The sequence below is a fragment of the Antedon bifida genome, chromosome 11, assembly GCF_963402885.1.
Source record: "Antedon bifida chromosome 11, ecAntBifi1.1, whole genome shotgun sequence".
Classification (NCBI taxonomy): Eukaryota; Metazoa; Echinodermata; class Crinoidea; order Comatulida; family Antedonidae; genus Antedon; species Antedon bifida.
Window position 1 is genome coordinate 11577209 of NC_136236.1, and position 104939 is coordinate 11682147.

Genomic DNA, 104939 nt, shown 5'->3' on the forward strand with positions numbered 1-104939 from the left:
AAAATGTCCAAAATTTCAGCTTTTTAAAATTCGATAATTATACTATAATATTACCATTTATGCACATATATTGTGTTAATATCATCTTATAGAGCCAGAGTAACTAGTTGTGTAAAAAAAGAAAAAGGTCTAAATTTTGACATTTTTCGAAAAATTCACTGCGGGGGACCAAAGGAATTTTTTCAAAAAATGTCAAAAATTTCCACCTTTTAAACTTCAATAATTATGCTATAATATTGCAATTTATGTACATATATTGTGTTAACATAATCTTATGAAGCCATAAAAACTAGTTATATCAAAAAATAAAAGGGTCAACATTTTGACATTTTTCGAAAATTACACTGCAGGGGACCGAATGAATTTTTTCGAAAAATGTCCAAAATTTCCCCTTTTTAAAATTCGATAATTATGGTATAATATTACCATTTATGCACATATATTGTGTTAATATCATATTATAGAGCCAGAGTAACTAGTTATGTTAAAAAATAAAATGGTCGAAATTTGACCATTTTTTGAAAATTACACTGCGAGGGACCAAAGAATTTTTTTAGAAAAATGGCAAAAATTTCCACTTTTTAACTTTCGATAATTATGCTATAATATTGCGAATGATGCACATATATAGTGTTAACATCATCTTATAGAGCCATAGTAACTAGTTATGTCAAAAAATAAAAGGGTCGAAATTTGGCCATTTTACGAAAATTTTTCGGCGGGGGACCAAAGAAATTTTGTAGAAATATTACAAAAATGTCCACTTTTTAAAATTCAATAATTAAGCTATAATATTGCAATTTATGCACATATATTGTGTTGACATTCTCTTAAGGAGCCATAAAAACTAGTTATGTCAAAAAATAAAAGGGTCAGAATTTGACCATTTTTCGAAAATTTCACTGCGGGGGACCGAAGGAATTTTTTTTTTAAATGTCAAAAATTTCCACTTTTTAAACTTCAATAATTATGCTATAATATTGCCATTTATGCACATAAATTGTAGTAACATCATCTCATAGAGTCATAGTAACTAGTTGTGTAAAAAAATAAAAAGGTCTAAATTTTGACATTTTTCGAAAAATTCACTGCGGGGGACCAATGAAATTTTTTCAAAAAATGTCAAAAATTTCCACTTTTTAAAATTCAATAATTATGCTATAATATTGCAATTTATGCACATATATTGTGTTAACATAATCTTATAAACCCATAATACCTAGTTGTGTAAAAAAATAAAAAGGTCTAAATTTTGACATTTTTCGAAAAATTCACTGCGGGGGACCAAAGGAATTTTTTAGAAAAATGGCAAAAATTTCCACTTTTTAAAATTCAATAATTATGCTATAATATTGCAATTTATGCACATATATTGTGTTAACATTCTCTTATGGAGCCATAAAAACTAGTTATGTCAAAAAATAAAAGGGTCAGAATTTGACCATTTTTCGAAAATTTCACTGCGGGGGACCGAAGGAATTTTTTAGAAAAATGGCAAAAATTTCCACTTTTTAAAATTCAATAATTATGCTATAATATTGCAATTTATGCACATATATTGTCTTAACATTCTCTTATGGAGCCATAAAAACTAGTTATGTCAAAAAATAAAAGGGTTAGAATTTGACAATTTTTTGAAAATTTGACTGCGGGGGACCGAAGGAATTTTTTCAAAAAATGTCAAAAATTTCCACTTTTTAAACATCAATAATTATACTATAATATTGCCATTTATGCACATAAATTTTAGTAACATCATCTTATAGAGCAATAGTTACTAGTTGTGTAAAAAAATAAAAAGGTCTAAATTTTGACATTTTTCGAAAAATTCACTGCGAGGGACATAAGGATTTTTTTCGAAAAATGGCAAAAATGTCCAATTTTTAAAATTCAATAATTATGCTATAATATTGCAATTTATGCACATATATTGTGTTAACATAATCTTATGAAGCCATAAAAACTAGTTATGTCAAAAAATAAAAGGGTCGAAATTTTGACATTTTTCGAAAATTACACTGCAGGAGACCGAAGGAATTTTTTCGAAAAATGTCCAAAATTTCAGCTTTTTAAAATTCGATAATTATACTATAATATTACCATTTATGCACATATATTGTGTTAATATCATCTTATAGAGCCAGAGTAACTAGTTATGTTAAAAAATAAAATGGTCGAAATTTGACCATTTTTTGAAAATTACACTGCTGGGGACCAAAGAATTTTTTTTAGAAAAATGGCAAAAATTTCCAATTTTTAACTTTCAATAATTATGCTATAATATTGCGATTGATGCACATATATAGTGTTAACATCATCTTATAGAGCCATAGTAACCAGTTTTGTAAAAAAATAAAAAGGCCTAAATGTTGACATTTTTCCGAAAAATTCACTGCGAGGGACCAAAGGAATTTTTTCAAAAAATGGCAAAAATTTCCACTTTTTAAAATTCAATAATTATGCTATAATATTGCAATTTATACACATATATTGTGTTAACATAATCTTATGAAGCCATAAAAACTAGTTATGTCAAAAAATAAAAGGGTCAGAATTTGACAATTTTTCGAAAATTTCACTGCGGGGGACAGAAGGAATTTTTTCCAAAAATGTCAAAAATTCCACTTTTTAAACTTCAATAATTATGCTATAATATTGTTATTTATGCACATAAATTGTAGTAACATTATCTTATAGAGCCATAGTAACTAGTTGTGTAAAAAAATAAAAAGGTCTAAATTTTGACATTTTTCGAAAAATTCACTGCGGGGGACCAAAGGAACTTTTTCGAAAAATGGCAAAAATTTCCACTTTTTAAAATTCAATGATTATGCTATAATATTGCAATTTATGCACATATATTGTGTTAACATAATCTTATAAAGCCATAAAAACTAGTTATGTCAAAAAATAAAATGGTCAGAATTTGACCATTTTTCGAAAATTTCACTGCGGGGGACCCAAGAAATTTTTTCAAAAAATTTCAAAAATTTTCATTTTTAAAACTTCAATAATTATGCTATATTATTGCCATTTATGCACATAAATTGTAGTAACGTCTTCTTATAGAGCCATAGTAAGTAGTTGTGTAATAAAAAAAAAAGGTCTAAATTTTGACATTTTTCGAAAAATTCACTGCGGTGGACCAAAGGAATTTTTTCAAAAAATGGAAAAAATGTCCAATTTTTAAAATTCGATAATTATGCTATAATATTGCCATTTATTTGGTTAACATTATCTTATAGAGCCATAATAACTAGTTGTGTCAAAAAATCAAAGGGTCGAAATTTTGACATTCTTCGAAAATTACACTGCAGGGGACCGAAGGAATTTTTTTCGAAAAATGTCCAAAATTTCCCCTTTTTAAACTTCAATAATTATGCTATAATATTGCCATTTATGCACATATATTGTGGTAACATCATCTTATAGAGCCATAGTAACTAGTTGTGTAAAAAAATAAAAAGGTCTAAATTTTGCTATTTTTCGAAAATTTCACTACGGGGGACCAAAGGAATTTTTTCGAAAAAAGTCCACTTTTTAAAATTCTTATCTTTTAGAGCCATAATAACTAGCTATGTTAAAAAATAAAAGGGTCGAAATTTGGCTATTTTTCGAAAATTACACTGCGGGGGACCGAAGAAATTTTTTTTAAAAATGTCAAAAAATTTCACTTTTTAAACTTCAATAATAATGCTATAATATTGTCATTTATGCACATATATTTTGTTAACGTCATCTTATAGAGCCATAATAACTAGTTATGTAAAAAAATAAAAGGGTCGAAATTTGGCCATTTTAGAAAAATTACACTGCGGGGGACCGAAGGAATTTTTCCGAAAAATGTCAAAAATTTCCACTTTTTAAATTTCGATAATTATGCTATAATATTGCCATTTATGCACATATATTGTGTTAACATCATCTTATAGAGGTGTAGTAACTAGTTATGTCAAAAAATGAAAGGGTCGAAATTTGACCATTTTTTGAAAATTACACTGCGAGGAACCAAAGAAATTTTGTAGAAAAATTGCAAAAATGTCGATAATTATGCTATAATATTGCAATTTATGCACATATATTGTGTTAACATCATCTTATGGAGCCATAAAAACTAATTATGTCAAAAAATAAATGGGTCAGAATTTGATCATTTTTCGAAAATTTTACTGCGGGGGACAGAAGGAATTTTTTAAAATAATGTCAAAAATTTCCACTTTTTAAACTTTAATAATTATGCTATAATATTGCCATTTATGCACATATATTGTGGTAACATCATCTTATAGAGCCATAGTAACTAGTTGTGTAAAAAAATAAAAAGGTCTAAATTTTGCTATTTTTCGAAAAATGGCAAAAAAATCCACTTTTTAAAATTGACCATTTTTCGAAAATTTTACTGCGGGGGACCGAAGGAATTTTTTCAAAAAATGTCAAAAATTTCCACTTTTTAAACTTTAATAATTATGCTATAATATTGTCATTTATGCACATAAATTGTAGTAACATCATCTTATAGAGCCATAGTAACCAGTTTTGTAAAAAAATAAAAAGGTCTAAATGTTGACATTTTCCGAAAAATTCACTGCGGGGGACCAAAGGAATTTTTTCAAAAAATGGCAAAAATGTCCACTTTTTAAAATTCAATAATTATGCTATAATATTGCAATTTATTCACATATATTGTGTTAACATAATCTTATGAAGCCATAAAAACTAGTTATGTCAAAAAATAAAAGGGTCAGAATTTGACAATTTTTCGAATATTTCACTGCGGGGGACCGAAGGAATTTTTTAAAAAAATGTCAAAAATTTCCACTTTTTAAACTTCAATAATTATGCTATAATATTGTCATGTATGCACATAAATTGTATTAACATCATCTTATAGAGCCATAGTAACTAGTTGTGTAAAAAAATTAAAAGGTCTAAATTTTGACATTTTTCGAAAAATTCACTGCGGGGGACCAAAGGATTTTTTGAGAAAAATGGCAAAAATTTCAACTTTTTAAAATTCAATAATGATGCTATAATATTGCAATTTATGCACATATATTGTGTTAACATAATCTTATGGAGCAATAAAAACTAGTTATGTCAAAAAATAAAAGGGTCAGAATTTGACCATTTTTTGAAATTTACACTGCGGGGGACCAAAGAATTTTTTTAGAAAAATGGCAAAAATTTCCACTTTTCAACTTTCGATAATTATGCTATAATATTGCGATTGATGCACATATATAATGTTAACATGATCTTATAGAGCCATAGAAACTAGTTATGTCAAAAAGTAGGGTCGAATTTTGGCCATTTTACGAAAATTTTTCGGCGGGGGACCAAAGAAATTTTGTAGAAAATTGCAAAAATGTCCACTTTTTAAAATTCAATAATTATGCTATAATATTGCAATTTATGCACATATATTGTGTTAACATAATCTTATGGAGCAATAAAAACTAGTTATGTCAAAAAATAAAAGGGTCAGAATTTGACCATTTTTCGAAAATTTCACTGCGGGGGACCGAAGGAATTTTTTCAAAAAATGTCAAAAATTTCCACTTTTTAAGCTTCAATAATTTCGCTATAATATTGCCATTTATGCACATAAATTGTAGTAACGTCATCTTATAGAGCCATAGTAAGTAGTTGTGTAATAAAAAAAAAAGTCTAAATTTTGACATTTTTCTAAAAATTCACTGCTGTCGGACTGAAGGAATTTTTTCGAAAAAATGTTCAAAATTTCCACTTTTTAAACTTCGATAATTATGCTATAATATTGTCATTTATGCACATATATTTTGTTAACATCATCTTATAGAGCCAGAGTAACTAGTTATGTTAAAAAATAAAAGGGTCGAAATTTGACAATTTTTTGAAAATTACACTGCGGGGTACCAAAGAATTTTTTTAGAAAAATGGCAAAAATTTCCACTTTTTAAAATTCAATAATTATGCTATAATATTGCAATTTATGCACATATATTGTGTTAACATCATCTTATGGAGCCATAAAAACTAGTTATGTCAAAAAATAAAAGGGTCGGAATTTGGCAATTTTTCGAAAATTTCACTGCGGGGGACCGAAGTATTTTTTTCGAAAAATGGCAAAAATTTCCACTTTTTAAAATTCCATAATTATGCTATAATATTGTCATTTATGCATATTTATTTGGTTAACATAATCTTACAGAGCCATAAAAACTAGTTATGTCAAAAAATAAAAGGGTCAGAATTTGACCATTTTTCGAAAACTTCACTGCGGGGGGACCGAAGAAATTTTTTCAAAAAATGTCAAAAATTTCCACTTTTTAAACTTTAATAATTATGCTATAATATTGCCATTTATGCACATAAATTGTAGTAACGTCATCTTATAGAGCCATAGTAACCAGTTTTGTAAAAAAATAAAAAGGCCTAAATGTTGACATTTTTCCGAAAAATTCACTGCGAGGGACCAAAGGAATTTTTTCAAAAAAATGGCAAAAATTTCCACTTTTTAAAATTCAATAATTATGCTATAATATTGCAATTTATACACATATATTGTGTTAACATAATCTTATGAAGCCATAAAAACTTGTTATGTCAAAAAATAAAAGGGTCAGAATTTGACAATTTTTCGAAAATTTCACTGCGGGGGACAGAAGGAATTTTTTCCAAAAATGTCAAAAATTTCCACTTTTTAAACTTCAATAATTATGCTATAATATTGTTATTTATGCACATAAATTGTAGTAACATTATCTTATAGAGCCATAGTAACTAGTTGTGTAAAAAAATAAAAAGGTCTAAATTTTGACATTTTTCGAAAAATTCACTGCGGGGGACCAAAGGAACTTTTTCGAAAAATGGCAAAAATTTCCACTTTTTAAAATTCAATGATTATGCTATAATATTGCAATTTATGCACATATATTGTGTTAACATAATCTTATAAAGCCATAAAAACTAGTTATGTCAAAAAATAAAATGGTCAGAATTTGACCATTTTTCGAAAATTTCACTGCGGGGGACCCAAGGAATTTTTTCAAAAAATTTCAAAAATTTTCACTTTTAAAACTTCAATAATTATGCTATAATATTGCCATTTATGCACATAAATTGTAGTAACGTCTTCTTATAGAGCCATAGTAAGTAGTTGTGTAATAAAAAAAAAAGGTCTAAATTTTGACATTTTTCGAAAAATTCACTGCGGTGGACCAAAGGAATTTTTTCAAAAAATGGAAAAAATGTCCAATTTTTAAAATTCGATAATTATGCTATAATATTGCCATTTATTTGGTTAACATTATCTTATAGAGCCATAATAACTAGTTATGTCAAAAAATCAAAGGGTCGAAATTTTGACATTCTTCGAAAATTACACTGCAGGGGACCGAAGGAATTTTTTTCGAAAAATGTCCAAAATTTCCCCTTTTTAAACTTCAATAATTATGCTATAATATTGCCATTTATGCACATATATTGTGGTAACATCATCTTATAGAGCCATAGTAACTAGTTGTGTAAAAAAATAAAAAGGTCTAAATTTTGCTATTTTTCGAAAATTTCACTACGGGGGACCAAAGGAATTTTTTCGAAAAATGGCAAAAATGTCCACTTTTTAAAATTCTTATCTTTTAGAGCCATAATAACTAGCTATGTTAAAAAATAAAAGGGTCGAAATTTGGCTATTTTTCGAAAATTACACTGCGGGGGACCGAAGAAATTTTTTTTAAAAATGTCAAAAAATTTCACTTTTTAAACTTCAATAATAATGCTATAATATTGTCATTTATGCACATATATTTTGTTAACGTCATCTTATAGAGCCATAATAACTAGTTATGTAAAAAAATAAAAGGGTCGAAATTTGGCCATTTTAGAAAAATTACACTGCGGGGGACCGAAGGAATTTTTCCGAAAAATGTCAAAAATTTCCACTTTTTAAATTTTGATAATTATGCTATAATATTGCCATTTATGCACATATATTGTGTTAACATCATCTTATAGAGGTGTAGTAACTAGTTATGTCAAAAAATGAAAGGGTCGAAATTTGACCATTTTTTGAAAATTACACTGCGAGGAACCAAAGAAATTTTGTAGAAAAATTGCAAAAATGTCGACTTTTTAAAATTCAATAATTATGCTATAATATTGCAATTTATGCACATATATTGTGTTAACATCATCTTATGGAGCCATAAAAACTAATTATGTCAAAAAATAAATGGGTCAGAATTTGATCATTTTATATATTTTCTTATAGAGCCATAGTAACTAGTTGTGTAAACAAATAAAAAGGTCTAAATTTTGCTATTTTTCGAAAAATGGCAAAAAAATCCACTTTTTAAAATTCGATAATTATAATATAATATTGTCATTTATTCACATTTATTTGGTTAACATCATCTTATAGAGCCATAATAACTAGTTATGTCAAAAAATAAAAGGGTCAAAATTTGGCCATTTTTCGAAAATTACACTTCGGGGGGACCGAAGAAATTTTTTTTTTAAATGTCTAAAATTTCCACTTTTTAAACTAAAATAATTATGCTATAATATTGCCATTTATGCACATAAATTGTAGTAACATCATCTTATAGAGCCATAGTAACTAGTTATGTCAAAAAATAAAAGGGTCGAAATTTGGCCATTTTACGAAAATTTTTCGGCGGAGGACAAAAGAAATTTTGTAGAAATATTTCAAAAATGTCCAATTTTTAAAATTCAATAATTATGCTATAATATTGCAATTTATGCACATATATTGTGTTAACATAATCTTATGAAGCCATAAAAACTAGTAATGTCAAAAAATAAAAGGGTCGAAATTTGGCCATTTTACGAAAATTTTTCGGCGGGGGACCAAAGAAATTTTGTAGAAATATTTCAAAAATGTCCACTTCTTAAATATCAATAATTATGCTATAATATTGCAATTTATGCACATATATTGTTTTAACATAATCTTATGAAGCCATAAAAACTAGTAATGTCAAAAAATATAAAGGTTGACCATTTTTCGAAAATTTCACTGCGGGGGACCGAAGGAATTTTTTCAAAAAATGTCAAAAATTTCCACTTTTTAAACTTCAATAATTATGCTATAATATTGCCATTTATGCACATAAATTGTAGTAACATCATCTAATAGAGCCATAGTAACTAGTTGTGTAAAAAAATAAAATGGTCTAAATTTAGCTATTTTTCGAAAATTTCACTACGGGGGACCAAAGAAATTTTGTAGAAATATTTCAAAAAAGGCCAATTTTTAAAATTCAATAATTATGCTATAATATTGCAATTTATGCACATATATTGTGTTAACATAATCTTATGAAGCCATAAAAACTAGTAATGTCAAAAAATATAAAGGTTGACCATTTTTCGAAAATTTCACTGCGGGGGACCGAAGGAATTTTTTCAAAAAACGTCCAAAATTTCCACTTTTTAAACTTCAATAATTATTCTATAATATTGTCATTTATGCACATATATTGTCGTAACGTGTAGATATCATCTTATAGAAACAGAGTAACTAGTTATGTTAAAAAATAAATCGATCGACATTTTTTCTATTTTTCGAAAATTTCACGGCAGGAGACCCAAGGAATTGTTCAAAAAATGTCCAAAATTTCCAATTTTTAAACTTCAAGATTTATGCTATAATATTGCCATTTATGCACATATATTGTGGTAACATCATCTTATAGAGCCATAGTAACTAGTTATTACAAAAAATAAAAGGGTCGAAAATTGGCCATTTTACGAAAATTTTACTGCGGGGACCAAAGGAATTTTTTCGAAAAATGTCAAAAATTTCCACTTTTTAAATTTCGATAATTATGCTATAATATTGCCATTTATGGACATATATATATATATATATATATATATATATATATATATATATATATATATATATATATATATATATATGTATATGCATATATATGTGTGTGTATGTATGTGTATATATATATATATAAAGAAATTAATACTAGTAATTAGTAGATATGTGTTAAATTATAAGGAATATATATAATAGAATAACATGTGTTAACAAAAAAAAACAAACAAACAAATAAAAAGAAAAGAAAACAAAATATTAGTATGTATGGAAATGTTGATAAATTATGTTATGCGTTAACATGAAAGGGAAAACAATACGAAATGTAATGTAGTGAAAATATATTTATGCTATAAAATATATGTAAATGCCAAAAAAATGGATGTTAATGAATACAAAATATGTATGTTAATGGATAACTAGAAAAAAAAAAGCATGTAATAGGAGAATAGATTAGAGATGAAAACAAGATTTTTAAAAAATTAAAAAAAAATATATTTAATATAAGTATGTTTATGCTATAAAAATATATGTAAATAGAATAGCATTAGTTTAACTTAAACAAAAAAAGTTAAGTGTAAAGAGATAATAATGAAAAAGATGAACTCAAAAAGAAAGCAAATATGCATGATTAAAACAAATGTTAATAGACGAAATATACATGTTAATGTATATATATACAGTATGTATTTATGGAAATAAAAGTGGGATGAACCCACGTAAGACAAAAAAAAAAAACTGGGTTTAAATGTAATATAAATATACTTTAAATAGCATTAAACTTGGGTACGGGCCAGCCAATGATGGGTACGGGTCAGCCAATGGCAGTATCTAGTCAAGTATCAGGCGCGCAATGTTTTTATGAATATAGTAAATATTAATTAATTATTAAACAGCCGATAAATACTAATCAATGTGACTTAATACAAAACAAATTTTACTAATCTAACATCTAGTTTTAATGTTAATTAATTATAATAATTAATCGTATATTTCTTTTTTTTACGTCTTTTCTTATTTCTGCATATCATTATTATACATGATACCCCAAACAACAAGGCTCATCTCATAAACACAATATTTCCCGTTTTTTTAATTGTACTTCTTCATTTCTTATGCACTTGGAGTTTATAACTTGATACAGAAACCATAATCCTGTTATCGATAAAATGAATATTCATTATTAATATTGGTAATGGTAACTAATAATAAATAAACTAATTTCCAACATTTAAAAAACACAATTTGCAGAATAAAACCAAAACGGAAACAAAACAACTTCATTTATAAAAATCACACATACTTATTGGCACATGTAAAATAAATGTAAAAAAAAAATGTACTGGCATAACTGACGGCCGCAATAACTGGTGGCTGAAATGATCCCAAAAGAGTTATGTTGTCTGGTACTCGTTGTGTTAACATTAATAATGTCTTTTTCCTTTTCAGCTGGTTGCAGTTTTTCTCATTTTCTATGGCTATATTGTTCTTAGTTGATGTCATATTCTAAATATGTAATTTGTATTGTCATGACGTTGAAAATATTTAAATAACAATTGTCCATGTGGTTTTTAACATCTTTAGATTCATCTGATGTCCAAATCCAGTAAAAGTATTGGATTATTTTATTGATGATTTGTTCTACTGTACAATCATGTAAGAATTAGAAATCTGGCTACTCGCTCAAAGCTGCTACAGTAATGTACTGTGTTAGGAATACTATTAATTGAATCTAACATGCACTGGATAGTTCCTAATTTCAGTCTGTTACACTAGTATTAATTTTAAGAATTTTATTAAGGAACATACTACACTAATTGTGCTTCATATTTTCATATTCATACCGGTAATTTTTTTTAAAAACATTTGACGTTTTTAACATGTATGAAATGTTATGAAATTGATGCAGGATCAATTACAGGACAATTGTTCTTGTCTTATATGTGATGATTTTTATGTATAAATAAATGATCATAATGTAAAGAAAAATAAATTAGAAACATTGACATTCTAGCTGAAATACTTTGAAATATTTAATCACTGAATAACTTAATAAATTACACTTTAATATTGTGAACATTTCCAAATTGATCAGCTTGTATTATACCATGTACCGTCAATTCTAATAGTAACCCACACTCTAATAGTAACCCCCCTTCTAGTAGTAACCCAACTTATAAGTCAATCTATAATAATAACCCACTACTACTACTAGTAACCCATGGGGGAGGTTATTATTAGAGTCACAAAAACTATTGAATAAATGACATTAACTGGTCGTTTATTATGCAGCAATATTTTGAAAATAAGGAGATAATGCATGTTGATCTCGGGAGGATTGAGTGTTTTTGAGTTTATAAAATAAAGTTCAAACTAATTCATTTATTCGTACTGTTTTATTATTTTTCTATGATTTGCTGACTGGAAAAGTTGGGGTGGGTTACTATTTTCAGGTGCCTTACTATTTTCAGGTGCCTAATTTAAGATTAGTAATAATAACCCACTACTCCAATAGTAATCCCCCTCCCCCCCCCCCCCCAACCCCCCACTTCTAATAGTAACCCACCCTAAAAAACAATCAAAAAATAATAACCCAGGGTTACAATTAGAAGATTTACGGAATCAATTAGTTTAAACTAATTAATACATGCTATAGACTATTGTAGCCCAAATATCAAATTACACTTTTAATATTGCAAACATTTCCAAATTGATCAACTTGTAGTATATAACCATGTATCAATTAGTTTAAACTAATTAATCCAAGCTATAATTGTAGCCCAAATATCAAATTACACTATTATTTATAATAATAACAGCAACCGGGAATCCACAAAATGTTAGGATTCAGCCAAGTAGCCTTTTTTGCAATTAAAATCTCATTACACGGAATCTCTTCGATGTTATAGAACACACTTCTCGTAGGCGTGTTGAATATGCGTGTAATAGCGTGTTGTATAAATGCGCCCTTAGGTGCAACAGCCTGACAAATTGATATGGTAACACTATTAAAAACAAGTATATCAATCAGAACGTTAACATATGTTATGTTATATCTATTTTCAAACCTTTTAAAATCAAAAACTCATCAGCATCATTTTTTCATTCTTAACTTTCATCCTTATAATTATCCAATTTTGAATTGAGAATCCAGCATTTGATGTTAACAATTTCGCTACCTCTTTCTTGCCTGCAAAATGAGAAAAACAAAAATGCAATTATTCTATCATCTCTTACAGATGTATTTGTCCTAAATTTGTCTATTTTGATGTCACATAACAGCTATCCACTTGGAATCGAGAAATTGAATATTTGCGACCAACAACCGGCCCATATTTTATAACTACTGTAGTACTGTACTTGTTAAAAAATTTATTTTATTTTATTTATTTATAAACATATTTCTACTGGATGACAATATCAACGTTGTCCCACAAAGGGGACATTGTTGTTTTTCAAAAGGTCCAGCATAAAACATAACAATATACATAATTATATAATACATAGTTTCTTAAAAATTGCTAAAATTAAACAGTCTAAAAATATTAAAATGTGAGAACCATACATTAAAAATACAAAATTATGATTAAAAATCCAAGTTAAAAAGATGTTCATAAAATTATTTAATACATAGTTTCTTAAAATAGTAAAATATGTTAAAATTAAACAGTCAAAAATAGTACTAAACTTTGAGAACCATACATTAAAAATACAAAAAAATTATTAAAAATCCAAGCTAAGCCCAGATCCAGGGAAATGGAAATTTATCCCTAGACATTATATGTACCCAATAGAATGTACACTTAAGATTAGTAAAATTAATACTGAAAATCATACAATTTTAAAAGATATGCCAGTGTTCTATCAACAATTATTAAAAGCTGTTGTGATTCTAAATAACATATTCACTACAGAACCACACACTGTAAACGAAATTAAATCTCAACAATTATGGGAAAACAAGTATGTAACACTAGATGGCAAATCAATGTACTTCTGCTCCTGGTTAAATTCTGGTATCAAAACAATAAATGATTTAATTGTTGATAATGAACTAATAACATATCAAAGGTTGATTCCAATGTTATGTAACAAAGAAAACGGGTTGATTGAATACTTTGCTGTTATCAATGCCATACCGCATCAATGGAAAACAATTGTTAAAACACCGAATGTTGAAAATGAAATAGATAAAACCTTTGACATGCTTACATTTTATAAACAAAATAAATCATCTACGTTTTATAGATATCTTATTAATAGTAAAGTCTCTATCCCAAGATCACAAGTGAAATGGGAACAGGAATTTGGTGTCGATTTAAATTGGCACGCAATATGGTGTAATAAAGTTTTAAACACCAAACATATTGTAAAAGTTGCTCAATTCAACTTTAAATTGTTACACAGAATTATAGCATGTAGGAAAAAATTGAAACTATGGAAATTAGCTGATAGTGATATATGCCAAAAATGTAAAATAGAAGTAGAAAACGAAAAACATATGCTTTATACATGTAATACAATTCAGCCAGCCTGGAGAAAGTTCAATTCAATGATTGTTAAGTGTTTTCCTGTTAACGAAACACAACACAACTTTTCAAGTTGGACTAATATAGTCACTGGAAATACAAATAGCAAACTCATCAATGAATTAATTTCTGTTTTTTGTTTTTCAATATATAAATCATGTATAACATATAAAATAACGTTGAAAAACGAAAATGTACAAAGAACGATATGGAACCTATACAGAATAGAACTTTTTAATTTAATTAAGAATGAATACGCATGTAACATTATCAATGCTAGAAAAAAATGGGCTAACGTCAAAGAAAAACTGTCAGAATTTTTTCAGTAAACTTTAATGGAAATAAATATATTGTCTGTATGTATACGTATATTATACTTTTAACTTGTGTATATACATTTCCATTTTATTACTTGACAGTTTTTATAGGTTTTTTTATGCCCGTGTATATAGGTCTGATGTATTATATTTGTGTATATTTTTTATCGTTCTTGGTTTTAATGTTAATTTTATGCATAGGCCTATGTGTATATATTGTATGGGTACGTGTATGTATATATATGTTTGATATATATAGTATGTATTTCTATATATATACGTGTGAATGTGTTATATAGATATTATATATATATACAAATATGAATGAAAAAAATCAAGACTCAGGTTAATAATTCAACATATTTATTAACACTACAAACTGTTTCATGAGAGAGATAAAATACCTCCTCAATCTTCAAGTGTTAGGCTCTGAGTAAAGTAATTAGAAGTACAATGATCAGTAAGAGACTGTTTATAGTTAATATATGCAAGCAACAAAACAATAGTTGTATATTCAACCGTTCTATTTATCAATAGGTGTCTTTAATTAGTAACCTTTATATCTCAATAAGAATTTTCTTCTGTGTCTGCATGTGCTAAATAATTCGTTTCTTTGATTAAGAGAGCAAATATCAGGCTTATATATAATGAAATCTTTCTCTTGCAGACATAGTTTGCAGCGTTTACTTATATTGGAATAAGGCTTACATTTGGCTAATACTCGCCATTTAATATTATATTTAATGTTGTCATCTTTAGTTTCCAAACATGTTAGCTAAGCGCTGTACTATTTTTATACTTTTCATTACAGAATGAGCTTGTATGCCCATTGTATCTACACTTAAATGTATTTTCTGTCAGTCCAACATATGTTTCAATTTTGTTAGTACCATTTCTTGTGACGGTGGCCTGGTATACTACACCACTTGTTAAGCATTTCCCTAAAGGGCAAATCAAATACAAATATATAAACTGAAAGATACACAATCATGATAAATAAGTTAACAAACGTTTCATAACTAAACAACTTTTTTCATTAAACATGCGATATATGATATGCATAAAAAAATATGCAGGAAATAATGTAAATATATATATGAGATTCTGTAATTGTTGAATAAAGGTGGTAGTTAACCACAAAAGATAAAAAAAAAAAAAAAATCCAAGTTAAAAAGATGTTCCTAAAAAAGAATACACCACATAAAAAAATACACTGAACAGATTTAAAATTTTTTAAAAAGGTATTTCCCTAGAGAAAAAAAGTGTTTTTATAATTTGCTTTGAACGCATTAATGGAAATTGAATTTTGAATGTCAAAATGTATGTTATTCCATATGTTTGCCCCTGCGACCCTCAGTGATTGTTCTTTCATTTTATTCGTGTTTGGTATCGGGGGAACAACATTTAATGTCTCAGAAGCTCTCGTGTTATATCTATGTCTGTCTATTACCATCTCGATTTCATTACAAAGTCTATCTGGTGCAGCACCACGAACACACTTATACATAAGGGTAGCAAGAGAGTAATTTCTTCTCTGCTCAAAACTTTGCCAAGATAATTGTTTAACTAAGTTTTCACCCCTACTGTTTATGAAGTCGTGGTTCTTTGTAATTATTCTTGCCGCTCGTTTTTGAAATCTAAATATTTTACTTATATTTGTTGCAGATGTATTTCCCCATACAGAAATGGCGTAGTCGCTACATGGCTGTATAGTCATTCTGTAAATTTTTTCTAGCAGGCTTTTGTTTAGAAATCTACTTACTTTGTTAAAAATTGTAATTTTGTGTCCAAGTGACTTACACAGATTACTAACATGATGGTTCCACGTTAAATGTTCGTCAATTTCTACACCTAGATATCGAGTGTGCTTAGAATTTTCAAGCTTTTTACCATTTAAGAAAATAGAGATATCACCATCTGGGCTAGAACGTTGCCCTCGAATTAACATAACTTTTGTTTTCTCTAGGTTTATACTGAGTTTGTTGCCCTCATACCATGTATTGACATTATCCATAATAGTTTGAAGCTTTTGATTGATTTCGTTAGTTGAACTCCCATTAACATAGATAGCAACATCGTCAGCAAATATACTACAAGAACCAGGGAAGATGTACCGTGAAATATCATTAATAAATATTAAAAATAAAATAGGACCTAACGAACTTCCCTGGGGTATACCTATGTCAATATTGGTTGCTTTGGATTTACTACCGTTGCAAACTACAATTTGTTTTCTATTGCTCAGATAATTTCTGAACCAATCTATTTCGACGGTATTGAATCCAAGTTTATTTATTAAAATAGAATGATCAATGGTATCGAAACACTTTGAAATATCAAGGAAACATACACCCACCATTTCAGATTCATCGAGAATTTCTAGCCAATCATCAATCACTCTATGGAGGCAATTTACTGTGGAATGGTTTTTCCTAAAGGCAAATTGATCAACATTCATGAGATCATGTTCACTAAAGTATTTAACTATTTGTTTTTGAATTTCTTTTTCTACTAACTTAGCGATATGACACACAACTGATATTGGCCTGTAATTTGACATTGTTTGTTTGCAGCCATTACCTTTATAGATTGGAGTGGTTTTTGCTATTTTCCAGTCATTTGGTAATTTCCCTGATGTTAAAGAGATGTTAATTATTCTGTACAGGGGTAAAGATATATGTTCTGCTGCAGTCCTTAGCAATTTACTATCAAAGCCTATAATATCATTATTGCTACTATTCGGTAGGCTTAAAACAGCTTTAAATATATCTTCTTCTGTCAATTGTTCAAATGAAAAAGAATATCTACAATTTGGATTTGTCCAATCTAAAGTCGTGTTATTCAATTTACTTGAGATGGTTTGTCCTATGTTTGCAAAATAATCACTAATTGCGTCGCAGTCAATGTCGGGATGAATTGACTGTCTCTCCTTTGATTTACCAGTAATTTGATTTAGTTCGCGCCACAGCTGTTTTGGGTCATTTTTAAATTTGTTTCCTATATTATCATAATAGGTAGATTTAGCCTTTTTAATATTCTTATTTACTAAATTTCTAATTCTACGAAATTCTTGTAGATGGTGTTGTGTTTTATGCCTATCGGATAGTGTCTTACAATAATCACGTTTATATATTAACTTAATAATATCGGGTGACATCCATGGGTTATATCTATGTTTTACTCTAGTTGTTCTGAATGGTGCATGCTTGTTACAAATAGCTAAGAATGAATTCCGCCAATTTGTCCACATTTCATTTATATCTAAGGAAATATCGATATTTTGTACTGATTCGCATTCCCGTATATCATTTATAAATGCATTTTTGTCAAAGTTTTTGAAATTTCTAAAAGTAACAGTTTTATGTTTAATAGGTTCCTTAATTGACTTCAAACAAGTATATACCAAGAAATGGTCACTGAGGGCAACTTTAGCTACGTCACTTATAGTATGGCATTGAGCTGAGAATAAGGTCAATACAAGTTGACGTCGTTTGAGTAACTCGTGTTGGTTTGGTAATTAATTGTTGCAGGGAGAACATATTTTCGATCAAATTAACTGGGTTCTTATATAGATCCTCATCAAATTTATAATCAATATTTAGATCACCCAGAATAATCATTTCCTTGTTTTCAGCTGATGCCATTTCAATAATATCAATTATTTTATCAAAGTAATCACTAGTACTATCCGGCGGACGATATAATGCATAGATTAAAATATTATCGGATTTTTTTCTCGTTAATTCAATCCAGACACCCTCCACAATGTCGTTACTTAAGTCATGTCTTTCTTTAAATGATATACCGTTTTTAACATAAATGCAGACCCCTCCGCCCTTCCTATCTCTTCTATCGTGTCTAACTATATTAAACCCATCAATACTGACATAAGCGTCGGTAATATTCTCGTTTAGAAAAGTTTTGCTGATGCATAGAATATCAATGTTTAGTTTATTTAAAAGGAATGTAAGTTCATCCATTTTATTTACAATGCTCCATGGATTTAAATGACCAAGTTTTAGACCCCCGGCTTTTGCCATTTTCGTAGCACATTGATCATAGTATGACGGTCTGTTAATGCTTTGTCTGTCGTTTATGATAGGTCTAACAACATAATTATCTAAATTAGAGTTAATTTTGTCATTTACAGATTTAGTTTCATTGTTCTTACTTGATAGTTCTGCTGGTTTCCCGGCACTCAATACATGGCCACTAACCTAGTATGGTCTTGATTTACAATATCTAGCCAAGTGACCGACTTGATTACATTGATAACAAATTGTCGGGCTGTCGTATCTGCAGTTGGCACTGTTATGGTTCTGACCACCGCAGTTAAAACACCCTCTATAGTTCCGGGTAAAATTACGGTTGTTTTGACGGTCCACAAAGTTCTGGGTTCTTTGGCTTACAAAATTGGAGTTCAAGTTCTTTGATTCGCGTTTGGACGCTTTCTATTGTCATTGCCTTGAAATCTTCCGTTTGGATTATGTTGTCGTCGTTGTGATGGCTTGATGAGTCTATGATAGCTATTTATGTTGTGAAGGAGTTTTCTCGTACCTGCGTTTGATAGGTGTAGCCCTCTCCTGTCGAGTAAATTTTGATTTATGCGCGATCCTGAGATAAACATTGCTGTATTATCTACAACTGTGAATGTTTTTTTTTCCAGCCATTTCCTTTATTTCCCTGTTAAATTGTTTTACTCTGTCATTGTTGTCTTCGCTGTCGGTTCGGGGAATAATTGTGGATATGATTTTTGTAGCGGTAGGGGCTTCATTCTCAATTACATCCATTAATAATGCGTAATCAGTAATACCTTGTTCTAAGTCTGCATCCTCAGTGCAGTTATTAGTTCCAACATGTAGAATGATTGTACCGTAATCCTCCAGCTCAATATCATTTAGTTTGGTTGAAATGTCACCCAATGTTGCTCCTCTCATGCATTTGATGTCGGTATTCTGTAGACCCTTTTCATTTATATCCCTGATCATGGAGTCTCCTAGTAATAACGTAGGCTTTATGTCACTATTGCGCGTATGTTCGCCTGCATCGATATGGTTGGTGGTTGTAGGTCTATTTTCATTTCTTGTAGTGTTTCCAAATCCAATTGATGTATTTGCCATTTCAGTAATAGCATCATTCTGGCTGTTGATAATGCCAATGAGAGCACTATTTTCCGATCGCAGTGTAGCTAATTCTTGTTCCAAATCGTTTAATCTTGTTGGTAAATTTTTACATTTAGAGCAAAACCAAACCGTTTTTTTTGCCCTTTATGCTGATACATCGCCTGTGGTAATGTAATCCACACAAGGTGCATTCTATAAAGTCCGTGTTGCCAACTAAATCACAACCTTCGATACATTGTATGGTGTCCTTGACTTGTTGCGATGAGTCATCCGATCGATTCTCATTGTTATCTTGAGATCCCATTGTTTTAACGGCTTTGTTTTGGGTATAGTGAAGATTCACTCAAGTGTGACGATGAGGATAATGACAGCTAGGCCTCGGTGCTGTCAAGCTGTCAATCACCCAATCAATTTGACTGGCTCCTAGTCCGTCCGATACCCGAAACCCAGAAGTCCCGTCAAAAAACTATAACCGGCCTGGCCCTGGCTACATGTAATCGTTCTAAAATTTCGAGTAATTATGATCTCTCCTTCAAAGATAACACTCACGATGGTTCGTACCGTTAATATAATGATGTTGATAATGATCTCGTTACCAAACTATACTTCAATATCTGAACTTTTATGAAACTTTTCGGAGCTTATCTCATGCAGTAGTTAGTTAGTAGTAATAAGTTCACTATTGAGTAATAAGTTCACTATTGAAAAAATAACACTATATTGATCTCTTTCCCTTTAATGTTCAACAATATTCCAATTAAAATGCTTAAATACAGAAGTATAGGCCTACAGGTACATATGACAACCTCAGACATCCATCCTATATTAGACTGGGTTCCAGCCCGTAAATTTTGGCACATATGGCGTTTTATACGTATAATATAAAACTCAGATTTACGGATTGGGGAAATATGTGAAGAAAGCGATTTGCATGCCCGCAAACATCCGATAAGAATGACGTAGGTTATCATACCATATGTGCCAAATTACTTATCTTTACTATTTACGGGCTGGAACCCAGTCTAATCATATATATGCACTGCTCTTTAACCAATTGAATGCTCTTTGGCATGTGAAGAACGAATCTTTTTAAATATAAACTTACCTGTGAGATCGTCATGGTTGTATAGGTCATCTCCTATAGTAGTAAACAAAAACAATTTATAACATTAATATTTTATACATTTTCGTTCTTGATACATTGTTCATTTGTGTTTTCAAATGTTTTGCTGCTAATATTGTAGTAGACTTACCTGATGTTGTGGCAATTTCTAGTTGTCCATAACTATCAGCATCATCTGCTGATAAACAACAATAAAATGTTAAGAATGTAATGTTTACAAAAATCTAATTTGTGTCTGATAAGTGCCATTTCCGGCATCTACAGTTGCACAACTCTTAAACATTTCTTATGACACAGTGACAGATTGGAATGGAAAATGGGACATGGATTAATTAATTTTAACACTAAAAAAGAACTTCATAGAAAGAGTCAATCTTAATTTCACCTCACCTCAGCACCAGCTGGTATAGATTTTTATTAGTAATGTTTTATAAGCTTACATTTGATGTTTTCTTCTTCTTTAAAAGTTTCATCTGCTGATCAATAATAAATGAAAAGTTAACAATTTAATATATTCCTAATATCTATCTGTACATTAAGTACTTTGATTGCACTGATTGCATTGAAGAACTTAAGATCTACCATAAAATTTTTTTCCATGTTTAGAACCAACAAATATATGGTCTTGATTTTATGGCACTCTGGAATTGTCTCTTCTATTAGCAAAAGAAGTATTCTCATTTTACATACTTTGTTTATAAACTATATTAAAGCTTACCTGTAAAAGTATTCATTTCTACTTCTAGGCTTCTGGGTTATCTCCTATAGAAAAACACAATAAAATAATTAATTTAAAAAAATTAAGTTTTCTTATTCTTCTTACCTGTACAAGTGTTGCCACTTGTTAATTTGACAAAATTTGCTGATTTTTCAATTACCTACTGGCAAAAACAGGTAAGTAAAAGATATGTACTGTGTGGGTATAAGCTGTACTATATAAAGGGCAGGAAATATTTTGAGATAATCTAGGTTTTGGCGAGATTCTGGTTTTTAAGGTGTTTATGCTTTGTGAGAGTGAAGTTTGCATTGTACCAGCAACAATGCCTATTTTTTTTTAAAAAGATGTGCCGTGTTTAAAACGTTTTCACCCGCAACTACAGCAATTGCATTATAATTCTTCAAGGTTGATATGTCCTTGGCTATTGGCTGTTCTTGTGGCCTCGAAGTCTCTGCTGCCTGCTTTTTATTTTGGGCATATACCGCATCACATGCTTGTGCATATCTAGCACTTTCCTGATCTCCTGTGATTTGTGATCATTATCTGTTATTAAAAACAATCCACTTAATATGTTCCCTTATAGAAGTATTTTAACACAACTTGTTATTAAGTTGCAAAATACTGAAATTAAAGACTGCCTGAACCCAAAACAAGTAAGTGCCAGACAAAAAGCCTAAGGAAAAGCCTAGAATATTATATTTATCCTTGTTTGACCAATGTTTGACCAATATTTATCCAATTGTTCTGGAGGTTGTCTTTAATTTGAGGTGATTTATACAGCCGATGAAATCAAATTTGAAAGTAGTCTGTAATTGGATTTTTATGGGAGTGACTTGTAGGTACTTTTGGCTAGTCTTCAACATAAGTTGCTCTTAGAGTGGATACGATAGTCTACAATTGAAGATGCTTTTAAAATTGGGGTAGGGGGAAGTATTAATAGAAGGTAGTGGGTTAAATAGAGGGAGACCTGCATTGAAAATTTGAAATGGACTGTAGTCTTCAAAAAGAAGTTGCTCTTAGATTGGATACGTCACTAGTCTACAATTGATGGTGATTTTTTAATTATAATGCAGTATTAAATAGAAGATGGATGGTTAATTAGAGAGAGAACTGCATTGAAAATGACTTATAATTAAGTAAAAAATCACCAACCTTGGAATCCAGATGTTCTGCAATATCCATTGTAAAATCTTCAATTAGATTAAACTGAACATTAAATTTCTCCAAAACTTTTACTGTTGATCTGCGATTGATATGTGGAAAACACCCTCAATGACAGAAAACTCTGTTGAGTTGATACCTTCTAGCGTGGATGAGTTGGAATAAACAATGCTGAATTCAAAGAAGTAACCACTTCCTGACAGATTAATGGCAAGATCAGTAAAGTTGGCCCAGCCATGGATTATATCTACAGTGTTGTTGCTGACGAGCTCTGCATCAGATACTCCTGGGCATTTTCCATGGATGTGAAGAATGTCCCAGATTTTGCACAATTTCAGCCTGAAAAAATAAAAAAATCATTGAATAATTCCTTTTTTTCGTAGAATATTTGTATCAAACCTATGGTGTATTACCAAAGCTTGATAGCCTACAGTATATTGGAGTTTAGAAAGAATTGTGTTAAAACCTACACTGGTATCCAATATAGAGATGCAAGGCTGAACCTCAAATGAATGGTTCTCCATAGCATCAGCCGTAAACGTATACTCATTGTGCTTTGGAATTGATAGATGATTTCTACTCCTTGGTCACTAGATGCCTCTTCTTCAGCTTGCTTCTCAGAATACCTGTGAACCAATTAGTTATGTTGGTTTGTAATGATATAGGCATTATGGTTATGTTTGTTGAACGCCACACATGAGAATACAATTTAAGACTTTGGACAAGACGATACAAGCCAGTTCTATACTACAGTAACTCTACAGAAAACTCTACTTCAACTCATTACTTCTTAAAATGTGACTTACGTTTCATTGCCTGTACTTGGACCTCCTGTTGTATTTGTTGCTCTCACACCCCTTGTTGTGTCTTCAGCTGGGGGAGAAGGATCGGTCATTGCTAATAACCTCAACTTCAAGACTCTCGTACAAAGTACCGGTTTGTGCTGCATTAACAATTTCTGCTTGAAGGTTAACTAACTTATCATGTTCAAGGGTTGAATTGCCTGTAAGGAAAAAATATTAATTATTGTTTAGATATTAAAAGAATAGGTAATTAAATAAAATTCAACTCATTTCTAAACATATGAAACTGAAAAAAGAAGAAATCTGGATAGATTATGTGATACTTTAATATGGTTAAAGAAAGCTATTTACTTATTATATATACCAAACTGGCAAGATTGTTAACAAGATCTTCTTCATAGAAGTCATCAACATCAACAGGAGCCACACCAAAGTCAACCATTATAACCGGTGTAGTGATGATGTCAATTGGGTCACTACCACGTATAAGTATCCAAAGAGTCTGCCAATCGCGATCAAAATAGTTCTCGCCATAAATGCTGGAGTCAGGAGTTGGCATGAACTGATTGTTTGGATCTTCTGGAACCCATATTTCTCTTTCTATTAATGGCAATGATGTCGAAAGAGTTGACAATTTTAAATATCTTGGACTTACATTTGATTCACTTATGTCATGGAAACAGCATGTTGAACAAGTAGCTTCTAGAGTATCACAACGTATCGGTATTATTCGTAGATTAAGATATTATATTCCAAATTTTGCTTTAAGACTACTTGCTAATGCAATAGTATTACCTTGTTTTGATTACTGTAGTAATGTTTGGTCAAATTGTAACTTAGAACTTGTTAATCGTCGTCAAGTACTTCAAAATAGAGTAGCTAGAATCATTCTTTATTCTGATATGTACACCCTTATAACAGAATTGATGTCCTCACTAAAATGGAAGAGTGTCCATGACAGATGGGAAAATGATTTATTAATTATGCTATTTAAATGCCTACAGGGTTTAGCACCATCTTATTTAACAAATCTATTCAAATTTATGGACACTTTTCACACAAAAAATACAAGAAGTCAATCAACAAAAACTCTAAATGTTCCAGCATGGAACAATATTTATGGAAAGAGAATGTTTAATTATAGAGCATTATGGAATAATCTTCCTGTACATATCCGTAAAAATTATGAGACACTTAGTCAAGTTGAATTTAAACATCTTGTATAACTTCTATTGTACATAGTTTTAATATAGCTTTTACTTTTATTTTTCTTGTATTTTTTTTCCAAATCTGGACCTCTTGGGAGACCAGTACTTGTGTATTGAAAGAGCTATTCCAGAATAAAGAAAGATTTGTATTGTATTGTATTGTATATGAACATATCTCCATCCAGCTGCCCGTTATTTGACATGACATAGTGACCTTGATGGTACACATTTAAGCGTTGAGGATTGGCATACCAGATGCCGACAACTATTTTCTGATCTGGAGCTGTGTTCAGGAAATAAAGTCATAACGTTTGAGGATTCGTTGAACTCTCATATACATCTCATAAGTCTCTCCAATTGCAACGATAGACATAAATGTGCTGATGCGCTCTTGACATGTGTACCCATGACACCAGCCGTGATCTTGTGGTCCATTGATCAAATCAACATAACCGTTAGACCCAATGACGATTGGTGAAGACGTCGTAGTGAATGGACTGGTCTTGTTTCAAGAGTGCAACTTTAATAGGAGGAAAGATTTAGGGAAGAATCACAGTTTACAAAAGCTAAAATTCAACATTAAAGCAGACAACCAACCTTTATGTGGACATTTTTCATCATAAGGAATTTTAAGTCCACGTCTCGGATCTCTATCCCACTCGTATGGAGAATCAGGAATAACATAACCAGGCCGTGATCCTCCTAGAATTCCACCATCTTCATCTCTGATCATTGCTTTCTTAAATGCATCACAATCCATCTCCACGCAATCAGAAAGATTAACTTTACTGTTAAGATTAAATGAAAAGTGTAATGTATTGAACTTGATTAATATTACTTGCTACCAATTATTTAGGCCCTGTTCAGACCCATGGCGTTAGACCGTTTTAGCGTACGACGCTAAAAGAATGTGTGTCTGAACAGTTGGGGATTAGCGTACAACGCGTTGTACAACGGTTGTAGCGTTGTAGTGGAAAACGGTTGATAGTACCGTTTTAGCGTACGACGCTACTGTAAGTCAACGTTGTATCCAATCAGAACGTTTCCTGTTATGACGCGAAACAAGGTTTGACAAATTGACCTAGGCTGACATCTTGTATCGTCGTGTGTGAGAGATGGATTTCAACAACAAAAAGGCCAGAATAAATAAGGCCTAACTAGGCTACAAATACAACTGTTAAAAAAAACTAGGCTACAAACTACATGTATCAATTGATTACCATTATATTTTCTAACAAATGACATAAAATAAATGCATCTTGTATTTAAACATAGTGACTACGATCCCGTCCCCTTTTAGGCCTAGCTAAGAGACATTCACGCATTTCATTCAAGCTAAAAACTAGCGTGGTGGGACATCATCAATTCACTCATTCATATATACAAGGCAGACTAGACTGGACAAGTTTAATGCTGAAAACCCCTTAACTCCTAAAAAAATCAGTAAACAAACAAGGGGAGCTGTGTCATTTTTATTAGCAAGTTAAGGGTTTTTTAACTGGTTAACACAATCTCCATCTTCATATCATTATAGGAGGCCTGCTTTATTTTCGTAACACCAGAGCCTGGGGAAAATGTTTTTTACTACAAAATAAAACAATAGAAACAGAAATTTGGCTTTACTATATTTTTCTTAAATAAATGCTGAGGTATGTTTTATTTACGGCAAGTTTTTTCAAAGTTGTAGGGCTGAGATCTAGGCCTATATACAGTGGAAATAATGATGAAAACATGTGGGTAAGAGCACATGAATATGCAACTAGAAACAACCAGAATGACGCACTTCCGTTGTAACGATAATCCTACGCTATGGGTCTGAACACCTCATTTTTTTCTCTGCGGTTTGTAATGTGACCTTGTTAGTAACGTTGTACGCTAAAACGGTCTAACGCCATGGGTCTGAACATAGCCTTAAACTTCCTTCACCTGTTACCATATATATTATGTTAACCCACTTCTATATAACCCTGGCTACTTAATGCACTAATGGCTAAATTAGACCCTCTGCTTAGAGCACTAAACATTCCACCTTGACAGATTAATTACCCATTACCGATATTGTTATTATAATATATAGTAAATGTAGAATAAAGAATAAACACTTCAGTGCTAGCTTTCAACTATAACAGAACTTGTTGAAGGAAGGGAAGATTGGTCACAGTTTGTTGAGCGTTTAGACTTTAGACTAGAGTCTGAGGAAGAAGAAGAAGAACAGGAAACTGATTGGCGGTACGTTGTCAATAACCAGAGGCTCTACGCAATAACCAACACGATATTCCACCAACAACAGCAATCTAACTGGATTTCACACTGTATTCGGAGACAGAACTATGATCCCTGCGAAGTTCTTACATTTTATGACCAAAAAAGTAAATTGATAGGAAGACCGAGCCCAAGTATACTTCAGGAGAACTATAAACGCTAGTCAACTAGACTGAGAAGACTATATAAGGAAGTGCTTCCAGCATCTTTTATAGAAGACAATAACTACTATGTCCAGTAGTCATTAAGTTGATTAAGTTATGTCTTGATGTTTAATTTTAATTTTAAATGTAAATAGGTTGGGTAATCATCAGGAATAGTCCTGAACAGGGAGATGAGCGCCCCTGCCCACCGATGAGTTTCGGGATCCCTTTGACCTGGAGGGAGAGTACCCGTCAGGGTTACAGGTCCCAGGTTTTTAGTTGTTTTTAAAATTAATTAGTGTTCCATGACCTTCTCATCAAAATTAACGTCTCTCATAAAATTAAGAAAAGTTGTGCTATGTCAACATAATGTCAATGACGGCGAAATATCCCCAATATTGGGGATAGCTATGAAAACAAATAAGTAAGTAAGTAACTTGTATTTCAAGGCAAAAGAAATTACTACAGAGGAGAAGAAACAAGCAACACTGTTAACAGTTATTGGCCCATCATCTTATAAGCTTTTACGAAATTTGGTTACACCAGAAAAACCCAAGGATAAAACATTCGATGAGCTGGTAACAGCTATGAATGGGCATCACAGTCCAGTGCCTAGTGAAATTGTACAGCGATACAAATTCAACTCACGCTTTCGACGTGATAATGAAACAGTGCCTAAATTTATGGCATCGCTTCAATCGATGGCAGAATTCTGTAACTTTGGAGCCTCGCTCAATACAATGTAACGAGATCGTCTAGTTTTTGGCGTCCGTAATCACGGAATTTGGTCTTTTGGCAGAAAAAGCACTGACACTGGAAAAAGCTGTTGAAATTGCAACTAGCATCGAAACTGCAACAAGAAATGTAAGAGATCTGGCGCAGCCAACCTCTGCAGCTGCAGTTGAAAATGTAAACAAAATTGCTTACAAAAAGAAGTCAAAATTTACGGAATTGTTACAAAAAATGTCCAAAATTTCCACTTTTTAAACTTCAAGAATTATGCTATAATATTGCCATTTATGCACATATATTATGGTAACATCATCTTATAAAGCCATAGTAACTAGTTGTGTAAAAAAATAAAAAGGTCTAAATTTTGACATTTTTCGAAAAATTCACTGCGGGGGACCAAAGGAATTTTTTAGAAAAATTGCCAAATTTTCTTCTTTTTAAAATTCAATAAGTATGCTATAATATTGCAATTTATGCACATATGGAGACATAAAAACTAAAAGGGTAAGTATTTGGCCATTTTTCGAAAATTTCACTGCTGGGGACCGAAGGAATTTTTCGAAAATTTGCAAAATGTTCACTTTTTAATATCCAATAATTATGCTATTATATTGTCATTTATGTATATATATTGTGTTAACATCATCTTATAGAGCCATAGTAACTAGTTATGTAAACAAATAAAAGGGTCGAAATTTTGCCATTTTTCGAAATTTTCAATGCGGGGGAAAAAAGGAATTATTTCGAAAAATGGCAAAAATTTCCACTTTTTAAAATTCGATAATTATGCTATAATATTGCAATTTATGCACATATATTGTGTTAACATAATCTTATGAAGCCATAAAAACTAGTTATGTCAAATACAAATAAGAAGTCGAAACCATGTTTTCGCTGTGGAAAGAATAACCATTTGCCAGACAAATGTTATTTTAAGCAAACAACTTGCCATTATTGTAACAAGGTAGGACACATTCAATCTGTTTGTCTTAGCAAAAAGAAGGGGAAAAGCCCCAAACAGTTAAAATTGTTGTGGCAGATGAGCCAAGCGATGAACCAAGCAACATAGCTACAGAAATGTATGAATAATTATTTGGAATAAAGACCCCGTCTAGTCCTCCACCTTAGAAAGTTAAGATACTGTTAGATGGTTTGGATACTGAAATGGAAATTGACACAGGAGCCTCGGTATCAATAATGTCGCAGACGAAATTTAGGCAATTATGGCCTGAAAGAAAACTTGAACCATCGTCAGTTAAGCTACGTACGTACACTGGACAAATAATGGATGTTTTGGGTAAAATTAATGCTGAAGTTACATACCAGAGTACTACTACAATATTACCGTTAACGATTGTGCGAACAGATGGACCTACCCTTGTAATGTAGTTGCTGCCCTCTATGTAGAAAAGGCATGTGCAACATGGACGATGTGAATAAAGTATATATGGAAGAGTGATAAACATTACAATTTGGCGACGAGGATAAACGTGAATAAATGAGGACAGATAAATTAGATAAATGAGAATCGTAACTATACCGTCTTATATAAGTTAAATATCGTTTGAATAACCACCATGGCTACGGCGAATAGTAATATGCCTAGCCTGCCTGCATTTGATGTGCACGCCGATCTCGCCAGCAGAGCGACGAGGTGGACCAAGTGGCTGAAGCGTTTTGAGCGAGCCATGGTAGGCTTTGGAATTACAAATGATGCCCGAAAGAGAGCACTGTTGTTATTCTATGGAGGGTTAGAGTTACAAGATGAATTTGACACCCTGCCAGATGAAGATACTGGTGGTGATGGTGGTACTTACACACAGGCCAAAGAAGCCTTGACAACACATTTAACCCCAAAAGGTAACATTGATTATGAAACGATAATTTTTCGGAGAATGAATCAGGAGCCTAGTGAGAAAATTGACCAGTACTGTAGTAGACTGCGTCTACAGGCTGTTAAGTGTAATTTCAATGACATTACCAGAGAAATTAAAACACAGATAATTTCAGGATGCAAAGACAGCCGATTCAGAAGGCGTATCCTAGAAAAGGAAAGAACATTGACACAAATTCTTGATTTGGCACGGTCTGTTGAGTTGTCAGAAAAAAGGGCAACAGAAGTTGAAGGAAATTCATCCCAAGCAGCTGTAAATGCGACAACAGAATCTGTGAATGCGATGAAGTTTACAAATCGTAGCCGTCCAAAGAAATATAATGGTACAAAGAATCAAAGTCAGTATAATAAATCCACTTACAAACAAAAGTCAAAACCAGCAGGAAAATCATCAACATGTAGAAAATGCGGTTTGGCATACCCACATGAGGCCGAGTGTCCAGCAAAAGGTAAAATTTGTAATTCATGTGGTAAACAAGATCATTATGCACGAGTTTGTTTCACGAAAGGCAAACAACAAGTTAGCAGAGTGGAAGAACAGGTGTGCAATAGTGGTGCAACAGGAGATACAGATTATGCAACAGATCCAGAATATGCTTTTGTTCTCCCAGGACCATCAAATAAGTTACCAACATGTGATATGATAGTCCACTGTAATAACAAGGTACAGATGCGAGCACTTGTAGACACAGGCGCGTCAGTGAACGTGATGGATAGTGTTTCATTTGATAAGATAGTACCTAAGCCAAAAATTGACAAACACAAAACAGAAATCTTTGCATATGGAAAAGCAAATCCACTTAAAGTAGTAGGAGTTGTTAAACTCAAAATATCCATTGAATCCACACAGAAGTGTATAGAGACTGAGTTTTATATAGTACATGGTAATACAGGAAATTTGTTATCATGGAAAACATCTCAAGAACTAGAGCTTGTCAAACTAGCGTGTGGAATTGGTAAGAGTGAAGATAGTGTTCCTCAATGTATCAATGACTACCCAGAACTTTTTAGTGGTATTGGTAAAATCAAAGATGTAGAGATCAAGTTACACATCGACACAACAGTACCAACAAAGGAACAAAAACACAGGAGAATACCATTTCATGTTCGTGCTGATGTTGATCGAGAGCTGAAGCGATTATTAGAACTTGACATCATAGAGAAAATTGAAGGACCAACACCGTGGGTCAGTCCAATTGTTGTGGTACCAAAGAAAAATGGAGTTCGTTTATGCGTCGATATGCGTGAAGCAAACCAAGCTATCAAGAGAGAAAAACACCCAATACCAACGTTAGATGAAATTGTATCTGATTTGAATGGTGCATCAGTGTTTAGCACATTAGATTTGTCATCTGGATATCATCAATTTTCACTCCATCCTGAAAGCAGATATATTACAACGTTTAGCACACACGTTGGGTTGTTTCGTTACAAACGGTTGATGTTTGGCGTGAATTCTGCCCCTGAATTATTTGCAGCTGCAGTAAGAAATCTATTGATCGGGTTAAATGGATGCAGAAACATATCTGACGACATAATTATTTTTGGAAGGACAAAACAAGAACATGACATAAACCTTAAAGCAGTTCTTGAAAGATTGAAGCAATGTGGAGCAACTTTAAATAAAGAAAAATGTTGTTTTGCTCAACCAAAGGTTAAGTTTTACGGACATACATTCAGTAGTGACGGATTAGCTGCTGATACACAGAAGATAGAAAGTCTCAAGAATGCTCCACGACCACAGTCGGCAAGTGAAGTAAAGTCCTTGTTAGGTATGGCTCAGTACTTGTCACGGTTCATCTACAATTACGCTTCAATTACAACACCATTGCGAGAGCTTACTCATCAAAATAGCCAATGGAAATGGACAGGTGTTGAAGAACAATCATTTAAAGATCTAAAGAAAGCTTTAATTAGTTCTGATGTAATAACTTACTTTGACATTAACAAGAGAACAAATATTCTAGTAGATGCAAGCCCTGTAGGCCTGTCAGCTATTATGTGCCAAGATGGTAAAGTGATAGGATATGGAAGCAGAGCATTATCCGATGTTGAAACGAGATACTCACAAACCGAGAGGGAAATGTTAGCTGTTGTATACGGTGCTGAACATTTTCATTTGTACGTATATGGTGCAAAGTTCAAGATAACAACGGATCACAAGCCATTACTAGGAATCTTCAAAAGTCAAAAACAGATGTCCGCAAGGATTGAGAGATGGCGATTGCGACTAATGCCATATGATTGTGAAGTGATCTACAGACCAGGTATTGACAACCCTGCAGATTACTTGAGCAGACATCCTACTTCAACAGATACACAGACAGAAGTTAGTCAAGATGTTAATATGATAGGAAGTTATGTAAATTATGTTGTACAGAACAGTGTTCCAAAGGCAATGACCAAACAAGAAATTGAAATAGAGAGTGATCGTGATGAAACATTCAAGAAGTTGAGGAAAGCTGTTGAAAGTGGAAAGGATAAAGATTGGAAACATCCTTTGTTGGAACCATTTAAAAATGTGAAAGATGAAATAGCAGTAGTAGATAAAATCATATTACGAAGACATCAGATAGTTTTACCAGAGACATTGAGAGGAAAAGCTGTGGAATTGGCTCATGTAGGACACCAAGGGATCGTAAAGACTAAAGCATTGTTACGTGAAAAAGTGTGGTTCCCTAGAATAGATAAAATGGTAGAGCGACAGGTTAGAAAATGCCTAGCATGTCAAGCGACTGTATCTACGAATGCAGAGAAACCAGAACCATTGAAGATGACAGAATTACCAACATTACCATGGACTGAAGTGGCAGTTGATTTTAAAGGACCAATGCCAAATGGAAAATATTTGCTTGTTGTATATGATATGTATAGCAGATTTCCAGAAGTCGAGATAGTTCAGTCGACATCAGCGAAAGTAACTATTCCGAAATTAGATGCGATATTCGCAAGACATGGCATACCTAATATAGTATTGTCAGATAATGGACCTCCATTTAACAGTCATGAGTTCGAGCAATTTGCAACATACCAAGGGTTTAAACATCGAAGAACGACTCCATTATGGCCGAGAGCAAATGGGGAAGTTGAAAGATTCAATCGGACATTAACCAAAGTTCTTCAAACTGCAAGTGTTGAGGGAAGAAATCCGCATCAAGCGTTATATGAATTCCTCAGGCAGTATCGAGCAACCCCACATTCAACCACAGGAAAAAGTCCAGCCGAACTATTATATGGAAGAAAAATAAAAATATGTTTTCCGTCACTGACTAAAGTAGACGAGAAGAATGATGTAGAAGTTGCAAACAAAGATAAAGAACAGAAGAAGAAAATGAAAGATAGCGGAGATATGTATTTGCATACAAAAGAAAGCGATTTGAAAGTTGGAGACAAAGTGCTTGTAAAGCAACAAAAGAAGAATATGTTAACAACCCCGTTTGACCCAGATCCGTATATTGTAAGTTGGAGAAAAGGAAATGCTATAATTGCAGACAGGAACGGTATCAAAATCAGAAGGAACATTTCTCATTTCAAGAAAATAAACATTTTTAATAATTATGAGTCAGACGTTGATGATGATGTAGTAGAAAGACCCCAAGATGTAAATGATCAACAAGAACCAAGACGACCGCAAAGGAATCGACAAATGCCCGCAAGATATAATGATTTTGTGTTGGACCAATAAGCTTGAAAATAATGAGAACAAAGGATATGAACATTGTTGAGTTGATTCAAATTTTGATGAACATTTAAATTTGATTTTGAGAAAAGTTATTGATTTCGAATTATTGGATATAGAACATTGATTATATTTGTGACAAGAGACATTGATAAACAGTAAAAGACAATTTGAACATTTCTGAGAATTTAATTAGTAAACAATAATATATTTTGATAATTGACACTATGCAATTGATGGAGAATTACTTATAAAAAAAAATATATACATTAATATGAAGCATAACAATCAGAATATTAATAATTAAAATAAGCTAGTCAATATGATAAAAGTTAATAGTTAAAATGTTAGTTAATATTCAGTGTTGTATTTGATAGTTATAGGACTTATCTAAAAGTAAGGAGGGAATGTAATGTAGTTGCTGCCCTCTATGTAGAAAAGGCATGTGCAACATGGACGATGTGAATAAAGTATATATGGAAGAGTGATAAACATTACAACCCTAATTGGTCGAGACTGGCTTCAGTTTATAAAGTTGGACTGGCAACAAATCAAGGTAATAAACCAATTAGATTTAAGTTCACTGCTTGGTAAATACCAAGAAATATTTAAAGATAAACTAGGTACCCTTAAGGGTACTGAAGCAAAAATGTATGTTGATAAAGAGACAATGCCAAAATTTTGCAAAGCCAGAAATGTTCCGTATGCTTTGCGACAGAAACTAGATGACTAACTGACTGGGCTGCACCAATAGTTCCGGTACTTAAGGCAGATAAATCTACCATTAGGATCTGTGGTGACTACAAAATTACTGTAAATAAAGCAGCCAAAGTTGATCAGTATCCTTTACCCCGAAGAAAAATTTACTAAATTGGACATATGTCACAAGCGTACCAACAATTACTCTTGGATAAAGATTCTCGAAAATATGTTGTAATCAACACTCAAAAGGGACTTTACAATATACACGGTTGCCGTTTGGAGTCTCTTCAGCACCAGCGATTTTCCAGCGTGTCATGGAAGGACTATTACAAGGAATTAAAGGTGTTACAGTATACCTGGACGATATATTAATTACAGGAAAGAATGACTTTGAGCATTTCGAAACTCTTGAAACCGTCCTAAAGCGACTGGTAGATGCTGGACTTCGTCTAAAAAATAGTAAGTGTGTTTTTATGGTTAAATCTGTTGGTTATTTGGGACACCTGATCGACAAAGAGGGATTGCATCCCACAAACGCCAAAGTGAGAGCAATTAAAGATGCTCCAGCGTCTCAAAACTTGACAGAACTGAGAGCTTATTTGGGATTATTATCTTATTATGAAGTTTTTACCACAACACACTTAATTGCTCTGTTATATGCCTTACTTCGTGAGGATAAAGATTTGAACTGGACAAATTTAGAACAATCTACTTTTGATAAATCAAAGGAATTGCTACTTTCCTGCACATTATGATCCAAAAAAGGAAATAATATTATCGTGTGATGCATCTCAATATGGAATTGGGGCTGTGTTAGCACATCGACAAAGTGACGGTACAGAAAGACCAATCGCATTTGCATCTAGAACACTAGAAAAGTATTCGCAAATTGAGAAAGAAGGTTTGGCATGCGTTTTCGGAGTTAGTCCAGTAAAGATAAGTCAAAAATAGGGTAAACCTAGAACAAATTGCAACAGAATTTTTTTTTATTTTTTCTGGTAAACATGGTTCAAATGAATATCATATCCAAAGTTTACCAAAATCGGACATCGGGAAGTGGGTTAATTTGCATAAATTCAAAATGGCCGCCATTTGCTATTTTGAAGCCTCATATCTCCTTAACGGTTGGATTTAGACCACCTAAGTGCATTACGAGTAGATATAAATGTGCTATTAAACATTCTAATTAGCATATTTAAATTCCCATATGAGATACCTATGACATCATATGGTAGTTGTGACGTCATATATTATGTTATAACTGTTTAAATGACATTATACTATGCGAACAATTTAGGAACTGCAAGAAAACATGTTTCTTAACATTCTCCTTGTTGAAATGAACATTATTTCCAAAGTTTACCAAAATCGGACATCAGGAAGTGGGTTAATTAGCATACATTCAAAATGGCCGCTATTTACTATACCATTTTGAAGCTCCATATCTCCTTAACAGTTGGTTTTAGACCACCTAAGTGCATTGCGAGTAGATATAAATGTGATATTAAACTTTCCAATTAGCGTATTTAAACTACCATATAACGTAACTATGATGTCATAAGACATTTGACGTCATGTTCTGTCACAATAATGCTCAATTGGCATTATTCTAAGGGAAAAATATAGAAACCGTAGGAATCTCATGAAAATAGTAGAACATTTAACACATTCATGTTAAGATCATGGGTATCAGAAGTTATTCGGCCACCCTTCACAACATGCAATAGAATATTCCAGTTAATTTTCTGCAACTGCAACTTTTAATAACTGCATATATATCTCATATATATTTAAAGAAAAGAGATTCTTAATTCTGTAATGAGTCTTGGATTTAATAATTCAACCCAATCCTAAATATGGAGTTGGATCACAGTAAGTTTCCCATCCAAAGTACATACATAGAAAATGTTATGTTGGCGCCGTCAAAATACTTACACCATCATGTAGGCACAGTAAGTCTACTTCATTGACTTTTCTGATGTCTTTTTTAATTTTGGAATGAACAGTTCTTGCTTCGAATATAGTGCATCTCTCTGTTTCTTTGCAAGTGCAGAGCGTCTTAAGGAGCAAATTTGCAACATCTTTGTGTTTTCTTTAAGTACCAATTATTCCACTATTTTTTGCTTCTTCTTGTCTTAAAACTCAATCGCTTTTCTAATAATGGCAAAGTAATATATTTAATAGATCCCCATCTGCATTCAAAGTTTCCATTTTTCTGACATTTTCTGTCAAGAAAGTTGAATACTGTAATTAGTAGTGGCAAGTTGGAAAATTACTTTATTACCTTAAAAACCCCTTTTGGATTCCGTTGATGTGTATCTTTTAAATTAACTGATTAACGGTTCTTCATCCTTGTTGACACATTATTTAATGTCCTTGTTATATGCTCATTGAATCTTTGAAACAACATTCAAAAGATAAACATTATATGTCATAAAAAGTTGTTGTCTCATAAATGATCGACACCAAACAGATGCAATTTCTAGCAATGAAATAGCAACTTTGAAAGAGCAGAATGGAGATGCTGACTATATCGAAAACTACAGTATGACATTTATCATTATGTATCATCTCAATTCCCAGTTGGGGAATTGAGATGAGTTTGTGGGAATGATGGGTTTGAATAGCCTGACCCACAGACAATCGCCTCATTACAATATTTTTTTATTTTCCTTTACCAATTTAAAGAGATAAAGTTCTAAAAGATGTAGTTTTAGGGAACACAAAACAAGATGTGCGCGTGAGTACAAATCAGTTTCGGAAATACAGTTGATGATCACCTTTCATACGGTTCTGTAGAACAACTATTTTCATAAGATTTTGTAAATGGAAACTTAATGATAAATTTCAACGGTTTTTACATATATCTACTCGTAATGCACATAGGATTCCTAAACCCAACCGTTAAGGAGATACAGGGCTTCAAAATGGTATAGCAAACAGCAACCATTTTGAATTTATTCTAATTGACCCCCTTCTTGAAGTCTGATTTTGGTCAACTTTGGATATCATTTAGTTCAGTTCATTTCAACAGGAAATTGTTAGAAAATTGTTTTCCTGCAGTTTCTACATTTTTTAGCATAGGATAATGTCATTTAAGCAGTTATAACATAATATATGGCGTCACAACTACCTTATGACGTCATATTTACGTCATATGGTAATTTAAATGTGCTAATTGGGAAGTTTAATGTCACATTTATATCTACTCGCAATGCACTTAGGTGGTCTAAAACCAACCGTTAAGGAGATATGGGGCTTCAAAATGATATAGTAAATAGCGGCCATTTTGAATTTATGCTAATTAACACACTTCCTGACGTCCGATTTTGGTAAACTTTGGAAGTTATGTTCATTTCAACAAGGAGAATGTTAAGAAACTTGTTTTTCTGCAGTTTCTAAGTTGTTCGCATAGTATAATGTCATTTAAGCATTTATAACATAATATATGACGTCACAACTAACATATGACGTCATAGGTACATCATTTGGTAATTTAAATATGCTAATTAGAATGTTTAATATCACATTTATATCTACTCGTAATGCACTTAGGTGGTCTAAATCCAACCGTTAAGGAGATATGGGGCTTTAAAATAGCAAATAGTGGCCATTTTGAATTTATGCTAATTAGCCCACTTCCCGATGTCCGATTTTGGTAAACTTTGGATATGATATTTATTTTCACCATATCAACCATATAAAACAAAAAAAAATTCTGTTGCAATTTGTTCTAGGTTCAACCATATTTTTACTGGACTAAGTAACGCGATTTCAGTCTTACATTTATGGTAGACATTTCACATTGGTAACAGACCATAAGCCATTGCTGGGTCTTATTAATGAGGACAGACTTGTGCCTAGCCAAGCATCAGCTAGAATCCAACGTTGGGCACTGAAATTAGGTACATACAAATATACATTAAGATTCAAACTGACAAAGTCCCATGCCAATGCGGATGCCTTAAGCAGATTACCATTGCCAGGAAAACCAGAATCAATTCCACAACCTGCCGAAACTGTTCTATTGATGGAGCCAATGAACCAATCTCCAGTTTCCACAGCAGATATTAAAGGTTGGACGGTTAAAGATCCAACACTTTCTCGAGTTCTTTACTACATTGAAAAGGGTTGGCCCAATACTAATCCAAAAATTGAAAACTTGCAACCATATTGGATGGATCTGACAAAGAGAACTCTCTACACAAGATGGATGTATTTTGTGGGGAAATAGAATTGTTGTTCCACAGCCTGGTAGAAAACAGTTGCTACAAGCACTACATGACGGTCATACTGGAATTGTCAGAATGAAAAGTTTTGCTCGGGATTCGTTATGGTGGCCTAATATGGACAAAGACATATCAAAGCAGTGCGATACATGCCAATCCAATCAAACTTTACCACCTAAAGCACCATTGCACCCATGGAATTGGCCAAATAGACCATGGTCACGATTACATATCGACTATGCTGGACCATTTATTGGAAAAATGTTTTTAATACGATGCATACTCAAAATGGCTTGAGGTAATTCCGGTAAATTCCTCAACGACAAATACCACAGTGGATAAGCTCAGGCTTATATTTGCATCGCATGGATTGCCAGATAAAATAGTATCCGACAATGGAACATGTTTCACCAGTGATGAATTTCATACATTCGTAAAGCGAAATGGAATAAGACATTCTTTAACAGCCCCATATCACCCATCATCGAATGGTCTTGCGGAACGTGCTGTACGCACATTTAAAGAAACAATGAAACGTATGAAAGATGGATATATCGAAACAAAAGTCGCAAGATTCTTATGTTGTAATTTGTATGTTCTTGTTATCAGTTTCTTGTTTTTAGGACCCAAGTGGAAATAAGTTTTTAACTTTTCTTGGCATTCCTTGTAATCAAGGCCTGTTTTTTCCGTGCAATTGTTTTTCTATTTTCTATGTATTATATTTTATTGTTTTTTAACCTTGATTACCAAATAAAGTTTAAAAAAAAAAACTTCAAGATTCCTATTTAAATATAGAAATACACCTCATAGCACAACTGGCAAAACACCAGCAGAATTACTGAATGGCCGAAAATTGAAAACGCATTTTGATCTTTTACACCCTTATCAAGCAGATCGTGTTATCACTCAACTTGAAAAACAGAAATTAGCCCATGATCGTCATGCAAAGAACGCACTTTTGTAGAAGGAGAGTAGGTGTATATAAAGAACTTTAGAGGACAAAATCTGAAATGGTTACCCGGAACAATAATATTAAAATCCGGTCGCATCTCATTCAAGATAAAACTAGAAGATGGACGAGTTTGTCGTCGTCATGCCGACCATATCAGGAAGCGTTATAGGCCTGTTCAAACTCAGGATAAACAGCTTACAAACAAAGATGATCCTCCACAATTACCTCCAATGCTCATTAATCCAAATCTGAACAGTGGAAACATCACAATCGACTGTCGAAGCACAGTCTATTACTGCTCAGCGATACCTTACCTTACCTTACTCGCGATAGAAAACCGCCGGAAAGATATGGACATTTTTAATAACTGAAATATAGAAACTTTTATGGACATTATTACTGGACAATTTAAAATGTTGATCTTATATTTTACTTTATACAGTGCATTATACCATATACATTTAAAGTGTTATTAAACCATAACTTAGTACAGTGCTGCTTTGATTCAATTATAAATAAATAGCTTAGAATTGTTTATAATAGAAGGGAGGGAATGTAATGTATTGAACTTGATTAATATTACTTGCTACCAATTATTTATACTTCCTTCACCTGTTACCATATATATTATGTTAACCCACTAATATATAACCCTGGCTACTTAATGGTCACTAATGGCTAAAAAGTAGACCCCTCTGCTGAGACCACTAAACATTCCACCTTGACAGATTAATTACCCATTACCGATATTGTTATTATATATAGTAGATGTAGAATAAAGAATAAACACTTCAGTGCTAGCTTTCAACTATAACAGAACTTGTCTCTCTCTCTCACTTATTTGTATTGTAAATCGGCACATTACAAAAAGTATTGTAGGTATTAGTGTACTAGGTTGATGAAAATAATGCAACTAGCAAGTAAGGATACACAATGATTTACATTTACGTAACTTGGATAAATGCAAGTGGTCCGTAGATATATAGGATAAATACTATTAGTACTTACCCTAAATTAGGTATATGTATGTAAACCCTGTTCTTGTCTCTGACTGTTACCTTCTTTGTACAGTACCTACAGCGGACATTGGGTGGATACCATCATCATTTGACGGATTGGTCATAGTAGCGTAATGATCTTTCTTACACGCAGTATCAAAATGAGCGAATGTGACATCTATTGATAAGAAAGAGCAAAATACCTTTATTTGTAAATGAATAAGTATGTTGAAATATATTCATTTGGTAAGTTTCACCAAAAATGTATTCCGATATTAAAGACATATTTTATGATAAAACAGTACTAAGGGACAACCTCAACATTACAGTGGTGATAACTTGGATACAATGGCAATTTTATGTTATCCAAATAAGCATTCAGCTTCATGTGTAAACAGTATGAATATGCGTTTCCTGCAATAGAACTCAACTGGTTTGTCCAAGTAAGGACTAGGTTTGTCCAAGTAAGGACCAGATTATGTCATGCTTTTACATACCTTGCAATCTTGTGCTTCCAGCAATAGCTGGGTAATTATGTATACCATGAAATGGAAAAAATGGAGCACCATTATCACCAGACATGAAATTTTCCCTCACGTATCCAGCATTTCCATTGTCTGGACCACAAGGTGCACACTGTTTTGCACTTTGACCTGCATTCTCTGGTTGATTCTGAAATATTTACATGAAAATGTTAATGGGAAAAAATCAGAATTTATAAATTACGTGACTGATTACACAATGGAATGGCATTATCAGTACACGTTAAGAAAAAGAAGGTAGAAGAGTAAGAAAGTCCTTTGACAAATTTCCTTATGAAAGTCAAGTATGCATATATAATATCTATACATTGATTTTATTTGACAGAATGCAAAATATAGTTCCCCAAACTGACAAAATAATAACATTTGAAAAACAGAAATAAAATCTTTTAAAATGAATAATAAAAATGTTCATATTTATTGAAAATGTTTATATCTTTTTTTTGTGTCATTTTTGGGTTTCCCACTTTTATTTCATCGTCATTAACATTGTTCCATTCATTATGATTTTTACATTTATACATTATCTAATCCAATTCATCATAATTGCTTAATTACAGTATTCGGTTTGTAACATGCTACAACTGTTTATATTCTTACTGAACCTACCTGTAACTCATCGCAATCAAAGAACGGGCTTGTACCAATTATAAACGATGACTACATTCTCACACATACTTATCAACAGCTTCATGACTAAGAGAAGATGGCCCATTAATGACAAATGGCATCACCCCGATGTTGTTGTCTAAAATCTAAAATGTAAGTTACTATATAAGGAAAAGAGAAGTATTTTGGTATTGCTTACCTGCTCCAACTGTGTGGTGAATTACATTATCCTGAATTGCATCTCGATAGCAGGACTGAAGCCATTATGAAATGTATATTCACGTACAAACGATGGACTTTCTACAGTAACTTCTCCAATCTCCAAGAAAGCAACTGAATAATGTGGCTCATAAAAATCTGAAACAAATAAATAAGTGTCACTATCGAATGAATAAGTGCCAGACAAAAACCTCAGGGAAAAAAAAGTTACAATTACAGAACTAACACTTTCCAATGTAAGAATGTTCCTTTATAGAAGTATTTTAACACAACCTGTGTTATTATAATGTATTATTCTGGTCCTCAAGCTTTACTGGAAACTGAGGAAATTCGGATTAGGCCCTCCACGGACCCTCGACAGCCAGCAGTGCAGCGCCTACCAGATCAGCACACCGGGAGACAATCCCCTACTTTTTTCAAACAGTGTACCACGTTCTTTAATGTGCACTGTTAAGTACACAGGACCAACGGCTTTACATCTCATCCGAAGAATAAGGCAATGAGAGTAAAGCATCCTGCCTAAGGAACCATGGTGGTCTATTTATAATTATTTTCTCTCAATCTAATAACAATCATTGCCATGATTCAATAAATTGTTTATTAATTAAAAATATAAAAATCATCACCATAATGAGTGATAGAGCTGATAATGTTAGTTTTCCCAACGATTATATAATCTTAAGTTTCCAAAGAAGGAAAGAAGGCAAATAAAGAGAATGCTAGAAGTTTGGACTGGCAAACAGTTTAGTGTACACATAAACAGTAGTTACTGGCACTGTATACTTCAACACAAAGAATAAATATTCTAAATATTTATTTCTTAGGCTTAATACTTACAATAGTTGATTAGATCCACTGCTAGCACTCTTCTTCCTTAGATTCATTCGCATAGTCTGACATTTTAACTTAAGGTACCTTCTCAGGCAGTGCCATTTTCTCTATTTTAGAAAATTGTGCTCTACAAAGAAACACAAATATTTAATATAACTCACAATATTAAAAAAAAACTTGCATACAGTACATAAACGTATACACGGTAGGTGTATGGTCAAATTATTTGACATATTGTTGCATGATGAAATCAATATGAAAAGAACGGTTGCGTTTTTCTCCACATTTCAATCAACATGCTGTGATCGTTCTGTACCGCAAACATATCACTATCACGAACGCTGAACATCTTGCGACATAGCGCACTTAACAAAACTTCCCCAATCAGAGCGATTATTATCCAAAGTGTGCATAGACTTGTTTATTTTTGTTTTTTCATTTTCTATAATTTCGATGTGATTTTGGGTCGTCCCCTTAGTCTCTTAACTTTTCTCATTGTTTGTTTCCTCGCATAGAGCTCTTTGAGCTGGGATATCGGAGTCTAGATGAAGAAGGTGTCCACACTATGTCAACATATACTGTATATTTAACAATTACAAACTTCATTTTGTATATGAAGACAGATTATGGCACTCCTCATCTTAGAGACTCAAAATACCTGCTTTTAAAACGGATAGATTTTAAGTAGCTACCAGAAAAGCTTTAGTGAGAAGTTTAAGGCGCTGTGGGGGCTCAAATGAAAACTGTCAATGGATGTCAAAGGTTGAAAAAGCAATGCGTTGCTCAATTTCTAAACAATGACCCTGTTGTACACACATTTGACTGGATATTTGTTTAATTAATGTACAGTATGTATGCATGTATGAACATGCTCGCCTGCATCTTAAATTGAGAGGATCTGTGTGTGTAGCATCCAATAAGAATTTAGTGAAGTTCGAGAAGCTGGGAAGAACAACCCTGTGTTGATCTGGGCCTCCGTGGATAAATTGAACTTATTATACCTATTCATGGTAACAGTAACGTTTGTTGCTCTTAGAGTGGATACGGTAGTCTACAATTGAAGATGTTTTTAAAATTGGGGTAGGGGGAAGTATTAATAGAAGGTAGTGGGTTAAATAGAGGGAGACCTGCATTGAAAATTTGAAATGGACTGTAGTCTTCAAAAAGAAGTTGCTCTTAGATTGGATACACTAGTCTACAATTGATGGTGATTTTAGAATTATAATGCAGTATTAAATAGAAGATGGATGGTTAATTAGAGAGAAAAACTGCATTGACAATTTGAAAATGACTTATAATTAATTAAAAAATCACCAACCTTGGAATCCAGATGTTCTGCAATATCCATTGTAAAATCTTCAATTAGATTAAACTGAACATCAAATTTTTTTCAACTTTTAGTGTTGATCTGCGATTGATATGTGGAAACACCCTCAATGACAGAAAACTCTGTTGAGTTGATACCTTCTAGCGTGGATGAGTTGGAATAAACAATGCTGAATTTAAAGAAGTAGCCACTTCCTGACAGATTAATGGCAAGATCAGTGAAGTTGGCCCAGCCATGGATTATATCTACAGTGTTGTTGCTGACGAGCTCTGCATCAGATACTCCTGGGCATTTTCCATGGATGTGAAGAATGTCCCAGATTTTGCACAATTTCACCCTGTAAAAATCATTGAATAATTCCTTTTTTTTTGTAGAATATTTGTATCAAACCTATGGTGTATTACCACAGCTTGATAGCCTATATTGGAGTTTAGAAAGAATTGTGTTAAATCTACACTGGTATCCAATATAGAGATGCAAGGTTGAATCTCAAATAGCATCAGCCGTTGTAAACGTATACTCATTGTGCTTGAGAATTGATAGATGATTTCTACTCCTGGGTCACTAGATGCCTCTTCTTCAGCTTGCTTCTCAGAATACCTGTGAACCAATTAGTTATGTTGTTTTGTAATGATATAGGCATTATGGTTATGTTCGTTACAAGCCACACATGAGAATACAATTTAAGACTTTGGACAAGACGATACAAGCCAGTTCTTTACTACAGTAACTCTACAGAAAACTCTACTTCAACTCATTACTTCTTAAATGTGACTTACGTTTTATTGCCTGTACTTGGACCTCCTGTTGTATTTGTTGCTCTCACACCCCTTGTTGGGTCTTCGGCTGGGGGAGAAGGATCGGTCATTGCTAAGTACAAAGTACCAGTTTGTGATGCATTAACAATTTCTGCTTGAAGGTTAACTAACTCATCATGTTCTAGGGTTGAATTGCCTGTAAGGAAGAAGTATTAATTATTGTTTAGATATTAAAAGAATAGGCAATGAAATAAAATTCAACTAATTTCTAAACATATGAAACTGAAAAAAGAAGAAATCTGGATAGATTATGTGATACTTTAATATGGTTAAAGAAAGCTATTTACTTACTGTATTATATATACCAAACTGGCAAGATTGTTAACAAGATCTTCTTCATAGAAGTCATCAACATCAACAGAAGCCACACCAACGTCAACCATTATAACCGGTGTAGTGATGATGTCAATTGGGTCACTACCACGTATAAGTATCCAATCGCGATCAAAATAGTTCTCGCCATAAATGCTGGAGTCATGAACTGGTCTATTTAGATCTTCTGGAACCCATATGAACATATCTCCATCCAGCTGCCTGTTATTTGGCATGACATAGTGACCTTGATGGTACACATCTAAGCGTTGAGGATTGGCATACCGGATGCCGACAACTATTTTCTGATCTGGAGCTGTGTTCAGGAAATGAAGTCATAACGTTTGAGGATTCGTTGAACTCTCATATACATCTCATAAGTCTCTCCAATTGCAACGATAGACATAAATGTGCTGATGCGCTCTTGACATGTGTACCCATGACACCAGCCGTGATCTTGTGGTCCATTGATCAAATCAACATAACCGTTAGACACAATGACGATTGGTGAAGACGTCGTAATTCTGTGTCAGGATCAAGACTTTCAATAATCAACATAGCGTAATCGTAGTCATAGCATTCAAAAGCCTGCCAAGATTCATGCCATATGCAGTCTTCTGTACCAATGATACCTTAATGAAAAGAGCAGATTAGATAAAAGATTTTACTACCATTGATGTCTGTAACCATCATGCTTGGAATTCTATAATCCTATAATTCTAAGTCCACGTCTCGGATCTCTATCCCACTCGTATGCAGAATCAGGAATAACATAACCAGGCCGTGATCCTACTAGAATTCCACCATCTTCGTCTCTGATCATTGCATTCTTAAATGCATCACAATCCATCTCCACGCACTCAGAAGGATTAAAGACCCCTTCCCTTCAATTTGTGACGTTTTGTAAAAATAATACATATATTACTTTAAAAACATTAAACAAGGTCATTCCTTGTCTTAAATGTACGTTTTATGGTAAATTATGATAAAAAGTGAGAAACAATGCACTACCTATGTAGCTCGCGGCGAATGACCTCTCGTGGGCAGTCTTTAGGTCTAGCCTAGCTAGGCTGAGTTTTGTAGGCCTAGCCGGTAAACATCGGTAACGTACGAATATCGTATGCTAGTTATATACCTAGCCTGACGTTGTATAGTTGCTGCATTAATTGTCTTTCTATATTTGCCAGACTCCGTTGATACACAATGGGGAAAACCTGGTATTTTCGGTGAAAATTTATGAGTCTTCCATTTGTTTTGGCCTCACGATCAATCAAAAAGTGGGTGAATTACAGAAGAAAAACAAAAATATCAATCCGCACGCAATGCATTTTGGGATTTATAGCGGGCCGCTAAAATTACTAGAATCAACTTATTTTTCACATTTTTAACCATTTAAAGACAAAAAAGTTACCATATAATATTTATTTTTACATTAATTGTAGTTTGTGACCTTAAATTAGATCTAAAAAACGTAGGGAAAGGGGGTCTTTTTAACTTTACTGTAGTGTTAAGATTAAATGAAAAGTATTGTAGGTACAGTAAGTGTACTAGGTTGATGAAAATAATGCAATTAGCAAGTAAAGATACACAATGATTTACAATAACGTAACTTGGATAAATGCAAGCGGTCCGTAGATATATAGGATAAATACTATTAGTACTTACCCTAAATTATGTATATGTATGTAAACCCTGTTCTTGTCTCTGACTGTTACCTTCTTTGTACCTATAAGCATTCAGCTTCGTGTGTAAACAGTATGAGTATGCGTTTCCTGCAATAGAACTCAAACAATGGCAGTTGTTGGTTTGTCGAAGTAAGGACTAGGCTTGTCCAATTAAGGACCAGATTATGTCATGCTTTTACATACCTTGCAATCTTGTGCTTCCAGCAATAGCTGGGTAATTATGTATACCATGAAATTGAAAAAATTGAGCACCATTACATGAAATTTGCCCACACGAATCCAGCATTTCCGTTCTCTGGACGAGGTGCACGCTGTTTTGCACTTTGACCTGCATTCTCCGGTTGATTCTGAAATATTTACATGAAAATGTTAATGGAAAAATGTAATATTTTAATCAGAATTTATAAATTACGTAACTGATTACACAATGGAATGGCATTATAAGTACACGTTAAGAAAAAGGAGGTAGAAGAGTAAGAAAGTCCTTTGACAAATTTCCTTTCGAGTGAAAGTCAAGTATGCATATACTGTATAATATCTATACATTGATTTTATTTGACAGAATGCAAAATAGAGTTCCCCAAAATGAAAATATAATAAAAATTGAAATACAGAAAAAAAAAAAACATCTTTTAAAATGAATAATAAAAATGTTCATATTTATTGAAACTGTTTATATCTTTTCTTTTTTTTTTTGGTTTCCCACTTTTATTTCATCGTCATTAACATTGTTTCATTCATTATGATTTTTACATTTATACATTATCTAATCTAATTCATCATAATTACATAATATATACAGTATTCGGTTTGTAACATGCTATTTAATGTTACTGAACCTACCTGTAACTCATCGCAATCAAAGAACAGGCTTGTACCAATTATAAACGTCCATTCTCACACATACTTATCAACAGCTTCATGACTAAGAGAAGATGGCTCAATGACAAATGGCATCACCCCGATGTTGTTGTCAGCAAGAACAAGATCAGTCATTTACAACGGAACTCGAAATTTGGAAAAAGACTCCATAATCCCAATTCTTCCAGATGAAGAAATTGGCAATCTGTGTGCAGTCTCTCTGACCATCCCTCGTCATGAACACCGTGCAAAGAAGTATGGCCTTCGTTGTTGCTCCATTGACTTTCAACGTCACAATCTCCCCACTGACATGGTACAGCACCATCTCAGAGCCTACCACAGTGTTGTCTTGTAGGATGACATCTCTGGAGCTCTCAATTTCAATACCTGCTGGCCACGATATATCCTCAGCATTGTAGCGGTCTTGATATGTACCAGGAAAGACAGAACAGCAGATTAATCTAAAATGTAAGTTACTATATAAGGGAAAGAGAAGTATTTTGGCATTGCTTACCTGCTCCAACTGTGTGGTGAATTACATTATCCTGAATTGTTAGTCCTGAAGTACCAAACATCTCGATAGCAGGACTGAAGCCATTATGAAATGTATACAACCGCTGGACCTTCTACAGTAACTTCTCCAATATCCAAGAAAGCAACCTAAGGGAACATTATACTTACCCGTTGATTAAGTTAATTAACAATTGGGATGAAATATTTTACAGTACTTTGTACTTAATTTATTATTAACATTAAAACATATTTTAGTGTAAATTAAAAATAATTTTATTTTATAGTTGTTTATTTATAATTTAATTTAGCATTTACTTAAACTATAGGCTTAATATAATTAAGTTAAGTTATCTTGCCCAGTGGGCTAGTCACAACAAAAACCAAGCCCTGCTGAAATGGAAGCCTTATAATTCTTTTTTGCACTTTTTTTTATAAAAAGAAGAATTATCTGCAATTGCGCCATTGGCTGCAACAGTATTTTTAATTAATGATTTATGGTTTTTTTCAAATAACTACTGCATATATCACAATATATCACTTTTTAACAATTAGCCAGTAAATCATGGTCTGGTGTTAACATTCTGAATTTTCCACTGATGCAGTGATGCCTGAATTTCACTACACTGCATAAAATATTAGTAAGCCTATTATAAGATTACCTTTTCCTTCAAATAGAATACAGTAAATGTCCATCTGGGTCTTGTCTTCTAATATGCGATGCTTCAAAACACATATCCAGTCGTCTTCTGTTGGTCATTTTGAGATTTTTTTCTTCTGAAGAAACAATAACAATTCTATTAATTTTTTAATTAATTATTAATTATTAGGTCGTACAGACAGTGACCAACAACTTTATGTCTTGTCTGAAGAATCACCCAAGAACACAGACAAGTCAGCACAGATCTCGAATTATAAAATATTGCTTATTGAATCGATCAAAAGATGTGTACGGCGTAACAGTTAGCGTTATTTAAATATTCCTTGTTTTTAACTATATAAATATTGACTTTTTGGAACTGAAGTTGATTTATAAAAAGCATATAGGCCTATTTACATCGTATTTTTTACATATAACCCTGAATAGTCTTTGGTTTGGTGTTTAATATAGGACATGCGGATAGATTGTACTGTATTTATTAGGTATTGGTATGAATACAGGTCAACCCGTACCCATGCCAACTCGTACCCACCAACTCGTACCCAAATTTTGGCTTACTCGTACCCAAAATTTTGGCTGACCCGTACCCATCATTGGCTGGCCCGTACCCAAGTTTAATGCTATTTAAAGTATATTTATATTACATTTAAACCCAGTTTTATTACATTTTTAGATACCAATCATATGTTCGATATTATAATGGCAAAAACTATTGACCTAAAAAGTATAATAATATGTACAGACTCGTACGAAAAAAGCACAGCTTTCATCGTATTTGCGTACGTCGTATTTGGTCAAGTTAATACTTGAGGGCGCTGTTTTATATGGCTTTGTGGAAGATGTCAGTGGTCGGCTGTGCTGCATTCTGTTTTTTTTTTTCATTTTATGAGTTATTAATCTATTATTTTCTACGAATAGTAGTACACGGAAATTGAAATACCCACTAGTCTGTGATGATGAAAACTTGAATTATTAAAAGTAAACATGAATATCTTTTTTATACATAATTTGTATTTTCATTTTATTTTACAGATGATGAAGTAATGTGCTTTTTGAAAATCGTTTTAAAACGAATGGTTTTTGTTGTTTTGTTTTGCAAGTTTTGGAAAATGTTAAACTGTTTTAACATTTCGAAAATATTTAATACATTTTTAAGTAGTCACTCGTATTTTAAAATCACGAAACTATTGAGCATTTAGTAGTAGATTAGATTATTGCTGTTTATCTAGTATACAATGACGGATGTGAGAGTAATAATAAAAGGTAACCTCCAATAATTTAAAATTTAATTACAAACGACGACATTTGCTGTTATATACGTTTTCATTTTATAATGATTATTACTGTATTATTATGACTAAAAACCGAAATAAATTCTACTAAAACTTACAAAAATCATCTTATCGCTGACAGATACGTAAGTACTCAGACACGTGTAGGTAGGCCTTCAGAACGTTTATATTATTTTAGTAAAAAAGACGACATCCGTTGCCATGGAAAAACGATCGTAGTTCATTCATTTGTCTTATTTGACACATTATAGAATGCGTATTTTTTTTAAAAAAAGGGAATCCCTCGTCAGCAAAAACACGTAGCTGTATTGAGGAAACATCTACCAAAAATGTTTAATTACCGTAAACAAACAGATAATTTTACTGAATTATTTAAGAAAAAAAAATAAATAGAAAACGATCATACGCTACATTGCGTTGTCTATTTTTGGACACAATACAAATGGACCCGTACAAATGCGTTTTTTTTTTAATATTAAAGAGGAATCCCCATTCAGCAAAAACACGTAGCTGTTATAGAAGAAAATCTGCCAAAATGTTTAATTGCCTTACAGTACGACAGTACGTGATGATCATTTCACTGAATTATTAATAAATAAAATATATGGAAAACGATCATACGCCATTACTGAGTCGTCTCTTTGACGCCGACCCTATAAATGCGTGTTTTTTTATAATAAAAGGTTAATCCCGGTCAGCAAAAACACGTAACACGAAATCTACGAGTAATTAGACCCCATAGCCCTGCAGGCTTTTTGCTTAAAACAGCAGGGGCGGTCGCAGGACTATTTTAAGGGGGTTGCCCAAGAGTCCAGGGCCATAATAGAAACCAAGCATTTACGCCACAGGTTTGTAATTACTACAGCTTGGTTCCCACTAGAACGTAACGCAAGGACGTGAACGCAACGCAAGCGTTTTAACCAATGACAAGCGAAGTTATAGACAGTTAGCAATCACAATCGAATAAGCCATCGCTTGTGATTGGTCAATTCACTTGCGTTGCGTTACGTCCTTGCGTTGCGTCGCTAGTGGGAACCACGCTTACGGAAATTCGGCCTAATTTTACGGACGTAGAGAAATGAAAAAAAAAAATCCACTGACCGCCGTTAAATTGTGCGCGGTTAATTTTACGCTGCAGTCAGTCAATTTACATATAGACTCTTCCAACTTAACACTGAACTTCTTTAACGGACGTTAATGGTTAATATATGCCTATGATGAAGTGGGATCTAAATTTTAATTTAGTGGCAGAAAAAAAACATTTAGTATGAAATTAAGGGTGTTGCCCGGGCAACACCCCTGCGTCCGCCCCCTTGTTAAATCACCAATTTTAAATATACCAATACAATAGAAATAATAATTACTTGATCGAATGTAATCAGGGAAGATAATTAGAATAAAATAAAATAATAAAAATTGATAAGTATAAAATTATACGTTGTTGGTACTTTACCTGGGCTTAATTGAATTGTAATACTAACTATACAACAGTTAAAATATTTTTTTATTAATTAATGTTCTCTTAGTCTTACGTAAATAAAAAAGACACATCAAACATACGTTTATAAAACTATAATACTACATTTAAATAAATGTTAACAAATATATGCCTAATTAAACAAAGTCTACAATCAAATCAATGGTCATTTTTATTAGCACACATTTCACCGAGACCTGTAAAATAAAAAAACAATTTAAATATAAAAATATTCATACGGCAAAAGCATACCACTAGTTTTGCGCCGATCAAATCATTACAATACAAGTAATTATTCAAATTGGGTACGAGTAGGCCAAATAATGGGTACGAGTAAGCCAAAAATGGGTACGGGTAAGCCAAATAATGGGTACGAGTAAGCCAAATACTTGGGTACGAGTAAGCCAAATATTTAGGTACAAGTTGGCATGGGTACGGGTTGGTTTGGGTACGGGTTAGCCAAAGTGGGTACGAGTTGACCAATTATTTGGGTACGGGTTAGCCAAGTTGGGTACGAGTTGGCATGGGTACGAGTTGGTTTGGGTACGGGTTGACCAGCACCCATTGGGTATATAGGCTAGGCCAATACTAGGATGATAGGTCCCAGCATGTAGGCTAGCCTGCTGGGCCTAAAAAAAATAAACCTTAAACCAAAATTACATTTCCTAGTTTTTAGAATGAAAGATGTCAACAGGAAAACCAATTGATATCTAAGCTAGGCCTAATTGCATATAGGGTCTTCGGCCTAGGCTAGCTTGATACTAGACTAACGATATAGCCTTTATAGTAATAATAAATACTAGCCTAGCTAGGCCTTAGGCCTAACCCATTCCCATAAAAGAAAGAAGAAGAAAACAGATCTCTCATATAGGCCTAGCTAGCCTAACTAGGCCTAGAGCTATAATAGACTATAGGCCTAGTAGGCCTAGAGCTAATACTAGGCCTAGGCCTATTATTATGATTAGGCCTAGCCTAGGCCTAGGCTAGGCCTATTCTATTGTTGCAACCACTTTACCTTAAAAAAACAATTTGTATCCAAAGCTAATTTGATACGAAGACATCCTTCCACATTCCAATAAAAAAACTACTAGCTAGGGGCCTAGGCCTAGCTAAGTATAAAAAGTGTATTGCTATACAATACAATACAACGGATAGGTCAGCCAGGCCTAGGCTAGGCCGAAATCAAACTTCCCCGCAGGAGGTTCGTGCAAAAAAACACTTAAATAGGCCTAGGCCCACACTTTTTGAGACTCGTCAACTTATTGTTTAAGAATGCAGATATTTTTTGCCCCGTCGATATAAAATATTTTCCCGTAGAAGTAATTATTAGTTTATTACAAATTTTTCTGTAAGGTAGTAGTAATAGTATAGGATTTGGTAAATCATTTAATACAAATAAATATAAGTAGAACCACCAGAACTATTTCCGCTATACAGCCCTATTTAAAAATGGCCTGGTCTAAATTAACATTCTACCTACTACTACTAGGGAACGTAGGTTGGCCGAGGCACTCCGCCCCGCCCCCCCCCCCCCCCCCCCCCCCACTACAAGTCCTAGGCCTACCCGTTAGGCCAATTTCTCTCGCGTTGTGGTAATAAGGATACGCAGCTAAAGTGAATTTCCTCCGCTACACTGAACCACGAGCTAAGCCTACATATTTACCGATACTCGTCAATTTATTTTTATGGCATCAATGCTACACATTTTGCCCATTGATAATCCATTTTCTCCTACTAAAAGTACTTATTAATTTAATTCATTATGTCTATACTTTATTTATTTAGATATTTAGTTTCCGTTTCTTGTTGAATAAACTGCAAATAAATAAAGCTATTGTATTTCTAAAGGTTCCTTTAGCAAAATGGAATCATCTTTCCTATAGTATTATAAGAATACAAAAATATTTAGGATCTCGCTATAATTTATCTGGGCGATGTAGTCTGTGGGGTTAAAGAATACTCGAGCGGAAGAATACAACACATAATAACAATATCTATTACCAGTAAAACAGCGTCCTCTCTTATTATTTCGCATAGGTTTCAAATAACGGGGAAAAAAGTTAAGTAATATCTAATTATTGACTAATAATTACATTACATTTTAATATTTAATAACATAAATGTGTTCCACTCATAAAAGAGTATTTAATTCCAAAATTGTAATACAGTATATCGAAAAGTTAGATTTTTATTAGTGATAGAAATTTAGTATTATTTGGATAAAATAAAACTGTAAAAACATCATTCAAAAACCATCGTGGAAAAATACTTAACCAACTTCAATTTTGTTCAAATTTGGTACAATAATTCTATATGTATTTATTTATCTTTAGTATAAAAATTGGGTAATTTACTAGAATTTTAGATGATTTGGACATTTTTTATTTTTCAAAATATGATGCCTATGGTTCTATTATACATTTACAACATTTTTTTTACTAAAAGTGCGCCTAAGTTATTTTTTTTTTAAAAACTTGATACTAGTATTTTTCTTTTACATTATAACATTTGTGTAGTAAATTTTTCTTCTCATAAGCTATTATAGTGTAGGCCTACATTTATATTATAGTAGAACCCCTCGTTTAATTGGGAACAGCTCTTTTTACTATTTCGTCTTAACGTCTGTTTTTTTAACATTCGCCATTTACATTGCAAATTATAAATGGTATTATTATCTTTTAGTGGATTTAGAATAGCTAGAACATGTGTGATAGTAGTTTTGACTACACTATATCAGGGAAGAGTGAGATTAAAGCAGTCGTGAATTAAAATTTCAATAAAATTTGTCAACAAATATAATTTTACTATTTCTCCACGTCTGTTTTTTTAACATTCGCCATTTAGGCCTAGGCCTACGTCGCATTATAAATGGTATTATAATTTGTACTGGATTTGGAATAGCTAGAACAGTGTGTAGTTTAAACTATACTATATCAGGGGAGAGTGATTTTAAAGCAGTCTTAAATTAAAATGTCCATAACATTTGTCAACAAATATAATTTTGCGATTTCGCCTTAACGTCTGTTTTTTTTTACATTCGCCATTTGCATTATAAATGGTATTATTTTTATAATGGATTTGGAATAGCTAGAACATGTGTGTAGATCTTTTCCAGATGGATTTCTTTTCGAGATTTCTTTCAAACTAAATGAGGGGATCTGGTAGGTTCCCGCTCGGAGAAATAGTTTTTCTTACAAGATTTGAATAATCAACAATATCAACATTCAACAGTGTGGCGTGTTGACCGCAATGAATAACAATACCATCTTCCCCACTACACCTGCACCAACTCATTTGCATAATAACGCACGGCATACCAACTGATCAATATTTGTATAGGAGTAGCAATCAATGGGTTGGTTGGATAGCTGCTATTGTTCATCATTTAATTCATTGTATCAGTTGTTTTGATTTCTCATGATCAATTATTCACTTAATTCATTTCATTTATTCATGATCAAACCATGGAGAAAAGAATAATATTCTTTACTCCATGATCAAACACAGTAAAATGTAGTACATGGTTTGGAATAATGTTCGTTTGTTCAAAGTTAATAATTCAAATTGTGAAATTATTTATTACAATAATGCATATGTATTTAAATAAATAGAGAGAATACACTAGCCAGGCTAGGCATCGGCATCTTTACACATTTCTATTTATTTGTTCCTAATTTTCTGACATAACTTAGGTGTTCTTAAAATTGAGGGCGCCAAACATAAAATTTACGAGATCGGAAAGAGGCGGGAAGCCAAAAAAAAAATGATGGGTGTGCTCCCTTGCCTCTAGCACGGTAAGGCTCTCTCACAGCCTTGGGGGTACCACACATCAGATGCTTTGATGTTATTGCCTCATAATGTGTGGTGGAAAGGGGGACGTTTAAATCTGTGAACCCCAAACACAGAAGCTCGCATAGCTTTAACTCTTTTCCACCGACCGGCATGGGGTTTGAACCCACGATAATCGTGTTCCACGACGCTCTACCGACTGAGCTATCCGGCCCTCTGGTTAATAGCAAGGTTAAAACTAGATTCGTTTCCTCCTCAAAATTACATCATGAATATGCAAATTTATGACGTAACCATTAGAATGACGTAATATGAAGCTCGTATAAGACTATAATATTGTCAACTTTCATTACTGGTGTACATAGTGGCGCGGCATAACGGACGTAGTGCTCTAGTAACTATCGTTTGGATTTTCTCAGCTCTTCTAGCTGGGGTTCGAATCTCTACGGATTTTTTTTTTTTTAATAAATATAAAATGCTTTTCTTTTATTTTGAGAGATATATTAGAGAGTCAAGTAAATTGAGGTTAGGCAGGGGCTGGTCCTGGAGGATGGCATAATAATTGTCGCCGTTGGTATTTTAACGTATGTGCATGTTGCGTTTGCGCGGATAACCCGAACTCGTCAAAGTGACGAGTTCAAATCTAGTTTTAATTAGAGTTGCTAATTTACCAGAAATTGCCCTTTTTAAGGGTTGGGGTAGGGGTTTGGCCGCTTATAATTATGAACTGAAAAAAAACAACCTTTTTTCGTTAATTTTCTTTACATCTGGGGATCCAATAACCTGCATGATCTCTGAAATACTAAGCAGCATAATTGGTCAATCGCACCCAGGTCAACCGTACCCATGCCAACTCGTACCCACATTTTGGCTTACTCGTACCCAAAATTTTGGCCCACTCGTACCATGGAGTAAAGAATCATGGTACAAGTAAGCCAAATAATTAGGTAAGAGTTTGCATGGGTACGAGTTGGTTTGGGTTTGAGTTAGCCAAGTTGGGTACGAGTTGGCATGGTTACGGGTTGGTTTGGGTCCGTAAGGGTTAACCAGCACCCATTGGGGCCGATAATCTTAATCGTTGGGCCCGATAGCCAAAGCGTATCGTTTGTAAATCCGTTCCATTATAGTTTATAATTGAGTTCTCGGCAAACAATGTTTATTATTTAATGGTAGCAATTACCGTTTTTCCGTACGGCAGTACACCGGTTCGTTTCGGACTAAATCGACTCTTCGGTAAGCCACTTTCACCGAATGATGCTCACTGATGCGTGACAACAACCACAAGACAAACCGTGAGCAGAGTGACAGATTTATACATTACTCTACTGTAATATAATATTACGCAATAGTAATAATAATTTATTGGCACTGCACTTTTTTGTCAGTAGCACACTTCAACTTGTGAAGGTGCGTCCAAAGAAACAAGATCCAGCCACTGATACCCACAGTCATTTTTTCAGTATATATATATCTATATACATATACACACATACATCATATATATATAAATAATAAGATATTAATTAATTTAAAAAGTTATAAAATGAGATATAGAAACAATACAGCAATGTTTTTTATAGATTTTAAAGTCTTTGATTCTGTAGACAGATATTTTATGTTTAAAACTTTAGACAAATTTGGTTTTGGCATTCAATTTATACAATGGGTTAAAGTTATATATAACGATACTGAAAGTTACATTGTAAATAATGGATGGATGTCAGAAGGTGTTTTAATGAATAGAGGAATCCGTCAAGGTTGTCTCTCTCAGCGCTTTCATTTATTTTAGTTGTCGAAGTTATGGCAAAAAATATAAGAAATAATCATTTGTGTAAACGTATCAAATTGCCGTCAGTAACTAATGAAAATGTTAATGTAAAGATTAGCAGAAAGCCACTCCGCCTACTGTAAAATTCTCCTACATAAGATTTCTCCGGGAAAATATAATAATATATTTGTGTTTGTCTTAATGATGTGCGTGATTTAGGCTACTAGCATGTGTATGTGAATTTGGTGTAATGGTTATGTAACCAGCCTTTCAACTAACAATAGATTCTGTTAACTAACAATAGAACTGCAACGCCAAAAACAAACAACAATTTATATTTTCAAATTCCAAATCACAAATTATAACTCTCCACCTGTACCGTCCAAAGACAAGATATTTGACGTATTGAATAATTAAACTAGAAAGCCACTCCGCCTACTGTAAAATTCTCGTACATAAGATTTCTCCGGAAAAATATAATAATATATTTGTTGACTAACAATAGAACAGCAACGCCAAAAACAAACAAACAATTTATATTTTCAAATTACAAATCACAAATTATAACTCTGTATAACTCTCCACCTGTACCGTCCTTGGGTTAATGCTGACTTGCATCCTGATAAGCTATGAGCAAGTTAACCCCTCTCTCCACTGCAGCTCGGGTCTTCCGCCAGATCATAGAATACAGGTTTGTTAGGGTTGGCAAGGTGTCATAAAAAGCAAATAAAAATGAAATGCGGAATGGCTCCATTCTCCATGTTTCGGACCAAGTCACCTTCCTCTGGTAATTCCCATTTGATCCACGAACCCTATGCTCCCTACTCAACAGCCCTTGACTGTCTAACTTCATCTTCTCTTTCTCTGGCCTTAATTTTGAACCATCTCCCGTCTCTCTTTGTTCCATTGCTGGAAATGACTGTTTCCTAGACCCTGACTGCCGATACATGGGTTTCATATGATATCCCGTACCTTCAGACTGATTTATGCGCTTTGCACTACTTCTGCTTTGAGTCTCTCACGGAGCTGCACTTGGCCGCAAGTATTTCGTCATCATAGAATCAATAAACTTGGACCAGGAAATCGCACGTAATGCCCTTTCCTTGAGTCTAAATAACTCATCAAGATAATTTGGCAATGTACTACACCATTAATTATTATGTTGCTCAGTAATGGTTGAATGAGAGAATTGTATATCGTCAAAATAGCACAGATGGGGGAGAACAAGTCGAACTTTATATAGTATGCCAACATTGGGGCATTTTCTTTGTAGTAACATTGATGATGTGCTCCTTAAATGTGATATATTCATCGATATAAACTCCAAGGAATTTAGTCGATTTCACTCTATCATTTTATTGTTGACATAAATATTCAAATTCTCTGAGTTACTACTCTCTATCACCACCCGGAAATAGACAAATTGCCATCCAACTTTCGGAGGTATAATCGTTTAGTTTAGTTAACTTTGATGATGTAAAAATGCTGTATTGAAGATAAACAATGGTCACAGTGGGTCTGATGCTGTTTTACTTTTGAAACCCAGCTAGGTAATACAAACTGTTTTCTTCTGACATCTAAATCCGGTATATTATCTTTATTGATATGATTTCACGCTCATTACATGTTAAGAGATCGACTAAAAACTCATCGTAACCCTTTAACTACACGTAGCAGCTGTTATGACTGGGGAGTGGCGATAATTATTTTAATATTGGGGAGGTGTTCCGGGCGTTTATTCAAATAAATACCATCCTAATTGGTATAATTAATACATTATTCCGCGACACAGTGAGCCGTTTTGGCCTAAGAAGGAAGACGTTTTAGACGGCGTGCAACATGGGCAGAAGTATCCCATGGTCCTGACGGGACACAAATAGCGCATAGTATACATAAAGTCCTGGCAGCTTACTCAACATCTCGGCTATCGGGGTTTCATTCAATTTCAAACAAAAGCTCTTATCATCAATTCTCTCGATGTAATTTTATATAATTATTTCCCACAATTTACTCCTATGTTTTATGAATATATTTAATTTGACCTTTATGTACTACAGTACTATACCATGGAGGTATACCTCCATGACTATACCTTCACACGCGCGGTCCGAAAATAAACAAAAATCAAAATGGCTATCGCCACCAAGCACCAACGGCCAACTTAGTTGAAACAGAGAGTTGTTTTACAACTCCCTGTTTGAAACCAACCATGCAGGGAACTTTCAAGGTGATTGACACACCTTACCGTGAACCCGGAAATTACTTACCGCGCGTAAAGTTAAAATTTACCGATTGAAATCAGAAAATTTCTTATAAAACCCTTTATAATATCTTCCTAAGATAGAAATATGGAACAATATCGTAATAGTGGAAACTAATCTTATCAAATCTACGTTTCGCGGTACATCTGAGATAGATAAGGTAGGTATCCAAGGCGGAGATTAGTACCGAAGTTTTTACATTGTGCTCACCTATGTCAGAATTAACCATAATTTATATATAGATAATGCATGTGGCGGGGAGTTTATTCGAGAAAATTGGGCGAGAGTGGTATTCGAGGGCGGCGTATATAATATATTACATGATGAATATACTTAGGTACTAAGTACTGAAATTACAGGACAACGCCGCGTGCGGTCCTCTAGCGGCAGTAACACGCTGACACTCGGTATGCGCATGGAATTATAATTCTAATTATTACTACATGTTACATAGTAAGTAAATCTATCGTTCGGCATAAGTTATCAACGCTATATTAACACGTTCGGACTTCGTTAGTGTACGTTTAACCATAAGGTATCGCAACGTTCTGTACACGTTCCTTGTATGTTGTGTACATGTCCACCTCGTTATGAATAGAAACTTTGAAACATTCGTGACTTCTCTGTCCAAATAAAGACGCTACATATAAACTGGATTAAAATGTTGTTTAATGACAACATGGGCAAGTGAAAAGAAATTCCACTATTCTACTTCTCCAAAATAAGACAGAGGGACTGCTGTCTAAATATGACCAATGTGAACGATCTAAATAAGACTATTCTAAATAAGCTAACTTTTCAGTCTTTAGCTACCTTTAATCGGACAAAACAACCAGAAATTGTAATGACATAATGAACAAAATATATGGGGTAATAATAAGATTATCCTAAAGAGAAATCCTCTATACTGTACGTTAAGCACTGGATTGATTCCGGTTTTATTACAATTAGTAAATAAATATGGGTTTATAGATTCGGACACATTATTAAGAAAATTAAAACGAAAACAAAAATTGGTTAGCAGAATTTACATGAAATATGCAATATAAGCTTTGAGAATATCACAATTGGAACAGATAAACAGTATACAAACACCCTTATTACATATGGTTGTTTCTGTACAATAAAGCCAAAGTGTACCTTTTATTCGCTCAATAGCCTGTTACTGTGTGATGCCTCTTTTTATTTAGTTTTCATTGATTGTAATGACTGATTATGCTATAAAGTATTTGTCACACAGCCGCAACTACGGCTCTTTCGGACATGTAATTTCTGTTAACCACCGGTAAACAACGGTAAATAGCCACAACTGTACACATATAAATGTAAAAAGTAAATTTAATAATCACGTTTGGCAAAACAATTCTTTCCTTTCTAATCCAAACCCCACCAAAAAAAAAATCCCCACAAAAAAAAAACCCAACCAATTCTCAAACAATGATACAGTATCCCTATTCCCCACACACTTTATAAATATACAATTCCCCAAATTTCCCAATCCTTCCAGACAAAATATCAACAATCTTCTTATTGTCAAATAAATTCCCGAAACCCCCCTTTCAAATACAATAATATCACAAGATGAATAATTAAACGAATAATAAATGTCCACAATATCGTTCCTTCTTGCCTTCTCTCCTACGCTGACCCGAAAACAAATTAGAAAGATAAAAGTTAAAACGATTCTGCAACTAAACAACTCCCACGCCTCTGCTCCCGTTCTGCCGGTATTCCCAATTATAATTCTTCTCAAACTGCAACTATTTTCTGACATATAAATAAATTAAATATAAAGTTAAAGTGTTTCTTGATGTTCTGTACGGCAATCCGCTCCCCGACCAATTATTTCTTTCTCCTTTTCCACGTAAAGTTACTCTTCAATACTTTCAACAATTCTTTAAATGCAACTAATTCTGCTATTTCCAACAGTTATTTCTTCCTTCAATTTACATACACAATTTCAATTAATCCTCAGTAATCTCAACAATTAACAGTTCTACATTTAAGTACAGCCTTATAGTATTACTTCCATTTCACTATTTATTTTACTTTATGTATCTCACTTTAATTCCTTTATGCTTCTGCTTTATCACCACAACAATTACTTTCTTCTCCACTGTACGTCTTAGTTTCTCATATCAATGTTCACCTATCCATTTCTTGCTTAACATAACATAGCCCTCCTTCTCTGTCTCCTCTTATTTTTCATCTCCTTCAAATGTACACATACCACCACCTTATCCTTCTCCACCAATAAGCAACTCACACACTAATTTAACTCTTATACCTCTCCTCCAATCAGCAAACTCCACACAATCCTTCTCTGCAACACAAATACTCTGCTCCACTGGCTTCACATAATAGCTGCCTAAAACAAAAGAAAGGTTCAAATAGTGAAAACAAAGGGAAAGTAAAATAATAATAATAATAATTTATTGAAACTACACCTTTACAACGGTGGCACCCGTTCATACACGGTGCGTTCTATATACAGATAGACATTCAACAGATACAAATTAATAAAAACAAACAGATACAAAATAAAACTATCAACCGCCGACTCGATCGCTATCGTAGTCGTACGGCACTTATGCAAAATACAATGAGTTAAAAAGAAAAGAAATACAAACAATTTTTAAGTAGTACAGTAACTGAAAAAAAAAAAAAAACAACAACAAAAAAAAACCAAAAAATATTGTACCAAAATTTAAAAAAAAATAGTAATATTAAAAACTCAAAATAAAAAGATCTCTATACCGCAACAAAACAAAAACATTACATGCTATCTGCGAGTTGTATAAGATTGTTTCGTATTTTCCATGATCTTGCTAGGTATACTTTACAAAATTTGTCAAGACTCAATAGAACATTATTACTGAGGGGAAGTGTATCCGTCCCCAGAACATATAACATTTTTTCGTCATTGTTACTGGTGCAGAATGTTTCCCAAACATCTAACTCGTTATGAAAAATTAAGTCTTTTTAAAGTATATTTAGCTGTTCTTCTCTTACACATTGTAATGCATCACAACTAAATAAAAAGTGAGATATGTCCTCTATATTTCCAGAGTTACACAATGAACAGAGACCATCATTATCCACGGTCCATTTACTTAAAGACCCCTTCCCTGCAATTTTGGACGTTTTTTGGAAAATAATACATATATATCACTTTAAAAACATTAAACCATGTCATTCCTTGTCCTAAATGTACGTTTTATGGTAAATTATGATAAAAAGTGAGAAACAATGCACTACCTAAGTAGCTCGCGGCGATCGACCTCTCGTGGACGGTCTTAGGCCTAGCCTAGCTAGGCTTAGTTTTGTAGGCCTAGCTGGTAAACATCGGTAACGTACGAACATCGTACGCTAGCTATATACCTAGCCTGACGTTGTATAGTTGCTGCATTAATTGTCTTTCTATTTTTGCCAGACTCCGTTGATACAAATTGGGGAAAATCCGGTATTTTCGCTGAAAAGTTAGGAGTCTTCCTTTTGTTTTGGCCTCACGATCGATCGAAAAGTGGGCGAATTACAGGTGAAAAACAAAAATATCAATCCGCGCGCAATGCATTTTGGGATTTATAGCGGGCCGCTATAATTATTAGAATCGACTTATTTTTCACATTTTTAACCGTTTAAAGACGAAAAAAGTTATCGCAATAGGACCATATAGTATTATTTTTACATTAAATATAGTTTGTGATCTTAAATTAGATCTAAAAAACGTAGGGAAGGGGGCTTTAATTTAAAATTTAAAGGGAGAGTAAATTGGAACGGGCTTGAAATTTAAGACGGGCACCATTAAAATTTGTTTTATCAAGTAAAAACTTTTCAAGATCCGGCTTTGATTTTAACTTTGCATAAAAAGATAGCGACGATTTAGAATGAACTAGCAAAATATATATACAACTATATGTCACTTGGGTAACGGGACGATTCGGCCCTGAGACGATTCGGCCCGGGACGATTCGGCCCTGGGACGATTCGGCCCGGGACGATTCGGCACACTTAAATTTATCGGCTTTGATATGCATTTATAAGCATAAAATAAGCTTTTTTCCCCAAACTTTATTTTCACAGAGACTATGGGGTAGTACTACTAGGGATAAAGATGCAATAAAGCAAACATTTTGAAAACATTGTCGAAAATGATCATTTTTTAGTCACGCGAACGATGTAAACAAGTTACGCCCTCTGTTGGTCGCTTGGCGAATGCACGAAATAAACAAGGTTTTCGAAGTAATAAATTGAATATAAAATTACGTTTTTTTAGTAATTTATTATATATATTATATCAAGATTGTCAATATCAATAAATACGGATTGTTAAACACCTTTAAAAACTTGATAAATACCAAAAAAAATGAATATGAATTTGGTCTAAAGTGAGACGTTTCGGCCCACAAAGTGAGACGATTCGGCCCAAAAGTGGGCCGAATCGTCTCACCAATTGGCCCAAAAGTGGGCCGAATCGTCTCACCAAAAGTGGGACGAATAGTCCCGGGCCGAATCGTCTCAGGGCCGAATCGTCCCTGAACCGTCACTTGTGGTTCAGGGACGATTCGGCCGTGAGACGATTCGGCCCGGGACGTCTCACTTTAGACCAAATTCATATTCATTTTTTTTTTATTTATCAAGTTTTTAAAGTTGTTTAACAATCCGTATTTTATTGATATTGACAAAGTTGATATAATATATATAATAAATTACTAAAAAAACGTAATTTTATATTCAATTTTATTACTGTACTTTGAAAACCTTGTTTATTTCGTGCATTCGCCAAGCGGCCAACAGAGGGCGTAACTTGTTTACATCGTTCGCGCATGGAGTAAAGGTTCGCGTGACTAAAAAATGATTATTTTCGACAATGTTTTCAAAATGTTTGCTTTATTGCATCTTTATCCCTAGTAGTGCTACCCCATAGTCTCTCTGAAAATAAAGTTTGAGGAAAAAAGCTTATTTTATGCTTATAAATGCATATCAAAGCCGATAAATGTAAGTGTGCCGAATCGTCTCAGGGCCGAATCGTCCCGGGCCGAATAGTCCCGGGCCGAATCGTCCCAGGGTCGAATCGTCCCGGGCCGAATCGTCCCGTTATCTCACTGGTGACAGTATTTTATTCTCATTTATAAAAGTTACACAAGAGTATAAATATTTTAGGTAATATGATTCAGATAAATGTAACAACGTAGAACATACTTATAAAGTGCTTTAAAGATGAAGAAAATAAGAAATGTATTTGCTATACTTGTTAACACCACATTAAGTATAAGATAATGTAAATTACAAGAGGCAAAGAAATATTAAAATCTATATGTATTCTTTTAAAAAATTATATATTTGCCTAAATGTATACATTTTTGTTAAAAATTAAACTGATTTATCAGAGTCGAAACATTGTCAGAAGAAATTATAATTATACACTACAAATATATTCATTAAGAAAATGATAAAACCTCTTATAGGTTACAATTATGTTTTGTTATACTCAAATAAAAGATGAAAGCACCTACTAATGAGAAAATAAATATGGAGGCTAAACTGTAATAGTGATATATTGTGATATTATAAATATAAAAACATGTCTTATGACATATATGTGTATGATATAATATGTATGATAGAAAAGGAAAGAAAACTAAACAAAAACAAGGGAAAGTATATGTAGATACAGTATACAACTATATTATTTATGCTGTTTTATAGATGATAGTAGTTATAGAAGTACAGCTTTACAATTTGTTAGCATTACTGTAACATATAAATATGATTTAACATTAACAATGTTCAGTAATGTTGCTAGTATTATTAGTATTAATATAATAAGTATGAAATAATGTGTTATAATAATATTAAAGAGTATACAAAAATAGAATATTACGAAGAAAAAAAGGTAGAAGATGTATAAAAAATTGAATTGAAAATAATGAATGAAGAAAGGTGGTTAACCACGAAAGATAAAAACTTTGAAACGTTGTCAATCGACAAGGCCTTTACAACCCGCCTAATTACACTATTGATCTACTCTTTTAGGCAATCCCTAAATATTTCATCTTTAGTTGACCTATCATAACACACTGACTAGTCTCTATATTTAAAATTACAGGTGATTGATTCTCTTAGAGCTTGTTTCTATAGGAAGAGAGGACCATGTGTCAACCACTAGCCTTCAAAGGGCTGAATCAGAGGGAGCTAACTGAACTACATCATTTATTTTATGTACTGTTATACATGGTTTTTTTTTATTGGTTGAATAAATATTACGAAACATAATATCAGCATAGCACAAATGATTCAAACATACATTTTTACATATGATAAACACAATCAAAGAAGCTTTTTTTCGAATTACTTTGGGAAACCAAAGAGACACCACATAAATAGGAGATGGCAAGTCATACTGACCAATTTTGAAGTTGGAGTTGTCGTCTGCAACTAGTAGAATTTTAAAATGCTGCCATAAAGAAAGAACTGTATTAAGGAAAAAGAACCCAGTCAACTTATTGGAAACAGGACTAGTATTAGTACATCACAGCCACTGATCACCAACTGGGCCCTCTGGGAGACCAGTCTTTGACTGAAGAGGTTACCCAGTATAAATATATATTTCAATCAATCAATCAATCAAAAAACTTGTTATCATTAATGTACTTTATGGAACGGCATATTTTTGCAATTGTAAAATATACTATATATGTACTTTATAACATTGCACTTGTGGAAGAATACGATCAGAGAAAACATATTACTTTTATCCTCATCATAGAAGCTCCAACATTGATACAGTTGCTATACAGATATGTTGCTTTTTTTTTGCTTTGTTCAAATTTAATTATTTTCTGAATCAAGAAAAACTGTACTTTTTACCTACCCAAAAATGAATTGCTTTTAAAAACCCATTTCAGGAATTGAATGTTAACATTATTGTTTGTGTTCAATGGATAGGCTAAAATATAAAAATACCAAAAAAAAAAGACTTGTGCCAAATTGCACTACTAGTATCACTATCTACAGTTATGAATTGATTAACATTGTATATACTGTATACAAATTCCCATTAGTTTTTAGACATTTTTAGAAAATAACCATGTGCATGTAGTGCACATATTTTTTGTTTGACATAAAGTGACATACTGTAAGCCAAAACCCTGCCTACTTTTAATCAGTTATGGTGTAGCTCCTTGAATGGGTATCCACAATTGGTATTACATATTCTGAAAGCATCATAATGGCTTTAGAGTATAATATACAGTATATGCATTTGTACTGTACATAAAAGTACATAATAAAAATATGACGTCCCAATTTGTATTATTTACAGTTTCTTTAAATGCATTTCCTTCTCCAAATCGTGAAGGTTGTCTTGCAATATTTTAACCTCATCGATTTTTCCAGCCTTTTTTGCCTGCTCAAGGAAGTTTGATATGATAGTAATTTGCTGTTCTAACGGGTTGTCCTCTGCACCTAATTTTGTTTGATCAATCACTTGTGGTTTCCATCCTATTGACTCATTACCTGTACTGCCTATAGATCTGTCATGCTCTACTTTCATTTTCATGGTATCTGTACCTTTTGCCCATGCCATCGATGGCCAACTAGTATTCCTCTGATGACCTTTTATCTGTTGAATCCTCTTTTTTTCTTGTTGTTCTTGCTCCAATCGGTGTACCTCTAAAGCTTCCTTCCTTTCTTGTGTGATTCGTTGAGAAATCGCCAACTTCCGTTGCTCATGCAAGAACACCAGTTCATCTTCAGTTGGAAGTGTTTGTAACTGGAGCATCTGATCTTGCATAAAATTAGTAGCATACATACGAATCTTTTTTTGCAAATTTTGAAATCTTGCTGGTGGTAGAGGTTCACTTTTCATTCCCAGAGTTAAGATTTTTTTACTGTAAAACAAATAAACCGCTAGTGTTATAGTATTCATATTAAGGAAATAATTTTATTACATTCTTCACAAGAAATTAAAAACTAATTAAGCTTAATGAATTCATGATGATTAAAGATTTATGATTGTTGATAACAATCGTAACCAGTGTAAACAGTAAAGAATTGTGATTCTATTACAAATCCTGTCAAAGATGTATGGAGTTTAGGTTTACAGGTTTACAGTACACACACAAACATGTGTGCATACATACATGCCAATCTACAAATACTTAAATGCTCAGCCCTCCCCCTCTCCCTATGGCCGGAAATGATACTCTCTCACACATACAATTCATTATACAGTACCATCCACAACTCATGTACCACACAGAAATTTGCACAGAACATGTTTAATTAGGTAACTAGGTCATATTTTCTACACAAATTTAAATTTAAAAAATGGTACTACTTTGATATTATTTATTTATATTATTCTACTATCATGTAACGCTGCACAAATATTTACAATTACGCCTGCTGTATGTACATACGAATGACCCGTCTTCTAGGCCTAACCATAAACCAGATTTTTTTTTAGACTCTACAGCTCACTATGTTGGTCGGTCGGTAAACACTAACTCAAATTTGCGCACGCGACTGCAGCCATGTATATGGTCTTGTTTTACCATAGCATGCACACGATAAATACTTTTTTCCTAAAAACATTCTAGATATATTGTAAGTCCAGCTATATGCCTACATTGTTTAGAATATGTAAATATTCATGGTTTAATATTTTTATGGTAGACCAAAGCATGTTACAATCAGTGTGGCAAACGATTTAAAAACAACATATGGGCCTTCAATTCTATTGCCATCTTCAAACAATTGCTGAAAACCCATCTCTTTCGAATAGCATATGAAATGACATAATTCCCACTTTGTTTCGAACTTTGCTTTAGAGAAAATTTTATTTTGGTTAAGCGCTATACAAAAGAAAATTATTATTAGTATTATGATGAATTATTATTTTCTTATTCTAATAATCATGCACAATCTTTAAATTTCACATAATAGAATACACAAAATATTATTCGTTTTTAAGTTATTAACCACACTGATTGTAGCATGAATATTTGGTCTACCATGTTGAATATTAAAGCCCCCTTCCCTACGTTTTTTAGATCTAATTTAAGATCACAAACTATATTTAATGTAAAAATAATACTATATGGTCCTATTGCGATAACTTTTTTCGTCTTTAAAAGGTTAAAAATGTGAAAAATAAGTCGATTCTAATAATTATAGCGGCCCGCTATAAATCCCAAAATGCATTGCGCACGGATTGATATTTTTGTTTTTCATCTGTAATTCGCCCACTTTTCGATCGATCGTGAGGCCAAAACAAATGGAAGACTCCTAACTTTTCAGCGAAAATACAGGGTTTTCCCCAATTTGTATCAACGGAATCTGGCAAAAATAGAAAGACAATTAATGCAGCAACTATACAACGTCAGGCTAGGTATATAGCTAGCGTACGATGTTCGTACGTTACCGATGTTTACCAGCTAGGCCTACAAAACTAAGCCTAGCTAGGCTAGGCCTAGACCGTCCACGAGAGGTCGATCGCCGCGAGCTACTTAGGTAGTGCATTGTTTCTCACTTTTTATCATAATTTACCATAAAACGTACATTTAAGACACGGAATGACATGGTTTAATGTTTTTAAAGTGATATGTATGTATTATTTTCCAAAAAACGTCCAAAATTGCAGGGAAGGGGTCTTTAAACCATGAATTTATAGCTCCGCATGGAACAACACTTATAGGCCTATTTTTATATGAAATATTTAAATATATAATCTAAACAGTGTAGGCCTAAAATGGCTGGACTAGATTACTATTAACAATCATCTATAATGTATTTTAGGAACCATCTTTTTATATCTTCTGTATGCCGTGGTGCAATCCGTGATAAAACATAGCTTTTAATGTGTGGGATTCACTTGGCTACATTGCCTAGGTGGCCTGGATGGACAGTTACTTTTATAGCCTACTCATTTTTTTACTTTAATACTTACTATCACTACAATATTTCTATCAATTCAATAAAAATATATATAACTGTACCATAAATCGAAGATGGATAATATACAATTTAAAAAGTCATGCATTGTTTTTTAACTTTCTTTTTTAGGCTATATAAAATGTATTTTCTTTACTGTAAAGTGATGTTTCTCAGAAAGCCAGATTATTTTTTGTCAAATAAAAGAGTTGAAATCTTTTGTTTTATGAATGAATAGGCATCTAGGTTTACGTAATGAACTAGCTCTATGACCCTTTTTTCGACAATCACTGTAGCACATTTCGAAGGAAATACAGTAGCTGCTCAACAGTTATGTAATCGACCCCTAGCGAAATATTGACACACACTTTTTTTCACACGAAAGGGTAAATGTTTCCGGTCATTCTCATAATTTGTATATTACAGCATGCATGCTCAATCAGGTAAACAATCATACTAACTATAAGATGAAAGAAAAGGAATTGATGCATATTTTTAGCAATGAAAAAAAGTCCCACTAGGACGCAACACAAGGACGCAAGTCCCAACACAAGCAAGTTGACCATGACAGATGACAGTATGTGATTGGTCAAATTACTTGTGTTGTGCTTTATGTCATTGCGTTGCATCCTAGTGGGAACCAAGCTTCAAATGCCTGTGTTTTGTATAACTGCCGATTGTTTGATCATTTACACAGCTCAGTATTTTGTTACAAATTATTTTTTTACATTAACCCAAAGGTCTATTTAAGGACCAGTATTTTTTGGCTCTCAGTTCCTTAGATCATTTTTAGGAGCAGAGATATACGAGCAGGATTGCAATTGCATTTTTTAAAATGATTTTCTGACCGCCTCATCTGCTGCATGCTAGCTTCGGCACTGTTATTGTAAAATGGTGGAATACCTTATCAAATCCATTAGATCAAATAGTTTAAGAACTTGGCCTCTGAACTCAGTTGCATAATTGAGATCATGGTCCATCTCACCAGAGCTAAAAAGAAAAAAGATTCGACAGAACTATAGTGCATTGTATCAAAATGTAAAAATAATGGACCTAAATTGAATTACAGTAAGTAAAACAGCACGACATGTGGATCAATAGATTAGATATGATTCTTGAAAACTGCAATTAAAAAATTATTAAATTAATGCATCGGAAAAGTTTCTGAATAATGAGATTTAGTTGACCTATGAATAATCAAACCAAAAATGTTCATGCTATACTACGCAAACCAGATTTTCTATTATCTTTCCCCGAGAAATTATTTGATCACAACAGCCCAGCCTATTGCTGTAGAATTCGTCGGATAAGGATAAACAATTTAATATATTATATTATTCATATACAATAATTTTCTATTGCTTTGCCCAGATGTAACATTGCATAAAATTAGAGATAATGTGTAGGCCAAACACTCCTCAACAGTTGGAACCTCCTTGTCACTAATCAAAGTGTGCTGGTCATGGTGCATTGATAGCTGCTAGTGTTTTACCATTTAACATGTTTGTTAAAAATAATGCATTACTTTAAAAACAACAAAAATCTGACATAATTTGTATGCAGATTATATTTGAGTTTGTCCACATGAATTCCAGTAATTTGCACTCGCATACATATTATCTAGTCTGTTTGTTAAGTTTATCACAAACAGACAATATATATTCGCAAACAAACATCTATTGGTAAATGTGTAGGTATGGCATTGTTGGATATACAGAAGGCATTGACAGTGTTGATCATGACATTCTGTGTGGCTCTTTTGGTGTCCTCTCCAGCAATTGGTTCTGTTCCTACCTGAACAACCGTAGGCAAGTTGATAATGTTAACAACACAAAATCGGTCTGTATGGTACTGACCTGTGAAGTTCTACAGGGAAGTAAAATCCAATCCTCTTTCTTTTGCTACATGAATGGCATGCCCAATGCTGTCGAGTGCCTTCTGCTACAATACTCAGATGACAGTATACTTTTAGTCAGTTATTTGACTTAAATTCAATTAAAATTTTCCTAAATTTGAACCTAGAAAAATGCTACCAATGGTTAGTCAACAAAAAAATGTCAACAAAACAGAATTTATACTCTTCTCATCTAAAAAAATAAATTTATAACCAATAATTTTAGTATTTCATGTTGTGGACGAGAAATTGAATGTAGTGAGTCTGTTAAGTACCATGGCCTGGAGGTGGATTAGTACTTTAATGGAGAAGCAATTGCTCTATCTATAATAGGTCAAGTGAACAACAGGCTCAAGTTCCTATACCGCCAGGGTGCCTACTACAAAGACAAGAAAGTTCAGCCTTAATTTTTAGCCTATTTGATCTCTCCAAAAAATACCAAACCAAACTTCAAACGGCCCAAAACAAACCCCTTAGATTTATTCTAGGCAAAGGTACCATTTAACCCCAGGAGACTTTAAGTCCATTGGATGTCTTCCAATTCACCTAAGAGCTATACAACTTTCCTGCAACCATGCATTTAGAATTGTTAATTTATCTGAAGATTTCAACTAAAGTTAAGTTATCAGAGTAACCAAGCATGACTTTGTTGTTCCTAAATTCAAACTTCACTTTCAATATCAAACACATATGGAAACACACTCCCTCACATAATGCAGTCAGCAATCTGCTCAAACTTGTGTCTTGATCCAACCGGGTACCCATTTATAAATAATAATAATAGTATCTTGCCTAAGGATACAAGCAATGTGGAAAGAGCTGAATTCGAACTCATAACCATAAAATGAGTAATCCAACGTACAACATACTGTGCCACACACCCACACATATTTGATCATGAACCTCAAAATAGAGTAGGACATCTTTTTTGTTGATTAATTATGCCCGTTTTCCAGGAGGATTTTGGTCACGGAATGGGGTACATGCTTAAATGTGTTATACAGTACTGTATATGGCAAATTAATGTATCATTCTTACTTTAAAGATTCGGCAATAGCATTGTATCTTGGTATGTCTGTATACAATTGTTCTTTGACATTTGATAGTTTCTGAAATTAAAATCATTGCACATTTTTACAATACATTGTATGTATATAATAAGATAAATAATATTTTACAAATTTCAGAAAGTTTAAGTTGAAAAACTAAAAATTTAAAAATTATTATATTGCAACCAATGAAAGCTGAATTCCAGCATTCATTATTTATTAATATAAAATTAGGCAAGAAATACATAAATATCAAACATTAATCGAAAAATTGTTACAAAAAATATATGAAACTAGAATGGCACTCCAAGAGTGCATACAGTACCTCCGCTTACTGTAAAATTCTCCTACATAAGATTTATCCACGAAAATATATATATATATATTTTTATTTTTGTGTCTTAATGCTGTGTGTGATTAGGCTAATTTCACTACAACCATGTGTATGCGAATTTGGTGCAATGGTTATGTAAACAGCCTTTTAACTAATTTCAATTGACTAACAATAGAACAGCAGTGCCAAAAACAAACTGGAGAATTTGAAAAGAAGGTTTTTTAAAACTACTTGTATCAAAACTGATCCGCCGGACCGATTTTGGTGTGACATTTCGTTTTCAACGACGGCGATGTGGCAATCAACAGCAACATCGATTTTCTGTGCTGGAACAGGTGTGAAAGACCCTTTAGCCAGGTACAAGTTACCGATGCCATGGAAACTGTCGGCAAGTGCAACGGTCGTTTCTAAACTCTGATATTATTGTCTCAGGAAAAACGTAACCAAATCCACCAAGTTTAAATTTGTCCTACCATAAGAGAAATTAAGCATGTGGCTGCCAACACTATGTAGATGTTAGGGCTATTAGTATGGCATTTCTGCTTTTAATGACAAATTAACATTTCAATTTTGTTACAATTTGGTTCAGAACTTGACCTCATATAGTTGCACAATATCTGTCTTTACAAAACCTTCCTGGTTTTGTTGATGTACCCGCAGGACCATCTTCTTACAATTTCTACAAACACGCATTCCAGGCTCTTCTTCACCTCCCTGTTTTTGTGATAAAGATTTCTTTGCAACTTTTTCTGAAAGTCAACAACACTTACAAATGTAAGTACACTTTATTAAAATTCAACATTTATGTTTAAAACTGGAGCATATGTCTTTAATATTAAAAGAACCAAATGGAAAAAAAAAGCACATTTTGAATAATGAAACAGTTCAATTGATGCTGCCAAACCCAAGCTTTTAACCATCAATTCTAATCAGGGTTCTTTTACTATAATCAACAATATAATTATTTTGGTCAGTCGTGAGTAAAGTACTTGGTGGTTAATTCATAAAAATAATTATTATAATAGTAACTATAGCTTTATCCTGGTCGCTCTTGTGTCACTCAGCAACTTCTTTTGTATCATGATTGGGCTTGATGTTGACACTCCTCCTGATATTGATGCTGTATTTCATTATATTTTAGGTACAAAGTATAATATGGTATTGAGGTCAACAAACATATTGGTATAACATCTTTGATTGCATGGTGGCCATTTTGAATGTAGCTCAAACCCTACTGGCTTTACACTATTTGTTTATGTTTATAGTTACATGCATTTAACAAGGACACTTGTTGTAGGTCACATTTTCCCTGGCAACCACACAGCTCTGTACATCATAAATCACTCTTTCTGCATTTACACCATCCAAGATCACAGTCGGTGTGTCCACAGCGAATTGAAACCTTTGTGACATCTGAAAGTTCTGGCAATGAACTCCAAACTTGACTAAATTTGTTGCCGTCCGTCCTCCATCCCCAGTTCGCTGGGTCCTGTTCAACCCTGAAGGCATCTAGACAGTTGTACCACTTCCTGGCTTGTAGAACAGACTGTTTCACATGTTCTCTTAATGCCGCAGATGTTGGAGGGATATTTTCAATAGTCTTTCCTCTTGTTGTAAAAAGATATCGTCTTGCATCATTTACCTTCTTTCCATTAAATGTTCTGCAGTACATAGTTACAACAAACTGTTCTAGATAATCTGTGTCTGTTTCACTAACATCCCCTACAGACAATGACATCCTCTCGAAAACTGGAGTCATACATGGCATCTTTTTCCAAGTCTTGTTAAATGTAGCTTTACCTTTTCCTTGAACAGATGAAGTTGTATCACAACCGCTAAAGGAATGAAAGAACAAGTAAGCGGCTGATGCTTGTGGTCCAAGAGAAGAAGCAATCTTGTGTATTGGGATGTACTTCAAGTGCTTCCCCACTCCAAACTTGATCCAAAGCTTGTGGATGCCAGGTATTTTGTGGAAAGCTGACAATGCAATAACAACAACATCACTGTCTACAGTCTTGACAAGAATGCGTGGAAAACATTTTTTGAGATGTGATGACAACAAACCAGAGTTGTTTTCATTAATTGTAAATGAAGTAGTAGAGAACATTGACACAAGTCACGGAATTTTTGTAGGGTCTGTGGGAGACAGAGCTGTAACAAACCAGTCTGTAAATATACAACCGCTGATGCCGTGTAACATAGAAGAGGCAGATGAACGTATGTTTGTTCATGTTAAAGATGCCGCTGAAATTGTTCCGCACATTCTTGTCAAGACTGTGTGTCTGATTTAATGTTTTTTTATAAGAGTGTCAATTGTTTATTTAGTTGCGACTGTTGCTCTTTTTTCAGTTTACATGCTCCTTCTCGTAAAACTAGAGTCAAGTCCACTTTTTATGTTCCGTTTAATAGAGTAAATGTCTCGAAAAGGGGGTTTGCCTTCTTTGTATAACTATTTAAGTGAGTCTAAAGTTGATATTTTTTTCAATAGTTATTCTTCATTCAAGACTCATTGTATTCTTTTTGTAAATAATTGTTCTCAATAGAATTTTTACTATTTACTTATTTATTTAAGTTTGCTTCATATATAGAGTTTATTGTATCTGTTTTCTGTTTGTGTTTCATACCTTTAAGTGACTTTAAGTTTTGATGAAATAAAATAAAATAAATAAATAAAACTTTAAGCCTAATGCAGCTCAAATTAATTGGAATGTCAGGCACCTATCTCTTGTGTGTAAACAACAGTGAAAAACTCATGAGGTAGATTTTGCTAAGTACACTTGACATCACAGCAATTTACGGCGAGAGCTGTATCGTAAATCACACAATTATTCTGAAATCATATGTGCATTCATAATACGTTGGCAAAATATGGTTCTCAATAAAGTTGTACTTTAAGGTAATTACAAATAACACCATTTTTCAATCAACCTGAGATGGATAAACAAAATGTTTTGTTTAAGTTTGTAGGTTTGAGAAAGAATTTGAACAAACATTTTACTTGCCTACAGTATCAAAAGCATAGTTATATATATATATATAGGTACAAAAGATATGTTACCACATAGTTCATCTGAGAGAAACTCAGAACAGTCTTTGCAAATGATACTGCCACAGAGTCGACAATGGTGGCGTCTGATAGCAAGATTAAACTTTCTACCACAGCTTGGACAAAACTTCACATCAGCATCAGGTGCCCAGTGAACTACTGTTTTCTCATATGCTGAAGAAAGAAAGAAATTATTACTATTAATAATTTACTTGGTACATTGCAACAAATCATAGAATAAAATAAAAGGATTAATACAAAACAGAGGTTGGTGTTAAAATGTCATACAATGAATAGAAAAAGACAATATCTTAATAATAGAAAAACATCACAAATTGTTTTCATAAAAGTAATCACCTACACTGTAGGTTGAGAATATTATAGTGTTTTACAAAACTATATTACTATACACCATTCTAAGATAGATAACTATGTGAAATAATCGTAATCCCATAGACGCCATTCCGGCGAACAAATTTGAACTGGAATAAGGCAATATTGTTATATGTGGTCAAAGACAGAGTTTTCTAATCAAGCAAGTCAATGTAAACTAAATTAATTGGAAGTAAACTTTGTTTACATAATTTCTTCCCCTTTTCATCAATCAACCCTCAAGATGGTTAACCAAAGAAACTTTTAGGCAGACTGCAAAATTGAAACTATTTAGATTTTAAATCGAAATAGGTGGTATAACCTTTTGTCCACCGAGTGGCGTCCATGGATTTGCAGTGTGCATAGTGTTATAAGGTAGGAGCTTGGCAACAGTTACCTATCTTGTGCCAGCGTTATACGACCTTTGACGTAACTGTTTAGCAGCTACTTCCTGTTAAAAGTCAGAACTCGCGATACAGCAAGCTGCAGTAGTCATTGAAAGTTTGTTGAACAAAAGGTCATTGAGCTAGATCATTACGCAAACCTTGACAAACCCGTTCATTCATAGAACATAAGATTCCAACTCTTTTATTTGACAAACAATAATTGCGCCTTCTGAGGCTAGGTGTAGTCAAAATGTATAACATTTTTTACAGAAAATACATTTTATGCATCCTCAAAAAGAAAGTTAAAATTAAAAAATTGTATTTTATCTATCTTTTATTTCATTATAGTATATGTATACATAATCTTATTTACTGGTTAGAATTAATGTAGTAATACTAAGTATGAAAGTATGCCTATGGTATGTATATCAACAACCAAAAATGAATAGGCTATATATAATAGTAACTCCTTCTGTAAACAAGTAAATTCCATACGTTAAAATCTATGTTCCTCCATACATGTTGCACCACAGCATGTAGACATGATAAAAACATGGTTCCTAAAATACAACATTATAGATATTTCATTTCATTTTCATTTTTTATTGTTCCACATAAAATAAATAAAAGATCAAGACAAAAAAAAGACCTGGTTTAATGTCTTAGTTTAGGCCAAACAGATTTTAGTTGAATATCAATAAATAAAAAATAAGATATAAATTCCATAGGAGCAAACTTATTAACTTCTAATGAATGTTGATTCAATATTTTTTAAATTTTTTTTTTAAAAAGAAAGTAAGGTAGGTGATGATTTAATGGTTAAAGTTAAATTATTCCGTAAAAAAGGTCCTTTAAAAATAAAAGAACTTTTCCTGCGGGCAGTAGTGTACTTTTCATAAAGTGCTTCACGGGTAGATGACCTGGTCTCATAAGAATGAAGCTGGCTAAACATTGTAAACAACGAGTTAAAATGAGAAGGGAGTTGGTTATTAAAAACACGAAACATGAATATAAGAGTTTGAACTTTATTAATATCGAATATGTTTAAAGAGCTGATGGAATAATTGCCTTGTATGGGATCTTAGATTAAGTATTATTACCATTATTAATAGTTAGCATTTATATTATACAAATAATGAATGTTTATGAGTGTAATGATACAAATAATGGCATGAGGTGAATGATGAAAGGTTATATATATCAACGAGGCAACGCCGAGTTGATATTAACCTTTCAACATTCACCAATGCCATTATTTGTACCATTACACGAATATAAAACATTCATTATTTGTTTTATATAACATCTAAATAGATTCCTGTCATTTGAGTCAAATAAGGTAAGGTACAGTAGCCCTAGCCAAAGGCCTACATTTCATTCACATTGATAAAAAACAGTAACATTTGATTTTTTATATTATATTAAATGTATATTATTTATAGGGATTTTATAAACACATCTACTTCAGTGTTAATTATGTCAACAAACGACCAAACAATCTTAGGCCTAGCAAGGCTAAAACGCCTAGACTAGGCCTAGCCTAATACTAGCATGGCCCAGGCTAGACCTAGTAGCCTAGTACTAGCTGCGCTGAAAGGCAAAACTTTGACAGACAATTGGAACTTATCTAGGCTAATTATGGTTTTTCCAACAATTTCACGTCTTGTAGGGATGTCCCCATTAATTAATCAAAATCCTTAAAACGATTTAAAGCTAATTTAAATGCCTTTTTGAATGAAATTAGTACATATTATATATGTCGGACACAAATATCTGCTGCTGTTGCATATCTCGCGGTGGTGTTTACAAATGAAACTGAGATCAGACGACAGGTGGCGCTGTTGTATTTCACAGTAAATTGTATACTAGATCTTTTTTCATTCGCGAAACGTTTTTTTTTTCGTACACAAATGTTTAAAAGAGAAAAGAAACTGAGGCCAGACGACAGGTGGCGCTGTTGTATTTCACAGTATAGAGCCATATTATAGGGTAATTTGTATACTAGATTTTTTTCATCCGCGAAACGTTTTTTTTTTCGCACACAAAAATGCTTAAAAAAGTACTATTAAACGATCGTTTAATAGTACGTACTATTGCACGCCATGTTTGTATTTATGTTTGTTTGTTTGTTAGCACGATAGCGCCTACAGTTTTCAAGTAATCATTCTGAATTTTTGGGTGTAGATAGGTATATACTTTCAGACCATGCCTATTGAAAATCAACAAAATTTATTTATTAATAACTTCACAGGATTACTCAAAAAGTAATTACAAGATCTTTACCAAAATGAATTATATACAGATAGATATGTGGTCAAGGACCATTCCATTAAATTTTGGGACCATTTGGGACCATGGTCCCAATTCTGGACCACTTTTTTCATTTTTGTACAAGAGGCAAGATTTAAAATTTGTGATTTGTAATTTTGAAACATAATTTGATTTAATGTGCACGTTTTTTGATGCGAGTAGTTTAAAAAACCTATTTCTTTTCAAATTCACTCGTTTGATTTTCGCGTTGCTGTTCTTGTTAGTCAACTGAAGCTATTGGTAATTGAAAGGCTTGTTACATAACCATTACACCAAACTCGCATACACATGCTTGTAGTGAAATTAGCCTAAATCACAAACAGCATTAAGACACACACAAATATATATATTTTTTTTTTACCGGAGAAATCTTATGTAGAAGAATTTTACAGTAAGCGGAGGTATGCACTCTCGGAGTGGCTTTCTAGTTTATTATAGTATTAATAGCAATTTTAGGCTTATATTGTTTTAATATATAATTTAAATATTTCATATAAATATAGGCATAAAGTGCTGTTTTGTAGAGATATAAATTCATTGTTTAATAGGCCAAAGATGCATTCTACAGTGTGGTGTAGTCAACAATTTCAAAACAGAAAATGAATTTTCCACCTGATATTTTGTGTATTCTGGTATTTATGTTAAATCTTTAAGTGCAGGCGGTTTTGGCATATTTTTTTTCTAATCGGTGGCCACACTGATCATAACATGCAGCTTTGGCCTACCATAAAATCTATCAAACTAATAAAATTATTAATCTATTAAACTAAAATAAATGTATAGCTCCATGAAACAGCACTAATAATTGCATTTTATAAACATTGTGTTATAGCTTATAATCATCTAGAATGTTAATTTGAGGAACCAAATAATGATGCTACATGTAAATTATAGTTATACTGATATTTTTATCTGAAATATTACTTGGGCCTAAACAAATTGCATTAATTGTGTTATGAAATTGATTCGCCATTCGCTATACTGTAATTTACCAAAGGGGAGACCTTAAACCAACACATTCACAGGTGACTCAAAACACGTCAGTCGCCAAGTGTAACATGTTTCACGACATATTGTAAATAAAAACCCCTAAGTTACTGAAAAGGTGTAATGTATTAAAAAACACTATTTTCTGACCGATTTTTTAGAAATTAGTTTTTGGAAAATATTTCCATATTTTCCCTGTTTTTTTTATGTAGTCACTTTCAATTAAATACTTAAACATAATATAAACTAAGAAAGTCTGAGTGGAGCTCCACAAATCATGAAGAATCACACACAGCAAAAACAAACAACACAATTGAATGAATATCAAACAGACTAACAATAATTTTTAAATCAAAATGCATAGTTCACTAGAGAAATGAATTATTATTATTACTCAATGTCAATTACTCAATTACGTCTGCGGAAAAAATGCGTTATGTGAAGCTTAATTGTCAACTGTTTTAATATACACTATTTAAATATGTTTAAATACAATTAGAAAGTCTAGTTTAATTTTAAAATGTTAGAATCTTTTTTTCAGTGAGAATTTCTACAAAGAAGGTGGAGATAGTATATTGAGGGACCCATAGGATGGTATTGCACCGAATAGACATGTATCTGTAACCTTTTACAAACATTCTATATCATTTTCCAAAGTTGTTAAATTGTTCAATTATCCCATTTGATTTTAATATCAATGTGTTAGTACTTCAAAAGCTAAATGCATAGTCTAAAATTAGCCTTTGTCTTACCTTTTTTTTTAGATTTCTCAGGTTGTGTGTTGTAAAAACATACCAGTTTCTCAAGGCGAATCACCAGCTTATTTGTTTCAACAACGATGTGATTAATTATTGAGCCTCTGATGGACTTAAAAAGTTGAATGTGGCTTTGAGTGGCACCTTATAAAAAAATGTATATAAATTTACTAATCTTTACAATTGTTAGTTGCAATGTTAAAAGGCATGATTCAGTAATAATGTAGGTAATATTATTTGCCGTAGGTGAAGTAAATGGAGTTAGTAGGACATCCCTTCCTTTAGTCTGGTTTATTTCTTATTACATTTACAGGAAACCGATGACAAATTCATGCATTTAATTGTGATTTGAAAGGAAAATTAATATTTCTGTCATTTTTTACTAAAATGTCTCATTAGATGAACAATTTGGGACAAAAATTACCTTGCTATGACCTGTGGTTGTCGGAGATTTAACAAGATGTTTGTGTTTATATACCCTTCGCAACAAAATGTGTATAAAACACCAAGCCAAAAATTGTGACCACCCTAAACCAATTTCTGTTTGTTAAATTGACCTTAAAGTGCATGTAAGTTGATCTATCAAGATAATGTTTGTATGACTTTGTGTCAGGAAGGACACAAAATCATTGAATCATTAATATCTGACGCCATACAAAATAAAAAGGCCTACCAAGTTCAGAACTCCATGTAAATGGATCTGTCCCACCACTTTCAAAACTTTCTGAGTTTGATTGATGTGACTGTGATGGGGTGTACCCTTCTTCATAATCAATATCTTCTCTCTTCTTTAAGATTTTTCTTTTAGCTTTTCCTATTAATCAAGAATACTTTTGATTAATTCATTTGGCAGACAGAAAGAAGCAGCATTATTTAGACATTACTATACTACCCTAACAAAATGTGAACAGGTGGAATAAAAATAGAACCACATGTAATGCCAGGGAAATTTTAAAAATAGGTGTGTGTAGATCCAGTATATGATCACTAATTTTGTTTATGCATGAAATGATTGGCAATACAAACAAAAACAGGTTCAATATTATTGATCTGAGGGAAGAAACAACACTTTTAAAATGATTTGATTTTGTATTAAGGAACATAACTTTAAATTTTGGTACTATTAACATCAAACTGTGTTTTTATGCAACACTATTTAACTCACTGACCATTTGGAAAAGTGGGACCAAACCGACTTATGTACTGTAAGTACATGTTTTTTGCAAACTAAACTTCAGGGAAATCAACAGTATAGGCTGTCGCTTGGCACAACATTTTGATTTTTGTTTAAACTTTACAATAAATACACAAAATCAACCAAATGGCAAGGATAAGCTTATTGCATACAGAGTACAATGAATATTAATTAAATTGAAATGTTTACCTATGAATTCTTTTAGCTGTACCCCAATTTTTCCTTCTGCTCTATGAACATCTTCAAAGTGTGCTTGTAACTGATAGACAGAATTCAAATTTCTCTTACACATAGGACAGATAAACCCTTCAAGTATTACAGTGTCTTCCTCCATTTTAATTCTAACAGATTTTTTGTTGGTACTTTAGATTTTGTTATCCTGGAAAAAGGAAAACATATAGTCAACTCTACCAATACCGGGCTGGCCTAAAATGTATGATTTTCTGGAAAAGATTGTTAACTCACTATGGGATTGGGAGTATCATTTCCGGCCAACTGTAGGTGCCATTTATGAATTTTATGCTTGAGTACGTTCTCCTTGTACGTTTTCTGTTGGTTACCATTATTGAAAATGCTTGACATTCGTAAAACTAAACCTACTCTGTTTCACAGTGTCTTAGATGATTAATAACTTTTTAAGGTATAGTGTTTATTGTTTGATAGGGGCCTTATGGGGCGGAGGTGGCGAGGCGGAGTTAATTTGAGGGAGGTGGCGAGGCGGAGTTAATTTGAGGGAGGTGCTTATTCGAGGGATATGTTTAATTTTTTAGTTTTAATAATATGGTAACATTTATAATCAAATATAATCCTCTAATAGATACAGTATGAAAAGTGGTAAAAAAGAATAACAAATGCTTGGTAAATTGTAGATAAACAGTGCATTGAATTCTACTACAAATAGTATATTATAGATACAGGCCTAATACAATATTGTGTGTATAAATGGCGTTTATTAGATAGTTGGGTTGGGGGGTGGGGTGATTATTATTCTAAGTGATGTTTTATTGGGGAGGTGTTGGGTGTTTATTCAAATAAATACCATCCTAATAATTAATACATTATTATAATATCTTTTGAAACTAACTTCCGCGACAAGAAGGAAGACGTTTTAGACGGCTTGCAACATAGGCAGACGTATTCCGGTCCTAACGGAACACAGATAGCCCACAGTTAATCCTGCCAGCTTACTCAATAAAACTTGGCTGTCGGGATTTCACTTGATTTTAAACAAAAGGTCTTATCATCAGATCTCCCTATGTAATTTTATAATACAATTCCCCACTATATACTCTGATGCTTTATGGCGTACATTTAATTTGATCTTTATTAATTTGCAGTATAATTTTTATTTTTTAACTACTGTACCTTCACACGCGCAGTCCGATCCGAAAATAAACAAAAAACTAAAATGGCTATAGCCACTAACGGCCAACTTAGTTGAAACCAGGAAGTTGCAAGGTGAACCCGTAAACTCATCGTGAACCCGGAAATTACTTTGACAGCGTACAATTGAAATTGAATTGAAAATCTACCTATGAAATCAGAAATTTTGTTTAAAACCTTTTATAATGTCTTCCTAAGATAGAAATATGGAACAATATCGTAATAGTGAAAACTAATGTTATCAAATTTACATCTGAGATAGATCAGGTAGGAACCCAAGGCAGAGATTTGTCCCAAAGTTTTTCTATTGTGCTCGCCTATGTGAGAATCTATATATAAATTTACGTAAGGGCAAAATTTGGTAAATCGCGCGTTATTTCTAGAATGTTTACTCTATAGTATATAAAGTTGGTTAGAATCTCGGTACTGATTTTAACCACCTGATGTAATCCTGTTTACTAATTAACTTGAGTTAGATAATTAGTTATTGACAATTAAAACGAATTTAGGTTTTCCGATCGTGGTATACACTGTCTAATGAATGTCCTCTTGAAAAATACCTGCGCACAATAATACGAGGATACTTCGCATTTTCCAATCTCCTCCTACGATAATTGTTTTTAATAGCTGAAAACCGGTTGAACAGCTCGAGTACAGTATCATAATGTTGAAGACAGGCCGATTTACTATTTTGATAGATTTAATATACGTTTATACAAATGTATTGATTTGCGATGAATGGAACATTCCAATCTGTAGTTTGTAGGTAAATTTATGAGCCCTTGGTTTAACACAAGTAGGTAAATTTATGGGCCCTTGGAGAATAAACTTACAACTGAGATATAGTATTGCAATACTTTGACAATATTGTAAATATAAAACACTTAAAACAATATTTCGTTACTGAGTGGATAAAGAATATGTTCAAAAATTGTTCTTTCCATCCTCTTCCCCATCCCTCAACTCTAATGTTATATACAAAACACAAATTGGGTTTGTTTAAATGAGTTCAAATAAAAAATTTGGACTCATTTTTAAGACAAGTTTCAATCGCCAGTTTTTTTATGCTGAAATTACTGTGTATTTGAGAAGCATCTAGTTAACAATAATTTATAGATGATAAATATTCATCGACAAAGTAAAAAATATCCACACGGTAAAATAAACAATCTAGATCTTTATCATTTTATTGTTACCAAAATTAAACTTGACCAATTAAGGCAAACAATATCGTAAAAACCGAAGTGTTATCATGTTTGAGCTGGTGTGTTAGTAATGCGTCCAAAGAGGAGTAATTACAACAGGGCTTCCCCTCATAGGAGCGTTGCCGACCAGAGAGTACACGACGAGACTTTTGGTTTACGATATCGGTTTACGTTTGAAATCAGTTGCGTCTAATTTTGGTCTGTTATATCTCATCGGAATAAAAGTGACCTACGTGATTAAAACTTATTATGGAAGTTGTTGAATTGTAGATATGAATTCATTATACAAATTTTGTCTAGCTGATATCATATATCCAGTTGAATTCAAAAAGTCAGATTTTCATCTTTTTCATATATCGCATAAAAGAGAGCGTATCTCACTTTTACGTGCCAAAAATTCTTCAAATTTTTATTAACTTTATATGTCAATTTGATGGCGTCATCGTGTTAAAAATTGGATTAAAAGATGGGTCTTGTAATTTCATCTATGCTACACTGTACATAACATGTACAGTGTATTTTGTAAATACTGTAATATGCTGTATGATACAAAAAGGTATAATTCAGCACTTAAACATATTTAATACATTTCGTAGGATGGCATAACAAGTTCATAATATTAATAACAATAATTGTCGGCATTTCCGCGGATAACCTGAAATTGTCAAAGTGACAAGTTCAAATCTAGTCTTCTTTGTTATTCTTCTTTCTTTCCACGAATTTTGTTGCACGCATATCTCTCAACTGGTCAACATAAGATTGTATAACTTTGTCAAAAGATTGACCTGTAGCTTTAGATGTGCAAAATGTTTTTATATGATGTCAGAGTTGTGCAGTGTAAGTTACACGCGATTTTATGGTTGATCATAAATTCTGACCTAAACATTTTTTTAAAGAAAATTTTATCAAAGTATGAAGCAACTTTTGACATAATAAAAATTATGCGAGTATTTGAAATTTCAAAATGCACAAAATTAATTTCTAATTAATTTTGCGTACATTTCAGGTCATTTTGAGCACTTCCAAATTTTGAAATTTGTTTGCGTTTTGCGCACGCATTTGTGACCACAGCTCGTACAAAGCGTAGAAAAATGGTTTTTGCAATTGATTGTTGTTTTTCACCTGTAGTAGATTTCATTCATTTTGATGAATAACGACGCACGTGCATGTTAAACTTTAATAATCGTGTGCTAAAGAATGTAATTTAATGCAAATTTGTACAAAAATCTATTTTTAATCAGTTATAGCTCCCCAGGATAGCTGGTTAATCCTATTTTTTAAAATCTATTATAGAAGCTGATGAGTTGTAGATATCAATTCATGTAAGATTTGTACTTGCCGGATGTTCTGATGTCACCATGGCCACATGAATTTTAAAAATAGAATTTTTTCACTTTAGTATATTTAGTTAATCCCAATTCATAGAGCGCATTGCACTTATGCTAACCCCATTTCGCCCCAGATTTTAATATGTTCTTTCTCAATCAATTCTCTTTCACATGCGTTAAAAAAATTAACATTTTTATTACATCATCATATTAAAAAATTAGAATAACGTGACTTACTTAATTTCATCTATTTCAATCTGTTATAGCTCCTCGGAATAAAAAGTGACCCACATGATTAAAACTTATTGTGGAAGCTGTTGAATTTTAGATATGAATTCATATAAAAATGTTGTCTATCTGATGTCATGACTTCATCATAGGCCAGTTGAATTAAAAGTCAGGTTTTATATCTTTCGTAAAAATTCACCGCATTTAAAATAGCGCGCATCTCGCTTTTTCGTGTCTAAACTTTTTCAAACTGTCATTAATGTATTGTAATTATTTAGATAATTATCTTCTAAAATTGCTATCTTTATGTTACATTTTGATGACATTATCATGTTAAAAATTGGATTAAAAGATGGGTCTCGTAATTGCATTTATGCTACACTGTATATAACATATATATCTAGAAAACTGTATATAACATATAATAATAATATTTATTCGGTCATCAATGTAAAAATTACCAGGAATGAGAATAGGCTAAAGCCCAAACAGATTCTGCACTCACTCCATACAATACAAACAGTTAAGATAAAACCATATACAAGAAAAATACAAATAAACTATACATAACATGAAATATAGTGTTTTGTTATATACAGTGTATACCGTAAGTACTGTTTTGCTTTATGACACAAAATACAGTAGGTAAAATTAAGCCCTGTAAACATATTTAATTAATGTCATAGGATGGCATAATAATTGTTGGCGTTCATATTTTAATGTATGTGCATATAGCGTTTGCGCGGACAACCCAAACTCGTCATCAAAGTGACGAGTTCAAATCTAGTATGTTATCCGCACTTGGCGGACAATCCCTTTTTATTATCAAATATTAGTAATAATAGTACAACTATCTAAGTAGTAGTGAGGCCAGCCAACCTAAGGCCTCTAGCTAGGCATAGGCCTAGCCTACTAGGTTAGGCCTATACTAGGCTATACTATAGGGAACCCATACTATAGCCTAGGCTAGGCCTAGTAGGATATAGGCCCCTAGGCCTAGGCTAGCCGGCGCTAGTTCCGTTTCGCACCTGTCATTTATTTCGACTCAAAATTTGTTAAGAACCTTTATCGTGAGTACCACACCTTAGAATTAGGCCTCAAAAATACTTTTATGAAGGAGATCACACAAAAAGTAACAAATAAATGCTTTAAATTGATGAATATACAGACGTGTTTCTCGCACATCGGTTCCATACGCCATGTTCAATGTTGTTGTTTCTATGGAGCGCCAAAAGAGCAATCATAATAGAGGGCTAAAAACTCAATATAATGCGTATATTTAATGCATTTATTGGTGAAAATTACGTTCAATTTTAATATATTTTGTCAATGTCAATGCAACAAAAATGTTACTGTTGATACTGTACATGGTTTTCGCAGTTTTCGTTAACTTTTAAGAATGAAAATCGACAAGTTCATCATCATATTACATGCACTGTAGTTTTTATACCTCAATGATCTAAATAATATTCCTCTTAGTCTTAGGCCTAGGCTAGGTAGTGATGCTGATTTAGGCCTAGGGTTTTGTTGCATTGACAAAATATATTAAAATTGAACGTAATTTTCACCAACAAATGCATTAAATATACGCATTTATATTGAGTTTTTAGCCCTCTATTATGATTGCTCTTTTGGCGCTACATAGAAACAACAACATTGAACATGGCGTATGCGAAATTGACGAACCGATGTGCGAGAAACACGTCTGTAAATTCATCAATTTAAAGCATTTATTTGTCACTTTTTATGTGATCTCCTTCGTAAAAGTATTTTTGAGGCCTAATTCTAAGGTGTGGTACTCACGATAAAGGTTCTTAACAAATTTTGAGTCGAAATAAATGACAGGTGCGAAACGGAACTAGCGCCGGCTAGCCTAGGTAGGGCCTAGCCTATCTAGGCCTAGGCTACTATGCCTTGTATTGTAGGCCTCCCTAGCTAGGCCAGGCTAGTTAGACCTAGGCCTAGGCCTAGGTAGTAGGATAGGCCTAGAAAAGATGCTACGATACCACGTAGAATTAACGTATTAATACATTATTCAAATATAGATCAAATCATACTGTATTATTAGTCAAATTATGTAAAAATCCCAAAAAACAAGTGGAGCGTGCACACACCACCACCGGCCAAGTTGAGCCGCCGTCGATGATTCCGACACTATTTTCTATCTATGAAACGCCAAATGCTAACTTTCGCAGGTACTCGTTTCTTTTTAATAGAAGTTCTATTTATATTACTATTAGGGATAACGATGTATATTCAAAAGTTAATATCACGGTTTTTAATATATTATTAAATATTAAATAATCATGAAAATCTGACTTATAGTTTCCGAAATATAAGGTCTAAAACATCGCCGAAAATGATCGTTTATTTAGCAAAAACGTCGGCAGTTGTATGATGAACAGGGGATGAACTACGACATTTTCCAGGGGAGAGGACGCAGGGGGTTGCCCCAGTTACCCGGGCGAAATCCTTAATTTCATGCTAATATAATGTTTAAAGGTTAAAAATTTAGATCCCATTTTATCATATATAATATATAATAGAAGTTTTGGAAGAGCCTATTATCATGTAGATTGACAGACGCCTCTAAAGTCTTTTTTGTGTGGATATATTTCTGAAACATGCTCATCAGAATGAATTTCTGACTGTTTGGATGCTTTGTGTGCGTCTCATGAGAAGGTACGAAACACACCGTGTTGAAAACCCCGTCGTTGATTTGTCCATAATTATTGCATTTTGCCGGATTCCCCATCATTTGAAGTATTTCCGTATAGTACCCTATTTATCTTCATCTTATGTCCGTAATATTGGCCAAATTTTCGTAGAATACGAAGTTGTGGCGCAAAAAATCGTATCTACGGCCCTGGACTCGTAAAAAATAATATTTATTTAACCTCCCGAAGAATGTCAACACTTTACGTGACTTTGCGTGGTACACGCGAGAAAAACATTATGGAGTGCATTGAATTTTTAACTTGAATGAAAGATTAATAACAATTAAATTATTAAATATTACGTTAAACTACTTTCCCTTTATTTGTTGTGTTGTTATGGTTGTTCAAACCCACAAAATTGTAGTATATATTATATTATTTATTTTTATAAAACAATAAACCTTGAGACCATGAATTATGTACATACACGCAGTACTAATCACTACGCAACATTTCGTAAAAGACGCACTGGGCGTTTCATAGAACTCACCGGCGGCTCAACTTGTAGGCAGCCCAACCGGTCATCCATATGCCCACACCGGATCCCACACGTCCACCTCCCTTTAATTTTCGATTTACAATTAAATTAAATGATATCGGTCGCGTTTGAAATCGGTCGCGTCTACTTGGTCGCGATAAAATCAACTTCCGGCATCTTGTATGGCGCGCCGCTTTAAAGTTATACTTTTAATGACACGGTTGCGTTTTGAAGTCGGTCGCGTTTTATTGCGGTCGCGCTATTTCATTATGGGACAAGACATAAATGTTCGTCGTTTATTAAATGATAATTTTATGAGCTAGATTATTTATTTTCCGTATGGATATTGTTATTTGTTTAATGAATATTTAGGCCTATTATCAATATTAATAATCAATATAATTAAATCGTTTTTTAAATAATTTTTACAGCTCGAAGAAGGTCCAAAATTGGCATGTCTGAACATCGTTTAATTAAATTATTAATATTATTAGGCATATGTTAACACTATTTATATGTACTGTAATAAATAATATATTTTTATACTGTATAGAGAACAATTTATTAAAAAGGAATAATTTACAATGTAGGCCTACTACATTTACAATAAAAATTCAATTAAGCCCGTAAAGCCAACAACGTATACATTTTTATTCTTACCACCTATTTTCCCGATTGCATACTGTTTGCAGTATATCAAATCCATGTCGTTAAAGATGTATTGTTAATTAATCAGACTTTGAATATGTTATTTTGTAGTTTTAATAAAGTCAATCACTTCCGTAGAAAACAATGAAAAAATATGTTTTCACTTATAAAATGATAAAGTAAATAGTTAAATGACACCAAAAACCCATTCTTGGGGGAAATGACAGTACTCTGTAAACTGTTTTCCAGACTAGGCGTATAAAACAATTTCCATAAGACTAGCATTCACAGAAACTTTCATTATCATTTTACGAAGAAACGACATGGAGTTCTAAATATTATATATACTAAAATCAAATGTACTGTAGGCTTAGCCCGGCAACGGATTAGTCCAATTTTGAAGTTGGTCTGACATCGGCATCTTTTACAAAATGTTCTATATTTGTCTTATCTCAGTCCCCATTAACCACCATACAAGAACCAACGAAGAAAAATATCTGTTTAATACATGTTTATCTATTCTGGGACGGTGTGGCCACATACGCAAAATAGCATAAACTTGTATTCATAACACATTGTTTTTAGCTTTCAAACCAGTCACTTTTGTATAAATAAAACAAGGCCATATAAATGGCTGCAGTCGTGTGCTCAAATTTGAGTTAGTGTTTACCGACCGACCGACCAACCATCTGACCAACCGACCGACATAGTGAGCTGTAGAGTAGAGTAAAAATACTACAGTGCTGCAATTTGCTTTAAAGGAGAAGGTGTTAGATGAAAAAGGAACTCTTATAGATTATCAGAGTGCATATTAAGGTTTAACGCGCAGTGCGCGTGCAAAAATCTGCGCACTCATGGCAATTTTTTAAACGCTTAAAATTGCCTGAAACGTACTCTAATTTCATCGAAAATAAATGTTGACAATTTTAAGCGCGCGTACGCATGCGTTACATGCGCTACGCACGTAATTGTATTGCCATATGATTTATGCCCTGAAATTTATGAGTACCAAATTTTATTTAATTGTGATTCATGGTTGTGAAGATATGATTACAAACGTGATTTCGTTAAATCGTGCGTAGACCGCGTAATTTTTTATTGCGCACCGTGAAAACATAACCACATCGATTCCTGGCCATAAGGAATATACTGTGAAAAATTGACTTAGCTAGATGAAACTGATATCCAGAGCCATATATATAAAGAGTTACGACATTGAAAATTAGAAGCCATGTTTGCGTCAAAGAATTCGCACGCTGAGGGCGTGCGCGTCTATTTTGTATAGCGTTTTCCTGTAGTTCATGCATTATTTTTAGATTTTTTTGTCTATGAAATAACGCTTATATTCCGTTTTTATTTTAGTAATTGATTTTATTAATGGTATTAATTTGGTAACATATATATATTGTGTCTATAATAACAAAAGAATAAATGCTAGGGTCTACATGCAAGTCAGGATACAAAAAGCATGAACCAATACAAAAAACACACAAATTCACCCCTCTTTTTATACAGTATATGGCTCTCTGTGTGTTTTTGACGCAAACTTTCAGAGACTCGTTCATCATTTCATTTGTAATAATTTGCCTTTATTATTTTAATCTTGTTCATACCCTATTCAATATATTAACAAATATATCCACGACACTTTATTATTTTATTTAGTCATCAAAGCATGCATTATGAATTGAAAATATTACATAATTGTTATTAATAGAACGTAGTTATGGGATGTTTCGTTCCAAAATCAATCAATCGAACTTTATAATGTACTAGCGCACGCGCGCGCAATATTCTTTGCCGCAAGTACTTCTGTACGCTGTGCACATCGATATTTCACCGTAAAATGTGCAATTACATTTTTTTAAATATAAGAAAAAGTTTAAAGTATTTTCTTGCTCCTATACTTTACATGCATTAACGGAGACAAGTTTGGTCGCAATTTAGCAATTTTTCGAAAATTTCACTGCGAGGGATCGGACCAAAGGATTTTTTTTCGAAATATGGCCAAAATTTCGACTTTTTAAAACTCAATAATTATGCTATAATATTGCCATTTATGCAAATAATTATATTGTGTTAACATCATCTTTCAGAGCCATAGTAACTAGCTATGTAAAAAATAAAAGGGCGAAACTTGGCCATTTTTCGAAAATTTGTTGAGCCGTGAAAGTCACATTTGTGCAAACAACCACATTTGTACAAACATGGTACCCTCAAATGTGCTAATCTGTCAAAATTCATAACCCACTAATGTGCAAACATCACGACGTTAAATGTGCAAAGTTCTACTTTGAATTTGAATTTTTTTTTTAATTTCTTTATTTGGTAATCAAGGTTAAAAAAACAATACAAAAAAAAAATACAAAGAAGATAGAAAAATAATTGCACGGAAAAACAGGCCTTAATTGATTACAAGGAATGCCAAAAAAGTTAAAAACTTATTTCCACTTCGTCCTAAAAACAAGGAACTGATAAAAAGAACATACAAATTACAAAATTAGAATCCTTAAAAACATAAGATATAGAATATAAAAGTTAAAAATTACAATTTATCTTACACTTATCTAAATTTATTCCTAATGTACAGTTTAAAAAAAAATGTATTATAAGAGCCATATACAAATATTGATTTAATGCAGCTCTATTTTTCAAAATTGTCTTTGCTCAGCCCCAAGCATGGTGGGATACTGAAGATTCTTATGCATGTTGTTTGAAAAAACAATAGATGTCATTTTCGGTGACCTTGCAGCTCTATTTTAAACAGTTAGGTATGCCGTCGTGGTTGTTATGCAAATGAGTTTGTGCACGTGTATTATGGGGAAGATAATATGTTACTCATTCGCGGTCAACACGCCACACTGTTAAATTTTGATGCTGTTAATCTTTACATTAGAAGACTGTTGAAATCATGTAAATAAAACTTTTTCCGGGCGGGAACCCAGCAGCTCTCGAAAACAACTACAGGTGGAAAACAAGCCCACCCATGAGTACTAAAAATGTAGGAGCACATGGGCTTCTTTTCGAGGCTTTATGGCAGTCTATTTAATGAAAAATAATGCCCTGCAACTTTGTTTCTGATTTAAAAAAAGGTCCACTTGTTTAAGCCTGACATTTACAACCCTCAAAATATCTCACTTTCAAAAACAATATTTTATTTTGAAATAAAAAAATAAAAAAAATATCCGTAGCTGAGGTTCGAACCCAATACTGAGAGCACTCAAACCTGAGCATTATCCGTTACGCCACAAATCAGTACATGACAGAAGAGCTGATAATAGTCTATTTATATGAAATGAATGATCAATCAATGAAAAATAATGCCATGCATATTTGTTTCTGATTTTAAAAAAGGGTCCACTTGTTTAGGCCTGACATTTACAACCCTCAAAATATTTCACTTTCAAAAACAATATTTATTTTCAATAAAAAAAAAAAAAAGTAAAATAAAAATATCCGTAGAGGTTCGAACCCAATACTGAGAGCACTCAAACCTGAGCATTACCCGTTACGCCATAAAGTGGTACACACCGATCAGTTGATAATAGTCTATTTATACGTGTATTACGTAATTCATCATTACGTCATAAATATCATATTAACTTTGTTAAAACCAAAATGACCAGTTGGCTCAGGCGACTGAGCGTCGTGTTGACAACACGAATGTCGTGGGTTCGATTCCCACGCTGGTCGGTGGAATAGAGTTAAAGGTATGCGACCACTGTGTTTGGGGTTCACAGAATTATACGTCCCCCTTTCCACCACACATCTTGAGAAGGCACTAGCAATGCATCTGGTGATGATGTGGTGGAAACGACCCCAAGGCTGTGGCAGGGCCTTAGTGCTGAGGCAGGGAGAGCACATTTTTTACTTTTTTTTTTTTACTTTTGCTACATGTATTTGATCTCGTAAATTTTATGTTTAGCGCCCTCAATTTTAATGTTAAAAAAGGAATTAATTATCTTCGTTACGTGTTTAGAAGAGAATGTATGTCTCACCGTAATTTAGTATGCCGTTCGTTGTTATGCAAATGATTTTGTGCAGGTGTAGTGGGAAAGATGGTATTGTTAGTAATTCGCGGTCAACACGCCACACTGTTGAATTTTGATTTTGTTAATCAATGTTGCTACATTGGTAGCGAAATGTCCGATTCATGCAAGATATTGTATTGTAATAGGTTATATGTATAAACGTTTATGGTAGTTGGTGTGTATGGCCGCATCGTACCAGAATAAACATAAATAAACAGATAGTTTGTCTCCGATGATTTTTGTATGGGGTTAATGGAGAGTGAAATAAGATCAAATATAGAACATTTGCAAAGATGCCGATTTTCAGACCGATTTCGAAGCTTAGACTAATTCCGCCGCCGGGCTAGGCCTTAGGCATATACGAAGTCGAGTTTTTAAAGTAGAAAACTCTACCTAAAATTTTGAAGTCGCATCTGGATAGTTGAATTTTTTAAAAATATCATAAATATCATAGGTGATTATGTATAGTAATAAGTAGGCCTATAAGTATAAGTGCAATTCTGGGCTCTATTTTCATTATTAGCTCTTCCCCAAACATGGTGGGCTAGTAGGCCTACTGGAGACTTAATATTTAATTTCATATTTCAATGAATAGGAGCACTTTCCGGGGACAAGCTCTATTGTCCTGGTGAGTCTTATATAGTTTGTTTCATATAATTTCAAATCATGTAAAGTGCCATTTTTCGGCTGGGAATCTATGCAGCTCTATTTTTCAAAATTGTCTTTGCTCAGCCCCAAGCATAGTGTGGTACTGAAAATTCTTATGCATGTTGTTTGAAAAAATAATAGATGTCATTTTCGGGGACCTTGCAGCTCTATTTTAAACAGTTTGGTATGCCGTCGTGGTTGTTATGCAAATGAGTTTGTGCACGAGTATTATGGGGAAGATAATATGTTAGTCATTCGCAATCAACACGCCACACTGTTAAATGTTGATGCTGTTAATCTTTACACTAGAAGATTGTTCAAATCATGTAATTAAACATTTTCCGGGCGGGAACCCAGCAGCTCTCGAAAAGAACTCAAGGTGGAAAAGAAGCCCACCCATGAGTACTAAAAATGAAGGAGCTCATGGGCTTCTTTTCGAGGCTTTATGGCAGTCTATTTAATGAAAAATAATGCCATGCAACTTTGTTTCTGATTTTAAAAAAGGTCCACTTGTTTAGGCCTGACATTTACAACCTTCAAAATATCTCACTTTCAAAAACAATATTTATTTTCAAATAAAAAAAAAAAAAAAATATCCGTAGAGGTTCGAACCCAATACTGAGAGCACTCAAACCTGAGCATTACCCGTTACGCCACAAATCAGTACATGACTGAAGAGCTGATAATAGTCTATTTATTTGAAATGAATGATGAATCAATGAAAAATAATGCCATGCAACTTTGTTTCTGATTTTAAAAAAGGTCCACTTGTTTAGGCCTGACTTTTACAACCCTCAAAATATCTCACTTTCAAAAACAATATTTTATTTTCAAATAAAAAAAAAAAAAAAATATCCGTAGAGGTTCGAACCCAATACTGAGAGCACTCAAACCTGAGCATTACCCGTTACGCCACAAATCAGTACATGACAGAAGAGCTGATAATAGTCTATTTATATGAAATGAATGATCAATCAATGAAAAATAATGCCATGCATATTTGTTTCTGATTTTAAAAAAGGGTCCACTTGTTTAGGCCTGACATTTACAACCCTCAAAATATTTCACTTTCAAAAACAATATTTATTTTCAATAAAAAAAAAAAAAAGTAAAATAAAAATATCCGTAGAGGTTCGAACCCAATACTGAGAGCACTCAAACCTGAGCATTACCCGTTACGCCATAAAGTGGTACACACCGATCAGTTGATAATAGTCTATTTATACGTGTATTACGTAATTCATCATTACGTCATAAATATCATATTAACTTTGTTAAAACCAAAATGACCAGTTGGCTCAGGCGACTGAGCGTCGTGTTGACAACACGAATGTCGTGGGTTCGATTCCCACGCTGGTCGGTGGAATAGAGTTAAAGGTATGCGACCACTGTGTTTGGGGTTCACAGAATTATACGTCCCCCTTTCCACCACACATCTTGAGAAGGCACTAGCAATGCATCTGGTGATGATGTGGTGGAAACGACCCCAAGGCTGTGGCAGGGCCTTAGTGCTGAGGCAGGGAGAGCACATTTTTTACTTTTTTTTTTTTACTTTTGCTACATGTATTTGATCTCGTAAATTTTATGTTTAGCGCCCTCAATTTTAATGTTAAAAAAGGAATTAATTATCTTCGTTACGTGTTTAGAAGAGAATGTATGTCTCACCGTAGTTTAGTATGCCGTTCGTTGTTATGCAAATGATTTTGTGCAGGTGTAGTGGGAAAGATGGTATTGTTAGTAATTCGCGGTCAACACGCCACACTGTTGAATTTTGATTTTGTTAATCAATGTTGCTACATTGGTAGCGAAATGTCCGATTCATGCAAGATATTGTATTGTAATAGGTTATATGTATAAACGTTTATGGTAGTTGGTGTGTATGGCCGCATCGTACCAGAATAAACATGTTTTAAACAGATAGTTTGTCTCCGATGATTTTTGTATGGGGTTAATGGAGAGTGAAATAAGATCAAATATAGAACATTTGCAAAGATGCCGATTTTCAGACCGATTTCGAAGCTTAGACTAATTCCGCCGCCGGGCTAGGCCTTAGGCATATACGAAGTCGAGTTTTTAAAGTAGAAAACTCTACCTAAAATTTTGAAGTCGCATCTGGATAGTTGAATTTTTAAAAAATATCATAAATATCATAGGTGATTATGTATAGTAATAAGTAGGCCTATAAGTATAAGTGCAATTCTGGGCTCTATTTTCATTATTAGCTCTTCCCCAAACATGGTGGGCTAGTAGGCCTACTGGAGACTTAATATTTAATTTCATATTTCAATGAATAGGAGCACTTTCCGGGGACAAGCTCTATTGTCCTGGTGAGTCTTATATAGTTTGTTTCATATAATTTCAAATCATGTAAAGTGCCATTTTTCGGCTGGGAATCTATGCAGCTCTATTTTTCAAAATTGTCTTTGCTCAGCCCCAAGCATAGTGTGGTACTGAAAATTCTTATGCATGTTGTTTGAAAAAATAATAGATGTCATTTTCGGGGACCTTGCAGCTCTATTTTAAACAGTTTGGTATGCCGTCGTGGTTGTTATGCAAATGAGTTTGTGCACGAGTATTATGGGGAAGATAATATGTTAGTCATTCGCAATCAACACGCCACACTGTTAAATGTTGATGCTGTTAATCTTTACATTAGAAGATTGTTCAAATCATGTAATTAAACATTTTCCGGGCGGGAACCCAGCAGCTCTCGAAAAAAACTCAAGGTGGAAAAGAAGCCCACCCATGAGTACTAAAAATGAAGGAGCTCATGGGCTTCTTTTCGAGGCTTTATGGCAGTCTATTTAATGAAAAATAATGCCATGCAACTTTGTTTCTGATTTTAAAAAAGGTCCACTTGTTTAGGCCTGACATTTACAACCTTCAAAATATCTCACTTTCAAAAACAATATTTATTTTCAAATAAAAAAAAAAAAAAAATATCCGTAGAGGTTCGAACCCAATACTGAGAGCACTCAAACCTGAGCATTACCCGTTACGCCACAAATCAGTACATGACTGAAGAGCTGATAATAGTCTATTTATTTGAAATGAATGATGAATCAATGAAAAATAATGCCATGCAACTTTGTTTCTGATTTTAAAAAAGGTCCACTTGTTTAGGCCTGACTTTTACAACCCTCAAAATATCTCACTTTCAAAAACAATATTTTATTTTCAAATAAAAAAAAAAAAAAAATATCCGTAGAGGTTCGAACCCAATACTGAGAGCACTCAAACCTGAGCATTACCCGTTACGCCACAAATCAGTACATGACAGAAGAGCTGATAATAGTCTATTTATATGAAATGAATGATCAATCAATGAAAAATAATGCCATGCATATTTGTTTCTGATTTTAAAAAAGGGTCCACTTGTTTAGGCCTGACATTTACAACCCTCAAAATATCTCACTTTCAAAAACAATATTTTATTTTCAAATAAAAAAAAAAAAAATATATCCGTAGAGGTTCGAACCCAATACTGAGAGCACTCAAACCTGAGCATTACCCGTTACGCCATAAAGTGGTACACACCGATCAGTTGATAATAGTCTATTTATACGTGTATTACGTAATTCATCATTACGTCATAAATATCATATTAACTTTGTTAAAACCAAAATGACCAGTTGGCTCAGGCGACTGAGCGTCGTGTTGACAACACGAATGTCGTGGGTTCGATTCCCACGCTGGTCGGTGGAATAGAGTTAAAGGTATGCGACCACTGTGTTTGGGGTTCACAGAATTATACGTCCCCCTTTCCACCACACATCTTGAGAAGGCACTAGCAATGCATCTGGTGATGATGTGGTGGAAACGACCCCAAGGCTGTGGCAGGGCCTTAGTGCTGAGGCAGGGAGAGCACATTTTTTACTTTTTTTTTTTACTTTTGCTACATGTATTTGATCTCGTAAATTTTATGTTTAGCGCCCTCAATTTTAATGTTAAAAAAGGAATTAATTATCTTCGTTACGTGTTTAGAAGAGAATGTATGTCTCACCGTAGTTTAGTATGCCGTTCGTTGTTATGCAAATGATTTTGTGCAGGTGTAGTGGGAAAGATGGTATTGTTAGTAATTCGCGGTCAACACGCCACACTGTTGAATTTTGATTTTGTTAATCAATGTTGCTACATTGGTAGCGAAATGTCCGATTCATGCAAGATATTGTATTGTAATAGGTTATATGTATAAACGTTTATGGTAGTTGGTGTGTATGGCCGCATCGTACCAGAATAAACATGTTTTAAACAGATAGTTTGTCTCCGATGATTTTTGTATGGGGTTAATGGAGAGTGAAATAAGATCAACTAGAATTTAATTCGTCACTTTGACGAATTATAGGTGATCATTTTTATCATTTTACTGAAATTAATTTTTTTTAAACATGCACGTACGTTAACATACGATCGGAAAATGTTGATGTATGCCATCCTATTATATGCTTATAGTGCTGAGTTGTGCCTATACGCCATATACAATATGTACAGTATATACTGTATATCTATATACACTGTAGCATAGGTGAAATTACGGGACACACATGTTCTAATTTTTTGGCATGATGACGTTATCAAACTAAACTTTAAGATGACAATTTCGAAAGATAATTAATTGAGCAAAAAAATATAAGATTTGGAAAAAAATTTGGCACGTAGAAGCGCTGTGCGCGCTCTTTGAATTGTGTATAACTTTGACGAAAAATATGTAAAAACTACTTTTTCACTTCAACTGGCCATATGTTAACGTCACAACATCCGATAGGCTTAATTTTTATATGAATTAATATCTACATTTCATCAGCTTTCATAATAAATTATAATCATCAAGGTAACCTTCAATTCTGAAGAGCTGTAAGATATTCAAATTTACTGCGAAGGTGAAATTACACGGCCTACGTTATTCAAGTTTTTACGCGTGATGACGTCATTAAAATGAAGATAGTATCAACTCATGATAAAGATAATTAATTAATTAAGCACATACTGAAAGTTGTGCGAAATTCGAGCACACATAACCAAGATGCGCTCTGTTGAATGTGATAATCTACACAAAAAGATAACAAATCCTAATTTTTAAATTCAAGTGGCCATTTGATGACGTCAAAACATTTTGTACGTAAAATGTGTACATGAATTCATATCTACAACTCAATGGCTTCCAGAATAAGTTAAAAAAATCGGGGGTCATCTTGCATTCTGAAGAATTATTTTCATTTTAAAAAAGACCTATTTTTCACCATTTTCAGAACTTTTGTAAAATTAATGTGCGCATTTTGTCATTTTTAACGTGCTCGTATAGCGTTATTTTAAGTCGGAACTGACTCAAATTTGGTGAATGTACTAAGGATGGTGAGTAGAATGAGATTTGTAAAAAAAATTCATGTTTTTTACGCTTTTTAAGTATCGCGCGCGCAAAAACGCATTTTTGCGCAGTAATTTTTTGAAACACGCAAATGGCCTAATTCATGCTCTAAATTGATCAAAACTTAATTTTGAGCGTTTTAAATTTTTAACGCGCGATATCACGCGCATGAACCTACGTGCGCGTGCGTTTTTATTTGCTAATATTTTTACCCTTGATCTGAAGTTTACGTGTAGTGAATTTCATTAATATGTGATAATGAATTATGGAGATATGATTGATAATGTGATTTCGCAAAATGGCGTATAAATGTCGTCACGGATGAGTGATCACGCTGGAAAGCTTATTAGGATTAAGTTATATTATTTGAAAGATATTCTGAAATTTTTGTAATCATTGACATTAAACTTTTTGAGATAATTGTTACACAAAATAGTGTACAGAAACAATAAAAAGAAAAAAAAAAAAAATAATAAAGATTTTATACAATAACAATAGGTGATCATTTTATTCTAAATGATCACCTAAATATAGAACATTTGCAAAGATGCCGATTTTCAGACCGATTTCGAAGCTTAGACTAATTCCGCCGCCGGGCTAGGCCTTAGGCATATACGAAGTCGAGTTTTTAAAGTAGAAAACTCTACCTAAAATTTTGAAGTCGCATCTGGATAGTTGAATTTTTAAAAAATATCATAAATATCATAGGTGATTATGTATAGTAATAAGTAGGCCTATAAGTATAAGTGCAATTCTGGGCTCTATTTTCATTATTAGCTCTTCCCCAAACATGGTGGGCTAGTAGGCCTACTGGAGACTTAATATTTAATTTCATATTTCAATGAATAGGAGCACTTTCCGGGGACAAGCTCTATTGTCCTGGTGAGTCTTATATAGTTTGTTTCATATAATTTCAAATCATGTAAAGTGCCATTTTTCGGCTGGGAATCTATGCAGCTCTATTTTTCAAAATTGTCTTTGCTCAGCCCCAAGCATAGTGTGGTACTGAAAATTCTTATGCATGTTGTTTGAAAAAATAATAGATGTCATTTTCGGGGACCTTGCAGCTCTATTTTAAACAGTTTGGTATGCCGTCGTGGTTGTTATGCAAATGAGTTTGTGCACGAGTATTATGGGGAAGATAATATGTTAGTCATTCGCAATCAACACGCCACACTGTTAAATGTTGATGCTGTTAATCTTTACATTAGAAGATTGTTCAAATCATGTAATTAAACATTTTCCGGGCGGGAACCCAGCAGCTCTCGAAAAAAACTCAAGGTGGAAAAGAAGCCCACCCATGAGTACTAAAAATGAAGGAGCTCATGGGCTTCTTTTCTAGGCTTTATATCAGTCTATTTAATGAAAAATAATGCCATGCAACTTTGTTTCTGATTTTAAAAAAGGTCCACTTGTTTAGGCCTGACTTTTACAACCCTCAAAATATCTCACTTTCAAAAACAATATTTTATTTTCAAATAAAAAAAAAAAAAAAATATCCGTAGAGGTTCGAACCCAATACTGAGAGCACTCAAACCTGAGCATTACCCGTTACGCCACAAATCAGTACATGACAGAATAGCTGATAATAGTCTATTTATATGAAATGAATGATCAATCAATGAAAAATAATGCCATGCATATTTGTTTCTGATTTTAAAAAAGGGTCCACTTGTTTAGGCCTGACATTTACAACCCTCAAAATATTTCACTTTCAAAAACAATATTTATTTTCAATAAAAAAAAAAAAAGTAAAATAAAAATATCCGTAGAGGTTCGAACCCAATACTGAGAGCACTCAAACCTGAGCATTACCCGTTACGCCATAAAGTGGTACACACCGATCAGTTGATAATAGTCTATTTATACGTGTATTACGTAATTCATCATTACGTCATAAATATCATATTAACTTTGTTAAAACCAAAATGACCAGTTGGCTCAGGCGACTGAGCGTCGTGTTGACAACACGAATGTCGTGGGTTCGATTCCCACGCTGGTCGGTGGAATAGAGTTAAAGGTATGCGACCACTGTGTTTGGGGTTCACAGAATTATACGTCCCCCTTTCCACCACACATCTTGAGAAGGCACTAGCAATGCATCTGGTGATGATGTGGTGGAAACGACCCCAAGGCTGTGGCAGGGCCTTAGTGCTGAAGCAGGGAGAGCACATTTTTTACTTTTTTTTTTTACTTTTGCTACATGTATTTGATCTCGTAAATTTTATGTTTAGCGCCCTCAATTTTAATGTTAAAAAAGGAATTAATTATCTTCGTTACGTGTTTAGAAGAGAATGTATGTCTCACCGTAGTTTAGTATGCCGTTCGTTGTTATGCAAATGATTTTGTGCAGGTGTAGTGGGAAAGATGGTATTGTTAGTAATTCGCGGTCAACACGCCACACTGTTGAATTTTGATTTTGTTAATCAATGTTGCTACATTGGTAGCGAAATGTCCGATTCATGCAAGATATTGTATTGTAATAGGTTATATGTATAAACGTTTATGGTAGTTGGTGTGTATGGCCGCATCGTACCAGAATAAACATGTTTTAAACAGATAGTTTGTCTCCGATGATTTTTGTATGGGGTTAATGGAGAGTGAAATAAGATCAAATATAGAACATTTGCAAAGATGCCGATTTTCAGACCGATTTCAAAGCTTAGACTAATTCCGCCGCCGGGCTAGGCCTTAGGCATATACGAAGTCGAGTTTTTAAAGTAGAAAACTCTACCTAAAATTTTGAAGTCGCATCTGGATAGTTGAATTTTTAAAAAATATCATAAATATCATAGGTGATTATGTATAGTAATAAGTAGGCCTATAAGTATAAGTGCAATTCTGGACTCTATTTTCATTATTAGCTCTTCCCCAAACATGGTGGGCTAGTAGGCCTACTGGAGACTTAATATTTAATTTCATATTTCAATGAATAGGAGCACTTTCCGGGGACAAGCTCTATTGTCCTGGTGAGTCTTATATAGTTTGTTTCATATAATTTCAAATCATGTAAAGTGCCATTTTTCGGCTGGGAATCTATGCAGCTCTATTTTTCAAAATTGTCTTTGCTCAGCCCCAAGCATAGTGTGGTACTGAAAATTCTTATGCATGTTGTTTGAAAAAATAATAGATGTCATTTTCGGGGACCTTGCAGCTCTATTTTAAACAGTTTGGTATGCCGTCGTGGTTGTTATGCAAATAAGTTTGTGCACGAGTATTATGGGGAAGATAATATGTTAGTCATTCGCAATCAACACGCCACACTGTTAAATGTTGATGCTGTTAATCTTTACACTAGAAGATTGTTCAAATCATGTAATTAAACATTTTCCGGGCGGGAACCCAGCAGCTCTCGAAAAGAACTCAAGGTGGAAAAGAAGCCCACCCATGAGTACTAAAAATGAAGGAGCTCATGGGCTTCTTTTCGAGGCTTTATGGCAGTCTATTTAATGAAAAATAATGCCATGCAACTTTGTTTCTGATTTTAAAAAAGGTCCACTTTTTTAGGCCTGACATTTACAACCTTCAAAATATCTCACTTTCAAAAACAATATTTATTTTCAAATAAAAAAAAAAAAAAATATCCGTAGAGGTTCGAACCCAATACTGAGAGCACTCAAACCTGAGCATTACCCGTTACGCCACAAATCAGTACATGGCTGAAGAGCTGATAATAGTCTATTTATTTGAAATGAATGATGAATCAATGAAAAATAATGCCATGCAACTTTGTTTCTGATTTTAAAAAAGGTCCACTTGTTTAGGCCTGACTTTTACAACCCTCAAAATATCTCACTTTCAAAAACAATATTTTATTTTCAAATAAAAAAAAAAAAAAATATCCGTAGAGGTTCGAACCCAATACTGAGAGCACTCAAACCTGAGCATTACCCGTTACGCCACAAATCAGTACATGACAGAAGAGCTGATAATAGTCTATTTATATGAAATGAATGATCAATCAATGAAAAATAATGCCATGCATATTTGTTTCTGATTTTAAAAAAGGGTCCACTTGTTTAGGCCTGACATTTACAACCCTCAAAATATTTCACTTTCAAAAACAATATTTATTTTCAATAAAAAAAAAAAAAAAGTAAAATAAAAATATCCGTAGAGGTTCGAACCCAATACTGAGAGCACTCAAACCTGAGCATTACCCGTTACGCCATAAAGTGGTACACACCGATCAGTTGATAACAGTCTATTTATACGTGTATTACGTAATTCATCATTACGTCATAAATATCATATTAACTTTGTTAAAACCAAAATGACCAGTTGGCTCAGGCGACTGAGCGTCGTGTTGACAACACGAATGTCGTGGGTTCGATTCCCACGCTGGTCGGTGGAATAGAGTTAAAGGTATGCGACCACTGTGTTTGGGGTTCACAGAATTATACGTCCCCCTTTCCACCACACATCTTGAGAAGGCACTAGCAATGCATCTGGTGATGATGTGGTGGAAACGACCCCAAGGCTGTGGCAGGGCCTTAGTGCTGAAGCAGGGAGAGCACATTTTTTACTTTTTTTTTTTACTTTTGCTACATGTATTTGATCTCGTAAATTTTATGTTTAGCGCCCTCAATTTTAATGTTAAAAAAGGAATTAATTATCTTCGTTACGTGTTTAGAAGAGAATGTATGTCTCACCGTAGTTTAGTATGCCGTTCGTTGTTATGCAAATGATTTTGTGCAGGTGTAGTGGGAAAGATGGTATTGTTAGTAATTCGCGGTCAACACGCCACACTGTTGAATTTTGATTTTGTTAATCAATGTTGCTACATTGGTAGCGAAATGTCCGATTCATGCAAGATATTGTATTGTAATAGGTTATATGTATAAACGTTTATGGTAGTTGGTGTGTATGGCCGCATCGTACCAGAATAAACATGTTTTAAACAGATAGTTTGTCTCCGATGATTTTTGTATGGGGTTAATGGAGAGTGAAATAAGATCAAATATAGAACATTTGCAAAGATGCCGATTTTCAGACCGATTTCAAAGCTTAGACTAATTCCGCCGCCGGGCTAGGCCTTAGGCATATACGAAGTCGAGTTTTTAAAGTAGAAAACTCTACCTAAAATTTTGAAGTCGCATCTGGATAGTTGAATTTTTAAAAAATATCATAAATATCATAGGTGATTATGTATAGTAATAAGTAGGCCTATAAGTATAAGTGCAATTCTGGGCTCTATTTTCATTATTAGCTCTTCCCCAAACATGGTGGGCTAGTAGGCCTACTGGAGACTTAATATTTAATTTCATATTTCAA

The 104939-nt window shown here is 33.2% G+C and overlaps 3 protein-coding genes and 1 long non-coding RNA gene across 9 annotated transcripts; all 4 read right to left on the reverse strand.

Annotated features, from left to right (window-relative positions):
* Positions 1–12509: 12509 nt before the first annotated feature.
* Positions 12510–23006, reverse strand: LOC144855913 (uncharacterized). Of its 4 annotated transcripts, none has more exons than XR_013614881.1 (6): positions 22798–23006; positions 21646–21689; positions 21368–21400; positions 21058–21102; positions 20910–20942; positions 12510–13025 (listed from the first exon to the last, which is right to left on the reverse strand). It is a non-coding gene; the product is annotated as an uncharacterized LOC144855913 (long non-coding RNA). The 4 variants fall into 4 exon arrangements; XR_013614880.1 differs by having other exon boundaries at positions 21058–21105; XR_013614879.1 differs by having other exon boundaries at positions 21368–21403.
* Positions 23007–23116: 110 nt separating this feature from the next.
* Positions 23117–41861, reverse strand: LOC144855695 (fibrocystin-L-like). Of its 3 annotated transcripts, XM_078713613.1 has the most exons (6): positions 41759–41861; positions 40906–41080; positions 40419–40586; positions 25415–25605; positions 23613–23809; positions 23392–23432 (listed from the first exon to the last, which is right to left on the reverse strand). In XM_078713613.1, exons 4-5 carry the CDS (start codon positions 25575–25577, stop codon positions 23676–23678), a joined length of 297 nt encoding a protein of 98 aa, XP_078569739.1. In that variant the 5' UTR covers positions 25578–25605; positions 40419–40586; positions 40906–41080; positions 41759–41861; the 3' UTR covers positions 23392–23432; positions 23613–23675. The 3 variants fall into 3 exon arrangements, with proteins under 3 accessions (XP_078569738.1, XP_078569739.1, XP_078569737.1); XM_078713612.1 differs by lacking the exons at positions 23392–23432; positions 25415–25605; positions 40419–40586; positions 40906–41080; positions 41759–41861 and adding exons at positions 23117–23145; positions 23961–24392; XM_078713611.1 differs by lacking the exons at positions 25415–25605; positions 40419–40586; positions 40906–41080; positions 41759–41861 and adding an exon at positions 23961–24392.
* A 5790-nt stretch (positions 41862–47651) lies between these two features.
* LOC144856286 (fibrocystin-L-like) lies at positions 47652–49570 on the reverse strand. The gene is made up of 4 exons (XM_078714241.1): positions 49528–49570; positions 48785–48899; positions 48127–48272; positions 47652–48035 (listed from the first exon to the last, which is right to left on the reverse strand). Exons 3-4 carry the CDS (start codon positions 48185–48187, stop codon positions 47740–47742), a joined length of 357 nt encoding a protein of 118 aa, XP_078570367.1. The 5' UTR covers positions 48188–48272; positions 48785–48899; positions 49528–49570; the 3' UTR covers positions 47652–47739.
* Positions 49571–63245: 13675 nt separating this feature from the next.
* Positions 63246–82100, reverse strand: LOC144855509 (rabenosyn-5-like). Its single transcript, XM_078713395.1, has 9 exons — positions 81824–82100; positions 81113–81253; positions 80437–80583; positions 75642–75803; positions 73181–73332; positions 72239–72309; positions 70210–70296; positions 63918–67262; positions 63246–63292 (listed from the first exon to the last, which is right to left on the reverse strand). The coding sequence occupies exons 1-8, from the start codon at positions 81966–81968 to the stop codon at positions 66689–66691; spliced, it is 1479 nt and encodes a 492-aa protein (XP_078569521.1). The 5' UTR covers positions 81969–82100; the 3' UTR covers positions 63246–63292; positions 63918–66688.
* Positions 82101–104939: the final 22839 nt, after the last annotated feature.

Coding starts and splice junctions, on each gene's coding strand:
- LOC144856286 (XM_078714241.1), bottom strand. CDS start 48,187: ATGTTTGGTACTTCAGGACTAACAATTCAGGATAATGTAATTCACCAC. Junction 48,036..48,126: donor TCACCACACAGTTGGAGCAG/GTAAGCAATGCC, acceptor GTACATATCAAG/ACCGCTACAATGCTGAGGAT.
- LOC144855509 (XM_078713395.1), bottom strand. CDS start 81,968: ATGGAGGAAGACACTGTAATACTTGAAGGGTTTATCTGTCCTATGTGT. Junction 75,804..80,436: donor TGAGAAATCTAAAAAAAAAG/GTAAGACAAAGG, acceptor TTCTTTCTTCAG/CATATGAGAAAACAGTAGTT. Junction 70,297..72,238: donor GCTATTGCCGAATCTTTAAA/GTAAGAATGATA, acceptor TTTTCTTTTTAG/CTCTGGTGAGATGGACCATG.
- LOC144855695 (XM_078713612.1), bottom strand. CDS start 24,168: ATGCCAACTCCTGACTCCAGCATTTATGGCGAGAACTATTTTGATCGC. Junction 23,810..23,960: donor CAGTTTGGTATATATAATAA/GTAAATAGCTTT, acceptor TTTTCCTTACAG/GCAATTCAACCCTTGAACAT.